This window comes from Thermobia domestica, chromosome 11 (genome assembly GCF_964235325.1).
Source record: "Thermobia domestica chromosome 11, izTheDome1.hap1.1, whole genome shotgun sequence".
Taxonomy (NCBI): domain Eukaryota; kingdom Metazoa; phylum Arthropoda; class Insecta; order Zygentoma; family Lepismatidae; genus Thermobia; species Thermobia domestica.
In genome coordinates this window covers 2,254,409-2,398,587 of record NC_137464.1, presented here as the reverse complement: position 1 = coordinate 2,398,587, position 144,179 = coordinate 2,254,409, and the positions used below count along the sequence as shown (strand labels likewise).

Sequence of the window (144,179 nt, the reverse complement as noted above, 5' to 3'; positions counted from 1 at the left end):
AATACAGCACGGAATTTTCATCACTTTTGAGGCTCTTCACACAAAATAACCTCCTGCGTTCACCATTTTAGCTGCCCTTACAAAGTATTTCTGCTCACATCCTCGGTATTTTACTTTCTTGGGTGGCATCTGAAAACCAAAATAGGTCTAGCTGTTCACTGTGAATAAATGTAAACATAATATTGACAAAATGGGATCATGGATTTTTACTAGGAGCGAAAAAGTCAAGAGGAGCAGGACGTTGGTCTATAGACATATTAGAAGGAAAGTGGACCACAGTCGAGGTTAGTTGATAGGGCTATAGCCGTATCTAAGTTTTAGGCAATTATTTATCGTTGATGGAATTTTCAATTGCGTGCGCAGTTAATTTAATATGTGAATACTGTGGACGAGGTATTTTTATTGTCATGAAGGACAGGTAATTTCGTTACAGTAAGGTAATTTCGTGATAGCCTCTACACAAGAATCTGACTGATAATTACACGTGATATTTATTAGACTACTATCCTGTAACACGATAACTACGAAAATTTGCCCTTATTAGCAGAAATGAAGCCCTGATTTCAAGCTTTCTGGCAACTTGTCCATAGATACAAATGGTCGTTAAGAATTTTACATGTGTTCTTAAGAGTCTAAAATGTTTAAAAAGCGACACACAGACACACTACTTCCACAGAAAATTAAATTAATATATCAGTTATGAAACCAAACACCAATATTTACGTGCCTCGTTTTGCTGTCGTCGTTATCTCATGAAAATAACAAACGTAACACAATCTTCCGCAGAATGTAAACAATACTAATTTCTCTGTCTTGATTGTTTCCCTTCAAACCTATTTGTGCACATGGCCCAGCTGCGCCGGCCTACACATGATACTGGATCGATGCTCGATCTTCTGGCAAGAAGTGGATATCTTACTGGGATAAGTTTCTTTGCTACAGTTGCTTAAAAAACTATCACGAAATTATTTATACCACGAATATACCTTACTTTACCCTAATAGTTTTTTTTTCACGCCAGCCATCCTGAGTGAGGTTTTCCTCATTCACACCAGGCAAATGCCTGGAGGGTACCTAACATAATCCCAGGCCGCTTCCTTCCTTCTCCATTTCTTTCTTCCTCTCGAATTCTTCGGGCAGTGTGATCGCCGAGGGACGTCATCCCTTATATGTGTGGTGGGCTAACATGGCTATAGATCCCGAAAGACCAGAAATCTAATTCCTAATCCTAATCCTAACATTTTAACTAGTTCCAACCATTTCTTTTGAATTGTTAGATACACTCACGCCAACTGACGGCAGCACAGATCTTTGTCCATCGTTCTTCCCGGTGGTAGCGGCTGATGATGCATGACGCCCTTCGAATCCCACCAAATGCAAAGCGTAACATTCCTCGACATCAGTGTAGGCTTTGCCTCTCCCGGCCCGACGAACGTAATGAAAGGACAAAGCATACAAGAGAGAGGATCTGACAGCTTGCAATGGTTGTATGAGTAACAGTTGTGTGTAAAGGACGAGACCTCAGCACATTTGATCTGGCCAGACATAGGGGTCAGTTCATCTTTGAAGTCTTGCAGACGCTAGGCTTTCCAAGGGCCACTGTATCAAGAATATAACATGAGAACGTGGATTCGGACAAAACCGCCACCACCTTCGTTAAATATCGTGTTGTATGACGCTTTGATGATAGAAGACACTGTTGTCTAGCTGGGATGGTAAGAGTGGATAGATGGCCCACAGTGTAGCAGATAACCCCTATATTTAATAACGTTTTAGCAACAATACTAGCGAGGACCATTTCCTCCCCATAGGGTACAGAGGCAAGCGCTAAAGGGTACCTCTGATCAACATTTGTCCAAGGCACGGTCTGAACACAATCCAGGGATTATAGATCAGCGTGGCTCTCCAATGCTTGTGGAATCCATGCCACGTCCGATCACCGCCTTCATCATGGCAAATGGGGTAGCCAGGTATCTCTAATTTAATTGCTCATGAGTGTATTTTGGGTCAATCCATGTCAAGTGATCGAGAAAAAAGAAAAATTGCCGATCGACCTTTTGTAAAAAATCTATTTTTATCATAAATGTTTATACTATATCAGGGTACTTCAAAACCACCATTAATTATTTTTAAAAACATTTCGTAGGAACGCAGCTTCTGCCGCCATTTTGCGTCTTCTCGATTTCAGGCGTTTACGTTGTTTTGAATATCTCGGCATGTATTTGTCCTAGCAAGCTGAAAATTGCTGGGCGTGTCCAACTTGTGCAGAGCTAAAACTTTGTCCAATTAACATTTTTGCCTAACACCACTTGAAAGGGGTGAAATCAGGGCCTACAGTAGCAACGTTTTTGGACATTGAAGACATATTTGGGAAGAGGAAGCAACTGACGTAGAGGTCTAAATTTGTATGTGCATGTAGTCAGGGGTCATAAGTTTATACTTAAATATTTGCAGACCTGTAGCAGCTCCCAAAGACCTGAAAAAATATCGTAAAGTTGGGGAATTATGCCAATTTGCAATTTTTCACTGTACAATATCTCCAATGGGCTTGGATAAAAAAAAAAAATATATGAAATTTTGAGAATAGTTACTCCTTTAGTGCGCCATAACAGACAACAAAGCACGTTTTGTGTTTTTGAGCAGAAGGGGGTCAAAGTATTGAGGAATGACGTCATACTCTACGAGGTGTTTTGTTCACAAATTCAATTGGAAATTCGTTGTTGTGAAATAAAATAAAGTAGGATGAGTAGCTCGTCCAGTCAACGCTCTCAAGCTCGTTTCTTTCCTCTAGTTGTCACTCACTGTCTTATCACCCACAGCAACACTGGTGAAGAATGGCGCTATCAGCAGAAGGCGAGAAAAGTCCAAATGCACACTTGACAAAAAGTCTGTAAGTACTTATTGTTGTTTGACATCAATGATATTGAAACATGATTATGCTTGTTTTAACTGTCAACTCATGCAGGAAACTGTTGTCCTTTCGTTTGATCTACATTCCCCAGTCAGTGAACACTCACTCACTGTAAACAATGACTGAGGAATGTAAATTTAACGAAAGGACAAGAGTCTCCCGCATGAGTTGACAGTTTTTTTTAACAACAATAAACATAATTGAATATCATTGAAATAGCAAGCAGCAAGAGAAGTGTGTACTTACAGACTTTTTGCCAAGTGTGCATTTTGACGTTTCTCGCATTTTGCTGATAACGGCATTCTTCACCAGTGCTGCTGTAGGTGCGATAAGGCAGTGAGTTACAACTAGGGGAAAGAAACGAGCTTGAGAGCGTTGACTGGACTAGCCATTCATCCTACTATATTTTATTTCACAACAAAGAAATTTCCAGTTGAATTTGTGAACAAAATACCTCCTAGAGTATGACGTCATTCCTTAATACTTTGACCCCCTTCTGCTCAAAAACACAAAACGCGCTTTGTTGTCTGTTATGGCGCACTAAAGGAGTAACTATTCTCAAAATTTCAGATTTTTTAAAATCCAGGCCCATTGGAGATATTGTTCAGTGAAATATATCAAATTGGAATAATTCCCCAACTTTACGATATTTTTTCAGGCCTTTGGGAGCTGCTACAGGTCTGTAAATATTTAAGTATAAACGTATGACCCCTGACTACATGCACATACAAATTTAGACCTCTACTTCAGTTGCTTCCTCTTCCCAAACATGTCTTCAATGTTAGAAAACGTTGCTACTGTAGGCCCTGATTTCATCCCTTTCAAGTGGTTTTAGACAAAAATGTTAATTGGACAAAGTTTTAGCTCTGCACAAGTTGGACACGCCCAGCAATTTTCAACTTGCTAGGACAAATACATCCTGAAATATTCAAAACAACGTAAACGCCTGAAATCGAGAAAACGCAAAATGGCGGCAGAAGCTGCGTTGCTACAATATGTTTTAAAAAATAATTGTGGTTTTGAAGTACCCTGATATAGTATAAACATTCATGAAAAAATAGGAGTTTTTGGAGATGGTCGAGCGGCACATGGTTGATCACTTAGAATGGATTGACTCTTTCTTCATTTGGGAAGCATTGCAGAGATAGGCAAGGATCTTCCTATATGCAGTATAAATTGTGTGGAATAATATCCAAGAAATCAGGGGCGGATCCAGGACGGACTTCTGGGGGAAGGCGCGGTGGGTTGTAGTACTGCTACTTAGAGCTACTTTTAAAAGCTCCAAACTCTGGGATGGGTTTTATTTATATATAAAATAAAAGTTTCCTTTTCTGGGGGGGGAAGAGGTCGATCGCCCCCTGGATCCGCCACTGCAAGAAGTATCATTACACGTAACCAAGTGGTAGGCATTATGTGACAAAAATACAGATTTATTGTTGAAGAGAAGCCATAATAATCTACCTGCATGAAAAGTATCTTCAACATTTTAACATAGCACTTTACCAAGATTGCTCGATAAACTCTGTACGTATAATTTCATTGGTTGATTTTAGAAGCATGTGGAAATAGGAAAAGACCTCTCTATTATTTATTTATACATACTCTAGGATTCATCTATTTAAGTGTTTCTGAAGAAATGCTATTAGGACCGATTGTCATCCATCTTTTTCGCATAATCATATGTAACATTCGTCAGTTTTTACATTAAAATTAATCTATTATAACGTAATTATTTATAAAAAAGATTAGTGATATAGGTAAATGGGACGTAAGTCTGCATCTAAAAATATAAACCTTCGTTAAGTTCTTTAATCTACGGCTTTATTCATAGATTTGGCGAATAAACTCGCTTATTGGAAATTTAGCTTTTGGAATGCGATAATATAAGGTCCAATATGCGAGACCTGTCGGAAAAGTGTCCGACCATGATCCTGGAAAACCAATACATTCACCTGGCGTTTTTATCGCTCTAAAGCGAAGCATTTGATCAGCTAATGAAAGTGACTATAGCATAGAGTGTGGCTGTTTCTAAGAAATACAAACGTGTGTGTGTGTGTGTGTTTACGAGGACTTCGAAAAAATGTTACTAATTCCAGAAGTTGAAAATGGTGAAAAATGTAATCTTAAAATGAGTCCATCTACAGTAGCTTCATTTATGTACGTCCCAGTTAGTTCAGTTGGAGTTGAAACATTTTCTGTTCTACAAAACATTGTTTCTGATAGGTGGTTAAGTATGATAACTTGACGAAACATCTTGTGGTTATGTGTAACCAACAAACACAAAAAATAAAAATAAAAACTGTAATACGTTGCATAATATCTGAATTTTAGAATGCAGCAGCTTTATTGTGTCTTTTCCTAAAAAAAAAAACACCTAATCTTGTCTTTTTATATAAAAAAAATGAAAATTGTAATACGTTGTAAAATGTTCAAATAAAAGAAAGTAACAGCTTTATTTTGCCCCCTTGTTTCAATAATTTGTTTAATAATCTATATCACTATTGGAGATCCAAGGATTTGATAACATAGAGGAAGATGGGGTAATAAGAGACAGGGGTAATAAAAGACAAAATGGCTAGTAGTTTGGTTTTTCATTAGAAAAACCGAAACAAATTCATATCTTACTGTATCTTTCTGTATACAAGCCTAAAAAATTCATTGCTTTTAGTCAACTTCTTTACCTTCTTTTCTGCCTTTCAAAAAGTCTCTACATAGAACAAAAAAAGTAAGCCTTTTACATGAAGAATTTTGTTTACAACTTAGCTATAAATGTTTCTAAAAAATTGGCCTCCTCATGATGGTATTCAGGAAGTGAATAAAATGTTTATCTTTTATGGTCCTGTAATTTTATTAGGAAATGATCCGTTCATAGGCTTTATTGTATTAAAAGGAGAGAATATTTGGTTTAAAAAGTTTTGGTTTAGGCCTATTTTCTGTTTTAGGGCTCAAAGTTTCATTCCATTATTGGTATTCACGCAGGCTATTTTAAATTTTGGTATAGCCTATTTAATTTTGTATAGCCTACTGTGTAAGAAGTCACTGTAGCATAAAGAGTGGTTTTTCGATGTAGGCCTTACCTTTTTAATAAAAAAAGGTTTGTATGACTACAATGTGTAATTTTGTCATTCCAAAATGTTCAGAATGAGTGAAAAACTTCACAAACTATGAAAGGTTGTAATTTGTATAGTTTCTAATTAGAAGCATTTAACTTTCAAGTATGACTTTCACTAACTTTAATTTTTACATGGGAATTGACAGAAAAGCAGCCAGAATTAAAACATGTAAAAAAAAAAAAAAAAAAAAAAGTAGAGCAATTGAATACATCTTAGGCATATACCTCGTAATCCCGGTTTAATAACAAGGCACAGCATGAAAGAAATCTGGGCAGCGTCTCTTATTACCCTATATGAGGTAATAAGAGACAACAACTGAAATTTAAAAAAAAAATCGCAGTCTTCCTGTACATTGGTAAGAAATTAAATAATTTTCTATTGTGTTGCCCAGTAACAAAGAATATACAGGTAATTCTTTATAAGGTTTACAACTTCAATCAGTTATATTTTTTTATTGGAACCACATACAGACTTGGTTTATACGTCATTATACTGCAAAAAACTTCGTTTTTTTTTTTTTTTTTTTTGGTGACAAATCCATTTTGGCTCAATGTGTGCACCTGCGGTCATCTTGGACACATCCCAACGAAAGTCGATTTCCTGCCAAACAGTAGCCAGCATTTCGGGGGTTACGTCCGCTATGGCTGTTGTAATGCGATGTTTCAGTTCATTAACATTATCTGGTAGGGGAGGGGTGTGCACCTTATCTTACACAACCCCCAACAGAAAGAAGTCAAGTGGCGTGTAATCTGGAGACCGTGGCGGCCAGGGAATTGGTCCACCACGACCTATCCACTTATCTGGGAAACGATGATCAAGACATTCCCTTACTCTATCAGGTAGTGCGGCGGGGCGCCATCTTGTTGCCACCACAAGCGACCATCGTGGTGATCTTCATCTAACTGTGTGAAACTTACGCTGTACATTCGTTGCTGACTTTGTTTCTTCAAACCAAAACACGTACTTAGCTCTTTCCGCACCAGTGATAGCCTCAATTTTCAAAGACTGACCGGTGGGGCCACGTGTGGTCAACTCCGCAACTAATCACTACGTGAGTCAAACTTGAAGTGTTTTTCAGTATAATGACATATAAACCAAGTCTTTATGTGGTTCCAATAAAGAATTGCAACTGATTAAAGTTGTAAACCCTATAAAGAATCACCCTGTATACATAAAGAATCAGAAATGTGACTTGAAAACTATTAACATTTTAAATTACGTTTGTCTCTTATTATCCCGAGTGTATCTTCCCTTATACTGTAGAAGTGAATATCAACCCGTAAAACAAATTACGTAAAGCTCTGCGCATCCCATATGATTCTGCATGCAAAACTGTTACAGTAGATGGAACCTAAAACAATCAATAATGTTTGTGTTCATCATAAATACTGTATATCACATCCTATTATAATTATATTATTTGAAAAATTGTTTTAATTACTATTTTTAAGAATCTGTTATATTGTTCACTTACGTACATAGTTAAATATCATTGAGCCTCTTCAACAATTAAATAGGCTTTTGCTTAACTCTGCAAACCCTTATAAAATGGGTTTCATGTAAACAGGTTATAGAAAAAAATTAGAATATATTTTGACACTTTGGTCTCTGGAAATTCAATTAATTCTGTCTTAAAACGCTTTCTACATGCGCAGACTGATATGACTTTTCATGAAGTGTGAATCTACTTCACTTTTGTTGCATGAAATTCACCATCTGTTAAAAGATGTACTTACTTTCAAATAGCATATAATTTCCAAACAACAAAATGCTATTGACTGTATTTTTTTTTTTTTTTTTTTGCATCTTCAGGATCGTGCATCTCAAACTTGCTCCACATGACCGAACTCACAATAAGGAAGTCTACTCAGCTGTGTTACAATACTTACGCAATTCCATTTGTCGTAAACAGCCAGATAAGTGGGAATCTGAACAGCGGCGTTTCACAATGACAATTTTCCGTGTTACATACACTTCAGGAATGGCTTCCGATTTCTTGGCAAAAACAATATGTCGTCGTGCATCATCCTTCGTACTCATCGCACGTAGCTTCGCGTGATTTCACTTGTTTCCTACACTGAGATCCACCTTTGACACTATCGAGACCAGGACAGAAGATAAAATGGTGAGGAAATTTCGAGCATTCCACAACAGACATTTCAGGACTCCTTCCAGTGATGGCGGTAATGGAAATCAGTGTTGTTACAGTATAATTAGTATGTCTTTCACATGTAATGAATGTGTGAACAAGTGGTTAACAGTATCCCTGATCTTACATACTTTAATAATTTATGGGTGTACAAATATGTGATCTCTCTGTGTCGAAAAGTTCCAGGGCGAAGAGTTTTCTTTCTTTACACTTTTGCCTCTCCCCTCTCTCTTCGGCTGTTGCAATTTCGTACCCTGGTTTAATGGTTTAAATTCATTCCGGACAAAATAGGCAACACCTCAAGAAAAACAACAAATATTCATGAATGCACCTTACGATACGTAGTGATGCGGTGTGGTGAATTGAGTTTTCCCCAGTAGATGGCAACCTCGTCAATGAAATTTCGATATTGAAATGAAATGAATTGAAATCTTTGAGTGTTACGTCCCACGGTTATGCCGGTTAGGCTAAAGGAGACGGTGATGATGAGAGATGAGTGAAATGGTGGAATGAAGAAAGTGTGAGGAAACGGGAGAACTCCGAGAAAACCCACGAGCACGGTGTTTGTCCACCACAAAGTCCACACGGCGCGAGCTGGGATCGAACCAGGAACCCCAAGCCACTGAGCCACCGCGCCCCCTCAATTTCGATATTGAACTCACATAGGGCTGTTATTAACAGGATGGGGCAATATGCCGTACATCACTTGACAGTATTGATACTTTTTCTTTAACGACAGGGTTATTTCAAAGGGTTTGTGGCCTCCAAAGTCTCCGGATTTGAGTACACTTCTTTCCATGGAGTTATCTGAAAAGTTGTGTACAGAAACAACCAAAAACACTGAAAACATTGAAGTACAAGGTCGCAACTGAAATTGCAAACATTAGCCAGGAAACTAAGTTTGGCAGCCGTGAACATGTAAAGCATGTTCGACTTTGCCTATAGGAAGGAGAAAATTTTCAGCATCTACTCTAAAGGAAATGAAATCTTTTAGGTTAACGCCCCACGATTATGTTCTTTAGGCTAAGGGAGACGTTGATTAAAGCAAGTGAATGATGATGGAAGAATTGGTGGAATGAGAAAGTGGGAGGAAACAGGAGTACGCCGAGAAAACTCAAGGACACAATGTTGTCCACCACAAACTTACTTTGCCGGGGATTGAACTAGGGACCTCACGTACCAGAAATAGCTTTCTACCATTGAGCAACCGTGTACCATACGTTCTTAATCAAGTACAGATAATAATAAACGCAAATCCGTGCTGTTACAAACTAGGCGCGTTATTTTGGGAGAGCAAGGGGCAATTGCCTACCCCCTGAGTTTGAGCGATCCATGCTTTTTAGTCTACTTTATACCAATATAATAATTAAGAAAAAAAAACGTGAAATTCTTCTGTCAGTAGATCATCTTGTTCCCTCCTGTCAAAATGTGAAATGATGCTGCTACAAACCAATGACAATAATAACGCTACTACAGTATTTTATTATTATTATTATTATTATTATTTGGAATACGTATAATCTCATCAGATGGCAACTATGTCATATTAATATGGAAAAAAATGCTTCTCGCATTATCATAAAAATGAAACTCGACTGGGTTCGAGGTTTTCGTGTTTTTGGGCGGTGGCGAATCATTATCATCATCATCATCATTGCAAGCAGTACTATCAAGATTACATCACAGGGTCTTCTTTCCATCTTCCGTTGGCTGCAGAGGAAAAATCTAATGACCCGGCCGGCCACAAAAACGGCAACAAACGCCGAGGCCAACCGGATCAGAAGGAACCTCCGAGCGGGGAAGTGGCTGGCATCTGTCGGCGAAACGATGATTTACAAAACTCTCACGAGGGATAATATGTGTTATTAGGCCTCTATACCAGACGCTGTGCATTTCAAGGCTGACTTTTTTTTTTCTTTTTTACTTATTACACAGAGACTGGATTGGGTGGGAGTAGAAACAGAACTGGTTATTTAACTCCCCCTCCCCCTCTTTTTTCCTATTCGCAGTCAGGAAATAACAATTTCAGTGGCCGACTCCTGGGGCTGACCAACCAAAGCCATCAGCACCCTTTCGTTTTCATTTTTTAGAACCCTTTCACGTGATTGGTTAAGATGAATAGCCATTATGAGACGTGTGACAGAATACTATTATAGACAGTTGTATAACAACGATCTAAAATCATTTCTTAACAAAAAAAGAAAGAAAAAATCACAGGAAATGATTCAACAAACCAATACATTGAAGTTGTGCTTGTCAAATGTTACGATATTTTCTTCTTCTTCTTCTTTTTGTTGCTATTATTAATAAGAGCGAAAAACCAACTTCCGAGGCCGGGATTCCAATAAATAATGTTCCACAGCAGTGCTTGGTAGTTATAACAAATTATTTTGCAGACAATTATGCTACCGACAACCTGGCCATTCAGATTTGTGGCCGATATAATCTCATCATTCTGAATTTTTGCTTTTTTAACAAATTATTTTTTGTTATGGAGAAACCTACTAATTACATGATACCAAGAAACAAAAAACGTTGGTTAATTTATTATTTATTGACGGTGTTCTCTGTGGAGATCTAGCATCATAAGGAATTTGGGAAACCTCATGCATTAAAAGAAGGCGAATTCCAGTCTAGAAGACCTGAAGGACGGCGATTGAAGGCAATATGTTTAGTACATAGCAACTTACTGAAATCCAAAGCTTGTTATCGAGTATCACTGATTTTTGTACGTGAGATTCCGGGTTCGAGTCCCAGTAGATCATCGAACGCACTACAATGACTCAGATCCCATTTTGAGTTGTTGATCTGGTCGTACAAAGTCTCGCTGTTGATAAAGGATGTAAACAAAAATCCAGTAGCGATGTCAGAAGATTTTCACCCGACTAAGGGAGGCTTTAATACACAGGGAGCGGGGAGTGGTACTGCAAAAATACTAGTAACGCATATCGAGTCTGAATGGAAATGCGGTTTTAAGGAGCATAGCTTGGAGGAGGATTTACCCCCAGGGTACCTAATGGAATTAAAAAGGCGTCCATGGGTCCATTATATACATATATATACACAGTGGCGGATGATCAAGGGAGGAGCTAAACCATAGTTTGCCGTTTTATCCAGTGTAAAGCAGGATTGAAGCCCATTTTATCCTGTGTAAACCTGAGCGTCACCCCTTGGATCCACCACTATATATATATATTTATATATATATGAAAGTGACTATATTTGTAACTTGGTGCCTCTTGAACTATGTGACCAATATCGATCAAATTTGGCACATAAATGAAGTTGCCAAATTTGATGCCATTTAAATACAAATTCATCTTTTTATGTCCAAAATGAAAGGTATTCTCCCCGTTATTTTTTTTTTTATTGGTGCTAGTAAAGCAACTGGCCTTTTGTATAGATTGGCCGCTTGGATGCCAAATGGTTTGAGTCCAAAATTGAAATTTTTCAGGGGAGAATTTTAAACTTTAAGATCCTACGTAAATCACATGGTGAGAAAGTTATTTACCAGCAGAATTAGAAAAGACACTTCATAAGTTTGATTTTGGTAGGAACCATAACATAAATATGAATGTTTTAATGAGATATTGAACTTCAAAGTCATCTACTGAAAAATTTCCATTTTGGAATTACATGATTTGGCATCCAAGCGGTCCAAATGTCTATCGATGGATAACATTAACATTATCATCATCGTCATAGATATTCTGCCATTATGAGCATGTCATAGACATTCTGCTATTATTAGCATGTCATAGACATTCTGCCATTATGAGCATGTCATAGACATTCTGCTATTATTAGCATGTCATAGATATTCTGTCATTATTAGCATGTCATAGATATTCTGCCATTATTAACATGTCATAAATATTCTGCCATTATTAGCATGTCATAGATATTCTGCTATTATTAGCATGTCATAGATATTCTGCCATTATTAGCATGTCATAGATATTCTGGCATTATTAGCATGGATAACATTAACATCATCATCATCATCATCATAGATATTCTGCCATTTATTGGTATGTCACTTGTCGCAGCTAAGAAGCTTTCATGCTTCACGATCTTCAGCTATCCTCTTCGTCTTCACATACGATTTCCTTGTTTTCATATAGTTTATTAATTGTAGTCTCCTTCGCCTCCTCCCTCTCTTCCCTGCCACCATACATCATGATAGGGTTCCTTCTCAGCCAATGTCCAAACCAATTTCTCTTCCTCTTTTCCATTACATCTATAATTATTCTTTTCTCCCGCATCATTTCTAATGCTCACTCATTTGTTTTCTGCTCGACCCAACATCCCGGAAAAAATTCCTGATCTAAGTATGTGTATAGCTATGTAAATACAAATGAACGCAACGATTTTTGAAATTTAATTCCTAGATCGCTGATTTGGTCTATGAGTAGACACTGACCTAACGTAAAATTATAATATATTTTACGCAAGGGCGAGAAAGAATGAGGGTTCTGACATGTAAAAATAATCGAGAATGATCGTTTTTAATGTCGAATCCATAGTTTTCGTGGTTGCTGAGATGCATAGTGACACTACCGATGTTTAAGTCCAAATTAATCCTGCATACGTATCCTACGGATGGAAAGATATTTAAATACTTTGCATAAATCTATTCTTCCCGGGCGAAGAACGACCATTTCAGCTGGTATGCTCCAGAAACTAAAGTAACTACACAATCACACATTTCTCTGTTGTATTTTGGTTGCTTATGTTGCTGGGTGTTCGTACGGCTGCTCCCTACGCATATTCACAACTATGTGCGTGTTAGAAGATTGTTATCCTTAGCAGAAGTTAAATAACAAAGAACGTATCTACATTTCTTTTATATTTAAAATATATAAATAAGTAAAGATATGTTACAACAGAACAATAATTGACAATTATTATTGGGAACGAGGGACATATTTTTCAGCATCATGAAAATTAGTTTTTGAGGATTTTCTCGAAAACTAAACATGAAAATTTACAATCTAGGACGTCATTTTGTTCAATTAGATGTGACTAATCCACTGATATGTGTCTCGTCTCCACACAATATTTTAATTAACACAAATTTAAAAAATAATAGTTTATCCTAGTTTTGGCTATTTATCTCATTAAGAGCCTGCCATACTAAAAATAATACGAAATTTACCATTTTAATTTTGCTTGTTTTTCATAAGTGAAAGCAGATAATGAAATGCAACTTACCACAATCATAGATAATATTATTCTATAACAGAAAATATGAATCTGGACAATTTTCAATGTTGCCATCCATATAAATTACAGTGTTGCCATAATAATATTTCCCTCAAAACCTAAGTTAAGGAAGCGACTATAGGAACGATCTCAAGTTACATATCATGTTGTTTTGGTTTCCTGTGAAGTACTTTTTAAAATAATAGTTGTATATAGTGTGTAATAAACAAAATAACGGTTATTAAAACTAAATAATAATGTTATTTAAAAAGTAGTTCACAGGAAACCAAACAACATAATATGTAACATGAGATCATTCCTCTAATCGCTGTCTTAACTTTGTTTTTAGGGGCGTTGTTATTCTGGCAACACTGTAATTTCTACAGATGGCAAAACTGAATATTCTTGGGGTTCATATTTTCTGTTGCAGAATAACATTATCTATGATTGTGGTAACTTGCATTTCATTATCTCCTTTCACTCATGAAAAAACAAGCAAGAGAAAAATGGTAAATTTTGTATTATTTTTAGTATGGCAGGCTCTTACCAAGCTGCGTACCAAGCTGCGTACTTTCATCTTCCTATAGATATACCACATTGATTTGACACCTAGTCTTCCGTTCCAGGCGCTGCTATCGGCTGAAGGAATTCCACTCCCTTTCGCTACAGCTCTCTCATTTAGCAACAGCTGAACTCTTATTGGCTCAACGCGTGGATGTGTCGAGGGTGGGGTTTTAGTTCGCATTTTTGCCACGGCTCAAGACATTTTGGTAGCACTATAGTATCCAAATGAAGACTTTGAGGAGGCCATATTTCATCATCAGTTTCGTATTAATAGGCTGCGTGGTTCTTGTAGAACATCAATTTATGGGTTTATTTAAAAGAATTGTTTTTCTCGAAAATTTCGCATGAAATTTCACACTCTCCCATAGCATTCTGTTCAGTTCAAAAAACATCTATCGATTCGTATACATTTCATCTTTGCACTTTTTGTCTCGTCTTACGCTGATCATGTTCAGAATTGTGCCATTCTTTGTAGTAAGTGCGCACTTGACATTTTCGATTCCATTTTTTCTTCTGGTCGATTTTGTACATACCCAAGTTAATAATAATAATAATAATAATAATAATAATAATAATAATAATAATAATAATAATAATAATAATAATAATAATAATAATAATAATAATAATAATAATAAATAATAAATAATTTGCTCTTAACGATACTTTATAAGTTATTAAAGCATGAATTCTACACTGAAATGTCATTTTCTACTCATATTCGATAATTTATAAAGAATTTTAATTACATAATTACTTAGTTTCGAATAACGTAGAAATCTTGCATACGAATACGTAAGTCAAAATATCTAATATGTAGCGTCTGTGAAGTTTGCTAAAGCTTAAATTATACGTAAATAATCATTATAAGATCTGATTTGTTCATAATTCATAATTACTTTATTTGTGAGTAGTTTGCGTTTCCTATGCTTGCTCTTTACATCTCTTCCCCCAGGATACTTGACGCATTTTGGGGACCGCTGCTTTGAATCGTCTGCTTTGCTTCTACTATTCTCATTCCAACTTCTTTTTCGCTTCCCTCAGAAAAATGTTTAATTTCTTCGTTTCTTCAATTTTATCATTGTCAATTTTTTTTCTTGGCAATGCTTTTATTCTTTTGATTCTTAGAGTCAAAGCTTGCAACATAAATTGCACACACACGTCCATGGTATGACTAGAGGCTCTGAAATTGTTATACAAATACAGAAACTGATGACACTACTTTGTATTTTCCTAATTTTCGTTGAAGCTTATTGTCGTCCTGTAAAGGTAATGACAACTACTGTATATTGAGAAATAATGGCTGAGAGCCTGTTACTTATACAACCCAACATGCATGGAAGTTTAGTTGGTTGCAGACTAGTCGGTCTTTAGATATTATATCAATAAGGCAACCCAAAAGCATATAAAGCATAACAGCAGCTTACACATATGGTTGATACCTTCAACATGGTTGTGGTTGTCTAAGAGTCCGGAAGAAACTAATTTTAAAAGCTAATAAAGCATAATTTTGGAAAATAAAGCATAATTTAAAATGTATAGCACAATTCTTGGAAAATTCTGTTTAACTGCAAGTTTAACATACTGTATTTTTTAAAACCAATATTTACAGTGCAAAACCTTTGAAAACACAACACTGCAACAATGAAAAGCTTATTTTTATTTCTGTAAACTTTTCGGTGTAATCCTTTGAAGTGGAGAAAAGAAAAAAAAAGGAAAAGAAGAAGAAAACTTTCCGCCATCAATGAATAAACAATAGTTTTATTCTAAGTGTAACTGCGAAGTTACGTATGATGATTCGAAATGTACAAAAAGTGCACAAGAACTCCACATGTATACCTCTTGAGCACTTTTGGAGGCATCTTTTACTTTCCCTTTCTGTATATATATGCACCTCGAAGGCGCACACAAGTGATAAAAAAAAAAAAAAAACTTGACTCGAGTAAAGCATGTCTTTTTGCAAGTGCATTAAGTAGAAAGTTTATTAAATATAAAAATAAATAGATCAAGATATTTAGAATATTTATTGTATGGTAAATATTATACACTATACACGATTTAGGTTAAACAATGATTGAAATTAGCAATAAATCATAATAAAGCATAATTTGGAAAAAATAAAGCATAATGTGGGTTATTCTATACATCAACAAGGTTCAGTATTTTTTCATTATTTGAAAAAATAAGATTGTTGCCAAAATTCGAAGCGAGATATGTAGAAGTAGTAAAAAATGACCGATATTAGTCTCAAATTCATAGTTTTCTCGGTCGCTGAGATCAATGGAGACACTCCGATTACCTATGACTTTCAAATTCAGCTACCATTGTATGCGGGCCGGGGTCACCTGGCTAGGGGGGGGGGGGAGGAGTGCCAAGACATGTAAAAATAATCCAAAATGACCGATGTTAGTGTCAAATCCATAGTTTTCGCGGTCACTGAGATGAATGGTGATACTCCAACATCCGTTGACTTTCAAATACAGCCCCCATGCGAAGAATGGGTATTTTCAGCTAGTGTTAATGATCATATTATGCGATGAAGAGCTTCAAATTGTTGAATTCTTGTGAGTGCATAACACGAACTTTCACTATTAAAGTACAGCATACAGAGGAAGAGGTGGAATTACTTTACATCAAGGTTTTTACATAGCTTGAAGTCATGCTTGACATATTGATGGTCCGAATTGAAGTAGCTGCTAGCAATGATCGTAATTCTTTTGTTTTTTTTCTTGCTTCGTTTGAAACATGTGGTTATATGCAGATTGATGCAAATAGGCAAAAACATATATAGGAGGAGCTCAAACAGACGTTCCATATATAATTTCAGTTTCAAATAATAATAGTTTAAAAAATATTATCACTATCATCCAACTTCGAGAACTTTTAATTTAATACCTCTTTTTTCCTCTCCGTCTTTGTAATTTTAAAATAAGGGCGTGAAGAAGCAAAAAAGAATTTCTGTAGAAAATTTCCTAATACGCCTCTGAGGCACATCCTCTACGTTTCTTAGTATAGTATTTAACTCGTCAAATTCTTCGTTTTTTTTCTTTTCACCCACAGTTCCTCACCATCCGAAGCTACAGAAATACTTTTTAAGTGTTTAATTACATGGCAGAGATTCTGAGGAAAACAGAATTGCCAACCTTACAAATTAAGTTTCTTTTCTTTTTTAATATATATATATATATATATATATATATATATATATATATATATATATATATATATATATATATATATATATATATATATATATATATATATATAGTATTTCTCTCAGTGTTATAAACATGTAAGGGTTGAAAGTGAAATACATACAACTTTTGGTTTTATATACAGTGCTTTTAAATTCGAGTAAACGGAGCAACTTTATTCTTATAAGGGTCTGTGTGTTTGATTCCGAGGAGGAGGAGAAGTAATTTTTGCAGGTCCCCTGTTTTATAGAATTAGTAGCAGAATACACCTTCTTCACATGAGCAGAATACGTTTCATTGTGGACATAACGGCGTGAATTTGGATTTAAGCGGCATCGGAAGTGTTGCTGTTCGTCTCAGCGACCGCGAATACTATGGATTCGACACTAATATCGGACATTTTCAATCATATATATATATATCCCTCCCCTCAACCAAGTTGCAGGGATGAATTTAGATTCAAACGACATCGGAAATGTCACTGCTCATCTCAGAGCCCCGAAAACTATGGATTCAACACTAATATCGGTCATTTCCCATCATTTTTTAAATATATCTCCCCCTCCTCCTCCCATAAGTTGCACGGTCAAATTGAAGTAATAAAAACCATCCATGGCCTGAACATCATCTATGTTGAAAATTTGGTTGAGATCGGTCGGGTGGTTCAAGAGGTACAAAGTCACAAACATAGTCACTTTCACTTATATATATATATATATATGTGTGTGTGTGTGTGTGTGTATGTGTGTGTGTATGTATATACAATATCTACTCATCCCTTGTGATCAAATAACTATAACTATTTTATAGACTTTATCGCAATACATAAAAATTAATAAAGATTTGAATATGGAATTATTTTGTCCAAGAAGTTCCGAACTGCTATGGAAGTAGTCTTGTTCAAAATGTCTTGACTGCCCACCGTACTTTATTAGGCGGATATCCTGTTAACTGTATCTAGGAAATTCTAACACTTTGGCTCTAAATAAATTCCTCAATCGGCCAAAGGAAATTCACGTTTCTTTGATTTAATTAGGGATGCGCACGAGTTGAGACACACTTTGTAAAATTTTAGATGAGTCGAGACAAACGTAAGTATATCAAGGTTGAGCTTAAAATTTTTCATTTCTTTTACTTATGTATTCGACCCTTCCTAACATAGAGAGCCTACATGTTAGTTTGGTTGCATAGCAACAAGGCGTATGCGTTCGGAAGCCTATATTTTAATTTTTAACCGCCCTGAGAGAACAGGAGGTTTACAGTTTGACCTGTATGTGTATATATGTATGTATGTATGTATGTAAAGGTGTACGCTATTATTTTGAAAACTGTTGATTATATTTCGATGTAGTTTTCACTAATCGAATAAACTATTCCCAAGGAAGGTGTATACAAATAAAAAAAAATTAAAATACCAAGTAAATAATTTATTTTTAAAAATCAAATAATTCCTGCAACACCTAATGAGAATATCATATCCTAAAACATACTGCAACCAGAAATCCAACAAAGCAATACGGGCTGCATGCAACCAAGGAGTTCTTTACAGCCAGTTTTCTCCAAATGATTTTACACTGGTGAGGAACGTTAAAAGGTCATTGGGGATGTCATGAGTCTATACATGCCGGTGTTGCTCAACTTTTGCCAGAATACCATTCACTTTTTCTGTGATTGATCACCCGCTGCGAGAAGCATCTTAGAGATTGAAATTTCCAGAACGAAAGCGCCTGCTCTACTGTCTTTTGTGTCTATGTTTCCTGTTTGAAGTGCCTACATAGCCGCAGCCTACTAAAAACAAACCTATAGGGAGTCACGACGATCATTGATAAAGGCTTACATCTGGATTGAAGAGTGAGACGTTTGATCCCAGGTCATGTGAGTTGGTGAAGAACGACATTCAAAGAGAGAGTGATAGGAGAGAGATTGATTTAAATATCCAGACAGAGAGAGAGAGAGAGATACATTTACATATGCAAGGTTAGAATTGGAGAAACAAACGAGATACTGTACGTATTGGTGCGGCTGCGGTGGCTCAGTGGTACAGCGTTCATCTATGGTGCGTGGGGTCCTGGTTTGATCCCAGTTTGCGCCAAGTAGACTTTGTAGTAAACAAACATCGTGTGCGTAGATTTTCTTGGGGTTTTCCCGTTTCATCTCCCTTTATTCATTCCACCATTGCATTCATTTCTTATCACCATTTCTTTTAGCCTAGCCAGCATAATCGTGGGACGTAAAATTTAAAGATTTCATTTCATTCATATGTATTTGTGGGGGGCACGGTGGCTCAGTGGTAGAGCGCTTGGTACGTGAGGTCCTTGGTTGGATCCCCGGTCAAGTAAGTTTATGGTAGACAACATCGTGTCCCTGGTTTTTTTCGGGGAACTCATGTTTCCTCCCGTTTTCTCATTCCACTAATTCTTCCATCATCATTCACTTGCTTTAATCAACTCCTACCTTAGACTAAAGAGCATAACCGTGGGACGTTAAACTCAAAGATTTCATTTCATATCATTTTCTGTATTGGATTAGATTCAATTTTCTAGTAGATTTAATTGAATTTTGATGTATTGGATTCAATTTTGTAGTCACAGAATCCTATTCTTATACGTTTAACACAGGCGGACTTACTCGATATCTATAAGAGAGTGTGATATTGCTCCCTACATTGTAGCTATACTAACTAAAGTTGTCAAAGATTTAATTATTTCAGCTAACTAAAGTTACGTCAAACACAATGAATACGCAAGTGACCAAGGATGTGATATTTATTATGCATAGAACACAGAACGGATTAATAATTTTTTGACATATGTATAGCTGCTAAAATACTTTACACATATAATAATAATAATAATAATAATAATAATAATAATAATAATAATAATAATAATAATAATAATAATAATAATAATAATAATAATAATAATAATAATAATAATATACAAGAATGGATTTTGGAAAGAAGTTGCTAGAATCTTTATATTTATACAGGGTATTTCAAAACATCACCGACAACATTTCGGATGTGATTCCTGACACCAAGATAAGACAAAAAATATAGACCAACTTGGGTACACAAATGATTCCTTTCGGAGTTATAAGCTGCCGAAATCATGAAAAAATGAACTTTAAAGGTCCATAGCTCCAAAACTATGGGACCTACCGTAGACAGGTCAAGACTTCACTTAGGAACTAATATGTGCACTATCTAATTACACATGTTTCAGAATTCTAAGGTACTCACGCAATAATTTTTGTAGAGAGAGTTTGGCTACGGACATATAATTTCAAGTATTCAAAAACTACCTCTATAAAAATTGTTGCGGAAGTAGAGCAGATTTCTGAAACATGGATATTTGGAAGGTGCTCATACTAGCTAATAAGTGAAATCTTGACCCGACAGCGGTAGGTCCCATAGTATTGGAGCTATGGACCTTTAAAGTTCATTTTTTCATGTTTTCGGCAACCTAAAACTCCGAAAGAAGCATTCGTGCACCCAGGTTGGTCTATACTTTTTTCTTATCTTGGTGTCAGAAATCACCTCCCAAACGTTGAGGTGTTGTTTTGAATCACCCTGTAGATACAGATTTAGCCCTTGTTAATGAAGACGGTTTAGAAAAGAAATGAAATCTTTTAGTTTAACGTCCTACTATTATGCCCTTTAAGCTAAGGGAGAATGATTAAGGGAAGTGAATGATAATGGAAGATTTGATGGAATGAGAATGTGGGAGGAAAAGATTGATTTGAGTTGATTTTTAGATTAACGACCCGTTCAACAGCGAGGCTATATGAGACGTGGACCTACTGATTAACGTGGAATACGAACCACATGAGCTCCCGCCGAATGGGAGGAAAAGGGAGAATCCCGAGAAAACTCACAAATACGATGTTGTCCACTAAAAACTTACTTTGCCAGGGATCCAACCAAAGACCCTACGCACCAAGCGCTCTACCACTGAGCCACCGTGCCCCCACAAATACATAGGAATGAAATGAAATCTTTAAATTTTACGTCCCACGATTATGCTGACTAGGCTAAAAAAATGGTGATAAGAAATGAATGCAATGGTGGAATGAATAAAGTGGGATGAAACGGGAAAACCCCAAGAAAATCCACGCACACGATGTTTGTCTACTACAAAGTCTACTTGGCGCGAACTGGGATCGAACCAGGACCCCACACACCATAGATGAACGCTCTACCACTGAACTACCGTGCACCCTGAAGATGGTCTAGAGTTTTAGTGTTTACAGATTGTAACTGAAAATGAATAATAGAAGTATTTGTGGAATGCAAAACAGTGGAAGGGATCGAACCCATGCCCTGACATTAAATCAAAATTCAGTCAGAGTCATGCAATTGCGAGCTACATCCTTATTTCTATACTTTTATATATTTCTGTAAACGTACGCATCCCTGACAAAGAATGAGTTCATTCAAAAAAGAAAATAACATCGTTCGACGATTTTTAGTTTTACTGTCACGATACAATAAAAAAAAGTATAATTGCACTTTGGTTGTCTGTTTAACCACGAACCGAGTCAAACCTTTGATGGTTTGTATTACTTCTTTGAAAGAAGAGAAAGAAGAAATTGAACGTTTGTGCACCCTAGAATTATCTTCTCTAACGTTTTTTTCGGCTCAAAGTGTCAGTTGTGATCAGAATAAAAGTGGTAGTTGTATGTCAGAGAAGTGAAAGGAGAATTGGACGAAAAAACAACCTTCAATCAGAGAGTTAAACCCTTAACATTTACATGAATTAAACCGTAATAATTGTGTGTTGCACAAGTGACAGCTTAAGAAATAAAAACCTCAATGAAAATTTGGGTTTCCAGAACGTTGTTGTTAAAATCGTGACTGTACCAAAGTTCAAATCCCTGTTGTTCGGTCAGCACCTCTTAAACTGATCATGATTGCACGGATGGTGAACAGAAAAGATCTAGAAACAAGAAAAAGAAGTTTTTTCAGAGAAAATATGTTCTGGGTGGCCTTTCAATCTGAAATCATTTTCCTCTCTCTTGAGGTAACGTTGAAGGAACACTTTGCTCTGTTTTTGAATAAATAAATAAATAAATAAATAAAATATTTAGCTATTTCTAAATTTGTTCAACACAATTAATTGCTACGTAACGTGACATGTACACGGAAAATCTTTTGTACTTTCCACAGGTTCCATCTTGTCCCGAGGACATTGAGGCTAACCTTAGACATTTTAAGAATAACGGAAATATAAACGGGATTACACGTGGATTTCAATGAGATGTCATGGAATGTCATGGAATAATGTCTGGATGTCCAAACGTCGTCCTATGATTGTCTTGGACGGAACCCAGAAATTTCCATTTTATAACAAAACAAAACATTTCGATGTTATAAGAGGTCTACGGCTGTTCCATGGATATTCCGATTCCCTTTAGATCAACGGTTATCAACCTAATTTCTACCCCCATTTTATCACATCCTCTTGTCAGCAACCCCCTTTTAATTTCTGGTTTGTAATAAGCTTGTGTGGGATTTTTAATATACCTATTGCGGACATCTCAAGATATCCATCTATTTCTATAATAGTATAATCCATTTCTTGTATATAATGGATGCAGTAACTTCCCTAAAAGCGAATGGATTAAGACCAAATTTGGTCAGTTCATTCATATTACTAATATCGATTCCTATCCGTCATACTGCTTCAAAATGGAGGCCATTTGAAAATTTTAAAACTTAATAAGTCCCTTAATTTTGGGTCATATGATCAAAAAAAATATTGAAAATATTTAGTAGACCTATTTTTGTTGTTATTAACAGTATGTATAAAATAAAAATATGCCTATCAGAATAAAATTGGAAATAATATTTAAAAATATTTTCCAATATTAGATTTTAATTATATTTCTCTCTTCCGCTTATCTTCGCGACCCTCGTAGGTGTCACTACCTCCAGGTTGAGTAACCCTGTTTTAGATTAATGTTTCTTGGATATCTGAGGGAGAGATGTCACTGTGTCACGTAGGTCGAGCTGGTTTTGGTTCTCTAGGAGTTAACGTCACATTTCTGTCTATACAACTCCTACCATGGCTATTTGGTTAGCGAACACGCCGTCGGAGCACAAGACCGAGGTTCGTTTTCCCGTGGGACTTCATGTGTTTCGGATCCCATGTTAAACTGTAGATCCACGTTTCATATGGTCTCGGTGCTGAACGGGACGCTAAACTCCAAATCAAACAACTAACCATTTCTGCCTATCTGAGACGGATATACAACACAACACGGGATTCGAACCACATCAGCTTCCATCACGAATAGAACCCGAGCTTCCCGTTTCGAAGGCAAAGGAAGTCACAAGTGGCGGATCTAGCCCGGGGCTGGGGGGTCCTAGGCCCCCAGTTTTTTGAGTAAAAAAATAACAAGCTACCATTTATATATTTTTGAGTGTTAATAGTATACTTAGGATATATTTATTTATTAGGATATATTTATAGGATATATTCGGGTTCTGATTGCCTCCCCCAGTTTTTACCTTCTAGATCCGCCACTGGAAGTCTCAATTATGGTTACGGTGGCTTAGTGGTAGAGCGCTCATCTTTCGCGCATGAGGTACCTGGTTCGATTCCAGTTCGAGCCAAGTGGTCTTTGTAGTGGAAAACACTGTATGCGTGATTTTCCCAGATTCTCTCGTTTTCTCGCACTTTCTCCATTCCACCATTTTGTTCATATGATCATTATCGTCTCCCTTAACCTCGGTGTATGAACGTGGAATGTGAAACTTAAAAGAAAGACAAAATATATATCTCAGTGAATTGCAAATTCTAGTTTTCGATTGCCTTTAAAGATAAAGAAAAATAAAAAATAAAATCTGAGGAATATTTATATGAAAGTGTCAATTATAACTGTCTACTACTTTTAGGTAACTGATTTATTCAGTATTTTCACATTTGTTGGTTCGTCATACAGATAAACCCTATATATTAGGTTGGTTCTTATTTTTCGACTTCCGAGTTTCTTTGAGTCTCATCCCTAAAATGGTTCCATATCAGTTTAAAGTAACCTAGGAGAAAAATTAACTCAATTGAATGATATCAAATGCTGCCCCAAGCGAACGCAAGTTTTTAATGAATTTACAGTGTACAATATAAGGCAAACATAAAAATGAAATGAAATATTTTAGTTTAACGTTCCACGATTATGTCATTTAGACTAAGGGAGACAATGATCAAAGCAAGATAATGTTATGGAAGCAGGGAAAAAGTGAAGCGGAACGTTGGTAGACGCCATTCTCCTACTTCCAAAAATATCTATGGCGTTCCGATTCCTAAAAGAATTAAAATGGGCAAAGATAGGCAAGGAGGCGGCGTGATATAATACATCCAGCTACCTTTTCAGATCCACTTTTATCCTTGGATGGAAGAATTGATGAAATGGGAAAGTGGAAGAAAACGGCCGTACCCCGAGAAAACCCACAAACACGATACTGTCCACCACAAAGTCATTTGGCCAGGATCGAACCAGGGACCCCATGTGCCAGAGGTAAGCACTCTACCACTTAACCAACGTGTCCCCCTTATAATCAGGCAAAGATACCTTGTAAGTTAGGGATTGTAATTGTAAGTTAATGAACAGACATTAAGAAGGTAATAACCATTAATGATTAAAAGTAAGTTGGAATATATATCAGACGAAATCACATCACCTATACCTAAGGAGGTCGGAGGATGATAATGGTAATCACCATTTCTGGTGAAATTGACTTATTAAGTGGAACGGTTGAGATCGTACCCCAGAACAATATGTAGGTACTTTAATTTCGGAAATATACCTTTAGATGGCTTGTTTGATAGGTGTCATAGTCACAAATTACGAATCTCCAACAAGCTTACTTTAAATAGGAATTGCCTTCTTTCATATCAGAAATCACTTCCTTTTTTTTCTTTCCTTTTATCCGTTCACCATATCTTCCAACACTCTTAAAATACGACTTGTTTTGAAACGATATTCAAACCAGCTTCGCCTTTTGAAAATAAATATTTCAAATATGTCCTTTCTCTTTACTATCTCACTAACAGTTTCTCTCTTAATTTTTATGATGTTATTCACATTCACATCTCGACGGCCTATAGTCGTTTAAAACTACCGTATATTTGCACTTCTCCTTAGTACAACCATATTCCCTTCCTTAAAATGGTGTCCTACTCAAGCAGTTCTCACCGTTCTGTCGTGACATACTAGTGTGTCACTCAGTCTCCTAACGTGTGTCGTGAAAATTTAGAATTTAAAAATCATGAAGGATTTAATACGAGACAAACTGTACCAGTCAACACTTCCAGCGATAGCAACAATGATCAGTGGTACATAGAGTCATTATAAAAACTAATTGGTTTCACTATTATGATAGACGTTGTTTATAATAATAATAATAATAATAATAATAATAATAATAATAATAATAATAATAATAATAATAATAATAATAATAATAATAATAATAATAATAATATAATAATAATATCATACAAATATGTCGCGATGTCTTGGATGTTCAGTTAAGTAGGGAGGCAAGATTTTTGGCTGTCTCGTCTCGAAAATGTGCTGTAAAAGTGGTCTCGACTCGAAAAATGTATATTTCACTATTGGAAGAGCCGTGTCTCGACTCGAATTTTGTCAGGAAAATCCTGTCGCGACTCGTCTCGTGCGCATCCCTACAAGTGTATCGTCAGTCAAAAAAGGTTGAGAACCACTGTCCTAGACAGGGCGTAAGGTTGGCCAGACCCCGGAAAAACATTGTTGTCCCCCTAGAATACTGTTGGACCACAGCCTAAAACTATGATCGTTGAAAGGTCCTCTAAATTCTTAGAAGTAAAGGGTCATAGTTCTCCCCTAGCATAATATCGAATTATGTCAATGGTCCTAGTGGGGCTTATATCCACTTAGAAGTTAGAGGTGTGATATAGAATGTTGCTAAATTTTGTCGATCACTGAATTAAATACACTCATTTCTCGATTTAACGTAGTTCGGAAGCAACAGACAAAGTTTGTAGCAGCCGATTCAGTCTGAAAAATCTTGATTTTAAATTTAAAATATTGAATTATAAGTATCGTTATAACGTGTCAGGTATTTCACACTGTCAGATTACATAGAGTACTTGATTAAAACTACACTACTGTATCTTTCCTCTTTCTTCCGTGGGGCCGCAGCGGCTCAGTGGTAAAGGGTTCACTTCTGGAGCATGGGGTTCTTGGTTCGATTCCAGCTCCCGCCAAGTGAACATTGTGGTGGATAAACACTGTGTGCGTGGGTTTTCTCGCAGTTCTCCCATTTCCTCCCACTTTCTTTATTTCATCATTACGTTCATTTCTCATCATCACCGTCTCGTTTAGCCTAGCCGGCATAAATGTGGGACGTGAAACTCAAAGATTACATTTTTTTTTCGAACTGTGGCAGCAATAGTTAATTTTGTATTACAAGTTTGTGTGTCAGATATTTTACACTGCCAGATTGGACAGAGTACTTCATTAAAACTACAATGCTGTATCTTTTCTCTTTCTTTCATAATATAATTATGGATATTAGCCATTGCCCTGGAAATGATGGACTAGAGTAGGGTTGAGATATTTTAAAATTAGAAAAGCAGGGGATTCTAAACCGTAAGTACTGATGTGAACTTGTGTATTACAAATACTGACCTGGGGTTTTTCGGACCACTTTTTTATTTTTTTATTACTGATTTCTTTGTTAAGTGACATTTCCAATGTACTTTTCTAACGAAACTAAAGTAAAGCAAATTTAGTTTTTGTTTTTGTTTAATGAAGTTCAACAAATATGAGTCTCGAACTGTAAAGTAAGTATTACAGTAAGACTGTATATGTAACTAGCAGCGTTCACCCCGCTTCGCTGCGGTCACCCCGGAACGCAATAAACTTTGTTACTTAGATAATTTTTACTTTTTCGCTTTCAAGTGATATGATAAAAACCATAGAAGATTGCAGTAAATGTTAACATTATATCGCCTGTCATTTATGTTAACCCGCCCCGCTTCGCTGCGGTCACCCCGGAACGCAATAAACTTTGTTACTTAGATAATTTTTACTTTTTCGCTTTCAAGTGATATGATAAAAACCATAGTAGATTGCAGTAAATGTTAACATTATATCGCCTGTCATTTATGTTAACCCGCCGAGTGACACGGTCATGCGGGTTGCATATAAATACGTTTATTTTTACCTATGATGAACTAACAAAGGATTTGTACGTTATGGACACTTGAATGGTCAATTATCTCAAGACACTGGTAATTGAAAATTAAAGTGATATGATAAAAACCATCTAGGGTCCAAATCCTAATAACCCCCCAAAAATGAAAGAAATTGGTTCAGCCGTATTAGCGTGATGAGGGAACAAAGGATTTGTACGTTCTCTTTTATATATATAGATTGTAAGAATATGTATAAGGCAAGTTTTACACAAAAAAGGAAGCGATATATGACAGACATTGTTCACATGGTTTTCTCTCTAAGAAACACAAAATAATTTCTAAATTTTTATCATAAGAAAGGTAAAACATATTTAGGAGTCTTGGTTCATCTTTTATAAAATTTCTAATCGTTTTTAAAGATTGTTTACCACGGCTTCACAATATATGAAATGCAGCATAAACATTTTAAAAGAAAAAATATTAATAATGAATCTAATCTAAACAAAGTGCTAAGAATACCGTAACTCAATTTGCAATCATTTGTGAATATATAAAGACTAGGTAAAAACATAGACTTATTCAACCTGAACCTGGGCGCGAGTCCAAATTTAACTCAATCGAGATAGAAATCGACACAGAGATGTAGCGTGCGGGGGAGAAATATAGGACCTGAAAATCGGGAGGTACCCGCTAAAATCGGGTAATATGGCAACTCTAGACTAAAGACAACATCGAATCGCTCTTGTAAGTCCAACGTTGAGTAAGATCGCATCTAACATGTGAAAAGCTTATCAAAGATGCCGCATTGTAATACTCTTCTTCCTTAACAGTATTACTTGCAGTACGCATTAAAAATTAAACTTTTCAACTACAAATGTACGGTTTCCTAAGAAATTATTAGTAGCTTTTCACACCTCAAAATTATAGTTTGACAATTTGAATTTCTTAGTTTTTTTGTTCTTTTCCTATCAAATTCTGCCGGAAAATAACTAAAAGATAACAAGAACACTGCGTAGCATTATATTTTCGTTTTGTGTGATATCCTAACGTCATCTACATTTACTCTATTTTGTTTAATTAAACGAAGAACGTGGTGTTTTTTATTACTGTCCGTTCTATGATTATCCTTGCCCAGGATACACAAGAAACAAGAAAGTTTTTTTAAAAGATAATGTAAAAGTGCTCATTGTTATTTTTTGAAATAGAGAGAGAAGAATAAAAGTTTTTTTTTTTTTTTTTTTTTTTTAGCAGGAAAAATACAACACGAACTATTTTCTCTGGAGGAATTGTCTTCGTTTTTTTTTCAAGGGGTTCTTCTTGCGTTTTCTGTAATTAGACTACAGCTACTTGCATTCGTTAAGCACCGTTGTTTTTATTTCATTTTAGAAAAAAAGACAAAAGAATATTTAAAAGATAAAAGGGAAAAAAGAAAGAAACATACACGAACGAATTTTCCAGAAGGAAAATAACAACAGACTTAATTTTCGTTGTAGCCCCACCCATTCCATTCCATTATGATTTCGTGAACAGAGCAGGGCAGCCCCTGGTATTCCAGCACCAAGTAGAAGGGTGTAATTAACAACACACAGCGTTGCTACCCATAATTCCTCGCTCTTCTCTTTTCTATCACGACTACAAAATCGCCATTAACTACATTGCCTTGATGATAATAAGGATGTGTAGGTTTTCGTTTATGATGGAAAGGAAAGGGGGAGGGACGAAAAAATAGTAATAATAGAAAAATTACAAGTGCTTTTTTTTTTTTAAAAAAAAAAAAATTCTTTTAAAATTTGTTGATGGTTTTGTACACATAATGTTGATGTTGGAAATAGATATGATTTAGTGTCAGTCAAAATAGTATTTGCACTTTAAGTTTCTATTATTGTTAGGTAGAACAAAATTTATCTATTATCTTTGTCCTACATTATTCTCAGTTCTAATCACATTAAAATTAAGCAGGACTAGGTATAGCAGGTATAAATTAACAGCTCAAGTTATTAGGCTCAGACAGTAGGACTTAAGATAGTAACATTCGTCCGCCCTTTACTCTATACAATAATTCTTAACGGAGAGCTATTTTTATTTATTTACTTATTTATTGCAATAGATAGGTAGAGCCATTATCTCGGCCTAGTTCATTAATGGAGTGAATCCGTTAAGATATTAATGAGTAACAGTAACAATGAGAGACAGTAACAGTGAGATTAATGGATCTCGTTTAAAATCTATAATACAGTATATCCCAACTTTCTATGCAACCTGCACAACAGCAAATAAATGTTGGTTGCCTATAATAAAAGGATGTGTAGTTTTCTTACTGCAATTATCTCTGCTGAGTCCGTTAATGCAGTCAATCCGTTAACATCTTCAGGAGTAACAGTAACGTTAATGGACCTCGTTTAAAATCCCTAGCTTCTATGCAACCAACAGAACAGAAATGAAATGTTGGTTGCCTATAGCGAAAGGATACGAAGCTTTACTTACTGCAAAATGTTAATTAGCCTTTAGGAGCACGTAATCTTCTTTGTTACCTTTACCAGAGTTATTTGCTCTAAAATTCATGAAGATTAGCAGAGGTCTGATTTGATCTCAACCTACGGGTTTTGACACAACGTCATATCCGTAAGTTTTCTCATCTTATCCCACCAAGTCCTTAATAATCGTCCAATTTGATTAATCTCCCGTCTCGTTTACTCGAAAGCGCCGCGGTAGCTCAGAGTAGCTTAATGGTAGAGCGCTCATCTCTATTGTGTAGGGTTCCTGACAAACACCATGTGCGTGTGTTCTCCCATTTCCACCTACTTTCTTCATACCACCATCTTTGTTCATTATCATTAGCAACAACTTCCTTAGCCTAGGAGCATAAACTTGGACGGAAAGGAAAACTAAAAAATGTTAATAATAATAATAATAATAATAATAATAATAATAATAATAATAATAATAATAATAATAATAATAATAATAATAATAATAATAGTAATCCTTATTTCAGTACCACGAACAGCTTGTTGGCAAAAATACAGCACATTGTGTGGTATAAGAGAACTACATTACGTTGGAATAATAATACTAATGATAATAATAGTAATAATAATAAATAGAAAACATTAAAAAGAGGAGAACTAATATAAAACACCTTGTAGATAAAAGTCATTTAAGCAGAAATAATTCCTTGTCAACGCTGTAAAAATTGTCAAACTCTCTATCTATCTAAAACAACGAAAAACTAAGAACAGCAGCCTTAAAATTACATTTTAGCTTAATATTTCTAAACGTAATTGCTTAAAAACTATGTCAGATCTCATAAAATTTTTACTTGCTTAATGCAATAACTCTAAATTTATGTACTTAAAAAACCTGTCAATCTTTTTGAAATTAAACATTTCCAATTCAAAGGAACTAAAATCATGTTATTTCTTATGCTATAATTGGATAGTTTAAAACCTATGTTTCGTAAACAGTATTCACTAATTTAAACATTATCTAGTATCAATTTCTTAAACTAGATCCCTTCAGCTGCAGTTATAACTGAAATATTTGTTAGTGAAATACAGATAAAATTATAGGCGTTTTTAAAGGAAATTTCGACCGAGAAAATTCATCCCCAAAAGTAGACTACGCCATGTGGATGTTTCATTAGAAATAATATACCCAAAGAATATTAATGATATATTTATTATGAACGCCTGAGTTGTTTTTAAAAAGACTCCCGATAACGAACTCACCCCCAACAGTTATCTATCCCTTGTTTATTTCTTCAGGAGAAATGATTAATGCCACATTATCAGATTACTAACGAAATATTTGTTTATGAAATAAGAACAGATTGGCCCAAGTCGTTTCTCAGAAAATGCCACGAAAAAAAAAAAAAACACCTATAAGAGCAAACTCACCCTTAAGATTATTTTGAGGACAAATGAATTATGCCATATTGTCAGTTCATTAACAAAATATTTAATAATGAGATATGAACATAATCGCTTGCATGCGCGCCGACTACGTGGGTGCTCCGGCGCTCCAGCACCCATACAAATAATCATGTGGGTGCGACGCACCCACAAGATTTTTAGTTTGATAGAAATAAAATAAAATAAATATTTCTCACTTGCCATTGTCAAAAATAATAAGCAATTAAAACATTGAGATGAAAGTTAAAATTTAACCTCTAAAACATAATGGTTTGTTACAAAGTTGTTTGTGCAAAGACAGTTCCCACAATAAAAAATGGAACTACAGTATATTGTGAATAAAATCGAGCACAGTCCTTTATGACAGTGTTCATAAAAGATTTTAACTAAAAAGAAATCAATCAAAAAGTCTCGAGACCCCTCTGAAAACATATAACACGTCCCGCCATTGATATGCACTCATATACATTTTGGAAAGTCGACGCCGTTGATCGCTTGAGTCTTTTTTGAGAAAATCGTTCTAAAACAATTCAACTCTAAGAGTAACCTACCCTTTCTGTATTTTCGGCTTAAGTTTAGTGGTGCCCCTCCAGTTTCAAACCTAGAATAAAGCATTTAAAACATTAAAAATTGTTGAGCTAAGTTAGGTTAGGTTAGTTTAGGTTTGCTTTGGTTAGGTTAGGTTAGATTAGGTTACCTGGTAAGACTTTGGTTAGACTAGAACAGTAACTAGACCTGGTTCTCATACAAGCTTCAATTATTACTTGAATTCAGTAATCCGTGGTTCTCATAAAAATTTAACACATTCTTTTCATTATTCTTATATAATTCTGTAAAATCTAATACAGAAATATCTCGTTCAAAGCACCGATTCGTCATCCTACACGACTACCCTGCTGCTGAATCAATGAAACCTTCCGTGTCTTGCGAATAGTACCCTCTTCCAGGGCCGTGACGTGGAAAATAAGCGCCCGGGGCGAGAGTATACGACGGCGCATCCATACATATATTCCAAACAATTTTTCCTATCTTTTTTCCTTTTTTCTCCCGAATTTTTCGCCCCCTTACTTCGGCGCCCGGGGCCGTCGCACCGCTCTCCCCCACACAGCACGGCCCTACCCCCTTCTACATATCTTTTCTCGTATTAAACATAACTTTACTGCCAAACTTATACACCTAAACATCACATAAAAACTCCATCATTTCTTACCCCATTTCTTCTGGAAATTTTCCTAATTTTAATTTAAAAAAATGGAGGGCAACTCTACACTTAACCTGCATTTTTCCCAGAGAAATGACTTATACTACAGTATAGGATTGCAATAATAATAATAATAATAATAATAATAATAATAATAATAATAATAATAATAATAATAATAATAATAATAATAATAATAATAATAATAATAATAATAATAATAATTCCTTTATCTGTCTTTTCAAACAAACAACAGATTTTAATCAAATTCTTTTGAATCAATCTGTGTTTGTTCATTTCGCAAGCAATTTTATTATTTAAAAGTTGGTCTAGTGTTTTATGTAGGCTATAGTCTATAAAGTAATAAATTGTCGCTTATTAGTTTTTCAATATGTCACTTGCCTAGTCATTGATATAAATCACCAGTCAGTTGTATACAAAATCAAGGCTTTGACTTCTTTTCCATTCTGCTCGATAGATGTCAGGAGCATCAACATTTCAATGAGTGTCTCTGCGACAACTTGTTTTTAACAAAGGATATAATTTCTTTCTTAAAATATTGTTCCGAGTAAATATTTTTTAAGAAAATAACTCGTATATGAATGCATCTTCTTTTCTGTTTCTACTTGAAATAAGTGTGTTTTGTAAAGAAAAATAAATTTAAGCGCTGTAAACTAAATTTTCATATGAATGCTTGCGAAATTTTGGTGTTTTGTAGAGTTGTTATTTACTTAAGGTTTCTGTAATAGTGTTGATACGATATAAAAGCCGGGGCCGGGTGGGCCTAGGCCCCCCAGTTTTTTGGGTGATAAAGCTACTTTAGGCTATTATTTATATATTTTTGAAAGTTAACTCGTCATATACCTATCATGATGGGGTCTGGGGTCTGGGGTCTGGCTGCCCCCCCAGGTTTAACCTTCTAGATCCGTCTCTGATTATCATTCATAAAAAACATCATCCTACGATTTATAATTTGTGCACATTGACTAAATTTAATCTGTATATAATATAATGTATAAGGGAAATTTGAATGGTTTTTACGTCAGTTTCATTGTTGTAACAATCAGGATCTTACAGTTGATAAAAAGTATCTAATTGTCATTGGTGCAACTAGGATGTTTTGCTATGAGGCCATACCTCCTCCTTATTATTATTATTATTATTATTATTATTATTATTATTATTAATTGCCCCTTTTGGCAGATCCTGGGGGCTAATGAGTTTTTTATTATTATTTTAAGTTTAGAGCCTGAAAATGTTTCTTTCACGTTTGTCGATTTTTAGCTTCATTTCTTAACTCCCAATATCTTCTATTTATCAAATTATCGATCACTTGTGTTCTTCTTCTTCCTATTCCTCGCTTCCCTTCCATCTTCCTTCTATGGCGGTATGAAGTAGACAATTTCTTCGCAAGATGTGTCCAATCCAATTGGCCTTTGTACAAGAATGCCAGCTACCTATCCTTACTAGTTAGAATTGAATGAACTTCTCAAAGACCAGAATTCCAGCTTGTGGCTGTCTAAGGTGGGAGAAGAACCAATAGTGGTCTATGGGGCCTCCCTCTAATTACGCCCATGCTAATTGCTACTATAAAATATACAATTCATTATTCTGAACTTACGGCAAGATTAGCGATAAAGTTTGCATTTCACACAAGCAGAACCAGTTAATAACAGTAGCAATATAGGAGTCTTTGTCAGTTCGCAGTCTTTTCGATAGTTTCACTGATGATAATAAAAGTTGGTTTAGTTTCTAATTCTATTATACAAATAAGTTTCAAGTCTTCTACGATCTTTTTCCATTTTATGAGTAAAAAGTTATTTTCACTTACATGTCCTACTGTGTGTGACAGATGTTACTATTAAAGAAAATAAAGTCTTTGAGACTCTCCTTTATGTCATGTACACGTGACACTGCAACTTGTTTAAAAATAACATTAAAATTTTATATATATAGCAAGATAGATAGATATAGATATATAAAATGACCACATTTATAACGTAATAACTCTTGAACTACCGGACCAATCTCGATTAAATTTTCAACATATATGAAATTCGGGCTTGCAATGGTTCCTGTTGATGATGTAACTTAGAGGAGGGGAGACATTTAAAAATGATCGAAAATGACCGATATTAATGTCGAATCCATAGTTTTCTTGGTCGCTGAGATGAATAGTGATACGATGCCGTTTAAACCCAAATTCAGCCCCGCAACTAGGGGAAGGACTAGGTTAGATACTGTATATAAAAATGATCGAAAATGGTCCATATTATTGTCGAATCCAAATACACCAGTTTTTACGGGTACCAAACACATGAGATAATGGGTTCTACATTTAGTTTTCCTTTAACCTAGTGAAACGGGTAATCCATGTTAGTATACCATAAATTATTATCAACACTATTCAATAGAAACTATTCTCAAAATAAATGAAACATCTGTATGTCTTCTTTTATAGGAAACATTATGCATTGAAATTGGAGAATGATATAGCATATTTAAGAGAGATGCATCTCGTAATTCCCACTTCGAAAAAAAAGAGAAACGAAAATAAGAATGAAAAGAACAAAAGAAAGTGGAAACACGATCCGATGTTTCCGTAGCTGACTAAAGAGCCATCTATAAAGAATAGAGAAGTATTAGCGAAGTCTACGTCTTTCCACAGACATATTGGACAGGAATATTTATTTTCTAGCTGGATCGGTCCTAACTCCCCCTCTACCTTTCACGTTCTTTACTAAATCTTTTTTTTCCTTTTTTAAAAAAATCAGCTGCTATTTTTCTTGTGTACGGTGACCATGTAACATCAGACAAAACAGAGAGGATTGGTTCCAGTGCTGGAAGACCATGTACGGCACTGACCTTTGCAGCTTTTTTTTTTTTTTTTTTTTTTTTTTAAGTGAATTCCTGTTACTGCGTCGTACCTCAAACAACGATATAGATAAGCTTCCCTTTTTAAGCTACCTACTTTTCTACTGTAGTCACGATTCATATTGACTTCGGATGTTGTTTTCCTGGTTTTCTGTTATATTCCATTACTAACAGAATGCTCGTTCTTCGCACGGGGATAATACGTTTCATTTTTGAATATAAAGAGCACCAAAACTGTCACCAATCCACTTAGGGAACCCTCAAAACTATGAATTCGACATTAATAGTGGTCATTTTCAATTATTTTTACATGTCACCATTTCCCCTTATAGACGTACTAATGGGGGCTGAATTTGGATTTAAACGGCATCGGAAGTGTCACTGTTCATCTCAGCGAGAATTAAAACTATGAATTCGACACTGATATCGGTGATTTTTGTATATCTACCCCGTCCACCTACTCTAAGTTGCACCGTCAAAGTGAAATAATAATAATAATAACATCCCAGGCGCAAAACTCATCTATGTTGAAAATTTGATTGAGATCAGTTGGGTGGTTCAAGAGTTATTAAGTCACAAACACAGTCACTTTTATTTATTTATTTATTTATTTGTATATTGATTAATTATACAGCAGAAACTCAATAATTCGAATTGGGAAAAATTTTGCTGTCTCTTATTTAGTGGTGCTCACGAGTTGAGGTATTTTTAATCTCGTGTCGAAAAAGAGACGAGAGTCGAGATAAGAAGTATATTTTTTTCAAATTCGAGACGACACAAGAAATATAACAATTCTCTTCTCGTTTTCGAGACGAGATTAGGAATTTATGAGACTCGTGGTGAAACTAGTTCACCCAAATATTTGTTTAAAACACTGTTTCAGTGTTATATATAATTCAGATGTAAAACTATACCTTGATAAATTGTTTGTACGAACATAATGAATGGGATTTATCAACGTTTCAAGGTATGCACTTCATTACACAACACTCCAATTATAAATAAAGGATTAGGATTGGATTTCTGGGCTTTCGGCATCTGTGGCCATTTAGCCTGTCACATATATGAAAGATGACGTCCCTCGGCGAGCACACTATGCGAGGAAAGGGAAGGAACGTAGCGGCCTGGGACCTGTATGGTAGGTACAATCACGGCATTTGTCTAGTGTGAATGAGGAAAACCCAGAAAAACCTCTCTCAGGATGGCTGGTCTGAAAAAACTGTGACGCCTCTTGGACCTATTGTCCCCATCGGGAATTGAACCCAGCACAATTATAAATAAAAATCTTCCAATTTAATAGTTTAATAATATTATAATATTTAATAATAAGAAATATTAGTATTTCTTATAATACTTAACAATCTAACTATATACCCTACATAGTGAGTTCTGACAATCAAAGTGGATGGGAAGAGAAATAGAGGGAGACTAAGTAGAAGGAAATGGATAGACTTGGTTAGGAATGACTTCAGGGGAAAGGTCTAACAAGATAAGAAGTTCGGGATAGTTCTTTATCTAGCAGATTCAGAAATGACGACCCCACATAAGTGGGAAAGACGGAGAGAATGAAGAAGAGTGAGCTCTGAATATTTAATTTATTCTTGAAATAAGAAAAAATAAGGTCCGAAGTTAAACCCTCGTCATACGTCATGACATGATACGTCATTTATACTATACTATTTAACTTAAAAACTGCTTCAACTATTTATGTGATATCTAGTTATTAGTAAACTTCCAAACTATGATCTTTTCCTCTGTCCACCCATCTGTCTGTTGACAGATGTCAAAGTAAAAATGGTAAGAGATATCGAAAAGCGTTTTTTTGTAATTAATTCAGCGTTTTATGGTAGGAGATACTGAGAATCGGTTTTGTAATCAATTCAGTGTTTTATGGTAAGAGATACCAAGAGGATTGTTTTGTAATCAATTGAGCATTGTATAGTAAGAGATACCGAAAAGCGTGTTTTTTTAGGTAATCAATTCAGCGTTTTGTGGTAAAGGATATCGAACAGCTGTTTTTTTTTGTAATTAATTCAGTGGTTTATGGTAAGAGATACTGAGAAGCTTTTTTTTCTTTTTTTGCAATCAATTCAGCGTCTTAAGACAACAAATTATCACCATTTGAAACATTTTACGGAAACCGGAAATGGATGAAATTTACTAGCCCTTCCGGTTCCAATATTGATTTTCATAGTGCTATATAATGTAAAATAAAATAATTCTGTAATGGTTTTATGTTTGATCCCTACTATCACCGCCATAAATTTTGTCATCTTTATCTTTTACATCTTTTTTTGAAAACACGTATTAATGTTGACATAAGCTTTGCTAAAGCATTCTTCCATTAATCATTAAATGTTGTGCAATAACATAAGCTTCTTACTCGCATATAATTGTTTAACACGCAACCTTTACTTACTATTTTTCGTATTTCTTGCTGTTTTACCTAACGTTACGCGTGTTTCGTTGTATTTCTTTATGTATCAGCAATATCTATGAAATAATTATTACCAAGCCAATGTTTATGTTATTAACAAACAATGCCAGCTTGTAATTTTACCAACATTAAAAAGAAAAATCTGTCTTGGTGCTGCCCATTCAATAGCAACGTACCAAGCGCAAAAAGGTAAGAGATCTAGAGAAGTGGCTTTTTACAATGGATTAAGCGTACCGGGAATGAATTTGTTTCGATTTTTATCTACCTATTAAGACTGGTTTTAATATTAATCTCCATATAACAAAAACAATAAAAGATAGCAAGTAATGTTTTTTATAACAATTCTGCGTCTTAGGAACAGGTCTTTTCTTTTATCGTATCTCTTGAAATTGATTGAGTTTAACGTCCTGTTCAGCAGCGACGCTATATGAGACGTGGGACTACTGATTAAAGTGTAATCCGAAGCACATGAGCTCCCGTCGAGAACCGAACCTGGATACGCATGCCAAAGGCGTGTACGCTAACCCTTTAACCACGAAGGAGTTCTTTTATCTTATCCTTCTATTGTAACTAACTACTTTTTTGTGCTAAGGAAAATTCGCCTTTAAAGGAACAGTGTGAACTTGACTCGAACGGCTACCAAAAATAAATATTAAATATATAAAAACGGTTTGCTTTTGTTTTTTCGTTTCCACGTAGAACTGGAAAACAAATAATAATAATAATAATTATTATTATTATACCCAATTATTATTATTATTATTATTATTATTATTATTATTATTATTATTATTATTATTATTATTGTTATTATTATTATTATTATTATTATTATTTGTGTTGTCTGAAACCAGAGTGCACTAACTACGTTTCTAGCTGATTTCTTAGTTTAAGCACTTGCATTTTACGTATTTCACTGAATCTTACACCACAATAAAGTAAGTGTAGAAATTGACTCAACAGTTACATGGGTTGATGTTTTTTTTTTTTAAATTAATGCTATAGTGAGCACTACGACTCGTAAAGCAGTGGCGTATTTAAGAGGGGGCTTCCGGGCTTAAGCCACCCCGAAATCTTACTATAGTAAGGTAAATGAACTCTCTTGCAGAATTTTTACATTTCCTGGCAAAGCTCCCCTCCGAAAGTTACCAAAGCCCCCCCGAAACAAAATCGTAAATACGCCTCTGCGTAAAACCTGGACTCTAGACGAATCATAGAACTATTTTCCCTCACGTGAATAATTCCATACGATTCATCGAGCTGCCTTCCGCCCGAACGCACAATTGAGAAAACGTGAAATAGCAGAAGTACACCAACAATATTGCCAATCTTAGAGGATACGACAAACAAGCAAAAAAGAAAAAAAGAAAAAAGAAAAGAAAGAAACAGCACTTGACAGCAAAAATATACAATAGCGATAACAATAACAACAAAACGAAACTTAGCGGTAATCCGATAACACTGCATCCTCAGGAGATATAATATTCTCCGTATAACGTGAGACATGATACTGCCAAAATTTTATGGGTGGGGTTGATGATCAGGGCACACCCTTGCGTCCTATTGGGTGCTGAGATTGGTAAATCTAGGCCAAGCTTCACGACTTCTTGCGATCACTTTAATTACTCGACAGCTATCTTATATAACAGTTCAATCCCCTAATCCTAATCGTAAAACTCTATTAAACTACTTCTAATAGTCAAGAACATAAATTTATATAATGAGACGAGACTAGAATAGCTTTTTCGATCATAAAGACGAGACGAGAAAAAATCTTCGAGACAGTTACAAAATTTACAAGATGAATTTTCATTATTTCTCGTCTTGTGGAAACACTAGTTGGGTTATCGAAAATTCGGATTACATAGGAAAATAAGCAAAATTTGAAATTTCACAAATTTTCTGCAAATATAGCAAAAATAAACAACATATTTATTTTTTAACCGACTTAATAGTTACTAATTACTGTACTAATGGTTACTGTACGTAATTACACTGTTGTGTGTGTTTTAAATGTTCACTTTCTTTTTAACTTCCAATGTCAATTAAACCAACGTTTTTAAATTGTATAACATAGCAAGTGAAAGCCTGTCCGCAGACAAGGTCGAGGCTAAACCATGAGAAAGATTCTGCTAAAAAAAAAAAAAAAAAATGGCGCGGGTCTGGCTTACTATTATCTCCAGCGTTGCTTAAGAGACAAAACTTCAGACGTCTCATCCCGAAAATAATGTCTCGTATCTGAAAGTATTTCTGTTTCTATTCGAAGAGCTCTACCACGTCTCGTTCTGTCGTCACAAGAATTCTGTTTCGTCTCGTCTCATCGGCAACACTAATGACCTCCCAATATATATGCAGAAACTTTATTTTTGTCACTGATTTTTTGAGTCAAATACTCGGACCAAAACTTCCTGTACTTTAAAACAGTAATTGAGCTGATGATAGATAAACAATTAAAATCACAAGTAGATGGTAAGGAAAAATAAAGCATGTTTATATTACCGTACCACACACATAATCTAATCATTCACTATGGTTAGAACATAATCATTATTATTAGAAATGTGTTAGAATATAACTGAATAATATTTCACTGCTAAATGTCTATTGTTGTTAGAACATAACTATTTTTTAGAACACAATTGAAGTGTCTGAAAGCAAAATACTGTATATATATTGTTGTAAGAATAAAATCATGGTTCTTAGAATATAACTGCATAATGTCTCACTGCAAAATATAAAAGAACACATATTGTTATAAGAACCGAATAATTTGTAAGTGGGAAGTATCCATTGTTGTTAGGACTTAACCATTGTTTAGAGAATACAACTTAATAATATCGGAGTGGAAAATATCCATTGCTGCTGGAACATAACCATTGTTGTTAGAATATAATTGATTAATGTTTACATGCAAAATGCCTATAGTATTAGAATATACAAATTGTTGATTGAACACTGAAACATGTCTCACTGAAATCATATGCTGTTAGAATATGACTATTGTTATATAAATATAATTAATAATATCTAGATGCATGGACGTCTCTGGCGGGGGGACGGGGGGACGCGTCCCCCCAATATTTTGAAATACGTAATATTCAATATTTTATTTTAATTTAATTTATTTAGATACTCACTAGGAGTTAGATCATTTCCTTTGATGTCCCCCCCCAAATTTTACATGCCAGAGACGCCAATGTCTAGATGCGAAATGTTTATTGTTGTTACAGCATATTCATTGTTGTTAGAAAATAACTGAATAATATGTCACTGCAAAATACCTATTATTATTAGAATATAAATATTGTTGTTAGAATAGAAACTAAAGAATATCTCACTGAAAAATACATAATGTTATTAGAACATCAGCTGTTTTAATCAAACTGAATAACATCTCGATTCAAAATATCCATTGTTGTTATAATAAAACAATTGTTGTTAGAACATAATTGAATAATGTCTCATTGAAACATATCTATTATTGTTAGAATGCATCTAAATAAAGTCTAGGTGAAAAGTATCTATTGGTGTTAAATCATAACTATTGATGTTAGAATGTAACTGAATATTGTTTCCCTGCACAATATCTATTGTTGCTAGAATATAACCATTGATTTTTAGTGTAACGCCTCACGTTTATGCATCAAGATTAGGAGAGATACGCAAGAGACGAAATAAAGTTTCTCGTCTCCTAAAATGTTGTAGAAGTCTCGTCTTATCTTTGTTCTCTTTTCCTCCCGTTTCTCGAAAAAAAAACTTTCCTCGTGTCGTCTCAAAAAATTTTCGTCACGTTTCGTAAATTTATGTATAAAATTTATGCTCTAATGTTTTAGAAAAATCATTTAGAAGTTACCAGAGTCCTGTCATACACGAGAGATGATATAACAGCCTCCATTTCATCATAATAGATTGCGTGATTATCACATAGCATCATTAGTTAGGTTTACATAACAAATAAATTTCCTTTTTCTCGTAAACTGCGCATGATGATTTACATTCACCAACATAATTGTGTTCAGCTAAATAAGATCTACTAATTAATATGTCACATCTCTGGAGATTTTTCTGTTTCACGTTTAAAATGTTATACAGTAGACTATCGATTATCCGAGGTAATTGGGACCAGGCCTATCTCGAATACTCATAAAAATCGGATAATATGGACATTAACTGTTGTTGGTTATAGTAGTACGTACCGTAAATGACAAAACTTATTTTTTAAATATAGCAATTTTTCTATTACAATGTAGACTTACTAAAACATTAAAAAAAAACAATATTTTATATACCTACAATATTACACAAACTTTTTTTTTTTTTAAAAAAGTCTCTGATTGTTTTCAGGGACTTCTTTTGGTTTCTTTTTTGATGCTGCAATGTTATAGCTATACACACAAAGGTTTGGGATTTAGTCGCTGAGCAACAGCCAGTTTGCACGCCATCTCTCACAACAACTGTAACCTGCAATTTTTTTTTCATAACGGGACTCGGATAATCGTGAGTCTACTGTAAGATTTTATTATTATTATTATTATTATTATTATTATTATTATTATTATTATTATTATTATTATTATTATTATTATTATAACAGGCCCATAAACCCCTTCTGTAAAGAGGCTAGAGATCCTCGATATAAATAATTGATATAATATATTTGTATCGTGTAAAGTCCATACAGAATATATTTAAAAGAATTTACATTCTATTCAAGAATTCCAAAAATGCTTTGAAGACTCTCTTTCGTGTGTTTTTCTTTTGTTTTTTAGAGTGTGACGTGCATTTTATAAATTTCAAGGGTTCAGACATTCGTTGTGTTGCCCTAAGTATTTCCACGTTTGTAACCACGGACAAATGATGACAGTAACAAGCAGAAAGAGACAGGGGGAAATAAATACGGTTATTTAAAACGAAAAGGGAATAAAAAAAAAGAAAAAAAACTTTTGAAAACTTCAAATAGAGTGGGCGGGGGACAATGTGACAACTATAGGAAAGGCAGATAGAAATATTAATGAAAATAATAATAATAAAAAACGAAACACTAGTGTTTTGAAAAAGTGTACAAAGGACAGGAGGAAAGGAAGACAGAGAGAAATGATAGGAAGCGAAAGTTGAAGAAGATGAATTGTGGCTGTGTGCGTGTTAAGGCAGGGACCATGCACAGCGGGAATGCCTCTCTTTCGATATATCTTTTCTTGGGATGTCTTCTACTTGCTTTCAAAACTATTTTTTCTTTTATTATTTAATTTTTCTTTCTGTGTGATAGGTGAAGTGGTTAGTATTGCGGGTGGAGCGGTGCGCTTGGAATGTTCATTTATTTCTCAGTTTAATATTTATTGGTGGAAGGTGGTGTTGTAGCTTGTTCTTGGTCTAGCATATTCAAGAAACAGTAACTCGGTTGCATCTTCTCAGATCAGTTTCTTTAAAAGTTGTTTCTCGTTATTTCAAAAAGTTTTCTCTTCAACAAAAGAATCTTCGAACGGACGCGCTACACTGAGCTAATGTATTCAAGGTCCTTGATTCGAATCCCGACTTTATGTTGTAATGAGTTCTGTGGTGATGGTTTTTCTTTAAGTGTGACCACTAAATTCAAGTGTGCAAATATATTAAGTGTAGTGTCTAACTTAGATTTTAGTGTTGTTGCATTTGTGCTTCAATTATTTCGATAGAGTATTTCGTCTGGTGCTTCTTAGTGATACAGTGATCTTGCTTCACTTCGTTAAAAAAAAATCATAAATAAAACATGGCCGTCTATTACATTGGGATTATAATCAGCAGTCTTGTGGTGGGCAACATCGTGCTCGTGGGATTTTTCGGGGTGCTCCCGCTTCCTCTACCTTTGTCATTCCACCAATTCACTTGCTTTAATGATTGTCTTCCTTGCTCTGACGGGTATAATCGTAGGATGTTAAACTCAAAGATTTCATTTCATTATCATTTTTGAATCATCGCATTTTTTTAAAATTCAACGTACTGTATGGTGTTACATAGGGCCTTGATATTGATTTTCAGTGGGAGGGTCTTGAAATTTGATTCGAATTCCACTTTAAACTGTAGGTTCACGTTTCATATAGCCTTGCTGCTGAAAAGGGTCGGTAAATTTCAACAATCAAAGTGTTGTACTGCCATCAGGACTTGAAACTGGCCGAAAACGAGTCCTCTAAGTAATTAATAATACATTATTTGATACAAGTGTAGGGACCATGGTGGTTGTGTGTGAGAGGTAGTGGGAGGGGTCCCTGGGTCGAGTTCAGGCCATCTAAGTTTGTGATGGAAAACATCAGATCTATGGGTTACTTCAGGATTCTCTCATTTTCTCCTACATTCTCATTTCATAAATTATATCATAATAATTAACTCTCATTGATAATCCTGGTCTTTTAGCCCAAAGGATATAAACGTGAGACATTATTCATTATTTTCGTAATTTATTTTAGTTTCATTTGGTCACAAAACTATACTAAATTTTGCAACAAATTGAATTTTCATATTGTATTTTCTAATACGTTTGTATGGTTATCAGCAATTTATTTTGTTATAAGTCCTGACTAACGGTCTGATTTGAGTATTTTTTTTTTAAACTAAAGAATGATGAGTTCTTTTTAAGTATTATCAATCTATCCTTCAATTGGAACACTTATTCCAAATCTTTTTAAAATAAAATAAAATAAATGAGTGTAAAGAGGACTATTGAATTTTGTTAGCGACTGTACTGTTGAACAGTGATGTATACTACTTTTATTAGCTATACACTCAACTATTATAAAAAAAAAAAAAAGTAGCGCCTACCCAGCATTACATCCCTGACTTAAAGCAAACAAATGTTGAATTATAAATATATTAGGTGGGCACACGTCGTATACTCTCCGTTACATTTATCCCATTAATACAATTGCCAAGATAATGACCTCGAAATTATTGGAAGGACTATGTAACTCACAGAAGGCGACTTTCCTTCAGAAATTTAATTTGATTTTGAGTTTAGCATTCCTTTCAGCAGCGAGACTACATGAGATATGAACCTACAACTTGACGTGGGGTCCGAACCAGATGAACTTCCGCTGGGAATCGAACCCGGGTCTCCCACGAAAAGCCTGCATATTTGAAATGAAATTCCTTATTGTTGTCGGCACCAGTAATTGTTATTAATCGTGGATTGATTGAACAGATCTTTCAGTTAATGACATGTGTGTATTTTTCTGTACCATGAGATAGTTAAAAAAAAAAACTCTCATTCAACCTCATGGGAGCCGTACCAGTTTTTTTAGTGAACCACCATCTAGTTTTGCAATATATTTCATTTGGTTTATCATGTTACAATTTACGAATAATGAAACAAAACCAGTTATCAAAGGTGCGAATTAATAACGAGTTTAATAACTAGAACATTTTAGAGAAAAGCAGTACCTTGAAATTAATTTATTTTCATTTGTAACAATCAGATTATTAAAACAGAATATTTACTTTTTTTAAAAATGTATTTACTATATTAGAACATTGTACGGGCAAAAGAAATGATCAACTATACTGCCATTTATGAAGCCGGAAACTTCAAAACATCAATTTGAACAATATATGGTCAATGCAAATATTCGAATAACATATTTTTACACAATTAAAAAATCAATATATTACATGGATTATAAACGAAAATTAGCAATTTATTATACGTCTAACACATATACGAAAAAAAATAATGATTTCATTTTTATAATAATCAATACATCACCAAAAAACAGCTTGTGAACTCCCCTTGTATTAATATTCAATGATAAAGGACAATTCGAAAACAGTTATATAAATAAAATTATAGTTTATAAGTATTAAAAATACGTGCTAAAATGTTTAAGATTTTAATTTCTTTAATATTAGCTAAATCACTTAATTAAAGAAAAAGGTTTGTAGTGGACAAACACCATGTGCGTGGGTTTTATCGGGGTTCTCCCGTTTCCTCCCACTTTATGTATTCCACCATTTCATTCATTTCTCATCATCACCGTCTCCTTTAACCTAGCCGGCATAAGAATGGGACCTAAAACTTAAAGATTTCATTTCATTTTTTTAAAGAAAAAAGGATACGTCCTTATCGGGCTTAGTTTACTTGTTGGAGCAATAATATTTGAACAGTACTATACAATAAGGAAAAGCGCCCCCGATTACTTTTTGCAAGTAATAGTTTTATGACGGATGTCCGATGCCCGTCAAAGAAAAACTGGATATCCGATATCCGATGAAAACTGGAATATGCTGCTGTGATCTAGAACCCATCACAACAGTAATACCGACATCAACTGGAAAAAGCCCACTCTAAATTTATCAAATACTTGGCACACAAGAGAACTGGAATCTATCCACTTTATGAAAATTATCTAACACTAATAGACAACTTCTGTATTCCCTCACTTGTACAAAGACGAAATGTGATGGATCTGATTTTTCTTCATAAAATAGTACAAAACGAGTTTAATTGTACGGATCTCATAGCAACACTAAATTTTCATGTCCCATCACTTAAAATTTGTGCTGATAACTATGGTCTGTTGTATTGCAAAAAAGCAAGGACCAACGTATTATTGAAACCACCAATATGGAGAATATGCTCGTCTTATAACAAAATACGTATTGAACACAAAGAAATTGACATCTGTAACATGAACTCTATGTTTAAGAAAACTTTGTAAATTTATTATGTAATACACCAACACAATAATTGGGCTTATGCCTGTTGAGTTGATGATAAATAAATAAAATTCTAGAATAAAAACTACCTATTTTGTGTTACTATTTTACAATTGGAAAAATTATTCTTTTTTTTTTTTAAAAAAAAAAAAAAGAAAAGTAATGACACTGACTTAATTTGTTGGATTGAAACCAAGCTATTTAATTTTGTTTAATGTATTATTTCAGCTATAAATAGATAAACACGTATGCGTTCATTTGTGTGGTGTATTGGCTATGTAACATCACTGGCCGTTGTAGGTAAACGCCACACCGCTCTGGCTAACAAAAGAGAATGACTCCCTGAAGCTAAAGCCAATTTTGTGCGGGGATAGCGCTCGGTTGTTTCGCCGGCTCGAGTGCCAGAGGGTTCCCGGCTTTTTTCAACTAACCGAGCTCAAATGGTCTTTAAGTGCATTCAATTTTCCTATTATCTACAGGTGAGTTGGCTTGAGTTTTTCTCTTTCCTATATATGTATTTTTTTTAAAATTTATTACAGAGTTCATTAAATCAGAGTCGCGTGTTGCTTTTTATATAGTTTTTGCGTAATTTGGTAGTCGGGAAATCGAGGTGCTTATTTACTTTTATAAAAACGGAATTATAGGTTATTTGGGGAAATTGGTTTAAGTACCTGAAAATTGCACGAAAGGGTCAAAGGATAATGTAATACCCAAAAGGCATACGTAATATTCTTTTTACCTCGTTAGTTTTTTTTATTTTACTCGGTGATTTCACGATAATTTAACAGTCTCCCTTTTTTTACCTGTTAAATTCGCTTGCAAAGTTTTCTTTTTAAGCGCAAAATGCACAGGAAATAGGCTAATCTCTTTTACAGAATTAGTATTTAGTGTTCGATAGGTGTAAAATTGAGGATTTTAAAATTTACTTTTTATGTACTTTAATGATCTGACAACATACGTGACTCACTCATAATTTTGTCGCGTAGTGTTATTCCTTTAAATAGTTTAAATTATATTAAATTAAAGTGCAAGGAATAAAGTTTTATATTCTAATAAGCAACGATTAATTCTACTTCTGATTATTGTTTTAACACGAATCATTATCATTTCACTATCAATCGTTCTAGTTTCGTTGTATTGTAATTTACTTTTCACATTATGAAATTTTATTTGGCCATAACCCATTGTAATTTTACGTAATTTCTTTTACAGTGTACTTTGTTCAGTAATTTCCCACAATTTTGTTTCACGTGGCGTGTCCAATTAACATTATATAAATGTATATATAATTTTATTATTCCTATTATTATCACAGCTATACAACAGCATACAGTGTAAACCTAAAATAATTTTCATTTTCATAGAGTAATAGTAGTTTTTTTAAGGCTACCAGACGTCCCGATTTAGAACGGACAGTCCTTTCTTTTTCAAACCCTGTCCCGACTTTTTTCAGACTTCACTTATGGGACGCAAGAATGTCCCGAATTTTTAAACGTTCATTAAAACACGTTAAGAGGCCTAATCACTCCGAAATTAAAATATCGCTAATTTTACAGTAATTATGTGATATCTTAAAATAGATGAAAGATAATTGAAATGTGGAACAAGAGCGCGCTAGACAATATTATCTTGCATGAGATACCGTTATCACGAGTCACCTAGTAGCTTTCCGTTTGTAGTCATTTATAAACGAGAAAATAAATGCCGAAATCGAAATGGCTGGAAATCGAAAGTAGATAATTAAGTCATGATAACGGTATCTCACATTGTCTAGCAAGCTCTTGCTCCACTTTTCGATTATCTTTGATTTACTTGAAGATATCACATAATTACTGTAAAATTAGTGGTATTTTAATTTAGCTGTAATGGGGCCTCTTAAGTGCTCTTCGTATAGAAAATATAGTAAATTATGAAAGAACCCTTTATAGTTATTTTCCCCTAAACTTTCGTTTTTAAAGCTTCTCAGAACAAAATGAAACAAAAAACTTTCTTGCAACACTAGCAATTTTTTTTGTTATAAAAGTCATTGTATGCATGTACACAAACACCGAACTGTGTACTGCTTTGAAGTATCCTTTGAAGGAATAGAGACCAATATAGATTTATTTACTTATGGATTGAACGAAGATAGGTGTAGAAAATTTAGATTTTGAGCTCACTAAGCGATTTTCAAAAAGTCCCGATTTCATGCTGTGAAAATATGATTGCTTCATTTTTTTCTTGTCTTCAATCTTTTTTCGTTTCTGCTTTCCTTTTTTGTGAATATTCTATATTTTGTGAAACACAATTTTATGTCCGGAATCCATATGCTATATAAATCTCTATTTTCTGTGTTTATGAACAACAATTTAAATAGCGCGCAAAATATTCAGCCGTGTATATTCAGAATGCAAAACAGTAAACAAAAGTGAAAACAATTAACCAATGAAAATTACGTTTAAGCGACAATATAACTACATTCCTTTGAATAATATCTTTACTTTTGTGTTGTGTTCGTTTACTTATTTTTTGTTTTTTCTATTTTTTCAGTTTTGCCATGTGTTTTGTTTATCATTTATCTTTAATTATATGCTCTACTTAATAATAAATTAACAATTCCGATTTGAGCTTATCAAACAAACAATAATAATAATAAAAAAACTTTTCCGAGACTTGGGGACTTCTAGAACCAGTACTAAACCAGGTTTCGGCTACTATAATTATAAGACTTGTAAATTTTGAAATAATAATAACTTTCGAACAAATTAATTTTAAATTACACCAATAATTTTATTTCTTTGAAAGAGAGGTCGCTCTAAATTTTATCTTCAGTCTAGGGAACAAATTTATGATTAGCAAATTTTGGCAAAATTATATTTAGTAATGAACAGAATGCTGAGTGATTGTTATACATAAAAAAGTAAGAAACATAATTTTCTAAATGTTGGTTTTAAATTTAATCTAAAACATTATGTTTCCTGCTTGGGTTATTTGATGATTCTTGCACGCAAGTTTCATACAAATTTTGTGCTGAAAAAATGTTTAGCAGTATATTTAAACCTGGTATCTTCCTTTTAAACGTTCATAAATTTCTTTTTGTTCCAATATGACTCATAAGTGGTAGAGAACAAATTTGACCGCATCTTTTGTACTTTTTCATTAACATTTTTGTTTAATTTAATTTTATATTTCTACGAAATTTAGTGACTTTATCACAGTAATAAACGCCCTTAACACATTGATAGTGCACGGATTGTGATATTTTTATATTTTCGGTTTTATCTCTTAGCAGTACATACGACATAGGCCAAATCAGTGGTATTCAACCTGAGGCCAGTGTTCGTAAGTTTCTTTAAGAAAATTTCCCTCGACTGAAACAAAATTTTTCCTTTTCTTATTAAATTTTCTCTAACTTTTTGAGTGTCCAATTTCTATGACAGAACTTGTGTAATAAAATTAATTTAGTTATATTAAAGGAAATGTCAACCACATTCATTCTAACAATGTCAACGGCACTTATTTTTTTGTTTCTATTTTTCCTTCATATTTTAAAATAAAAAAAAATACACACAAATACATCCATCCACGAATGGGTGCATATTATGCTACTTTCAACATACACACTCTATTGTTATGATATTGGTTTCTGTCTGAAGAACAAAGAAAAAATTAAGTATTTATGTTTGTCAATCAGACAGAGCGAGAATATCCCAGGATTTTCACATTTTATGGAAAAATTCCCTTCATCTCATTTTGCTAAGTTTCCCTACGAAATTTCCCTACATTTGGGAATTTTCTCTCAAACTACGAACAGGGCCTGGGGTACGGGATGACTTCTTGAGTGTACTTAAAATTTTAAAATATAATGATAATAAATTTATAGCATGATTCTGCTATTTACATCAAAATCGCATTATTGTACTAAAAATCAATACAGTCTATATTTTTCTGATATAGTTACTTACAATTTGGGATGTAATGGGGAGTACCAACCTAATATTTTTATCGTCCAGCGTATACTAACATCACATTTGCTGAAAAACGAGTTTATATGGGAGGTGGGTATAAGCTATATAGCTGAGAACAATGAAGCGTATACCCATCAAAAAGTCTAGCACTACATCAGTAACGGTACCTTAGTTTTGAATGGGAAATTATCGCTAGGGGTACGCGAGAGAAAGATTGAATACCACTGGACTTGCTGATAGTAATTTCGTTTTAATACGAATCTGCCATTGCATTAATATCAAAATCTTCTTCTTAGTCTTTCGCACAGTTGGTTGGGATACTTTTCTAATTCTAATGAATATTTCTAATAAATTTTCATATTTTAATTTGAGATTGCAACGTGACATCAATAGAACAATGAAACGATAAAAGAAGAGAAAACAAACAGTAATATTAATAATTTTCAGGATGGATCAAGTTTGACTCCCAGGTGCTATTTAACATCTTAATATTTAGAATAGCTTCTGAATTTTAAATATGGCAGAAATCTTCGCGTAAAAAACCGCCAGTTACTAATCTTTCAGCCTGTGTGGATGATTGTTACCAGTGGCGTACACAGAGAAAAATCCGTTCTCCCGACAGCGGTATGTTGTACAAATATACGGTATCCTCTTACTTACTATAGAAATGAGTACGGAGCATACGTTATCCGCTGTATATCACATACATATACTTATGTTACCTTCGTCAGTTATATGTTATATACGTCCATTTGTATATGAGATTCTGACCGCCTAGATTGTTTCATACAGAAAGTACGTATAGATGGAACACTTATACAGAAAGTATTATAAAACATGCGTTTTGAGTTATACGTCTACTGTACGTTGTCCAAAAACTACAGGAATTACGCATGTAACCTATATTTTTAAGTACGCCATCTACAATTTTTTCTCAGTGTATGTACAATTTTGTTTTGGGAGTTTTTGCTAACTTTATTTCTGAAAATGTGGAAATTCTCCAAGATATTTTAGTTACTTTAAAATAGTAAATAAAATTGCGGGGGGGACCTTAAGCCCGCAAGTCCCCCTTAAATTGATTGTTACTATATGCTGTAATTATACCAGATGGCAAGATCACAGGTTGGAATACACATCAACTAAAGATTTGTTTCTGTATGAAATTTGTAATTCAACTGTATGGCTAAAGATAAGACTAGCAGAAACTGTATGTTTCGAATCGAAGACAGAAAGAAAAAAAGACTAAAATATTATCCGAATATAAGTGATACAGCCTTTTAAAGTAACTTATTTTATATTGGTTATAATTACTGAACACAGTGGCGGATCTAGAAAGTAAAAATTGGGGGAGGGGCAATAAGTATATAATTTGTTTACTATTTTTTATGGGCCCTGCAGAAGCTGCCAAGTTAGCTCTCTCCCGTTGGCTAGGTTGGACGTTGAGACATTGTGGACCTCAAGTATTGTTTTCCACATTGCATAACAGAAAAAAACTGCAACTGAAACTATACCTAATATTTCAAAAATTTTGCGATAAAGAATAAACTTACTTTAAACTTTCAAAAATACATAAATAATAGTTTCAATTACTTTCGCCACTCAAAAGATTGGAGTACTTAGGCCCCCCCCCCGGCCCAGGCTACATCCGCCACTGAACGAACGTTAGTTATTTTGTCAATTATATTTTTATCAATTATTAATCATAGTTTAATTACTGTTTACTATTATAATAATTAACATTGTTTCAGAAAGCATAAAATATTCCAACAGATGGCAGCAGAAACGGAACAACAGAGCAAAAGCAAACAAAAGTAATATAGGAGATTACTTTTGTAGATTAATAATTAATAAAAGTAGATTAATAAAAGTAGACTCGTAGATTAATAAAAGTAGACATAAAATATTAACAAAATATTCAAAAAATATTTTATGTAAAAAAGTTCGTTAAGTACTATTTTCGATTTCAAGACGATTATGATTTTTCAGGTAAGGCCTGGTAATTTATTTGCGATAATTTTGTTGTTGACATGTAACGGGACAACACAAACACGGATACGTAAAATCCCATGAAAGAAATGTTCAATTCTATTAATTATATTTGAATCACTACATTTTTAGATATATAGAGTTTATATTGTCTATCTATTTTATTCATAATTAATCTAAAATAATTCTAACGCAGTAAGTATATGAATATTTGTATTTTGTAATATATAAATATAATTAGCTGAAGTTTTAAATGAAAGAAACTTAAAATTATGCAAATCGGCATTCACCTTATATTTAAAACATAATTTAGATGCAAAATTGAATAAATAATTTAATTTAAAAAATATCTATTACAAAACTTTGATGAAAGGGAAGGGTCATACATACGGAAGGGGGCAAACCCCGACAAAAAGTCTGGGGCTCTTAGAAAGATTATCGTTTTTTAAGTTTTGTTCACTCAATTGTGATTTTTAAAATTTGAAATTCATAACAACATTTAAGCAATCATAATTTTTCATGAGATTAAATTAAATTCAATTGTAAAAATTTGGATTTAGCCATTTTCAAAACACCCTTTGGTGACAAGATAGTATTGTGTTCGGTGATTCAAAACGTTTGAAGCCCATTTCCCAAGTTTGGCCTATTCGTTTTTTTTAGAGGGGTAATTCGACAATTTAGATACGTTAAAGACTCTATAAAATGAAGAGAAATCAGAATACACTGTTGAAAACGATAAAAAAATTAAACATTTTTCTTTTTACATAGATATTTATATATTTATGTTAATGTGGAAAGGATGATGAAGAACCGTTTAATTGATGATTTTAGACCGATTTTGTGTTTTTGTATTTGAAAATCGCTTACTTCGTTGAAATAAAATGAATTGTAACAATGGTTAGATAATATTGCAATTTAACAAAACCAGAGGCGGATCTAGCACGGGATCGGGGGTCATAGGCTCCCCCAGTTTTTTGTGTGACAAAAACAAGTGAAACTATTTTTTTAAAAAAATATTTTTGAAAGTTTATAGTAAATTCATGATACACCTATCATTATCTAACTTCTGTCTGCCACCCCCCCCCCAGTTCTTATCTTCTAGATCCTCCACTGAACAAAATAATACGTAAATAATTTTGATTTTTAAAGAAAAGTACAATTCTTGTAAAATCATAAATTAAAGATATCGTAACAGCCGCTTCTCTAGATATCTGTTGATCACTGAATTTATATTTTAGTTGTTTTCAAAGTAACGTGACCAGATTCTTTTTTTTTAAATACAAATTTGATTTTATCTTAGTTATTTCTGTTTTAATTATTTTTATGTCATTTTTATTTCTGGTTATTTCTTGATGTATTTTACCAAATTTTTCTGTTCTTTTATGTATTAAGTTTTTCCATATTTATTTCTTTCAGTCAGAAGCTATTGGAATAAAATGAATAATATAAGCAAGAAAACATTTCGCAGTGGGAGACATAATTTTAGAGGCGCCTAAGTGGGGTATGGTCAAAAACAGTTTGGAAACCACTGGTTTATTCCTTTGATAATACAGAAATTTAGTGAATTTGAATGTTACTTCGTTATTTTCATCAAAATGGAGTTGGTAACAGTGAGGACGCATGAGTCTATGGGTGGCCGTGAAAAGAAGCAAGATGACTTACCTTTTTTACTAGGGACTGACCCAATCCCAGGTCTGTGAATTTGTGGTGGAGAATATCATGTGTTTTCTGTGGGTTTTCTCGTTTCCTTCACTTTCTCATTCCACCAATTCTCTTTCACAATCTTTTACTGTAGCCTAAATGCGTCATGTGGAACGTTAAGTGTTTTAAGGGACTTTATCGTAAAAATGAAGGTTCACTTTGTAGACTGCACAATTTCAATTCTCAGACTCGGAGTCTCGATATGGGTGCACTCAAAAGCAACTAGCAGCTTAGGCAATCTATAGAGTCCACCAGAAAAATGTTTACACTCTTTGCCATGCTGTATGAGGATAGTCATTGAAAATTGTTCTGAAATTTAGGCATGTTGTAGTATGGTTTTTCGCCCAACAGATGTCGGTACTGTCAAGCAGGACTTGCTGTAGGCGTTCTTCCCGATCTTCCTTTGTGAATATCACAAATCGTTCCATGTGCCTCAAACTTGTCAACAATGCGTTTGATTGTTGAGCGGGTTGGTGGTTCAGTACCAAACTCCCCTCTCCATTGACGCTGGACTTCGATGGCATTCCCTAACAATTCAAAACGTGCGTACGCTGCTCGAACGTCAAGCGTGCTCCTGCCATTTTCTTATCTCACTAACCCTGCTGACAGTACCGACATCTGTTGAGCGAAAAGTGTACTACAACATAATTTTAACTGAAAACAACTGATTATTCCGACATCTGTTGGGCTAAAAACCATACTACAACATACTTAAATTTCAGAACAAATTGTCAATGCCAGTATCCTGATACAGGATGACAGAGTGTAACATAACATCAACTGATACTTTTTCGCAGCGTTGCTTTTCATTAATATTATTGTTTTATTATTTCCTGTTCCAATAAAAATAATACAATATACAACAACAACAACAACAACAACAAGAACAACAACAACTACTACTACTACTACTACTACTACTACTACTACTAATAACAATAATAATAATAATTTCGCACAAAATCATTTTATATGTCACGAAGAGTACAAATAAACTGGTTCCATTGATACGGTGGTGGTACATATATTAGAAGGACGCCATACCAATCTGCCGGAGAGGGGTATTATTTCATTTATAGATATTTCTATAGACGTCTCATATTTTTTTTTTTTTGTATACCCGCATATGGTGTTAACTATAAGACATGATTTTGTAAATAAAGATACTTCAAACGAAATATAAATTATTTATTTTTACTTAATATTATATGCGATTCCAAAGATGCGCTAATTATTTTATGTATTACTACAGAAATATAGTGCAAATATTTCAGGGAACCTTGTTTATTTCATTCCTGTTATTAACTAGATCAGGGACGTACGCTGGAATTTATTTCGGGAGGGGTCTAAAGCGTTTCCGGGGGGGTTCAAATACAATTTGAGGCTAAATTATATGAAAATTTTTAAAATTATCTCTAAAAGTAGACTACATTTACAAAGAAGTCAGGATTTCGGGGGGGGGGGGAGTTCGGACCCCCAGAACCCATCCCCTGCGTACGCCCTGAACTAGATCTCCTTTTATACTTAGAATTACTAGTATTTGTATGGGAATGGAGGGAGTGTGTCGGGAATTCTACCGATTGACCGGTGCTCCAGTTCACTCCCTCAATAAGATATAGAGCAAAACCTTCTTAACGATTCAACACACACACACACACACACACACACACATATATATATATATATATATATATATATATATATATATATATATATATATATATATATATATATATATATATATATATATTATAAAAACGAATAAATGTTGATTGCTGAGTAAGGAAAGAAGTTAGTTTTAAGTTAATGGGACATATAGGATATTACCTAGGTAATATGGGTAATTAATAAATTTAATATTAAACTAAAAACGCTAATTATGATGTTTTAAAAAGTGCATTGTTATGATTATACAGAACGTAATTTGTGTTTTCACTTCATTTAAATTCCATAAAAAATAGACAAATCTTTCAAATAATAAAATACAAGCAGAAAAAGCCGGGAAAGTTTCAAAAAAGCAGTGTTCAGTGGTAAATGTGTTTACTATAGAAAAAAAACCTTCAATCGAATGTCATTCAGTGGATATATTATTATTATTATTATTATTATTATTATTATTATTATTATTATTATTATTATTATTATTATTATTATTATTATTATTATTATTTTCAAATCTGTCTTCAACATTGGGAGGCGGGCATATTTGAGACTTATTCTGGGGGACATCAATTTCATCTCACTCGGACACAAATCATCACATGGGGCCACGGTGGCTCAGTGGTAGAGCGTTCGCCTCTGGTGCTTGGGGTCCCGGGTTCGATCCCAGCCCCCGCCAAGTGAACTTTGTGGTGGACAAACACCGTGTGCGTGGGTTTTCTCGGGGTGCTCCCGTTTCCTCCCACTTTCTTCATTCCACCATTTCATTCATCACTCATCATCACCGTCTCCGTCTCCTAACCGGCATAACCATGGGACGTAAAACTCAAAGGTATCATATATAACAAATCATCACATTTCTCCCAAAAACACATTTCAAATCGGATTATTGGGGAGTGACCAGTCCTTCCAGTTCAAAGATTGGGGGCGACATTTCCCCCTCATCTCCCGGGATTTGCGGCAGTGATTTTACTTATAATACATTATTTAAATTATTAAATTACTCCATGATTTCTTGTTAAATATTATCTTGATTAAGTGTGTAGCCCGATAGATGGTAACATTTATGCCAATTCAGAATTAATAAAATATTTTCACATTGTTCATTGTAACATTACTTTTATCAAATTTCCAAATAAAGATAATTTGTTTATTCGCAGCAATAAGCTAAATCCCATGAAAATAGGATGAATAAGGCAAAATTAATTTTTAATACTGCATTTTACATAGCCATATATGTAAGTGCAATACAATAAAGACATTAAAATTTCATACCATGATTGGGATATAAGTTTCACTATATAATGTTTCACCTGACAATATTTGAAGTAGATAAATAAAAAAAATCGTCTCTATAATTATTCTTCCTCCTTTCTTAATTTTTTCTTCCCCCCTTCGAACTAAGTATTACACCATCCCATAGTCCAGCTTCAACTAGTCCTATTTCTTCCTATTATGCTACCACAATCCGTACTCTCGAGCGGCTAGCTAGCCCCGGCCAGCAAAAAAATTAATAAATAAATAAAGACGGGCAGGGTCTTTATCTTTGAAATATGAAAGTGAATTTTATTATGACATTAAAATTTGGACAATAGATATAGATTGTCTAAGGATTAATTGTTAAAGAGAGAAGTACTTTGTATGTGCGTCTCTGTTAAGTGTATGCGGTCATAGGGTTAGGAGAAAACGAGCAGTACTTAAAAGTTTATTTTTTGCCTGTGTATAAACAAATAAATAAACAATCTAAATCTTAATTTTGTCAACGAAAGATTGCTTGATTACTTAACTATGTCAATAGTAATGTAGAATCTTGTTCAATAAATCTTGACCATACATTTTACTTTAAAAGCTCATATTCTAGCAACCGTACGTAGGAAATCCTAATGCTTCGGCTTTAAATAAAATTCTCAGTTGACCACGGAAGATCCAAGTTTACTTGATTGAATTCTACAGGGCTTTTCTAAGACACATGGGTGCAGAGGCGGATCTAAAAGGTAAAATTGGGGGGGGGGGAGTCAAAACCCAGACTATAATAGGTATATCATGAGTTTACTATAAATTTTCAAAAATATATAAATAATAGTTTAAATTATTTTTGTCGTTCAAAAAATTGGGGCATAGGCCTCCCCGGCCCCGAGTTATATCCTTTAGTGGATGGGTGGTCACTTTTTTTTAAAAACAAGACTGTACATTATTGAAAGTCTAAATTCTGTTATTAATATTTAAAGAAAAAATCTCAAAACACGAGACATACATGGATATACTTCCTCCATCTGAACAAAATGATGTAGTTAGATGTAAAATCTTATGTGTAGTTTTAGAGAACGTCAAAAAAAAAAAAAATCTATTTTTTGTAAACTTAAAAATTTATCCTTCATAATAACTACGCCGTATATTAGAATGGAACTGATACTTAAGTATACACTAATTAAGCTATTATAAGCTATTACAATGTTTAAACTCTTTACTTATTAAATTGTTTAAATATTATTTTATAGTCTGTGTATGTTAGAGATTCTCAACTATACTCTGCAATATACAATTCACTTTAGTTTTCTTTATTTATTGTCTTTTTTGCATTAATTTGAATCTACAAGGATCACATCATCACACCAGAAAATAAAATAAAATAAAATTATAATTTAATGTCCCACGCTTACGCCTGTATAGTAAGGACGACGATGATGAACGAAAGTTAATTACAAAATAATTAGTAGAATGAGAATATCCTATTAGGAAACAGAAGAGCCCCGAGAAGCCCCACTGACACAATATTGTCTACCACAAATTCACTTGACTTGGAGACAGAAGAAAAGGCCCACATGCGGTCCGCGCACTATAGTTCGAGAAACTCTCCTGTACTGATTTCTTCCTCTTCGTCGTCGCGGATGGATTATCATTTTTTAGTTTTCCACCCGAAAATTATGGCGTAATCATTTTTCTGTCCTATAACCAAACACCTGGAAAATAATCCACATTTGTAAATTTGATTCCGCCTTTCTAGATATTGTGTGGCTCCTTTTCAAATTTTTCATATTGTTTCTTATGTTAAAGGTATTTACAAGAATCCAAAGAAGTAATGGGGAGTATAGGTAAATCCCTTATCGCCTTCTTTTCTACAACTACCAGATTATATTTTGCTATCTAATAAATGAAAATTCAAGCCCAGGGAGGATTGGCGTCATGAAAATAATATTGGTACACACATGCAGAGGACACCATACCAATTGGTTGAAGAAAAAGGTATGTCATTTACAGATGTCTGTTGCTATAGTCTCTATTATGTGTAGAGAGAACGTTGGCTCAGTGGTAGAGCGTTTACCTCTAGTGCTCGTAGCCCCTGGTTCAATACCTGATCAAGGAAGTGTGGTGAACAACATCGTGTCCATGGGTATTCTCGGGTACTCCAGTTTCCTCCGAAATTTTCATTCCATCAATTTTTCCATCATCACTAGTTTCTGTTATGTGTATATTAACCACATATGATTTTAACTATAATATCAAGCCTAAATTTGAAATAATGACCCTTCAAACAAAAGTGCTGTTTTAATTTGAGTTTCATTACGGAAATTAGACTCAGTGTTCAGGCAATGCAACTGTAAGTTTAGGTAAGCCTACCTTACATGCGTCTTGAGATTTTTTTTGAGAGTGTGTATTATTCCGCAAAAATAATATAACTATTTCAGGAAAACTTATTCATTTTATTTTCGTTAGTAGTAATTTTTTTGTTTTTGTTTTGGAGGAGCACCATAAAAAAAGAGAGCGCAGCGAGAATCTGTCCGGTTACACAGTGGATCAGTCCATCCCTGTCCACGGCCCACAGTTTGAGAAACAATGTACTACAAAAATTACAAACATTCATTATACCTTATAAAATGTAACAAATATGACAAAGCACATTTATTTCCTTTACAATCCTTAGCGTCTCATCGTCATAGTTACCAAGTCACATGACTAAGAATTATTATTTTTTTTTTGAATGCCATTCGCTTGAGTCCTGTAATTAGTTAATTCCTGACATATTTGTTGGTCGTTCACATGTTTTCCCCAATATACTCACTCTCACATATTTCTGCGTTACATCTAAAGAATGTCAAGGGCAGATGTTCACACGTATTTAAAGCGTGTTCAATGTTCTCTACTTAACATTATTGCGACCACAATTATTATAATGATTACGAATAAATTAATTCGTTCTTTATTTTTATACAAAGAAAACTGACATGCTTTCATTTAAACAAAAATATTTTTAAAAATTACTATATTTTTATACGCAGTTGAACAAAGATGACTAATTTCTAATAATGTCGTATCGAGGAATTTTTTTTGGCGACGTCCATACACAATAGAAAAATAATTTCGTACTTTTTTATGATTTAAACAAAAAAAGTTGACAAAGCTGCATCCTAAACAATACCTGTGCTATTTTTCCTCCATTTTGTGCCCGATTCTTAATTCAGCAACGGCTTCTTTGATTTTTAATATTACACATATTTAACTACAAATTACTAACGGGTTTCCCAAATAACCAAATAAAAACAATTTAAAATTAAAAGTAGAAAAAAAAATTAAAATTTAAAATAACCAAATAAAACCAATTTAAATTTAAAACAATCAAACTGTAAATTTAAAAATAACCAAATAAATACAACCAAATAAAACAATGGAAATTTAAAAATAACCAAATAAATACAATTTAAATTTAGAAATAAACCAAATAAAACAAAATGAATTAAAAATTAACCAAAATAAAACAATTTAATTTTAAAAAAAGAATAAAATAAAACAATGTAAATTAAAAATAACCAAATAAAACAATGCAATTTTTTAAAAAAAGAAACAAATATAGACAATTTTAATTTAAAAATAACCAAATAAGAACAATGCAAATTTAAAAATAACCAAATAAAACAATTCAAATTTACAACACCAAATAAAATAATGTAAATTTAAAAATAACCAAATAAAACAATTTAAATTTAAAATAAACCAAGTAAAAACAACAAATGACATGTTTAGATGGAAAATATTGTTTGAGTATTGGCTTGCAACATGTCGATATTATCTACAATTGACGAACGAGGCCTAGTGGTCCAGTGCTTTGTCCCTGCTGGTATAGTCGGTAGCACGTGTGCCTTTATTATATGAGGTGCCGGTTTCGATTCCCGGTGAGGAGCCTTTGGAATTTTAACTGCTTTTCATATTTCTGTGTATTTGTTTCTATCGACTCCGCTAGTCCTGAACAGTTGAAAAGGAGAAAATAAAACTCGGAAACTTTTAAATAAAAAGTGGTAGAGCGTTCACCTGTAGTGCGAGGGAACACTATTCGATTCCAGGCTATAAATGTGTTGAACAACTTCTTGTTCGTATGTTTACTTGGGGTTCTTTCGTTTCCTCCCACATTCTCATTCCATTAATTCCTTTCATATTCATTCACTTTCATTGGCTATCGATATCCTTTACCCAACAGCCATGGCCGCCCGCAGCGGGGCAAAAGGGTCAATTTGCAATGCTCTGGGTTTTTGAAAAAGGTTGGGTTGTTTGAAATACCCATCAAATACCATGTTAGATTTGTTTACTCACCCACTACAGAATTGAATATTTTTACTGTAGTTAAAGTAATTAAGTATTATGTGGGTCAAAGTGTGTATATTCACCAGTTTGCTTGTGTCCCCTGCCCCCTCCCCCCCCCCGACTTCGGAAAGTCCTACGGGCTTTTCAGTTCAACAGAATCGATAGCTTGGGAGGTTAAACAGAAAATTTAATTTGTTTTAATCTTTAAGCTGGCGCCATGTTTCTTTCAAGCCCATTAACTTATATGGAGATGTATTCTTTTATTTATTCTGCAAAAACGAATACGGATTTTTTAACAGTTTAATTTTGCTAAATTTCGTTTGCAAATATTTCTCAATATCCGTTGCTTCTGCTCTATCCTTCTGCCACTGCATTGACTTAACTACGATATTTTACTACGAGATAAGCATTGCCCCTTAGCTCTGACGATTGAAGGAACTTTACCATCTACACCAAAGATATTCTGGAGGTGGCATAGGATGAATTTACGCTTTCTTAAATTTTAATATTATTTAAATTACGAATAATTTATAAATATTAAAATGATATTCCATAGGATTTGATTTCCAGAAAGTAAGAGGTGTTGAAATAGATGTGAAGAATAACTCAGCATAATCAAACTAATAAAATTTCCTTTCATTTCAGAGAAAGGATAAAGAAGAATTTCCCACATAATTCAATTGGCTGACAATTGATGACGTTGATATTAAAAGACCTCACTCAAATTGTCCTATCACGCACAACTACACAGATTCTGTTATTACAACATCTTTGAAGCCATCAGATTTAGAAGCTTACATTTTACTTAAATTCTTCGAATTTTGCGAAATTCTATTATCCTTCTTAGGATTTCCACTTTTTGAATTAAATTTTAGACTTTCACTCAAACAGCTGCTGGTTCCTTACTATTTATTGTAGGATCATGGTTCATACCTCTTTTTTTTTTTCAGAATAGAGTATCCTCTCCAACTGCACCACTCGCTTGTAGGGATGCTCACGAGACGAGTCGAGACAATTTTTCTCGCAAAATTCGAGTCGAGACAAAGCTCTTCCAATAGAGAAATATACATTTTTCGAGTCGAGACATCGCTTTTACACCACATTTTCGAGACGAGACAGCCTCAAATCTTGTCTCGTGCGCATCCCTACTCGCTTGTCCGTATTATAACCAGAAACGGGAATATCGGGGAAAACCGGGAGTTTTATCGAAATTTTTTTTTTCAAAATTTTTGCGCCCCTCTGACCCGAGCGTGGGTTCACGTAGGGATCTGAAACTCTCTTGAAAAATATGTAGTTAAGTACACAATGCTTGTGCATAATTTCAGTCTTGTATCTTGAAAACAAAGGGCGGAAAAACTTTTTGGAAGTCTAAACGAGGTCCATTTTTTAATATATATATATATATTACCCCCTAAACATTTATACATACACATATATTATTACATACATTATACATACATTACATACATTTACCCCATATATATACACCCTAAAAATTTGTGTCATTAATATTTGGCCTAACGTCATGGTTCAAACGCCATTTTCTTCAGTATTACGCCCCCTTTCCAGCGGTAGGCCTACCACTCACATGTCCGTATCATATACCTGAACTGGGAAATCATTAAGGTGTATATGTGCGTTTTCAACTGCGCTTGAGGATCTATCTTTTGGTCTTTTCTCTGAGAAAAAAAAAGTATTGTGAGCCTCGCTGCTCATGTATCAATTTTTGTGCCCGTACGTCTAGCGATAGAAAACAAATACGTAACAATTAGGAGAAACCATCAAACTTTCCCTTAGATATTTACTGTAGGCTTGGACATAACGCTTTGTGTGCAATAATAAGTATTTACGCTCATTACATTACTTTATTAACTACAGTAAATATACTGTATTGTGTGGGTAAGTAAATTTATGTTTCGGTTAGGTCTGGCATTTCGAAGAACAACACTATTCGAAAACCCAGTGGAGAGGAATTTCCCCTTTGTTCCCCCCTGTGAGTGGGCATATATACGGAGAATTATTTATACATAGATGCAAATGTCCCATAATAAAAAAATCCCTAATGTTAGGAGCAAGGGGATAATATACAGCTGTTAAAACAGCACAATGTCGTTGATTGGCTGAATTAGGTCTTAGCGTCCTGTTCAGCAACAAGGCTAAAGGAAATGTGAAACTTTTGCTTAACGTGGGATCTGAACCACATGAACTCCCACCGGGTACCGAATCCGGGCGTCCCGCCTCAAAGATATGTACGCTAACCTTACTCTATACCTATGAGGGACCTCTTCAGTATAATGTTATTAATGCGCTTAAAGGTATGAGTTTTTGTACACGTGGGATTCAATATGGGTTTCGTAGAGGAAGGGGCGAGTTGCGTGGAGGAGCCACATCGTGCTAGTTCATGATTGTATCCCCAGATAGTTATTTTTACTGTTCTCTGGACAACTAATTAGTACGTGTCTCTTCGATGGTTAGGTACCGGGTACGATTCTCCGTGCCAGAGAGAATTTTTGTTTTTAATTCAATATTTTGACGGAACATAAGAAACTTTTTTTTTTTTTAAATATTGAACAATTTATCTCTGGAAAAGTAGAAAGTAACAAAACCAAAACCGGTGAAAGATCATATCCACTAAACTTTCAGAACCGGGATATCTTCGAGTGCGGAATACAACTCAGAGTTACCGGGGGTTAAGGGGTGTCCTCCCAGAAAAAATATGTACGGCGTCCTCCCAATTCCTAAAGAATTACAATGGGCAAAGATAGGCAGGAAGACGGCGTGACGTTGTGACGCTACCGACTGTACACCTACACTTTCAGATCAACTTTTACCCGTGGGTGTCTGTAAACATTCTATTAAAAGTGTTGGAAAAGGTTTAACAAACACTGCTTTAATGTATTTGATCAAAGCCCTTCGTATTCCGATAAAAATGAAACAATAATTATTGGTAGTAAATGGTGTAATTGTAATTTTAACATGGAAAGATTGCTTTAACAAGGATAATGCTTTTTGTCAATGTTTTATTACACTAATTCATTACGTTGATTTAAATATCGCTTCCTTATGTAATTCTTTAGAACTTGGTTACATAACTAATAAAAAAATAATTTGTTATAACGTATAGTAAAATTAATTATCCGAGCCTTTCCTGACTACATAAATAGATAGCACTTACATTAAATTCAATACATTGTTTTTTTTTTAAATATATAAATCTATGTATGCAGAATTACTTTGTTTGATTAAATAAAAACGTTAGATTTGACGAACAAAAAAAAATAAAATAAATTTGCAAATGCTTTTGATATTATCATACAATAGTTCACCTGTCTTCATACGCCACTACTCGTTAAGTGAACACGCATTGTTGAACTGTCATAAATATTGTTACACGTGTGGTCTAAGTATTTGTGTGTAATATCATATTACAATCAGCTAACAGCTGAATGCAATTTATATGCAGCGAATGTGCACCCAAATTTCAAGTTCTAACAAATGCAGACAATGTATTTCGCAGGTGGGGTAACGACTATTGTGTTGATTAAATAATTTTATTTGAAGACAACAGCCAGAAAATTTATATCTGGAAGTTTCTCATTGCTCGTTTTTTCTTTGCGAAAAATTTAAACAAAAAAAGAATTTATGATCCTTTTCTCTTGACATATTTTTGCATTTACAGTAGTAGTAACAAATTTTTTATGTTATTTTTTGAGTTTAATTAATTGTATTATTTAGTTAAGGGCTGTTTTAAAAAGAAGATTATGAAATGAAATGATCTGCACAGTTTCATCAACATCATCATAATGTGCCATGAATGACTGGACACTTGTGACCAGGGGTGTTCACAAAAAAGTTTATGATACAAAATTTTAGAGAGGACGAAAAATGAGTCATTTAAAGTAATCGATAAGAGGGTTCTAAAAGTAACAGGCTCTATCGGCCCAGAATTTTTAACCCTTTGCGACCAGTGATATCCATGGCGATGTCATGAAAACGTATTCCTTATTAGGGGTCGTATTAATCCTGGAGATGATGAAATTTGTTAGTGGATGCAAAGCAAGACTTAGTTCTAATATTTCTCAATAGGTGACAGCACCTTACTGACAGAAAAAGACAGTAGATGGCAGGCCTAAGGGAACATTCAATTACAATAAACGTGTGTTTGTTTAGACAATAAACAATTAGCAACTTCGAGATCTATTTCTAGAGCGGACTTTTGTCTTTCATCTCCGCTCAGTGTTGCCAATCTGAAACATCATAAAACCCCTTCAGAACATTAGGATGTCCCTTTTTCAGTCCAAATGTTCCACAATGCAAATAATTGTTTTTATCAGTAATGTAAATCATCTCCTCACAATAACTATGCCGTATATAACGGTCTTTTAACAGTAAATGAAAACATGGTATTACAGCACGCACATAGGACAATGACACCTGGAATGCAAGGGGTTAATAAACGTTTTAATTCGTCGTGCTTCGAGAAGAGAACCGAAACATTTCGACGTATGGGTTTTGTTCTCAAAACCGAAAACCATAAATTGATTTGCTTTCAGTAGTGGACTGAAATACATTTTGACAGCATCATTTGCAAACAGTTAAAGATCGTTACAAGTTGCAAAGGATGTTGAACAACTATGAAATGTTAACTTACAGCTGTTCTGTTATAAAACCATTTTCCTTTCTCTGTAATTTCGTTTTAACTTCGACATTGTTTCCTATTTCAGATCCAGAAACTTTTTTTTTCTGAAAATCGGTTTCAGTACCTAGTTTTTTTTGTTTTATTTCTCGTATGTCAAGACATAGAAGTTTGCCACGAATGTTTTCATCTCCTTTCAGTAGAGATGTCCCTTCACTAACAGAAATTTAGCTGCCATGTTTTAACTGAATCTAAATTCCATTATTGCATTTTAGTTACTTTAAGATAATGGATATAAATCTCTTATCTCCTATACCTCATATGTTTACTTCGACCTAATGAATCTAAACCCACTATTCGATTTTACTCGTATATTAAGTTTGCATATTTTCCACTACATAAAATTAAAGAACCTACTTAGCAGGCCCATATCCACTGGGGGCATGTCCGACCCCCTAAAATTTTCACGGTAGACTTGCAAGTGAACTATAAAATGGTTGGATCGGGTTTCCCAACTTCTACCTTCCCCCTACATTTTTGGGCTGGCTGCGTGCCTGCCACGTAGGTATACACCTCTTTGCAGTGAAGAGACATTAAATTCGAAAAACTGAAACCAGAACAAGAGGTACGCGGAGTGTGGATTGGAAACCGCGAGATTTGCTATGAATATTTTTCTTTTCTTCTAATGAGCAAACCAAGTTTAATTGTAGAGTGGTGTGAGCAATAGTTTCCAGAATTGTAGATAATTTGCCTGGGAACATGGAAAGGAAGTGTAAAAGATAAATGTGGAAAGAAAAAGAAGAAGAAGCGGCGGCAACAGTAGATTAGAGAAAGTATCATGCTATGTGTTTATCGTTTACATACGCCTTTTTATTGTAATTTCTTTTTTGATAAAATCATAATTCATGCGGACTAAATTTAAAAAAAAATATATATATATAGTCGAAAAGAAAATTATGTAGGAACGTTAATTTTACTTATATGAACTTTTTTTTTAAATCTGTTCTATCTTGGTTTGGGTAAATTATTTTTAAAAACGTGTAACATGAAAGTGGACATGTTGACTATATCGCTTGACCTGCCCAGGAAAGGAATGTTTTCTGATAGGCTGACTACATATCGAACTTCCACTCTGTCATTCAAATGTTCAGGAATATTTTTTTCTCCTTTTTTCATAAATATGGAAAATGCTCACGTGCTGTGTGCTGTAGTACAAAGATTGCGAATTTCGTGATTACTAAAGTAAGATGAGATTTTGAATTTCAAGATATTTTCACGTTCTACATATCCACGCATCGGGTCAATTACATAGTCAGCTTCCTCTGTTGGTATAAGAGTAGTTATTTTAGGTTTAATGTTGAGATGTTCCCATACCACTGGCATGTCAAAGTGCTTTCGTGCATATGTTCTGTTCCAGGCAGTTGAATTCAAACACTTTTGGGATCTGTTGGAAGTATTTTCAAGACTTGAATGTAATCTCTCCATTAATTCGAGATACATTCAAGTTACAACACCTTCATTTTTTTCTGAGGACTGGTAACAAATAGAAACATGCTGTTTGTTTTAAAATACGCAAACACTCATTGTCAATGCGCAACAGAGATGACAACACCGCACGGTACACAGAACTCTAGCGACAGCGGCGAACGTGATGGCTGTTTTTGAGACTTACGATACTCGTAAAATGGCGACGTTTTCATTACAAGAACAGCGTGTAAACATTTTTTTTTTTTTTTGCTTGGTGTGACACCACTTGAAATTCATCGCCAGTTGTGTGAGACATATGATAATGGTGTCATGGATGTGTTTAATGTGCGTTGGTGGGTGCGACATTTCAAAGAATGCAGAACCTCGTGTGACAATAATCCAAGAGAATCTCGGCCTCGCACAAGCCAGTCTAAAGACATAATTGAACGAGTGGAGAAAAGTTGTCTTGGAGGATCGCCGAATGTGTGTAGAACACATCGCCTCCAAAGTTAGCATTTCCCCATGAGATCTGTGTACACTGTCGTCAGACTAGCTTGTGCGAGGCCGAGTTTGTGTTGGTTTGTTGTCGCACGACATTCTGCTTTCCTTGAACTGTCGCATCCACAAACGCACATTAGACACATCCATGATACCATCATCACGTGTCTCACTCAACCGGCAATGAATTTCAAGCGGCGTGACACCACGCAAATGGAGAATAGGACAAGAATCGTTAAGCATCAAAAACAGTCAACACTCTCACCGCTGCCGCTAGAGTTTTGTTTGCCGTACGGTGTTGCCATCTTTTGTCACACAGTGACAACAGGTGCTCACGTATTTCAAAAGAAACAGCACATTTCTATCTGTTACGTCATTAGGAAGAAAATTGGTGATGTTAGAACTTGAATGCACCTCGAATATCTCATCTTTGGATATCATAGTTACATAAAAATTAAAATGTAAATGTTAATTATAATTTTTGGCTGTATCTCGTTAACCATAGTATAACCTGTTGTTTTGTAAATGTCATAACAAAAAGCTTGAATGAAGCTTCAGCGTCTGTTTCAGCTCAATGGATAGTGTAGTTATCATATACTATTAATTTTTAAGTTTACAACAAGCAGTTTGTTCTGCATTTTCTCGAAAACAACACATGACAATTTACAATCATACATATCATTTTGCTCATAACAGAGGGTACAGTCACGAACATTAATAAATGGAGGCTGAAGCCATTGTTTCTTACGGCTCCAACCTCCATTTATTAATGTTCGTGACTGTACATCTTATGTTTGGACACATATTTTTATTCTTAGTTTCTGAGAAGCACGATAGCATAATGATAAAGCGGCATATCTCCAATGTCCCTCGTTCAATTCCCGGCCAAGTAAGTTTGTATTGGACAACATCGTGTCTGGGTTTTCTCAGGATACTCCCACATTCTCATTCCACCATTTTTCCTTCATCATTCATTTGCCTTAATCATCTCCTTTAGCTTAGAAAGGCATAAACGTGGGACGTAAAACCAAAAGATTTTCTTCTTTGTTTCTTTTTTCTTTCTACGTTGTAGCTAATAAATGTAGAACTACTAAAATTTCTTTTCAGAAATAAACTATAAATTTATTTGGCAATAACGGAGTTTTTCGTAGCGTAGAACAGTGGTTCTCAACTGATGTGTCACGACACACTGCTGTGTCACGCAGTCTCCTAAAGTGTGTCACGAAATTTTAGAATTTAAAAACTATGAAGAATTTAATAATACGGTAATTAGTTAAAATCAATTTTGAGACAGGCTGTACCAGTCAATACCTTCAGCTGTAGCAATAATGTTCAGTGCTATATAGAGTCATTATAAGAACTAATTGGTTTCACTATAATAATAATAATAATAATAATAATAATAATAATAATAATAATAATAATAATAATAATAATAATAATAATAATAATAATAATAATAATAATAATAATAATAATAGCAAAAGATTATGTCGCGGTCTCCTGAACGTTGAGTGAAGTGTGCCGTCGGTCAAAAAAGGTTGAGAACCACCAGCTAGTTTCTCCAGAAGCAAGAACTCGCCTTACCAACCAAACCAAAACGCTCCCCGACTACACTTGATAATAACATCACACAGTAATTCTCCTATTCCATATTTTTCTTCAAGTGGTAAAATTTGCTTTCAAAATTGCAGTATATAATTGGAGACCTGAACTGCATAACATCCCAAGTCCAGTCTTTTTTTTTCCTTCGTAATTTGCGTTTTTTTTTTGTTTTTTATGTTAGCATCTATGTTTTAGGGCTATTCACTTGCATAATACGTAAATCAAAATCTAAACCTTATTTTAAAAAAATATAAAAAAAAATAAATAAAATAAAATAAAAAATAAAATAAAATAAAATAAAATAAAATAAAAATCAGCTAAACAGAATAGCATGCCAAGTATAATTTTCTTGTCATTCTTCTAAAATCATAAAAGTACTCCGGTGGACTTGGGATGTTCTGCAATTGAGGACTTCAATTTAATTTTTAGTACAAGATAAAATACCAAACTAATTAGTATTTCATTGTCTAATAATCGGAGAGTAGCATGCTTGACATATGCTTACAGTCTTATCACAATAACTGCAAATCACAATGTATTTTTGGAATTATATCGCGCTGTGCATATGTGCTGAATGAATCAAAAATTTGTTATTTCAGAATAGAATATTTAATGATGACAAACATTCAAGCTGTTGTTTTGAGGATTATACCCGGGCATTTTTTACAAATCTCTTAAATCGATGTAAGTTAAATGAAAACACGAACAGCTGGAACTGAAATTTAACTTTCCGGACTCTTTTTGGCTGCAAAGGCTTTGCTTTGAAGCTAACTGTTGCTCTATGGATATGATCCTGAGTGGAGAGTCGTTGTTGTCCTGTTAAGTTTCTGAGGTAATTTTTTATAATCTTTAGGGGCCGCGGTGGCTCAGTGGTAGAGCGTTCACCTCTGGTACTTAGGGTCCCGGGTTCGATCCCAGCCCGCGCCAAGTGAACTTTGTGATGGACAAACACCGCGTGCGTGGGTTTTCTCGGGGTTCTCCCGTTTCCTCCCACTTTCTTCATTCCACCATTTCATTCATTACTCATCATCACCGTCTCCCTTAGCCTAACCGGCATAAACGTGGGACGAAAAACTCAAAGATTTCATTTCATTTCATTTCATTTTTATAATCTTTAGTTTGCCAAAACTCCTTTCCCTGCCTTATAGTGAAAATAAATATTTACTCAGTTTTACGCCCTCCTAATCCGGCGCACGGGGCACAAACCCTGTTATTCCCTCCCCTTAGTTACGTCGCCTAGAAAGAGTTTAATAGATGTACAGTTTGTACGGCCTTGATGTAAAAATCAGCCGCTATATTCTACGTGTATACTACTAAGGTGAGTACTGAAGAAGCGCAAAATGCGTTTGGATCAACAGTTTCTTCCTGCTGTGTGAGTCAGCGATAAATAAGCAGGAGAGAAAATAGTGGCCACAGTGACAATAGGCTGCTCATCAGAGGGCAACTCTTGGAGTGCACTTAACTGACGTTTCGGGTGCCTCCTTTCTCGTCTCTGCTATTCATCTATCCATTTCTTCTTTTTCCTAATGTTTTTACTTCTACGAAAAATGAATGGTTAGGCAATATATATTCTCCTTCTTATTCTTCTGCCGTTCGTTTTAACTTTTCTTTGTGTTGAAGAACAGAGTGTACTTGGTACTTAATTCAACCAAATTGTAAATGCATTATGATTTTAGAGTTATAAGTTTAACTGCAATGGTTTCTTTTTGGCTTTTTAATTTTTTTTGTTTGTTAAAGTGGTCCCGCTACTTAATTTCTTTTTCGGCTACTTTTAGGTCATTACTAGCTTTTATGCATTAACTTTTCGAGTTTCGAGATTTCAAAAATGTTGTTTGAAGAAGCGACCAGAATAATTTATTATTAAATAAAGTCTCTGAAAATGACCACAATGTGGGAACCTAAGTTAGTGTGTTTAGAAGTTGAATTCAATAATAATAATAATAATAATAATAATAATAATAATAATAATAATAATATTATTATTATTATTATTATTATTATTATTATTATTATTATTATTATTATTATTATTATTATTATTATTATTATTATTATTATTATTATTATTAGAGCCCGGATTTCCCTGCACAAACCAACCCCGAGATACGGATGCAAATATGCACAAACAATATCAAAAATATGCACTGAAATATGCACGAAAAAATTTAACATGTGCCCTGAAATATACACTAAGAAAGTGAAATCTCAATTTTCTTACCTTAATGACATCTGTTATCATTAACTGTGTACGATGTTTTTACGTTTTCTTTTGTAAACCCTCTGTGTTCATCAGCAAGTAACGTTTTGTAGATCTAAAAAATCCTTTCTACATCAGCAGAAGTCACTGTTGCATGTGAAAAACACAACTCTTCCAATTCCTTGTTTTCAGTATTAAGTACATTTGCAATGTTACAGGTTGTTTTCTATCCGAGATTTTTGCCTAATATGTGGCGAAGTTTATCTGAGGCTATTTTTGCAACACCGTGAGCTTCACTGGACAAAGTCTGCGATAAATCCCCCAACAAGGAGAGTGAATGTTGCAAAGCATTTTAATGGGATTCCAATTGTCTGATAATTACAGGCATTGTCGAGAAGTGGTTGTATTACCACTTGTACAGAAACATTTTTGTGACACATAAATACGGGGTGCATCATCAGGATTTAGTGAGTGTACAACTGCCTTCACTTGATTTAAGTTATTTGCATAATACGACGCAGCTTCTAGCCACGAACCCCATTGGGTTAAAACTGGTAGCGGATGTAGTAGAACCGTTTCCACAACTGAAAGATACGTACGCGCGACAACAGCGCAGATTTTCCAAAATTTATGTGGGTCCATATCAATGGCGGAAAGTGTTATTTGTTTTCAAGGGACCAGAGGAACGTAACTCCATTTTCGTAGGTTTACAGGCTAGTGGATAAAAATAACTCCATTTTCTTAGAAAAATGTATTTTTAATAAGATAGTAATTGAGCTACATTACAACAGATGATCGACAAGGAGAACAGGTGGCATTATATTCCATTTACTCCAAGTGGGGCTTTCAAAATTATGTCCAAACGTGAAGAAAACGGAAACAGAATTTTTGGAGTTACGTTCTTCTGATTCTCATGCCACGATATGTGAAATGTCATTTCTCTCAGAATGCCGAGCATTAAAGTCAGCAGCAATCACTCTGGTACTTCCTTCACCATTCATTAACACAATTTTAATGCGTTCCTCCTGTTTAAGTACCATTGTGTATCACCTGCAACGATAAAGAAAATTGATCACCACCTTGCAGTTTTAAAATTTAGCAAGTCATAACTCCTACACAAATAAATATATCGCGAAACGGATTGCACAGATGTATTCCTCAGAAAAAGTTAATGTAAAATAATATACGACATGCCCCTCTTCCCATTTGAAAACATAACCCAAATCCAAAGCTATGTCGCTATAGCTTTTCTAAATTGCGCCCCACCTATAAACACCCTACACTAAACGACATTGTGGTTCCTTACACCGTTCGACTTTTAAAGGAGTGTATCCAGATTTTTGCCTCACCCTGTACATTAAACATTACTTTTTAACCATTCTATCACTGTCAAAAGTCTTAATGATACCATAGTAAAGCATAATAAAATTGTGCAAATCTCTGTGCGATACACGTCTTCGAATACATATCTGGTCTCATTAACATAGTATTAATATATAGTTATCTTGTGTTTACATGTTTTCCTGATGATACTATTTGAGCCGTGTACCTACAAATCCTCTTATGACGGGGTATAGAATCACATATGATCAGTTTTTCTTCCAGACCTCTTTTTGGGGGCACTGACCCCCGGAGCTGTGAGAGTGCCCCGCGGAGGAGACCAAAATAACACGTCTTTCATATAATAATAAATAGAATAGTACCGGCAGTGCCACCCGGAATACTAAGTGTGCTCCCCCGGAACATTGTTTCTGAAAGAAACACTGCATATGAGGAACAAATAGTACTTTACAAAATTCAATCATGGGCAGGCCCGTATTTATATATTGTACGCCCCTGTACTCTAAATAATTCCCCCCTCCCCCAGCACAAACTTATGTCTCAAACAAGGAAACAAATCGTGATTTTGCAAACATACCAGCTCTTGTTGAGTACCGTAGTTGTTTAAGTATTACAAGTTACAAAAGTTACAACGTCATTTTAAAGGCCTAATTCTTCCAATGATGATTATGATGCTAGTAACTACTGTAATTAGAGCGAATTAAACTAACATATTTTCTCGCGGTAGCGTTGAACTCTGCGGGTTGATAGTTTTACATAACTCTAACTAACTAACTCTATGGCTTATGGAACCCGGAGGTTCAGTGCCGCGTTCACAAAAGCTCTCCACTGACTTCTATCCTTAGCTAATTACATCCAGTTTCTACTTTGTATTCCTATCTCTGCGAGATCCATCTTAATATTGTCCTCCCATCTGCGCCTAGGTCTTCCTAATGGTCGTTTTCCTATGGGTCTACCAGTCAAGACTTTGAAAGCGTTTCTACTTTCTTCCATTCTAGCTACATGACCTGCCCACCTAAGCCTCCTAGACTTGACGACCCTAACAATGTTTGGTAAACCGTATAAACTATGTAGTTCCTCGTTATGAAGCTTCCGCCATTCCCCATTCTCGTTCCTCTTGGGTCCGAATATTCTTCTCAGGATCCTGTTCTCAAATACTTTCAGTCTATGTTCTTCCCTCAGAGTAAGCGACCATGTTTCACAACCATACAGAACAACAGGCATGATTATCGTTTTATATATTTTAAGCTTCAAATTCCTCGACAGAATTCGCGACGACAAGAGATTTTGAACCGAATAATAACACATAGATAGTTTTACATAGATATTATTTTATTGTGAATCTTTTAAAAAAATCTAAAATTTTGTCACCCTCTAAATTCTGCCGCCATGTGCTCAACCACAGAATAGCACTTACCTAAATACGGGCCTGATCATGAGTATGTGGTTTTGTATAATTCTGTATATAATTATTTTACACTCTACCCATATAATATCATGGTAATCACATACGAAAAACTTGACGTATAATGTTGGCCGGAATATCGCAATGTTCGCAGATCCTCGTTATCAGAAATAAAACAGTTTCTTATATGCACTAGTCTAATTTAAAATACGTCGTTTAAAAAACTACTTACCTGCGACATAGTGATTTTTCCTTCTGTGATTTTCCTCTAAGAATATTAAGAATATAAATATTTTCTGTTTTTTTTAAGAAAAAAAATCGAGTTGAGTTTTTATTTTTTGTTCCAGGACTCTGTGATCAAGGGAGGCCCAAAAATTTTAAATATTACTGAAAACATTTTTACCACGAAAGTTTAAAAAAATGATATGGGCCCTTTTTGAATATGTTAGGAGAGGATCCATCATAAAAGTTTTTGATGAACCCCCTCTAGTATTTACCCGCTCCAGGGCCTCCAATAGTCTTAATCCGGCCCTGTATATTTTTTTTAATACTGAAAACAACGTTACTGTAAAATGTAAACTATTATTTAGGTTCTTGTTGTGGCAACATTTGAGATTTCAGTTTAGCTGAATACTTTAATATTAGCAAAATTATAAAGCAGAGTGGGAAATCAGGAACCTGTCAATGGTTGAATTACGAAAAATGCGATAGATTTTTTCGCAACATCATGGGCTGGCAACGCTGGCCTGAGATTGTCTGACTGTATTGCCGGTACTCGACGTGTTAGACTCGAAAAGATTCACCGTTCAGGGCCCACCGGGAAATTTCCCGGTTTCCTGCCTGACCAGTACGGCCCTGAATATGCTAGTATGCAGCTATAAAATTCGGAAATATGCAATATCCTGCAAAGTTGACGAAATATGCATGCACATCAAAATTCACTCAAAATATGCACTTATATGAGGTATCGTATGCGTCTCAAACGAATCCATACAAGTCCGTAGAAAAAGAAAAAAAAAATACCTTCTGTGCGTTTCTATATGTTACTATAAACATGTATTTTGCATATAAATCCGAGCTCTTATTATTATTATAGCCTACGTGTTGTTAGTTCTTAATTTAGTCTTCTACCGTGTTTCATTTCCTTTCATCCTTTCTTTTCTAGGTTTAAGTTTTTTTCCCCGATACTGTACTTCTTTTTTCTTAGTTATGACTTTTTATTTACATAGCATTTTTTTATCCCAGAATTTAATCATTTTAAAAATTTTGGGATCTTCATTTTATTTCTTATTTTTATTATTTTTTTACAATATCGACTTCATGTAAATCTTGAAAGGTGAGGTGAGGTGATTTTGAATTTAACGTCCCTTTCAGCAGCGAGGCTATATGAGACAGGACCTACTGATTAACGTGGAATCCGGACATGAGCTTCTTCCGGAAATCGAACCTTGGTCTTCCACGCCAAAGACGCGTATGCTAATCGTTTAGCCAAGAAGGAGCTCCATGTATATCATGTATTGTTACTGTATTTTACCTCCTGTTAAATTTAACGTAAGACTTTATTGTATATGTATGATTGCACGTATGATTGCCTGCTGTCTGGGATCAGTTCTGGCCATGTATGCTGTTTGCTGCCTAATAAACAGTTGATTATTATTATTATTAATATTATTATTATTATTATTATTATTATTATTATTATTATTATTATTATTATTATTATTATTATTATTATTATTATTATTATTAATTTATTGTCAATGGTAAATTTGCACGCAACTAGCTATCATAAAAGAAATCCCAAAATTTTCGGACCTATTCATCGGCTCAATGATGTATCCATATATAAAATTCTGTGAATGGCCAATGATCTTTGCTAATATTATTGATATTTTTGAACATAATTTCAGTGTTATTCAAAGACAGTTGTATACTTATTTTATAAGCAGCAGAAGAATATTACTTTCTTTTACATAAGTGTATGATTTGTTATATAATATGATTTCTGTATCTTTTTTGTGCATGTGTTATTTGTATTTAATTTTACATTATGTTTATTTTCATCATTTGTATGTTTTTATTTCTACATTATGGAAATTGTGATTGGACAGATTAGTCTGTAATTTCCAGTATGCAATAAAATTACTACTACTACTATTACTACTACTACTACTACTACTACTACTACTACTACTACTACTACTACTATTATTATTATTATTATTATTATTATTATTATTATTATTATTATTATTATTATTATTATTATTATTATTATTATTATTATTATTATTATTATTATTATTATTAAAAGCATCCAGTTTGAATTGAAGATATAATAAATATTATTTATTTCAGTAAAATTAATGAATTAATAAGTAGCTAGTATCTTTGCAATAGAATTTGATATTGAGTTAATACAAAGAGACTTTTGTTATTGGAGTTTTAAATTGAGATAATAAATAATTAGAAACTTTGCTATAGAACGTAAAACTGAATTAAAATAAGATTATTTTTACTAATACAATTTGAATTTGAGTTAATAAATAATTATCTGTAACTTATGTTACAGAGTTTCATACTGAGTTAATATAACATTACCCTTAATATAAGTAAGGTTCACAGTTGAGTTAATTAATAACTGGAATCATTGCTATAGAACTTAAAACTAAGTTCATACAAGAACATTTGTATTAATAAAATCTGAAGTGTTATATAGAAGTATTTCTATAATATGAAAGGCTATATAAAAAATGAGTTACCAGAAATGATATTTGAAAATCAGAGAAGCCAAACATTTTCTTCAGGTCAAGTTACTGGAATAACTAGAAGGACATTTTCTAGTTATTCAATAGATATGACGTATATGGAATGGATTTTTTATTATAAAGGTTGGATTTGTCTACACTAATGTTGTTTTCAATCATTTTCCAATTGAAATGTAACCCGAAAAATAAAATGAAATAAAGAAAAAGACATAGCTGAAACTTAGAAGTTGAAATGAAGTGTCTTTAGCACTCTTCTCAGGAATTTCCAAATAAGATTTTCTCTGTCATTCTTAGAAAAGGCAAACTATCCTTCAGTTAAAATCGTGGTGTTCCAAGCAGGAAGACATATTTTCCAAACTAGTTGGGTAAGTATCAACTCGTATCCAGTGATCAAAGGGAGTCTCGATTTGAAATAGTTTGAGAAACCCTGAGTTAAGGAATTCACAAATTCTAATAGCTTATATAAATGTATTGTTATAAAATATTCTTCAATTATTTTTTAAAGTAAAACTAATATGTGCTTATTCTATTAATATCAGTATAAGATTAGAGGAATTCTAATGAATATTTTTTTTAAATGCAACTATATAAAATAAACTCAAAACATTTTTAAAAAATGACAAATTACTTTCGAAGGGGACAAGTGTAAGATTTCACTAAATAATAGAAGTTATCCTCACTCGAAAAATGTTTTAGAGACACTGGTCTCTAGTCTAGAGAAAAACTATGAATAAAAGGAAACCGAAAATATGAATGAAATAAGTTAATTTTTATCCACTCCTAGCAGAAGTGTTGACTGATCAGTATGCAGCCCCATCTCCGTAGAGTAGTTTGGGTTGTCTACCTTCAGGACCTTCTATACTTTTTGAACCTTCATGAAGTATGGCCCTCCAATCTCTCCTGAGCCGAAAATCGAAAAAAAAATCTACACTACACGTCTCGTTTAACCGAATTTCTTTAAGAATATGTATTCAGCATTATTTGTATGCTATACTATATAATGCTAAGAAGCGTTCGTCTAATATTAAGCAACAAAAGGTATTACTTTTCTTCACAAGCCCAATAAACTTTGTTGTTTTAGTTGTACGTCCACAGTTTACCAAAGTTCAGTTTTGGAGGTATTGTATGTTCCCAACATCTTTCCAATCTGAAAATATACCAAAATAAATCAAATATACAATATGTAGAGTCTACTAGCAGATTGGTCGTTCTTGTACGGGAAGAATGAGTTTCATTTTGGACATAAAGTGCAATGGGGTCTGAATTTGGATTTAAATAGCATCGGAAGTTCGACTATAAATCTCAGAGACTCCGAAAACTATGAATTCAATACTAATATTGGTCATTTTCGATCATTTTAAAATATTTTGCCCGTCCTCCTCCCCCTCCCCTACGTTACATTATTAAAGTGAAATGATAAAGACCAGTCCAGGTCTGAACCTCATCTATGTTGAAAATTTGATCGAGATCAGTTGGGTGGCTCAAGAGTTAATAAGTTACAAACGTAGTCACTTTCAATTTTATAATAAAGTTTTTATATATATATATATATATATATATATATATTTCGGTTGCACCGAAATTATATTCCGGAATATTTCAACTTAATCAAATTTTCGTTCAACTATTGAACCCATCAAATTAGGTTAAAAACCGGTATATTAGTTCATCTAACAGCAATTTCTAGATACTATCTTTCTCAGTTTCTGATTTTTTTAAATAGTTTTCATTGTCCAAGTTACACACCATTTCTTTTGATAGAAAGATGGAGAACCATAAAAAAATATTATGCTCTATTGCTATAGTATTTGCATAGCAGTCTGTAAATTCAAAACATACAATCAGAAATGGATCAGTTGCTGCGTATTTATTAAAAACTATATGCAAATAAAACTAAGATATAACAAGATTACGATGCTTTTATGAACTTTCAGTTCTGTTATAGCGCTTTGCAATTCCCCTTTTTCTCTCTCTCAAAGATTTAGTTAGCAACGATAGAAAGATTTATGACTGCAATACATTTTTTCTGTCCTTCATCTTTTTGAGAAGTTAACGTTTAAAAAACAAAATAATAGGTGCTTATTTTCCATCTCAAACCATCCATTTTGTTAAGGCCTACTTTTGAAACAAAATAATTCTTTAGATTTCAAGTAATCAGCCTCCAATTTTCCTGCCATTTTGCAGAGGGAACTGAAGAGTTAAACACGGTTCCAAATGGCGGTGGCTGTATATCCCGAGGCTCGGCGATTACCTTCGCATCCTTCCGCTACTTACCATTAGCCAATCACGGTCATTTTCTACTACTTTTCCTACTGGGATTGCTCCAACGTCTAAAGTATAGGGTTAAGAAAGTGCAAGAAGGCCAAAAGATAAAGAGTCTCAAATAATGAACATTAATAATACGATTATAGTGTTGTATATTTTATTGTTGGATTTAGAGTTATATTGTAGCTGTTGTTGTGCAAAGAGCCAGCTCCTGTCTCGATTTTAATGGTTGGCCGCAAGCAACTTCTTTCCACTTCGTTTTTACAATGCATCTGTTGCAGTTCTATAACACGTTGTTTTTACATGTATGTACATCACAGGAGTATGTGTCAAAGACAACACTAGAGCGAGCAAAGGGGGCACCGTTTCCCCTAAAGGCAAGCCCTGGCCCCGGCTGTCCCCCAGACATGATGTATATTAATGTTAATAAAGAATAAGTATAAAACTACCATTTTCGGTACAGAAAAATACCCCCCTTCAAAATCATCTCTGCACCAGTGGCGAATCTAGCCCGGGGCCGGGGGGCCTAGGCCCCCTAGTTTTTAGAGTGACAAAAATAATTTACGCTTTTATTTATATATATTTTTTTGACAGTTCATAGTAAACTCATGTATACCTATCACAGTTTGAGTTCTAGCTGCCCCCCTCCACAAATTTTTAACTTCTAGATTCGCAACTGCTCTGCGCCTTCACTTGCCTCCCCCCCCCAAAAAAAAAGTTGATGTGGTCACTGCTATGTTTAAAGGAGACAAGCGATCATGTATAATTTACTGTGAAAAAAGATTAACCTAATTATTTTACAATTTTATTTCCTTATTTAGCTAAATAATTTATTTTCATTTTGTAAATTATTTCATAAGAATTCTCCAGTGTATTTCCAATTATGAGTATTTTTTTTTTTAAAAAAAAAAACAGTAACAACAATAGGGTTCTCATGTGTACAAAGACGAACGTGTAATGTATCTTCTAAATCAGGGGTTTTCAACCTTTTTCGCTGACGTACCACCATATTTAATATAGAAAATATTACATACCAGTAGTCAAATTTACTCTGTAAAAGCATGATTTCTTTGTGCCAGGGGCAACATTATACACATATAGACTTATTTTATACCTAATGTAGTAGAACCGTAGGTTCTTGAAGGATTTAAAGAAAGTACGTAGGATCTTTTCGCGGCAAATCCCAGATAGAGAAAGCCGTATTTATTGTTGAAAAATTAAAAGTATTAATTACAAGATTTACATATCCAAGATTTCATAGAATAAAATAATGATATATATATATAGTAAAAGATTATATCTTGAAGTGATGTTTTGAAGTATGTTAAGATTTAGAATTTCCAAAAAGACTTCAGGACGAAGAGTTAAATTTCTAGTTGAATTAATCGAAAGAATTAAGACTAAGCAGCCAGCCAGTAAGAACCGTAGTTCTTAAAATATAAGTATATGCTCTGGGTGGATGAGAAAAAGAGTCTTCTTCGGATGAATTCTCGCGGTAGTTACGCGTCTATGATTTTAACACTGAATAATCTATCTGTGAATTTTCACAGTTTATATATTTAACATTAATCTTGTTGTTCTCGCCTTTTGGTGTTAAGAGATTTCAAAAAGGAAACATTTAATCTCTCATGTGAGTGTCTTATCATTGAACTTCAAAACATCACGTACACATAGTCATAGTCATCCATTTGTTCATACATTAATAATACTTCTGGAACCAAGTATTGACTTTGAGTACATAAGATAGTTAACAGAACAGAAAAACAAAACTTTAAAGCTGACAAATTATCGATGTTAACTTAAGAAGTCATGATCATGTGCCTTAAGTAAACAAAAACGGCAACTAGAGAATTATCTACAAAAAGCAAACACAACGTGGATAGCTGAAAGATTATCTATAGCAGTTTAGTTCGAAGTCAACCTCAAGCAATGATTTCATCTTTAAGTCTTATCAGTTTAAAACCAAAAGTTCATTCTTTTAAAATCACTTAAATGAAAAGAAAAATATACTTGCAATTATATCAGAAACTAAAATATACAATATTAAAAGAAAAAAAAATAAAAATATACTCCTGGTACAGCCATATATTACACTTCCCCCCTTATCGAAAACAAAATTTTATATCGTAAAATTTTGTTTTAAGTTACTCTCTGCTTATCTAATTTTGTTTCTAGGACTTGGTACTTTTCTGTTCGTGAGAGGAATTTCTTCTGATTCTGTTACCTCCAATGAATTTGCTATTTTACTCATTATAACCACCTTATCAGCAACATCGTCTCGTTGTTGAATCTTATTTACAATAGTTGGCTTAAAACATATCTGTCTGCAACATGCATCATCTTTGTACCATTTGTAAAATAACTTCAAACATCCGCATCTTTTACAGCAACAACAAATTACAATAATAATAACTATTGCAACACAGACATACGCAATAATAGATAAATTTGATACAGTATTAGTATGATTAAGTTTCCATTCTTCTTCAGATATTTGCTGTTGAATTTCATCAACCTTGTGACTTGCATATTTCAAGTCTTGGACAGTATTAATTACATGTTTCAAAGGCAAATCTATGGTTATATCTGAAAATGGAACTTTCTCACCCAATACTTCACAACAATCTAAAGAGAGGTTAAATTGAGGAATTACATCTTTGTGGGAAACATTAACTGACAGAATACTTTGGGATTGGATTAAAGTACGAATACCATATGCTTTACAACCATTGTCTAAGTGAATTTTGCCAGATCCTTTCAATTTCACATCATAAGGTTCTTGTGATTTACAAACAATTGTTAGTTTTTCATTTTCTGGAGCGATATACAACCAATTATTATTACCTATAGGAACTAGCATTAGTTCTGTTAACTGTACAATTCTTTGATTGCAATCATTAGGTATATTTCGAACATATTGAAGCAATTTAGCTTCACAATCTTCATGCAAATGTGTCGAAAGAATAGGGAAGTTTTGTTTACAAATAAACCAATCATCTCTTAAAATTTTACATTTTTGAAACTCTATTTCACTTATTTTAAAATAGTGTTGTTTCGTGCTATCCATAAGTAACATTTCCTTTTCTGGCTGAATAAAAATGTATTTATCAGTTTCGTCTACTTTAAACGGAAATGGCATTACCTTATAAGTGAAATATTTCATATTTTCCGTGAGGGGTAATCGAATGACATAACCTAATATACCATCATTAATAAAGACATCTAAAGAAAGAAGTTTCAAAAGTAAATACCCATATGAAACGCTAAGGGGAATGGGTAATGATACACCATTATTTAAGTCAACTTGACTAATTTTAAAATGTTGAAGTATCTGAAATGGGGTTATTATGTGTGGTTGTAATATTCCATGTTGAGCATTTAGGATAGCTCGTAGGACTATATCATACTGTGCTTTTAGATCTCTACACAATTGATCTAATTTTTGAATGTGATCATTTAAGGCTACCTTTAGTTTTAAATTTAGAAATTCTTTATTTAACTGAGAAGCACGTTTATTCAGCTCATTCTTTAATAGTTCTATATTTTTACTTAATAACTCTTCATTATTTTCTACAGCATATAAAGTATTATTAATTGAATGTAATGTCGATTTGACCACTACCATTTGTTCTTTGCTCAGCTTCAGAAAATCTTTCTGATCAGTTACTAATTTATTAATCTGCTGTGTGTAATAATCAGCATCATGACTATCCAAAGTCCCAAATAGTACCTTTGAAATTTCACCTACAAAATTGAATATTCCTCGTTTATTTCTATAAGAGTCACTTGTGACTTTTGTAGTTTGATCTATGATTTTACGTAACTCTTGAATTCCTTGTAGTTTTTGAAGAATTTGATTCCCATTTATGTTATCACAACTTGTTTTGTTGGCTTGTACCATATTTAAATTACATATGTGTTTTGTGACAGAAAAATACTTATTAATTACATTATAATTAAAATCTAACATAGACAGATTCACAAACACAACCAGTCGCCATTCTACATTGTATATTTGTGTGAAACCCAAATTATTATAATATAGTCCAGGTGAATCATGGAATTTTTCCACTTCAACGCCAAGGAAAGCAAATCCCAACGGGAGAGAAATAGCCAAAAGCAGAAAGAGTAAACGAACCATACCTGAAAGAGGTATGTTATGATATTAGAATTTCTCAATAGTATAGTTTTAGTCTATTCGCATGCACAGTTGTTACCTTTCCTCCTCTTTTAATCTGACAATTTACACCTTTTGTGTTAATGACTGTATAGGGACCTACCCAATAAGAAGTTAGTTTCTTCGAACGTCCACGACGTACGGATTCATCAAAAAGTAAAACTTCATCACCAGGTTTGAAAAGAAATTCATTGCTATCTTGATCATAATATTCTTTGTTCTTTTCCTTGGATATCTGCAACTTTAATTTGGCTAGTTGATGAATTTCTTGCAGTTTCTGCTTTAACTCTTTGACATAGTCGTCATAGTTATACAGAGGTTCAAGGGGTTTCTTTTGGAGAATGCCTGGAATATTAGCTTTCTTACCAAACAACAACTCATGAGGTTGAAAATTTGTACTTGTGTGAGGAGTTGTGTTATATACAAAAAGAGCATAAGGAATATAGGTGTCCCAATCTCTTTGGTTTTCAGACACAAAATGTCGTAAAAATTCTTTCAGTGAACGATGAAAACGTTCTAGACTACCGTTTGATTGTGGGTGATAGCTAGAGGTATTTATCTTTTCAATTTGCAAAATTTTACATACTCTTTTCATGATATCTGACATGAAATTACTCCCTTGGTCTGTAAGAATTATCTGTGGAATACCGTATTTTAAAACTATATTTTCTACGAAAGCTCTGGCTATTGTATCGGCATCTTGTTGTGGTAGAGGGACTGCAAATGTATATTTCGAAAGTTCTTCTTGGACTGTTAACAAATACTTGTTACCTTTGTCTGTTGTTGTTAGGGGCCCTACAACGTCTAAACATACCTTTTCTAAAGTGGTACTAGGTGTAGTTGTAATTTCGAGAGGCATTTTTACTTTGGAACAAATTTTGTTTCGTTGACAACTGTCACAGACCCGAATGAATTGTTCTATGTCTTCTCTTAACTTTGGCCAAAGAGATATTTCTAAATCATTTAATTTCATGTATTCTTTTACTTTTTCGTACGTACGACAAACACCTTGATGGCCTCCTATTGCAATTTCGTGAAATTCTTTTAATATGTGTCTTTTGGTATCTTCGTCTAAAAGATTTCTATCTGCTACATCTGCTTCTAATGCATACATTCTACTTAGAGCATCTGCATTGGTATTCCTTTTCCCTTGTTTGTAAACGATTTCATAATCTAGCTCTTCTAATTCAATTCTCCATCTAATTAATCTAGAGGTGGGATCCTTTACCGAAAAAACCCAAGTAAGTGGTTTACAATCCGTGACAAATGTTACTTTTCTGCCTAGAATGTAAGGTTTGTAAATTTTGGAAGCCCAAATTATCGCAAGTAATTCCTTTTCAGTTGCACTGTACCGAGTTTCCGCTTGATTCAATTTTCTGCTTGAGTAAGCAATAGGTTTATCTTTTCCTATTTCACCTTGACTTAAAATAGCTCCAATGGCATTGAGGCTAGCATCTGTGGTTACTATGAACGGTTTTGAAAAATCTGGGTATTCTAAAACAGGAGCTTGAGTTAGTTTTTCTTTCAAAGTTTCAAAAGCAAGTTGGTGATTAGCAGACCATTGAAATTCTGCGTCTTGTTTTAGGAGAGAGGTTAGAGAATATGCGATTTTGGCGTAATCTGGAATATGTCTTCTATAGTATCCTGTCAAGCCTAAAAATCCTTTTACTTGTTTCTTATCCTTGGGGACTGGAAATTCCATGACTTTTGAGATAAGCCGGGGATCTGGCTTTACTCCGTCAGCTGTAATGACATGGCCTAAATAAACTACTTCTGGTCTAAAGAATTCTGATTTGTCTGGTTGTAATTGCAAATTATTTTCTCTAAATCTTTGAAAAATCTCTCGGAGTTGTTTTTCATGTTTTTCTAGCGTGTCAGAATATATTACGCAATCATCCAAAAAAATGAAACATGAAGTACCTTGTAATCCTGATAGAACTGTATTCATCAAATATTGAAATGACGATGGCGCGTTTTTTAGCCCAAAAGGCATTCTAAGATAATGAAAATGACCTTTGTCTGTTGAAAAGGCAGTTTTCGGTCTGTCTTCTTCCTTAACTAACACCTGATTATAACCAGACGCAAGGTCTAAAGTGCTGAAGTGTTTGGCTTTTCCTAAACGGTCCAAAATGTCTACAATGTTTGGGAGCGGAAAACAATACCCAATAGTCAGATTATTTAAATTTCGAAAATCAATTACCACACGATATTTCTTTTTCCCGGAAGCATCCATCTTTTTTGGAATAACTAACATGGGAGAATTGAAAGGACTCGTAGAAGGGGTAATGATTTCATTTTCTAACATTTGTTCTACTTGTTTGTTGACCTCTTCGCGATAAATTTCTGGCAATCGGTAATTCTTTTGGTTTACGATACTACCTTGAAATTCTGGTTTGAAAGGAATAGAGTGTTCAATAGCTGCTGTTGCAGTAAGTTTATCTCCAGGGAGATAAAATATATCATTATAGTCTATACAGAGCTGCCAAATTATTTCTTTCTCTTTTGAATCTAAATGTTCTAGTCTGACAAGAGATTTTAGTAGTTCTAATCTTTCACTAATACTACTATTGTTACTATTGTTTTTATCCTGTTTTATGTGAGCAACTAAAGTTTCGTCGACTTCCACAAATTCTTCTAATTCGACTGGAGCAACTTCAATAACCTTTTCTTCGTCATTTATATTCATTACACAACTAATGCATTTATTATCTTTGGCTACAGTGAGGCTCTCCGCAAGAAAAATCCCTTCTCCTAAGGATTGTTTTGAAACTATCCCTACGCCATTATTCTTTGCTGGAATTTCAACTAATAGTTGACAGCGACCTGGAATAGTATATTTCGTACTACTTGTTTCAAATGATATGATGCATTCATGTTTCTCTAAGAAATCTCTACCTATTATTCCTGAATAGGAGCTAGGTAGTAATTTATCTACTACATGGAACAAAGCCGGAATAGATTTCTGATCAATTTCTAAATTCAAAGTTAAGGAACCACATGAATATAAAGGGGAACCTGATATACCCTTGATTTTCGTAACTTTACTATGATCAATTTTATTCACTAATTCAGGAGACAGAATGTCTTTATGAATGCATGTAATGTCTGATCCCGTATCTATCAAAAAATGTTTAGTACTTGGTCCTAATTCTTTTATTTGTACTTCAAGACTACCTGGAGGTTTTTCTTTACAGCCCTTTTTCAGAGGAGGAAAGTAAACAGACTGCTGATTTACTCCCGTCGACCGTTTCCCACATTCATTTTGATACACTTATTTTGATTCATACTTTTCTCTGTACCTTGTCCCTGTCTTCCTTCAGAAAGACACTTCGACCCACAGCTGTGGCCGGAACAACAATACTCGTACTTACTAGTAGAGTCTTCATGCATCTCATGTGCATGGCAACACATATGGGATCCCTCTAAACTTTGGTTAGCACTATACCGCACATTTTTATTTTGTGTGCCTTTACTATGTTTTAGTCTACAATTGGCCTCAATGTGCCCAGGCTTCTTGCAAAAATAACAAGAAATGTTTTTCTTAAATTTCCTACTACCTTGTGATTGTGAGTTCTTCCCTTTCTCAGTTCTATCCTTATTAGACAATTGGTTAGATTCCTGTTCCAAACAAATTTCTACAGCCCCACCAAAATTCAAAGTGTCACTGTCTTTACTGCGAGCTATCATTTGAATTTTGTCGTCTGAAAGACCTTGTATGAAAGATGCTTTAGCTAAATGCTGAATTAGCTCTACGGCTCCTGGAACATGGTTTTGATGTAATATTCTTACCGCTGCTTCTTTTAATTGACTCTGCAGGGAATCGATGCGCGAACCCCAATCTGCGATACTCTCTGTTTTGTTCTGCCTGGCACTAAACAATGAACAAGCGTAAAAATCGATAGTTCTCCTAATCGAATAATTTTCTTGTAATACTTCTTTTACTTCGGCCCAAGTTCCAGTGGCACTTCTAACTAACAACTTTGACTTTGCGTCACCAATAATACGTGCTTTCACAAATTTCAATAACTTACTATGTTGGGACGGTTGAACTAGAGAAAAAGCTGCATCGCAGTTATCTATAAATTCAGGAAGAGCACGTTTGTCTCCATTGAATGGGTTATGTATTAACTTTAAAGCTTCCGAAATGGAACAATAATCTGTTTCAGAATCGGCGTTACTGTTTGTTTGCGAATGTGCCATGTTTTACAGAAGTTTATGTAGTTATCAATTTACCTTACTAATCCTACAGACAAAAGTATTATTTAGCTTAAGATAACCTTATAATCCTTTCGGACACTCCCTTCTATCGAAGAACGTACAAAAGCGCGTGTACTGAAGTGGGTTTCCTTCTTCGTAAAGAACGCGTATTAATATTCTTTTGTCCTACTCTTAATAACTTGTATTTCTGGCCACGGAAAAACAGTTATTCACACTTGAATTCTTCCAACTGAATCTCACAAGAAACCTAAGAAATTGTTTTGTACTCACTGTTTGTTGTGGAACTGTAAGTCCTGGGTAGATTGCCGCTAAGCGTGCTGAAACAGATGCTGGTCTCCGCTGAGAGATGAAATCTAGTTGTCCTGGGTACCCTTTGTTAGTTCTCTCCGCTGCAAAACCGGGGTCTTGATTGTCTTCCTGTATACTGGCAACAAACTGTCACATGGGGTGTTCACAAAATGTCTCTGCTTGGCAGGATTCGGTTCTTGCTGTCCCTCAGGTTGCGCCTGCAACCTGGCACTCCGTAGTAAGGAAATTGAAACTTCACACTTCGAAAAATTGTTAAAATGTTGGCTGCTATTTTTCTTCGTCCTGGCTTACATAGCCACCCAGATGCATATATATAATGAAAACCCGTAGTTTTCTTTTTCTTTTGAAGAAAGACTCAATTTCAATATAAAAATTGCAGAGACTGAGATTTACTGCTCTCAGTTCCGCCAAAATTTTTTTGAAGTTTCCTGGTATAATGGGTTAGTTTGAGATCGAACTCAGGTCGATGTGTTACGGCTCCGCGAATCCCACCGCTGCCACCAATTTATCTGTAGTAGAACCGTAGGTTCTTGAAGGATTTAAAGAAAGTACGTAGGATCTTTTCGCGGCAAATCCCAGATAGAGAAAGCCGTATTTATTGTTGAAAAATTAAAAGTATTAATTACAAGATTTACATATCCAAGATTTCATAGAATAAAATAATGATATATATATATAGTAAAAGATTATATCTTGAAGTGATGTTTTGAAGTATGTTAAGATTTAGAATTTCCAAAAAGACTTCAGGACGAAGAGTTAAATTTCTAGTTGAATTAATCGAAAGAATTAAGACTAAGCAGCCAGCCAGTAAGAACCGTAGTTCTTAAAATATAAGTATATGCTCTGGGTGGATGAGAAAAAGAGTCTTCTTCGGATGAATTCTCGCGGTAGTTACGCGTCTATGATTTTAACACTGAATAATCTATCTGTGAATTTTCACAGTTTATATATTTAACATTAATCTTGTTGTTCTCGCCTTTTGGTGTTAAGAGATTTCAAAAAGGAAACATTTAATCTCTCATGTGAGTGTCTTATCATTGAACTTCAAAACATCACGTACACATAGTCATAGTCATCCATTTGTTCATACATTAATAATACTTCTGGAACCAAGTATTGACTTTGAGTACATAAGATAGTTAACAGAACAGAAAAACAAAACTTTAAAGCTGACAAATTATCGATGTTAACTTAAGAAGTCATGATCATGTGCCTTAAGTAAACAAAAACGGCAACTAGAGAATTATCTACAAAAAGCAAACACAACGTGGATAGCTGAAAGATTATCTATAGCAGTTTAGTTCGAAGTCAACCTCAAGCAATGATTTCATCTTTAAGTCTTATCAGTTTAAAACCAAAAGTTCATTCTTTTAAAATCACTTAAATGAAAAGAAAAATATACTTGCAATTATATCAGAAACTAAAATATACAATATTAAAAGAAAAAAAAATAAAAATATACTCCTGGTACAGCCATATATTACACTAAGTAACTAAGTTTTATTTTTTAAATGCTGACATATATTGAAAACATTGAAAAATCAACTATTCTTTGAATTAGTTATGAAATAAATTTACATTTAGGATAACCAATTAGTATAAACAGAAACAGAATTGACTTAATTTATTTCAGGTGAAGGTTGTTCTTGTAACTAAACACAGCTTCTTAATGCCTGGTTTAAACTTTAGTCTTATATCGGGTTCAATATTTAACTGATTCCTATACTTGCTTTTGATAAACACGAGAGAACATCCACATTCACAAAGGTAAATAGAATCAAACACAACAAAAATTAAAATAATGTTAAGCGAACACACACATTTTGGATTTAGTGTAGGCAAATTAGACAAAATGGTGGATAAAATTCATAAAGAAATAAAAATTGGCAGAGATGTGTGGAATAGTGGTCCAATCAACATACTAAAAATCCCGGGGAATCCGAGTGGAGCTTCAGCCGCCATATTGGAAAATGGCCGCCGCTGATGCCCTATAATGGCATTTTTCGTTATTTCGCACACCAAACGCCAGAAAATCATCATACTGAGATAAAACTTAGTACAAGCGTGTGGAACAGTGGTCCAGTCTACATGCTCAAAATTCTGGAAAATCCAATTGGAGCTTCAGCCATCATCTTAGAAAATGCCCGCCCCCGATACCGTAAAACTACTTTTTTTTCCGTTATTCCGCACACAATACACCAGAACATCGTCAGACAGAGATACAATTTGGTACAAGTGTTTGGAATAGTGATCCAGTCAACATACTAAAAGTCCTGGGAAATCCGAATGGAGCTTCAGCCTTCATATTGGAAAATGGTCGCAGCTGATGCCCTAAAACGATATTTTTCGATATTCCATACACAAAATTCTAGAAAATCGTCAGAGAAAGAAAGAAATCGGTACAGGTGTGTCGAATAGTGGTCCAACCAACATACTAGAAATCTCGGGAAATTCGAGTGGAGCTCCAGTCACCATGTTAGATAATGGCCTCCGCTGATGCCGTAAAACGACGTTTTCGTTATTCCGCACACAAAACTCTACAAAATCGTCAGAGAGAGATAAAAGTCGGTACAGGTATGTAGAATAGTAGTACAATCAACATACTAAAATTCTGGGAAATCCGAATGGTGCTTCGGGTACCATCGTGGAAAATGGCAGCCACCAATACCGTGAAACGACTTTCCGAAACGAGTGTGGTAGATTTTATTCCAGTAATAAAGACTTAGTCAATTAACCTTAACAGACGTATGCGTTGTACCCTCACTTATTACACCATGTATATTTTTACGCTACAAAGTTATGAACCAGCAGGAATATATATTTAGAGGAACAACAAGTTTATAACATATAATTATTTATTGATTTTGCGAAGTCAGTTAAGAGTATTGGAGCTTTTTCTCACGGTCGCGGAGTGTCAGACAATGTTGTCACTAAATGGAATTTGAATTTCCCAGTCACAACTGGAATTAGCGACAGCCTAGAAAACTTTTGTGATGTCAAATACAAATTGGATAAGCAACACGTAAAACTTAAACATTCAAGGGAAGCTCGTGATGATGTCGATGTTAAGAAGTTAGTCTACTGTCTTTGACGCTATAATCCTTTTCCTGAATACAATGAACTTGTGTCGATCGCTACCGGCATTACAGGTGGATGATACAATCAACTGTGATGCGGCTTTCAAGATTGGGATGAAAGCTGTACGAAGTAATATTGGAAGCAATTTCAAAGATGTAAAACTAAAGCGACGCGGTAAGGTAAGTCTCTTGGCAGAAGTGATAAGCGAGTGAGGGCACATGATGTGACTGTTCCTGTAAATACTACACTACTCTTTCATCGAATAGTTGGAGTCGTTAAATATGACGAAGATTTGGAAGGTTGCTTCTCCTACGAATTGGCACCAAGACCACTGTATCTGTTTGATTATATTTCTTTAAGAAAAACGAAGAATTCGGTATTGTTCGAAGTTTTTGATTCCATCGATGAGGCAAATCCAGGAAGTGACAATCATCCCGAGCAAGGTGTCATTGTCATAGATGGTGGATATATTTTGCATCGAGTTATATGGCCTCAGAAAGGAATGTTTAGTGATTTTTTTTTACAACGCTTACCTCGATTGACATTATGGGCGGCAAATAGTTATAGCTAGCAAACCGCCCAAAACATTAATAAAAACGACGATCGCGATCCATTTGATCAGCAGATGTCATACTCACAGTTTCTTGCTAACAATTGCAGTAAGAGTCGCTTCATTGTCCAGTTTTCTCGTTATCTCTCCACAGCTGGATTCTCTGTACTGACAGTACCAGCTGACGCAGATACGCTTATAGTGAAGACTGCTGTTGAATTGTCCGTTTCCAGATCTGAGCACGTATTTGTTGTCGGACAGGATGTTGACTTGCTTGTCCTTCTCCTAACATTTGCAGGTCAACATGTGGATATTTCATTCATGAAACAAGCCTATGTAGAAATTAAGCACTACAACTAGAGCAGCAGTACTACAGTCCAGTCTAGGTGAAATGAAAGAACATCTTCTTTCCATTCACATCGTAAGTGGTTACTCTGAGGGAAGAACATAGACTGAAAGTATTTGAGAACAAGATCCTGAGACGAATATTCGGACCCAAGAGGAACGGGTATGGGGAATGGCGGAAACTTCATAATGAGGAACTACATAAGTTTTATGGTTTACCCAACATTGTTAGGGTCGTCAAGTCTAGAAGGCTTAGGTGGGCGGGTCATGTAGCTAGAATGGAAGAAAGTAGAAACGCTTTCAAAGTCTTGACTGGAAGACCAATCGGAAAACGACCATTAGGAAGACCTAGGCGCAGATGGGAGGATAATATTAAGATGGATCTCGCAGAGATTGGAATGCAAAGTAGAAACTGGATCCAATTGGCTAAGGTTAGAAGTCAGTGGAGAGCTTTTGTGAACGCGGCATTGAACCTCCGGGTTCCATAGGCCATAGAGTTAGTTAGTTAGTGGTTGCAATACCACTTCATCACCCTATAGACAAGAAAGGGATAAATCTTTCAAAACATTACACAGCCGAAAAGATTTGCGAGAGTGTGTATGCGTATTTGCAACCCATAATGAATCTAAATCTTCGACTGCTGCAGCTGGAGAAAAGTCTGCGTGCTTCGTATGGGAGGCGCCGAATTCTGTTTCCACTCTGAATGCTCGCGCCATCATAACTTCATGAAAGCTATCGCAAAGACTTCTATCCATGGAAGAATGAAGCTGGAACATATACCAGAAACAAGCACGGCTGCTCTCCAACATTGTGAGTGTATCACCAAATGCAACAACGGCTGGTTAATGACCTACCGGCAGCAGAATGGGTATGGCAGCTACTTGGAGACAGTCTAATGACAGTAATGACCGAAAATCCACCAGCTCCTGATCGCCTGCTGAAACTCCTTTTCTGCAACTGCAAATCTGTTTGCGAGAAAAGCTACAGCTGCAGAAAAGTGGGCATCTTGTGTTGTGCCCTATGCGGATACTTGGCACTGGCTCCATTAAGAGTTGATATAAAGATAAGAATTATGCAAATGATGACCTACTGCTGGATACTGAAGAATTCGGACCCGTAGAACGACCCTCATGATTTTGAAGATAAATAAATCGATACATGGATAGCAAAAAGACGAAAGTTGTAATTTGAATTTATCAGTGAGACAGGTGCATTTATCGTTTCAGACAGACGAAATCACTACCCATTTTCAAATTTTTGTACTAACATTTTCAAAATCAATAAATAATTTTTATAAAATTGTTGTTCCTTTCCATACATTGTTCCTTTCCGTACATTGTTCATAACTTTCTAGTGTAAAAGCGTACATGATGTAATAACTGATGGTACAGCGGGGGACACTTCTAAATGGTACAGCCATATGGAGATTTACGGCTAAGGTGTACCATTTAGAAATGTCCCCCGCTGTACAACTCATAGTCTGTTAAGGCTAATTGACTAGGTTTTCATTACGTGATCTGGAATAAAATATACCATAATCGTTTCGAAAAAATCGTTTCACGGTACTGGTGCCTGCCATTTTCCAAGATGATGCCCGAAGCTCCACTCGGATTTCCCATGACTTTTAGCCACCGGACTTCAGTATGAAGTAAAAGTAAATCATGCTCAGCTCCCATTTCATTGCACAAAACGGAAAACAGTCTTGAATTCAAAGCTCTGGCTTTAATGAAGTTGACAATTTTAACACTTTCAATTAAAACTGTTTTCAGAGGCTCCGGCATATTTCTTGTCGCTAAAGCCTCGCGATGGATACTACAATACACAAATTTTACATCTGGAGATACTTCTTTAATTTTCGCAACAACACCACTGTGTTTCCCAGTCATTGAACGTGCTCCATCGGAACAAACACCAACACACTTTTTCCAGTCTTATGTTATTCATTTTCATGAATTGGTCTAATTTAGAAAACAGCTTATTTGAAATTGTTCGAGGAGATAATGGTTCACAAAACAAGAATTCTTCCTTCGCTGTTCCCCCATCTATAAACCTTACTTATATAAGAAGATGAGCCATGTTGGTGATGTCAGTAGTTTCATCCAATTGAATAGAAAAATATTTACTAGCCTGACTTTTGTCAACTAGCTGTTCCTTAACATTTAAAGACAAATCTGAAATTCTTCGTGATACAGTGTCATTGGAATGTGGAAACATTTCAAGTTGTTTTGCTGCTTTATCGTCCAACATTATTCTAACCATATCTGTAGCTGATGGTAATATTAATGATTCTCCGATCGTGTGAGGTTTGCCTGCTTTAGCTATTCTTAAACTGACCTCATAAAATGCATTCAAGTTAATTCCTGAAAATGCGGATATTTGTTTTTTAACTTGCTAACAAATCGGACAGTTTTCTCTCAAAACATTCCACAAGTTTGTGTTTCAAATCCGCATGCTTTGTTTCAAAGTGGCGTTTGAGACGGGATGGCTTCATTAACTGATTTGATAGCGTTTCGCAACACATTACACATTTAGGAATAGGAGCAGTTTCTTCTCCAATATATGTGAAACCGTATGATAAGTAACTGATATTGTACTTACGCTGCGCTGTACAACACTTTTTGTTGTCTTGCATGGTGTCCTCCAGCGGTTGGTTGGAGCTGGAAATGCTCTCTTCTGGTGAAGAATGCTTGTCATCCCAGCTTGTACTAATTTCTTCCTTCGATCTTTTTGACGGGCCACAAATCAACCATTTATCCATGTTCTGGTTTCTATCGTCTGACAGCTTCACAAGTAAAATATCACATCCCAAGACACAGCTACGTTATTTTCTTCACGACACTTCACTGCTAAACACATGATAAACTGCTTCTGCATGGAGGCTTATCGCCACACACTCAACTACAAATCTGGCACTGTAAAAGTACATCTTTTTCACATTAGGTCTTGACCTATTGTTTCGGCATGTGTTTTCTGAAAGGTTTGCTACAATAACAACAGTGGCAGTACAAATAAAGAGTGAAATCTCGCGTTACATAGGTATAAAGTGAAGAACGCACACTAAAACAATAACCTTTAAAAACAATAAAGGAAAACCGATTGGGTGTTACTGAAATCTACAAAACAATGCTTTGTGTCATTATTGTCATCTGGCCTTTAATCTGGAAAGTTTACTGGCTGAGAATAAACAAAATTGATACTCTTAGTGACACATATCGGCACTCTGTGAATAGTTTCTATGTTTACATACAAGTAAAAAGAACAAAGAGACTTGAAGACAGCGACTTTCTTTACTGTTAAGAGTCTTCATTCCGGCGAAATTAAAATACCGCTAATTTTACAGTAATTATGTGATATCTTCAAATAGATAAAAGATAATTGAAATGTGGAACAAGAGCGCCCTAGACAATGATATTTTACATGAAAAACCGTTATCACGACTCACTTATCTGCTTTCGATTACGAACCATTTTGAAAATCGGCATTTATTTTCGCGTTTCTAAATGGCTGCAAACGGAAAGCTACTAGGTGACTCGTGATAGCGGTACCTCATGCAAAATAATATTGTCTAGGGCGCTCTTGTTCCATATTTCAATTATATTTCATCCATTTGAAGATATCAGATAATTACAGTAAAATTAGCGGTATTTTAATTTCGCCGGGATGAAGACTCTTAATAGAACGCTTATCGCTTGCTTCCCAGGATTGTCTCGCTACTACATCTTTTTTTCTATATATTCAAACGGAACTACTGTATTACTTTAGTATATTCCTATATAAATATATTTATACACGGGTATGTGCGTGTGTATATCTATACTCATAAACATGTCTCTCTATGTGTATGTATGTGTGTGTCCTTGATTATTTCCTTCACGATAACTCAAAATCGCATCAACTGTCTTCAAATTTGGTAGGCACAAATTACTGTCCAATATCTGGAGCTAATTACACTTAGATTGTGGAAGAAATTGCGCAAAGGATGTAGGCCTAGGAGATGGGACTTCATAAAAACCTAAAGACAATGTATTGATGAAAGAGATGTGGGAAAGTTCCTAGGTTGAAACTTCTGCTCGGACATAATTCATATTTTTTTGTCTCAAGTAAGACAATATTTTCGGAGAGTTTAACAGAAGTTGTGCGTACCACCAGTGGTACGCGTATCACAGGTTGAGAAACTCTGTTCTAAATTATAATTTCACAGGTTTATAAAAAGTCAAATTTACAGTGCGAAAGAATTAAGTAGAAATTTGTTTTTAGCATTTGTAGGAACCAGTGTTGCCAGATACGGCAAGCAAAATTACACACACCTTTCGTCCAAATTGCACAATTTTACACACAAGCTGGAAGACAGTGCTAGGAACATATGTCCCAAGACGACATATCAAATTCACATTATTATTATCCTTAGGAATACATATACACGTTATGAATAAGTAGTTATACTGTCACTTCAGAGAATTTATATTTAATCCACGAAATCTCATTTATATTCTGGGAATTAATTAGATTTTAGTAATGTTCTCTGTTTTGAAACTGAATTCATGTTTCTTCTATTAGGTTAACAAACAATAATTTCGTTTTTGATAAGGATACTGAAGTGGTGGAATATAACACGGGTACAGAACACGTCTCAATTGAGGCTAGAATGTTGTTGAATTCATGCGTCACCTATTTATCAATTTATTTATTAGAAAGACTAATTTATATGAAGTAATGTTTTATGTTTGAAATTAATTAGGATTTTAATAGTTTGATTTTCTTTATTTCTTCTCCAAATCTATCTAAATGACTCTGCTTTGTGAAAATTAGTTTTGGAATGTATACTTTTATGTTTCTACGAGGGTGATTCGGAAAGTAATGCTTCCAAGGTGATACCCTTATTTGTGTTTGACAGAAAACACCGATACAGGAATCAGTAGAAAGCTTGTAATGTTAGCTACAAATGTTGGCATCATTTTTTAACATAGTTTCCATTACGGAAAACACACCTGTGTCAACGCGAAACAGTTTTTCATGCCATCCGCCAAGGATTGTGGTGGCTGCTGGCTGCTGGAGATACCTCTGCCGAATCGCTGCTTCCACCTCCGCGTCACAACTATAGCGTTGGCTCTTAAGGTGATACTTAAGTTTGGGGAACAGCCAAAAGTCAAAGGGCGCAAGATCCGGGCTATAGGCAGGATGAGACAGAATGTCAACAACACTTTGCCAGCAGATGGGACAACTTTGAATTCATGGCGGAGATGACGTGTGGCGGTACTCCATCGACTGACGCTTCGTTTCCGGGTCTAATGATATATCCACGACTCGCGGCCGGCGATGAATGTTCCTGGACGCCCACTTTCCTTCCGCAGTCAGAAATTCAACGACAGCCTGCTGTTTCACCCTGACGTCACCACTGGATGTCATGGATTGTTCCATTACTCTGGAACGAGAAGAGATAGGAAGGTGTAACAAGTATCATATTCCAATGGACATAAGTAATGAAAAAGTTAAAATTTCTATACTCACGTGTGCTTTGTGATATTTCCTCCGTGAATCAATTTTAAAAGTGAACCAAGAACAAAAAATAAAAATAAAAAATGAAAATAAAATAAAATAAAATAAAATAAATAAGAAGCGATCCAAATATAAAATTAAAAAAGAAAACAAATCCTATGGCCTTGTTGACAGCATCTGATAAGCAAATAGAATTTCCAATGGAAGTCAAAAATATGTCACATAAACACTTCCAAGGTGATTATTTTAAAGAAAAAGGAAAACATATTTTCCCTTATGTTGAAAAAAAGGTGCCTTTCCTTAAATTCAAAATAGTCTTCGAGTTAGTAAAAAACTGGCATTTTTGAACGATCATCATTATTCGATCGTCATCCATCAATCGTACAGTTAGTGAATACTCAAACCGCTCCGTTTGGTGTTAGCAGCCACCACTAGACCTCCAGATGTCTCGATCAGTGACGACAACCATGGAGGGACTCTATGGGTTGTAAGTATGCATTGTGCTTATAATTATTACATGATTTTTCGCTGTGTAAAAGGGATTGCATGAACTCATAAACAAGTACGAAAGATATCAAGGACTGACTTCTTGATGACCAACTCCGACCAATATGCTACTCGAGTCTCTGTTATAACTTTGATCATACCATTTTTATTGCTTCTTTTGTATTATCTGAGGTGATGCTTGTAATTACTCAATGAATGTACTCCTATATGGATGCTGTCTTGCTCCTTAGATGATGACTCATCTTCCATTATATTTTAATATCTCAATCATATAAATCACGTTTATAAACGTGACAACTCAGCATCATTTTACAAGTGACATTTTATACCTTAAACATCAGTGGTTTAATGATAAACAGTTCAGAATGTTTGTAGTACTATTGGCTAAGTAGTGGGCTCGAGACTTTACTTTCTGAATCACCCCTGTAAATAAAATTTAAATTCAGTGGTGTTACATTTATCTTTAATGTGAACACATTTTGATGAAACAAAGCACACTTAGCTATGCTTTGAAGATGAATTCAATAAAATCAAATAACTAAGACTGCTGTTCATTCCAAGGAGAAAAATAATTTCCCAGGTAAAATCAATAGTTTAAAACACAATAGTGCTCAGTATCTTTGAAACTTAGTAATTTGAGCAAAACCTTTTTCTTTATACTATATTTGCTATGAAAATAATATTTGTCCAGAGCCAATGTGGCCTACAACAACAAGATGTATTATTATCTTATTTCTGAATTCACACCTTATATACGAGGGTGTTTCCAAAAGTTTCTGATGTGAAACTGACTCGCCTGATAAAAAGCCGTTCATGGTATATAGTGCCATCTATGGAAGAAATAATGTATCAGTTTGAATGTCAACCTCCGTCAGTTTGTTGGTGGTGATACCTTGAACCAGGGCAATTGCCTTCCCCCCCCCCCCAAGAGTTGGAAGAATACATATACTTTAATCCATTGTCTACTAATACAAAACGTGAAAGTCTTATGTTGGTGGTGCTCTTGCCCCCCTCAAACAAAGTCTGAAATGACGCCCCTGGTTCCAGTCTGCATAGCGTTGTTGTTAAGGTTGCGGTGCCTAATGTGGGTTGTAGGGTGGGTGATGAATTTTCTACAACGCTGAATTTTCACTGCACTCTCGTCAATAACAGTCGTTTTTACTGAAGCATTGTCACGCAGTATGCGACTGATTCAAAAGACTGCCTCCAACGAACTGACGGAGCTTGACATTGAAACTAATACACTATTTCTTCCATAGATGGCACCATATGCCATGAACGGGTTATTACCAGTGGTGAGATCTTTCAGCTTCAGACCTGAAACTTTCGGAAATTCCTCGTAGTATCGGTACAGGAAGAGACATCAAACTCTAAACCAACCAATCGTATCCCAATGCAAGTAGTTATAAAAATTACTAAGAATAGGGTCTACTTTACTGTTTATGATACTGTTTATAATTAAGATAAAAGTACGTCCTTATTGCGGGAGACAATGTTTCATGCGAGACGTGAGGGAAATTTGTACACTTCCATGATCCAATTCTTAGAAGAAATGATGCAGTACGTTCCCTCCACACTCTTCTCTGGTTTCGGCAGGCAACCATTTCATTCCTGCTCCTACAGAGGATCGAACTCGGGTCGTCTGGATGCTAGTTGGATACTTTATCCATTACGGTGTTATTGTTATGATTTGCCTTAAAAGATGAAAAGATTGTGCATACAGTATAATTATTTTTGCTAGACCGCAATTAAGCTCGAAACATAAATAATAAGTAATATCTATGAAATAATGAGAAATTATACAGAAAATATGCTGTGTGATTTCTCCACACATCATGGGTTGCCCACGAAGGGGATCATGATGCAAAATGATTCATTGGCAATTGTATGGAGGACGGGACGTAGAGAGGAAATCAGTTAAACTTTTCAACTAGTTCGCAATTTTTAAAGAAAGTACAAAAAATCTTTAAATTTACAGAAGAAACAATACTTTTTAAAGGAGGCAATACTCATGGGGCGTAGGTTTAAAAATGGTAGTAATTTTTAAGAGAAAGCATGTCAGTAGGTGAATTTTGAGGGAAATGTATAATTGATGGACATATATACATCCAACAATAAGCGACGGGTCCCTGGTTCGATTCTACGCTATATGAGTTCGTGGTGGACATCATGTTGACAGGCTGCATTAGCATATTTCAGATTTTGCTTGAGGAGGAAGGCCAAATTTTCCACCGACGTATTTTTTTTATTAGCATAGGTCTATTAGTATACAATCGATTAAAAAATATGTATTTTTCAAACTCAGGGGGACAATGTCCCCTGCTCTCCCAAAATGACGTCCCTGGAGGGTTTTCTCTCATAATCGCATTCCATCATTTCTTTGATAATAATAATTTAATTTCATTGAGAAATCTGTCTCTTTGAGTAATGACGCCTTAAGAGGCCTTATCACTGCGAAATTAAAATACCGTTAATTTTACAGTAATTCCGTGATATCTTCAAATAGATAAAAGATAATCGAAATGTGGAACAAGAGCTCCCTAGACAATATTATTTTGCATGAGGTACCGTTATCACGAGTCACCTAGTAGCTTTCCGTTTGCAGCCATTTATATAAACGCGAAAATAAATACCGGGTTTCTAAATGGCTCGAAATCGAAAGTAGGTAAGTGAGTCGTGATAACGGTATCTCATGTAAAATACTATTGTCTAGGGAGGTCTTGTATCACTTTTTGATTATCTTTTTTCTATTTGAAGATATCACAGAATTACTGTTAAATTAGCGGTATTTTAATTTCGCTGTGATGGGGCCTCTTAATGTGTCGACTAGCTTTAATTTCTTAGGGGGGGAGGCAGATGGAGTGGGAAAAATATTTCTGAGCGGGCAGCTCTTTCTTGTATATAGGACATAATTGTTTTATATTACTCGACCTACGTTAGAACGAGGCAAGAACTCACCTTAGAACCCCCCCTGACCAAACGCCCGCCAGCTGATATTGTCATGACACAGTAATTTCTGTATTCCATTTTTTCTTCAAGTGATAATGCTTGATTTCAAAATTACAGTACATAATTTAATTTTTAGTACAAGATAAAACATTAACTAATTAGTATTTGATTTGCTACAAAAATGAGGCGAGAAAAATTCGAAACGAGACGAGAAAATCTTTTTCCAAAAAATCGAGACGAGACAACCTTATTTTTAGTCTCGTCTTATCTCGTGGGTAACATTATTCGTTATGCGGATTCTCCGTTAGACCATTTGTGGGAGGGATATTCCTGTCACTTTTAACTAATTGGGTAAATACAATTGCCTCACTAGAAGAGAGCACTGAACCAAGGAGCCTTAAAAACTCTTTATTACGTAATAAAATAATTAACATTGCTATAAAAACTGCTTAAGAGGAAAAGCCGTGAATAACGAGGTAAAACAAATCATAAACAAAGATAAGCGAATGGAAATCATTATAGCAGATAATTGGACAAAACTCAAGGACACATTTAACATTTAATGAATAAATGAATGTTAATAGAATATTTTTAAAAAAATGATTAAAATTAAGGACGAAACAGGATTGTCTTTTCACTTGGTGTTCTGCTTAACTCTGACAGTGAGAAGAATTTTACGGAGAGTCTTGTTCAGAAAAACCTTGCCATTCACTTGTTGTTTAAATACTTTTTTTCTTCTGTAACTGTACGCACAAAGTTATGCTTTTACATGAAGAAATATCTCAATTGACTAAAGATTGTTCGCATTTGTTCGAATTGCATATTTTTTTTTTACGCTTTATCCTAGTCAAGTGTTTTAAGTTGGTTATAAGGAAGCGGGTGAGGTTAGATTTACAATCGAAGTTGCACCATCCGAGTTTGACGTAATGTCACGTGGTTTTATCATGGGGGTAAAAGTGGAACAAAGCGAACGCTGCTGGGATTCTAATCGCTAACGCTCGCTCAGCTATATTTGCTAATGTAAATAAATCACATTTTATGCATTAAATATTACTAGAGCAACCCACATTATGCTTCATTTTTTGTTTAATTATGCTCTATGTTTTCCAAATTATGCTTTATTATGTTTTATTGTTAATTTCAATCATTGTTTTACATTAATCGTGTATAATCGATAATATTTACTATACATTAAATATTCTAAATATCTTGATCTATTTATTAATATTTTATGCAACCAGTTTCTTTCATATTTAATGAACTTTCTACTTAATGCACTGTAAAGAGATATCTGCTCGAGTCAGTTTTTCTTATCACTTGTGTGCACCTTAGAGGTGAGTATATACGGAAAGGGAAAGTAAAAGATGCCGCCAAAAAGTACATAAAATGCTCAAGTTCAAGAGGTACACATAACAATATAGTGTGGAGTTCTTGTATACTATTCATTGTTGGCGCAAAATTTTACCCACATCAAAGAATTCTTCTTTCTTACCCACATCAAAGAATTACACCGAAAAGAAGTTTACGGGAGTAAAAATAAGCTTTTCATTGTATCATTGTTATGTTCTCAATGATTTTGCTTTGTAAATATTGGTTTTTAAAAAAATATTAATACAGTATGTTAAACTTGCAGTTAAACAGAATTTTTCAAGAATTGTGCTATACATTTTAAATTATGCTTTATGCTTTATTTTTTAAAATTATGCTTTATTATGCTTTTAAAATTAGTTTCTTCTGGATCCTTAGACAACCACAACCATGTTTAAGGTTGGTTTAAAATTGCAAGTTTTGCCAATAGATGGTACTACAGTCTTCGTATCTCTCCCACGTATTTTTTATCTTTCACGAAAATTCACGATTTCTCTTACAAATTTCAACCTACAGACTTCAAATTTTTGGAAAAGGGACTTCATAACCTATTAAAGGGAACAATCCGTGCCGACTTCTTATTTATAATTTTCTTCATTGTTGAAATGGCTTGATTGTTGAAATGGATATCCAAACCTTTAACAATAGAACTGTTTCAACAATGAAGAAAATTCTAAATAAAAAATCGGCATGTATTGTTCCCTTTAATAGGTTATGAAGTTCCTTCGCTAAAGATCTCTGAAGTCTCTGGGTTGAAATTTATAAAAGAAATTGTAAATTTTCGTGAAAGGTAAAAAAATACATGGGAGAGATACGAAGACTGTAGTGACATCTATCGGCAAAACTTGTCCCTTTACACTAACCTTAAGGTAGCAACCATATGTGTAAATTGTTATTATGCTTTTTATGCTTTTGGGTTGCTCTAAATATAACGTAGTAGAGTAAATGAGCATTATTTTTTTAAATCTTATTTTAATGATAAAAGTGTTACCAAAATTAAAAAAAAAACTTTCCTTGGGACGGGTTTGAAACCACGTCAAAAGCGATTTTCGTTACTAGCCCGTTGGCTAGCACACTCGGCCATGAGGACCAACAACAGATAGGGTTTGATTTGCGCTATATGTATGCTACGTGTCAAGAAACGGATAACTTCAGTCAATCAAAACCATGTATTTAGCTCCTCTGGCTATTGTCGAGTGCGATTAAAGTATATGCGTCGGAATTATAGCCGATTTCTTTTCTTTTTACTTAATTCATCTTCCAATATTCTGACTGTTGGTAACAACATTGGAAGTTTACATCCTACTTACATCTTTCAGAAAAAGTACTAAAATATTTAATTTCAAAAAATAATTTTTCGCATAATAATAATAATAATAATAATAATAATAATAATAATAATAATAATAATAATAATAATAATAATAATAATAATAATAATAATAATAATAATAATAATAATAATGAACAAAAGTGCTTCTTATTATTAGCTTTCTGCGGAAGTATACGGGAGCTTAAGTTTCACTCCAGGTGCATATAAAAAGTCTCTCATAATAAACGCAACTTTTGAAATGCCCGACATTTCTCTTCTAGTAAGTTGGCAGCACTGAACGTTACACGATTATCATCTGTAGTCTTTGTGTTTAATACAGGGTTGTCCAATATACAATGCAACCCGGAGTTTGGGATAGTAGAACTTTTGAACCTGAAGTGATACACGAATAATGGTTATAATAAAATGAAGCCTTGTTTATGCATATATTTTTAAACTAGAAAGCAACGATTGAAGTACACTAGGAACCACACAGTGTTGCCAGATGAAACCGAAGGTGTAAATCATTTTTTTTTTTTTTTTTTACAAAACGTGTAAATTGACTCATAACTCATACGTATGGATGTTCTGTCGTTAATTTTCAGTTTGTTTAGTTGGAGTAGTTTGGAAACCATGGAGCAGAAAAAAGAATGTTTCATGTCCATCGATAACTAATCGGATGAGGCCTCTGTAAGGGGGAACTAGAGAAATCGTACTTTTCATAAATTAACACTCTGAATTAGCAACCCTGTTGATGTTTCAGTGCATCAAAAGGTGTGTTAAGGATCTGTCTACATTATGCAATTCCTGAAAACAATGAAAAACAAACTTTGAAATCATCATGATAAAATTTTTACTTACATGCACCCGGCAACACTGCTACTATCAGAAATGAGTAACCAGGTCTATAGTGGATGCTGTGAATGTCCCCTGTCTTGATTCAACTGGTTCACACGTTTCGCCAGGTTGGCAGCAACTTTACGAAGATTAGAAGTGTTAATGTTCTCATTGGCATTGCGAATGTTCGTTTCCAGGTCTTGAATAGTTTGAGAATTGTTCTTGTATAACTCTTGCTTTAAATAGCCCCATAGAAGTGAATAGTAGTGTTGCCGGGTGCATGTAAGTAAAAATTTTATCATGATGATTTCAAAGTTTGTTTTTCATTGTTTTCAGGAATTGCATAATGTAGACAGATCCTTAACTAGAGATGCAAGGGCTCGGAAAAAAACCGGCTTTTTTGGAAAAAAACTCGGTTTTTACTGCTTTGCTTTTTTGCTTGGGAAATTTTGGGCTTTTTTCAAAATTCTGCTTTAAATCGATAAAGCAGACTTTGTTTCGCTTCTCTATAACACAGAAAGTCATTTAATTAGTGGTTGATGCCGATAATAATATAAAACCTCGAAAGTAAACCATGAATTTCGAAAAGATATTTTAAACAATTTTACTTCAACATTTTTACATTATGAATTCCAAAGGATTAACCAATGTATATAATAAACACATTTTAACCTCCTATATACAAAAGTAAGCAGAGCTGGCAAGAACCATGGTTGTTTCTGAAAATGCCAAAAACCCGTTTTGGGGGGGCAGTTTAAACCAGGCTTTTTTGGGGTTTAAACCAGGTTTTTTGATTTAGATATTTTGCTTTATGTATTTATATTACATATTCACAGAAATAAGTTTGTTTCGCCTTGGTGTTATTATTCAACAACGGGGTTATGCTGGAAGAGGTCCCATAAGCTTAAAGAAGTCCGGTCAGTAAATTTCTTAAATTGAGAAACTCCCGCCCTAGCCATCGGGAAAATCCCGTCATTCTTTTAAATGTAAAACAATAACGGGAAAATCCTGTAAAATTTAATTTGCATGTAAAATTTAAAGGTCAACGCATTATAATCAGTACGCTAAAACTGAGTGACACACAATCATAGTCAACGTCTTACGAATAAAATCAGAAAAATAAACACACTGCTGAACAAGACTGCACTTATTTAATATAAAAACACATTTACACGTGACGTTTCGATCTTCTATCCAAGATCCTCATCAGACGTGAGTGTACGTCTGGTGAGGATCTTGGATAGAAGATCGAAACGTCACGTGTAAATGTGTTTTTATATTAAATAAGTGCAGTCTTGTTCAGCAGTGTGTTTATTTTTCTAAAACTGAGGTATTAAATTACAAATTTAGTATGTAGGTATCATTGAAAGTCCAATCCAAGCTAATGTTGGAAGCTAAGTAGGCAATCGATAAATTTTACCAATTTTAATCAATATATTTAAGCAACCTTCGCTTCTTTATAAAACAACAGGCATGCAGAAATATATAATTTGGTTTAGGCTTAACATCCTTACGTAATACCGAGGTTATCAAGGAGAAGACTTTCGCTTAAAGTGACATCCGAAAGAGTACTTGGTTTACACATGAAAGAAGGGTTGTGGTTCGACCAAGAATTGAACATGGGACACCTTGATTAAAAGGAGAAAAGGAAATAAGACTAATGCAGATGGTTTGACATGTGAAACGTCACCATGAAGTTCACACGATTCGCATTTTTGTTCTTTTAATTTTTTTTAGTTTAAACCAGTTATTAAAAAAAAAAAAAAAACAGCTGGTGTAAACGAGCCAACCCTAAGAGTAAAAACTTCTTTCAAAAAATACACAAATAACTAGCAAAATTGTATGTAGTATTTTTACTTCAAAATATTCCATACCCTCTTTTTGAAACAAAATAAAATTAAAATAAAACATAAGAGAAATACTTAGATTTGTATGATACAATTAAAGGCTGCACATGGTTCTGTATATTCTTGAAATTCTACAGTCAAGTTTTTTATAACCACCATCAAGGGCGCCCATCAGGGGGGTTAAGGGGGCGCTTGCTTCCCCTAGAGGAAAATGTACTTCAGAATATTGAAAATCCAATAGGATTTTTACATTAGTTACAGCAAAATTTGAAACTATTTTTGAAACGTCGCTTATACTTCCCCTCCTTGGAAACCACAACATGGGCGCCCTTGACCACCATCACGGTTTACCCAGTCCTCAAGTTTTCTAAATTTTTAACAAGAGGGATTCAACATATCATTACGGAACAAAAAAAAAAAAAAAACTACGGAATATATTTAAGTTAAGCTAAATACAACTGCACAACAAACGTGACTGAGTGGTTGGCTTTTGCGCTTCTATCGGGAAGTCCGGGATTCAACCCAGCATTCGACCATTCTGACAAAGCCTTCCTTCATTCCATCTGAGAATGTAGAAATAGTGCGTGTACTGGCCGACTAGGAGTGTAGGAGTTGGCCGACTTCCTTTCTTATTGTTTTTAAATCGTTATTATTACTAATTACCAGCAGTGACGGTTTTGCGAAGGTTAGAGGATCGGTCTTTCGGACTGAAGCCTGTTCTCCAAAGTTGTGGAATGTCTAAAACGAACGAAATATCTATTAGTTATGCCTTTACTCATAAACTTTAAGCTCCCGTCAAATAAAAATTACGAATGTTTAGAAAAACTAAACATTAGTAGTAAGAAAACCCCTCCCAAAACACTTTTTTAAATTCGCCACTGATTCTCAGTATAAAATGATCTTCAAGATTGTATCCGGAAGATTATTGCTAAACAAATAAACGAAACGAAATATTAGTTATGCCTGCTCATAAACTTCAAGCTGCTCCCAAATAAAATTAGGACTTTTTAGAAAACGAAGCAATCAGAAAAACCCCTCCCAAAGTACTTTTCTAAATCCGCTATTGATTATATGTATAAATTGGTATTCAAGGTTGTATCTGGAAAATTATTGCTAAATCATTGCACAACTACAGTATAACAGAAATGTGGAAATACGGTTTGACGGACATATTGAAAAACGTATGCTTTGACGGATATATAGAAAAACGTAAGTTTAACTTTCGTGCTAGAAGCTGGAGTACTAAGCTCTTAGAAATGAAACATGGATGACAAACTAAAATGATCTAGAGAAGGAAAAAAATGTCGATAACTCAAAAGTTAAAATAAAGTTAAATAACCTGTAAAATTGCCCTCAAATACTACATTCTTCATGTTAGCTTTAATTCGTAAAATATGTGCTCCATCCATCTTGATGGTGAATTACAGAGCTAAATATGGCATTCAGGTCGTGGAAATCTTATCTAACTATAGAATATACTATAAGAAAGCTATTTGGATAGAAAAATCATGAAAATGAAAAAAGCCAAAATTTCCAAAATTCTCGGTTTTTTTCCAAAAAAGCCGGCTTTTTATGTGAAAAAAACTATCGATTCAAAAAAGCCGGCTTTTTTGCATCTCTATCCTTAACACACCTTTTGATGCACTGAAACATCAACAGGGTTGCTAATTCAGAGTGTTAATTTGTGAAAATTACTATTTCCCTAGTTCCCCTTTACAGAGGCCTCATCCGATTAGTTATCGGTGGAAATGAACAACTCTTTTTCTGCTCCATATTTTGAAAACTACTCCAACTAAGCAAACTGAAAATTAATGACAGAACATCCGTACGTATGAGTTATGAGTCAATTTACATGTTTTGTAAAGAAAAAATGATTTACACCTTCGGTTACATCTGGCAACACTGTGTGGTTCCTAGTGTACTTCAATCGTTGCTTTCTAGTTTAAAAATATATGCATAAACAAGGCTTCATTTTATTATAACCATTATTCGTGTATCACTTCAGGTTCAAAAGTTCTACTATCCCAAACTCCGGGTTGCATTAGTTACGGAGCACCGAGTAGCGCATGATAGCTATCTGTTTTCTGTACGGGTAAGAATGGAGTACTTCACGACGTAACAGTGTGTAAATTTATAATACTGTAATACAGTAAATTTATTACAAATGTTGTGAATGTTGCGCAGATACAGGTGAATGTTTGGCGATATAACGTTCAGTGTTGCCAACTTACTAGAATAGAAATGGCGGGCTTTTCAAAAGTTGCGTTCTTTTTGAGACACCTTTATATATTTAATGGGCAAGTAGACTATCGTCTAAAGAATAACGTTTGTTATGTTTGGTGGCCGAGCTCGGTTTGTATTCGGTACTTTATTTTCTCTGTAATTACTGCCCAGATTTGAATTGAATTCGGTGCACAAGTAGCCTGGCAACAGAGGCTGCGTTGCACAGCTCTGTACGCCTAAAAATTCTGAATTCCGTTCACTTGCTGTGTTCCGTAATGGTAAGTTAATGTACCACTAGGCTTTAATTCATTAGAGTATAGTTGTTCAGTTGTATTTATTTATTATTTGTGAACACGACTGCAGATAAAGGACGTGACAGGTATAATAACGATTAATTTTTCATTCAACTCATTCGGTGTAATATACCCACCAGGTGCTCCAGTATGACTCATCATAACAAAGTCTATTTCTTTTTCGTTTCAGATCATCCACTGGGAATTTTCATAACACCAGAAGTAACTCAACACACGTTCGCGTGGTAATGTAATTCTCTGCCCAAGAACCACAGTGGCACTGCAGCATGTGACGCTATTCAGAAACAAAATTCAGAATTCAAGTCCAACGAAAGTTTCGTCATCAGGCCCCTCCGACACTGAAAACTATAAAGTAGTGCTGTGATAAATTTTTGACAACCGGCAGTTGTAAAGAAGAATCATAGAAGTGGAAATCAATGTATTCAGGAAGAAGTTGTAGGGACTGTGGAGAGGTCGTTCGAATGAAGTCCAAGGAAGTCAATTAGGAAAGCAGCAAGAGAATTGGGAATGCAAAGGTCGGCTTTTTACACAATTCTTCACCGTAGACTGCTCTTGCACACATGCAAGGTACAGCGGGGGACACTTCTAAATGGTACAGCCATATGGAGATTTACGACTAAGGTGTATCATTTAGAAGTGTCCCCCGCTGTACAATTTGTGCAAAAAAATGAAGCTTGATGACGGACAAAAGCTGGAAACATTTGCAATAGTTATGCGGACTTGCGTTGGTGATAACGATATCTTTTAATCACCCATAAAATGTTTTAAGATGAGGTCATCTTTCACCTATTGAGAAAGTAAACCGTCACAATGTACAAATCCCCCTTGCATTCGTAGAACGCATGTCACACACTTCAAAAGTGCATATTTGATGGGGCCTTATAAACAATTAAACTGTGGAAACGTTTTTCTTTCAAGATAATACCGTTACCGGTAACTTTTACTTGAATATGTTGTAGAACTTTCTCGTATCACAGATAGTACAGATGCAACAGACAATAATCTTTCAGCTAGATGGTGCTCCACCACATTGTAGCCTTCAGGCTTGACATTTTTTTAAATTTCACATTTCTTAATCGTTGGATTAGACATGGCGGACCAATTTCTTGGCTTCTACGTTCCCCTGACATTGCTCTATTTTATTTCTTCTTATGGGAATACATCAGACAAAGTATATACCTATCAAAAGTTGGCTACATATGGACTTAAAACATCGCATATTCCTTGATTGACCAAGTCAATAGAATACGTAATATCAAAAATATAATGCTTATTTTGGTCAATTTAATCAAACATCACAAAGAATCTATTTTTAAGTTTGATCAAAATAAAATAACACTAAGAATCTATTGTTTATTTTGATAATTTTAATCAAACAAGAAATAAATCTATTTGTTATTTTGATCAAGTTAATAGAGTAACATCAATAATCTATTGTCTGTTTTGGATAATTTAAATAAACAAACAACACAATGAATCTATTGTTTATCTTGAACAATTTAATCAAATATTACACAGTATTTATTGTTTATTTTGGTCAACTTAATGGAATACCACAAAGAAATCTATTGCTTATTTTTGATGAATTTAATAGAATAACACAAAAGACTGTTGGTAGTTGAGGGACAAACAAGGTAAAATTCTGTTGTAATAAATGAATGAATCAAACACCAACTATCTAAGGAGAAAAATAAATAAACGCGGTTGAAAGAAACAGCGAAGGAATGACAGAGAAGAACAACTAAAATAACGTATCGAGAAGGAAGAAGGGGAAAAGTCACCAGACAGAAAAAAAAGGAGACAAGAATAAAATATGTATTTTGATGTTTAAAAGGGAAAACAAAACGAATCCTTTATCTGTAATGTCGTCGAAAAAGCGGTCAGCGGAGGAAAGTACATGAGTTGCTGACGTCACAATACACGCAATCAGGTTGTCGTGTGTCACTTCCCTTTTCCGTATATGTCAAAGTTGGTTATTTAAGTTTCTCCAAAACCAGAATAAAAGACAGCAAAAGAAAAAAAAAGGAAAAAAGAAGAAAAGAACAAGGTTTGAAACAGGAAATATGTAGGCGATTCTATGGTAATCTCAACATTTTAAAACAGAAATAAAAGGAAAAATATACGAAACAGGAAATATCAGTGGCTTATGTAATACTTTCAGGGTTAAATATTTTGCTTTGGTGGAAAAAAAAAAAGAATGAATTTTATTTCTAATTTGAATGTTAGTTTGGCTCGAAGGCGTCAGTCTGATGCATGTCTGTGGGATAAACAACCCACGTCACGATAAATATGTGTGGAAAATAAGTCAATGCTGTTATTATTCCCTTCATTTGCATATTATCTAAATATTAAAATATTAGGTTTATATGTTTGTGGTCCAGAAAAGTTTACAGTATATGTTTGTGGATGTTTATATGTTTGGGCCAACTCTTTTCACGATGGTATGTCAGAAACCACAAGCTCTAGAAAGATGTTGTTTTCACTGATCGATTGCACATTTTGTGTAGATTGTTCACTTCTAATTGAATATTTTAAAAGAATGGCCGTTATATCTTTATTATTACATTTTTAGGGATACACTGGAAGTGTTGAAATTTTAAAGAAAAGTAAAGCATCATATCCTATGAGGTATACATTCCAACACCACATATTTGTATATAGGAGTTGTATATCTCTCAGGCGTTTGTTTCATAGCCAAATCATAATGAAAAACGAAAGATAACCATTTCTCCATTTAAGATGAATCTTTATTGTTTGGAGTGTTTTGCCCAATGAACACCATATATCACTGACATTATAATTAATTGTGTGTAATGTACCGTATGTGCTGCTTATTACATACTGTAATGCAAGAAGAAAGAAAACACTGATCATTCATGAGTTAGGAACTCCAACCGAAAGTAGGCTCAAATCTTGTAAACGATATTTTTAAAAAAATCCAAAAAATCTTCCCTTTATGGTAACCCTTGTCGATTTTTATCAACACCTCTTTCACTTGTGTCTGTAAAGGGACATGTACAGATGTGAGGAATGACAAAGAGATTCATGCTCATATGTGAATGATGCGCTGTGTAGAGAGCGCAGGTTCAGCTAGTTTTCCTAATTTCCATTATACACTAATATTCAGGGATATTCGAGGTTTCAAACATATACATTGAATAAACTAGCATGTTCTGGGTGCCATTCTTGGTGTAAGCTTAAATACAATTAGCGTACAGGAAAAACGAGATATCTTTAAAGTGGTGGCTTTTAGTATTGTCCATGAAACAAGAGTAGACGAAACGGAACTAGAAATAAGGTTTTATCGTAGCATCTCGTAAATTTTGTAGAAATTTCATATTATCTCGTAAATTTTGTAGAAATTTCATATTATCTCGTAAATTTTGTAGAAATTTCATATTATCTCGTAAATTTTGTAGAAATTTCATATTATCTCGTAAATTTTGTAGAAATTTCATATTATATCGTAAATTTTGTAGAAATTTCATATTATCTCGTAAATTTTGTAGAAATTTCATATTATATCGTAAAATTTGTTGAAATTTCATATTATATCGTAAATTTTCTAGAAATCATGTGTTGTCTTGATTCTCGAAAAACTTTCCTCGCTTCGCTTAGAAATTTTTGTAGTCTATTTTCTTTTTCTTCTAAACGATTTGAGAAAGAAGGACAAAATTTACAATATACGTACAAGAAGTAATTATGGATCATCAAGAGTATAAAATAAATTCTGTGTTAACTATATTCATAATGTAATATTAAAATTACCAAAATGATAAAAAGCGGCGAAATTCCTGCATTGAGCTAGGAAAATCGCCATATAACATATTTATAATTTTATAGTCGGTTTAAGTGTATCAAACAGCAAGTTGTACCATATATATTCAAAACAACACCGAAAACGTTTGGGAGGTTATTCTTGACACCAAAATAAGACGAAAAGTATAGACAAGCGTGGGTGCATAAATGCTTCTTTTCGGAGTTGTAGGCTGCTGAAAACATGTAAAAATGAAATTTAAAGGCCCATAGCTCGAAAACTGTGTGGTCTATCGTAGTCGGGTCAAGACTTTACTAAGAAACTAATATATATGCTCTATCCAAAAATACATGTTTTAGAATCCTGCAGTTCTTCCGCAACAATTTTTTATAGAGGTAGTTAGTGAGTACTTCAGATTATATGCCCGTAACCAAATTGCCTTCATGGTCACATGATCACACGATGAGGTTCGAGCCTGAGAGTGCCGGTACAACGTAGGGGAGGGGGAGCAGGGAGATATATAAAAATAAATCAAACTTAATAGCTCTCGAAATACGAGACCGATCTCGATTAAATTTGCCATATATATATATGAGGTTCAGGAATGGGATGATTTTTATCATTTCATTTTGACAGTGCAACTTAGGGAGGAGGAGGAGGAGGATACGATTGAAAATGACTGATATTAGTGTCGAATACATAGTTTTCGAGGTAGTTGAGATGAACAGTGACACTTCCGATGCAGTTTAAATCCTAATTCAACCCCCATTAGTTCTTTTGGTCCAAAATGAAACGTATTCTCGCCGTGCGAAGATTGGGTATTCTGCTAATAACTCAAAAAAGAAAAATTGAAAATGCTAGAAATTGCAACACAAATTTTTTTCAAAAGATATAATCCAGACGCGCTTAAAGAAATTGAATCAAACATGTTTAATAAAGTACTTCGAAAGATGCATCGAATACATCCTGGTGTTTCTTATAAAACGCGAAAATAATATTTTTGTTATTACTTAATCACAGCAACATCAATTTCTCTTACAATTTTTCAGGCTTGATAGAAGCAGTTATTTTTTATAAATATCGTCCGAATGATATTAATTTCTATTTTGGAGAAAGACTAGGATTTGAACTTTTCAACAATATTTTAGGGGTACAAATGATGTAAATCTGTGAAGTCTGGGTGTCCTAGGTATGTATTAATCAAGGTATCTAATCAAGCTATCTAATCAAACTATCTAATCAAGCTACCTAATCAAGATATCTAATCAAGCTATCTAATCAAACTATCTAATCAAACTATATAATCAAGATATCTAATCAAACTATATAATCAAGCTATCTAATCAAGCTACCTAATCAAGATATCTAATCAAGCTATCTAATCAAACTATCTAATCAAACTATATAATCAAGATATCTAATCAAACTATATAATCAAGCTATCTAATCAAGCTACCTAATCAAGATATCTAATCAAGCTATCTAATCAAACTATCTAATCAAGCTATCTAATCAAACTATATAATCAAGATATCTAATCAAACTATATAATCAAGCTATCTAATCAAGCTACCTAATCAAGATATCTAATCAAGCTATCTATCAAACTATCTAATCAAGCTATCTAATCAAACTATATAATCAAGATATCTAATCAAACTATATAATCAAGCTATCTAATCAAGCTACCTAATCAAGATATCTAATCAAGCTACCTAATCAAACTATCTAATCAAGCTATCTAATCAAACTATATAATCAAGATATCTAATCAAACTATATAATCAAGCTATCTAATCAAGTTACCTAATCAAGATATCTAATCAAGCTATCTAATCAAACTATCTAACCAAGCTATCTAATCAAACTATATAATCAAGATATCTAATCAAACTATATAATCAAGCTATCTAATCAAGCTACCTAATCAAGATATCTAATCAAGCTATCTAATCAAACTATCTAATCAAGCTATCTAATCAAGCTACCTAATCAAGATATCTAATCAAACTATATAATCAAACTATCTAATCAAGATATCTAATCAAACTATATGATCAAGCTATCTAATCAAACTACTTAATCAAGATATCTAATCAAACTATATAATCAAGCTATCTAATCAAACTATCTAATCAAACTACTTAATCAAGATATCTAATCAAACTATATAATCAAGCTATCTAATCAAACTATCTAATCAATATATCTAATCAAACTATATGATCAAGCTATCTAATCAAACTACTTAATCAAGATATCTAATCAAACTATATAATCAAGCTATCTAATCAAACTACTTAATCAAGATATCTAATCAAACTATATAATCAAGCTAAATAAAGTGATGGGGGCGAGCTTAAATCTTCATCGTAGTTTCCGAGAAAATGAAAGTCTTTGAGAGCTTAAAAAGTGATACTGTACAATAAACATGCCACTAATTGAGAGAAAATTAATACTATCTATATTATTCTTGATTCTAGTTTAGTGTTATGAGTTTAAAAATAATAGACTCATGAAGGAATTATCTCGTAACACCACAAAAACTAGTAACAGTACCAGAGACAAAATGAAGCTTACATACAACGACTTTTCCACTTCCAAAAATAGGGCTGAAATGAAAACAATCTCGAGAATCTGAGCTCCACAACATCAGAGAGGATATCTTGTAATAACTCAAATCAAACTAGGTTAGTATTTCACTTTACAGGTTTATATACTCCTGAGCAATCCACGGAATGAAATAGCATTGAGTCGAGAATTATTGCGTTTTCTAGTCAAGAGGAAAATATAGGGTACAGATTGACGGTGTTACCAATCAGATTCACTTATTCGATTTTGTAAGTAAACCATACAACAAATATTGTGCTATCGTATCTTCTTAGCTATGTATCATACTTTTACGTGAATAATACTTTTACTTTTATGTGAGTAATTTTCTCATTCGACAATCTTCGGCTAGTTTTTAGCCTGGGTATAAAATCTTAATACTAGGTTTAATTCAAATTTAAAGTATGATTAACAACACGGTCGCAATTGTCGCAATTAATACTTGAAATTATCTTCGAGAGAAAATTGTCTCGGGTTTTCACATACCGTAATTGCATTTGTCGCTGGTAGCAATTGGTATATATTCTTTTAATTTTCGAGATGAGACGAGTGCTCAACATTACTCAAAAGTGATGGATTACTTGCAGAAGGTAAGCACATATAACTTTATATACGCTTTGTGAGATCTATAGATTCATACAGACCCTATGTCTTAAGTTTAAACAACTCTTTACTTAAACAAAAATTAAAATAATCATAATTTTGGATTCATTCTCATTTGACTGTACATCTCACTGCCGTCATATAATGAAAAAGTAAATGAGGGTATGCTTCAGCATCATTTTCTTCTTAATACGTTGCGTAGTCATCGTAAAGTACGAGGATTACTTTTAAAATAAGTACCATTTTGAAATTCGACCGCTGTAGCGCTGCGGCCGGAATCCCATGCATGCGCCCTGTGTACTTACATCTGTTGGTAAGCCACCTACACCATTACGTAAATGTTTGTTTGTGAGTAATTAAAATGTCTCCACCAATTGAGAATCCCACCGACTGTTAAATACGGGCTGTGATTCATTTTCTTAGTGATAAAGGCGTGAAAGCGGCTGAAATTGATCGTCAGATTAGTGAAGTATATGAATAAAACATTATGAACGATGGAATGGTACGGAAATGTGTTAGAGCTTTTAAACATAGCCGCACGAATGTTCATGATGAAGAACAAAGTGGGCGCCCTTCTGCCATCACTACAGACTTGGTGCAGAAAGTTGACTAAAGAGTAGGCCTAAAAGAGAACAGGCACTTTACGATTTCGTCGTTATCTGATAAGTTTCCTCAAATTTCAAGAAATATTTTCTGTGAAATTATGACTCAACGCTTAGATTATAGAAAGTTGGGCTCACAATCGTGTTGCAATGTTTGTCAAATCAGGCGTCAGACTTCTATGAGGATGGTTTTCAAAAATTTACTGTACGATACGATAAGTGCCTTAATATTAGTGGAAACCATATCAGGTTATTCAAAAAGCGCGCCGGTTTTGGATCGTCTGGCAAATTTTTGTTTCTCGGTTGCCGACATTGTTTTGTATTGTTGCTCTGCCAACAAACATTCCGATTGTCGCCTTAGCCTAGTCTGAATTTCTCGCATTTCTTCGGTCTGTGTCTGGCCATGGAGCAGTTTACTATAGCGTAACGTGTGCTAATTGTGGAAGCATTTTATCAAAACAGAGAAAGTTATGCAGCAACTGTCAGACGACTTCGCGCGGTTCTAGGGCAAAATGAGGCACCCGAATGAATCAACAGTTCGCAGAGTTATGAAAAAGTTCACTGAAACGGGTTCAAAGGCACCGATTCTGGGGGGCCGAGGGCCCGGGCTCCCCCAAAGTTCATGTGGGCCCCCTATTGTATTTATGAATATACAATATTTGACATAATTTGAATGCAATTTGTCTTAAAATTCTCATATATATACCTTCTGCATCTGAATGCCCCTCCCCTAAATTTACAGAGAAATTGGCGCCCTTGAACGGGTTCACTAGCGAACATTAAAAGTCCTGGGCGTCGTCATAGTGGTCGATCTGAGCATAACATTGCGGTGGTTTGTGACAGTGTAAGCAGTTAGTCAGGAAGTCAGAGGGAATTTCAGGAACAGAGTTATTGCACACCAGCGCAGTAGAGGGGGTTATTTGGCCGATGTCATTCACCATACCTGAAATCGGAATGTTGATGAACATGTTTATGAATTTTGTTAGTGTTTTCTGAAAAAATGAGGTTCATAATTTGATGTAACAAAAACGGCACGCTTTTTGAATAACCCTATATATATATATATAGAAAAGTAAAGTAAAGTTCAGGCTTTCATGTAACAAAAAAAAATTACTAAAAGTAAACTTTTTTTTCTAATTTCAAAACAGTACTTACTGAGAAAACGCGCCTCGTATGACTTTTAGGCTTAAAAAAATATAAAAAAATTCATTTTTTCGAAAACTTCCGAAGGCATAAGAATTTACACTTTTCCATATGATTTCGTCATTTTTTCATTATGCACTAATAACATACAGAAATGCGTTTGTGAAAATACATTCACCAATATATATAATAATGTTTTTGAAATTAGTTGCACTATTACCTTGCTTCTCCGTCAGATTATATCTAATATATATATATATATATAATAAGGTGCAAATTTAAATGAGCATTAAGATACCCGAGATATTGTGTTGTAATTTCGCCTTAAGAAATATTCACCCCCAGAAAAAGAAAAATAAAGAGAAAGGAAAGTGAGATACATTAGCATTAGCTATCTCAAACCAAATAGTGACAAGTTAATTGCTCTTATTTGCAAGTGAGATATTTATCTCCCTTCTTCTGTTAGATTGCATTTGGCTGACTTCTGAACAACAACCAAATATAAAGAATGACTTCTCAGAGATTATCTGATTACATGAACTTTATTTATACTTTAACGGAATCAAACCAAGGGGGAAAAAAGCTAATGAATGGTTTATATTTACTGAAATAAAAATAGTCAAACGTTGTACTGTTACAATAATTTCTACAACGATGTTGATACGCATACATCATTCCGTCTATCTTTTAACTTATACTGTTATTAACATGTTTTCTGCACTGCGAACTTTTTTTTCTATGAATATTTATGCTCAGCACAGAAGCTAAAAGAAATTGGATCGATTTTTTTAAAAGATTCAAAACAGAGGAATCTTCAGGGATAGTTTCTTCCAATAACATTAAGATTTAATTTACGTTTTGAGAAAAACTAGCTTTCGTCCCTCAGTACATCATAGATCAGAATCTGTAGTTGTTTACATTCAATAAATCTATTTTTTTTTAAATTTTTTAGATTGCCTAGCAACGACCCCAAATTCCATATTATTTTTTACGGAATTATTCAAGAACCTCTTATATACAACAATCTCGCCAGTAGCGACATCTATTAGAGTGAGACAGATAATTGATAGTTCAAGTAGTGACATGTATTAGCGTCAGGCAGATAAGTGATAGCTCAAGTAGCGAGTGACTGTTTACTATTGGGAATTAGCTTGACACACTGAGACGTTTATCCTTTATTATAAAGATTTTCATTACACCCCTTATATTTCTGCAACAATCATTACAAATCTCTTAAGGTTCTATAACCCTCAGGGATAGGTCAACGCACACGATTACTGATACGTTTTATAACTAGGATATTAAGCACACGAAACTAATATAATAATAATAATTAACCATAAATAAAATACACATACTAACATTATTAAACTTCTAAACTATGTTGCGTGTAAGTATGAGAGCCTTATAGAACGGTTAGGTCCGTCTATCTGTAGACAGGTATCAGAGGGAAAACGGGAAAAGAGATAACAAAAACCAATTTTTCTGGAATCGATTCAGTGTCCCAACAACAGCTTTTGTCTCCACACTTAACTTTCTACTAAAAAAAAAAAAAATACATTACTATTTCCTGTTTCAATATTGAACGCCAAAGAAGTAATTTGATGTGCTTTCAGTATGACAAATACAGATGTTCTTGACGCTGTAAGGAATCCACAAGTGGTACAATTTACTATCACTTTATCTTTTAATGTTGATTCCGATAAAGCAAATATGGCAATGGATAGGAAGAAATTATTTATTTGATACTAATTTAATCTTGTATCTACTCTTCTGGGCAACTTGAAGTATTAGCGTTACACATAAACTAAGACATTCTTGTATTATATAAAGAATTACGCATTGTCAGGAGTATGTGTCATCGTTTGGAAAATACAAACAATAGATTTGATATATTTGGTTACTACAAAGAATTGTGATTTCATAAATTCACTGTAGCTTTATGTATCATTCGACATATTGTCACAAAACTTTACAGCCGTATCGAAAAACTCAAAAAGATGTTGTGTGTTGCAGATTCACTTCTGATTTCTGCCACGAGAGCGCAGCACTGAGCATTTATTCAAGATGGCGACAGGTGCAGAGAAAGTTTACGTTGTACTCAAGTTTCATTCACATCAGTCTGTCCTAACAGTGAAACGACACTTCCGAACGAAGTTCAACATAGACTCACCAACTGCCAAGACCATTCGGCGATGGAATGTATAGTTTGTAGCTGCAAGATGCCTCTGTAACGGGAAATCAAGTAGTCGACCTACAGTGACTTAAGAGTCTTCATCCCGGCGAAATTAAAATACCGCTAATTTTACAGTAATTATGTGATATCTTCAAATAGATAAAAGATAATCGAAATGTGGAACAAGAGCGCCCTAGATAATATTATTTTAAATAAGAAACCGTTATCACGACTCACTTACCAGCTTTCGATTTCGAGCCATTTTGAAAATCGGCATTTATTTTCGCGTTTCTAAACAGCTGAAAACGGAAAGCCACTAGGTGACTTGTGATAACGGTACCTCAGGCAAAATAATATTGTCTAGGGCGCTCTTGTTCCATATTTCAATTATCTTTTATCTATTTGAAGATATCACATAACTACTGTAAAATTAGCGGTATTTTAATTTCGCCGGGATGAAGACTCTTAAGAAACGGTCGTGGTGGAGATGATGATCAGCAATTCCTGCCATGGTCTCCATGGTGTTCGAATCTAACACTATGCAATTTTTTGTGTGGGACTATGTGAAAAATACAATGTTTACGTCTCCTCTACCAACAAACCTAACAGAACCAGGGCTCACATCGACTGTGCTTTACAACGGATTGAAACGGACATTCTGCACCGAGTGTGGGAAGAACTTGAATATCGACTTGATATTTGCAGAATTGCTAGAAGAGCATATATAGAGCACTTGTAATATGTCACTAAAAAACGTTTGCATTTTGTCAATACGTCTCCAAAGTTTTGGGAGAGTATGTTCAATAATAAAGCTACAGTGCATTTATGAAATCGGATCAATCATTTGTAATAACCCTGTATTGCCCTCCACGCTGACGTAGTTCCTAGCGCACACGACCTCGGAGCACGGGGTCCCTATCCTGGTGAGAGAACTTTAACATATTTGATTGTATTACGATGATTCGGATTCCACCGTAAAGCGTAAATCCACGTTTTGTATAGCCACGGTGGCAAAAAGGGTGTAAAACTCCAATGCAATCTATTAAGATATAATATCGTTGTTGATACTGCAATATACCGTGAGGGCCGTGGTGGCTCAGTGGTAGAGTGTTCACCTCTGGTGCTTGGGGTCACAGGTTCGATCCCAGACCCCGCCAAGTGAACTTTGTGGTGGACAAACACCGTGTGTGGGGGTTTTCTCGGGGTTCTCTCGTTTCCTCCCACTTTCTTCATTCCACCATTTCATTCATTTACTCATCATCACCGTCTCCTTTAGCATAAACGTGGGACGTAAAACTTAAAGATTTCATTTCATTTTTTCAATATACCGTATGCGAAGGTTTTTTTAAAAAAAGTTTTGTAACCATATCTGAAACCCCTAGACATCGGCTATATTGCAGTGTAAAAGTAACTTTAGCTATGGTCTATTGTGCGATGTATTTTAGAAACTTCTGCCGGCAATTTTGATTACACAATGATGAAAAAGTGGACATGACTAGGTTTGGTCATACAACATAAAACATTTCAGTATCAATAGATATAGTAGTTAATAGGCATATAATACATATGTATTCAGTACTGATAATCTGTCCCAGCAGTATTGGAACTATCAATTAGCTATAAATATTTTTGCCAACAAACAACATAGTTTTCAGTGCTATAAAAATTCGTTTTTCTTCATTTTCTTGGGAAGTACTCATGAGCACCACTATGAATGACATTTTATTCAGCTCGATGCCGTCTTATTGATTCATGTGTGTGTGCTTATCTTTGTGCATAACACGAGGGTAAGTCAAAATTTATCCTCAATGTATCTATAACTTTTCTTATATTGTTCATGCTGACCGCTGTCCTCGTTTATTTTATTGTTATGCTGTTGTGGTCATGCTATGAAAGTTTGATCCTAATTCCTCCATTTGTCTTTCTTTTGTTGCAGATGGACCATGGTTGCTCCATTAGAAGTTTGCATCAAAGAGGAACAACAAGCAGTGAACAAGGACGCCCATGCTGTGGTTTGCAAGGGGGGGGGGCAAGTATAAGCGACGTTTCAAATATAGTTTCAAATTTTGCTGTAACTAATATAAAAATTCTATTGGGTTTTCGATATTCTGAAGTACAATTTCCTCTAGGGGGCAAGCGTCCCCCTTGCACCCCCTGGTGGGCGCCCTTGGCAGTGATGTGTCTTTTGTGGTCGGAAGGTGTATCAGGAACCATGACTAACTTCCAGACGTTGTGCCACTTCATCAATAGTCTCTTGTCTGTCTAACAGAACTATGTCACGTACACGCTCATAATCATCCCGGCTCCTTCCTCGTGCGTAACATTTCTGTTGTTGTATGAAGGGGTGATATGTTTATGTACTTTATTTACAAATCACACATATCACATCCAAAGCTAATGAACTGTATGATTAAACCCATATTACTGATTCACCCAGATATCATGAAGGAACGAGAAATAAGACTTGACGAATATTTTAGATGTTACTTGCTTCAATTCTTATTCCGAGGTACATGCGTTAATATAATAAACATGACATGCTTTGTTCGTATGTTAACATAATGATTGATATAATACTTAAAGGTTAGTACAATGAATTACTTATCTTAACTTGTTTCTGCAGTAATTGTTGCTTGCTTGCTGCTAAACCACATGGTTGCTTGCTAACCATTATACTTTGTCTTCGGTCACACATAAACTGAGTACCACTCTAAAACACTGTTAACAACATGTAAATCTTGTCTATTAATAACCATGAGTGCTTCTCTAAAAACTATGAAAAATATGCTTTTCTAAAACTATGAATGAATATGCTTGCCTAGTTGCACTTCGCAGCACATTGTCGAATGCAGAGACACAACTTGAATAGCACTGAAGGCACTGTTGCCAGCCAATGCAAACACAACTCACTAAAACTCACCAGAAAAATCACTAAAAAATCACAAAGAATTCACTAAAACCACTAAACTATATACAAAAAATGAAACTAATATGAATAAAAATGATGCACATGTGCAAGCTTATCCATCCTCCCCCTCCTTGATTGGACACAATCAATTAATATTCTAGGGGTAAAGGAATAAGCTTAGCAACACTACGCCGAAAAATGCCACTTTTACACTTCACAGTTGCCACTCGCACTAAATTATCACTGCCCGGATGAACTTCTTCAATCACACCTAACTTCCACACTTGAGGAGAAACATTGTCTTCTTTTAACAATACGACCATGCCCGGTTGTAGATTAGGCTGAGCTGACTTCCATTTTCTTCTTTGTTGTAACTGGCTGAGGTAATCCCTTGACCAACGTTTCCAAATATGCTGCTTCATTTGTTGAATCCGTTGCCATCTTCCTAATCTGTTGATAGGTACGTCCAGTAGATCTGGTTCCGGAAGGCTGAGAAGTGTAGCTCCCATCAAAAAATGTCCTGGACTGAGATACATTGGATCTGTAGGATCGTTGGAAATGGCTGTCAATGGTCTTGAATTTAGAATGGCTTCAATTTGAATAAGTAACGTATTCAACTCTTCGTATGTCAGACTTGCTGTTCCTGCTGCACGCCGTAGGTGGTACTTCATGGATTTTATTGAACTTTCCCATGAGCCCATGTGAGGAGATCTGGCAGGAATGAATTTCCATTCTAAACCTTCTTGAGCTGAGTATTCCAGGATGTCCTTTCGGTTAGTCTTAGATTCAAAAAATTGTTGCAATTCTCGATTGGCGCCAACAAAGTTTGAACCATTGTCGCTACAGATAGATAAGCATTTACCTCGCCTAGCAACAAATCTCTTCAATGCTGCGATGAAAGCTTGAGAAGTTAAGTCTGAAACTATTTCTATGTGAACTGCTCTAGTGGCTAAACAGATGAACAACGCTGCATAGACTTTCATTTGAATTTTGCTGCGAATCGTGGGCTTGACATAAAAGAATCCTGCATAGTCAACTCCCACGTGTACAAATGGTCTTGCTTCATTTACTCTCTCCTTGGGTAAGTGTCCCATTAACTGTGATGAACTTGTTGATCTCCACTTGAAACAAACCAAACAATTGTGTACTATTGCCTTGACCATCTTCTTAGCTCTTGGAATCCAATATCTGGTACGCAAAGATGCAATAAGAAGCTGTGGTCCTGCATGAAGCAACCTTTTATGTTCTTCTTTGACTATCAGATGGGTGAAATGATGACCTGCAGGTAGGATGAATTGGTGCTTGTTGTCGTACTCCAAGTTTGAATGTTCCAATCTTCCTCCTACTCTTAGCATTCCTTCCGTGTCCAGAAATGGAAAAAGATCCTTGATTGGGCTCTTTGTTGAAACTTCCATTTGTTGCTGCAAGTTCAATATTTCTTGATGATAGGTAGTATGTTGTACTATCTTGATACATCTGTGTAACGCTAAACGAAGTTCCGAAGCGTCAAGACTATCGGTTTTTCTTTCTGATTTCTTGGAACGACAATTATGTTTGAATCGCAAACAATATGCTACTACTCTCAACATTTTGTTTAACGATGAATACCTTTTCATAAAGCTTGTTTCATGAACTGCCACCAAACTTATCATGACTTTCTTCTCTTCTGGAATATTAACTGGCTCATTTTGTTCTTGACATGGCCATTCTGCTGTGTGAAGAAACTCTGGACCATGCCACCATTCTCGAGACTGAATAAGAGTATTGGGATCCGCTCCTCGACTAACTATGTCTGCCGCATTTTCTTTACTAGGCACGTGGTGCCATTGATTGATTGATGTGATTCTCTGAATTTGAGCCACCCTGTTGGATACAAATGTCTTCCAACGATTGGGAGGTGATTTGATCCATGACAAAACTATCGTCGAGTCTGTCCACAGGGGTATACCACTGACCTCTATATTCAATATGGATAGCGTTTTGTCTATTAGCTTCGAAAGTAACAGTGCTCCACATAATTCCAATCTAGGCAAAGTTTGCTTCTTCAGTGGTGCAACTTTCGACTTTGAACAAAGTAAATTGACTTCAATGTTTCCTTGTTCGTCTGTAGCCCTGATGTACACTACTGCTCCAAAATTTTCTTCACTTGCATCGCAAAAACCATGTAATTGAATTTCCTTAACGTTCTCCGAAGACATTACGTTTCTTGTAATTTGTATCTTCGCCATCGCAGGTAACCAAGACATTAATTGATTCCACTCAACTTGTAGGACTGTGTCTAATGGGTCATTCCAATCCATCCCTGTCTTCCACAACTTCTGTAAGAAATTCTTGTATTTGATGACAATTGGAGCGATTAGACCTAATGGATCGAAGATAGATGACACTATGCTGACGACTTGTCTTTTTGTCATTGCAACATTACTTTCTACTGCAGTTCCGTGTTTACAAATTTTGTTCGAAATTATAAGTTTGTCTGTTAATGGAATCCATGCTATTCCTAAAGTCTTAACACCGTCTTGCTGACCAAGTATGATTGGCTGTTGTTTTTCTCTGAAGTCTTCAGGAACTCCTTGAAGTACTTCTTCTTTGTTAGAACTCCATTTACAAAGCTTGAAACCTGCTCTGCTTAAAATATTAATAAGATCCTTCTGTAGTTCTAAGGCCTTTGACACGTTTGGTACTGATTTTAACACATCATCAATGTAGAAATTGTGTTTTATTACTTCTGCTGCTTCTGGAAATTCCTTGGAATTTTCCTCCGCTATTTGCTTCAGACATCTTGTTGCCAAGAAGGACGCTGACGAAGTCCCGTACGTCACTGTTTGTAACTCATACGACTGGATCGGTTCTTCTACTGAATTTCTCCAAAGGATGCGTTGTAAACACTTGTCCTCATCATGAATTAATATTTGGCGGTACATTTTCTCTAAGTCTGCTGTAAATGCAACTGGATACAACCGAAACCTTAAAATAATGGAGTACAAGTCATCTTGAACAATTGGCCCAACTTGAAGAATGTCATTCAATGATTTGCCATTAGACGTTTTTGCACTTGCATCAAAAACCACTCTTAATTTAGTTGTTGTACTGTCCATCTTGAATACAGGATGATGTGGAAGATAACAACTGCTGCTGCTGTTCACGTCTTCTTCTGTAACTTTTCGCATGTGACCCAAACTCAAATACTCATCCATGAAGGCGGCATATTGTTTATGAAACTCAGGATTTTGTAGCAATCTTCTTTCAAGCTGCTTAAATCTTTGTAGTGCCATGTTGTAAGACTCTCCTAAAACTGCATTCTCTTCCTTCTTTGGTAATTTGACAATAAATCTTCCATCTCCATTTCTGGTTGTATTTTTTAAAAAATGCTTCTCACAATTTTCTTCTTCCGGCGTGTAAATCTTAGTCTGAAGATCTTCGAGTTCCCAAAATTTTCTCAATTGTGTATCCAAGTCTGTCTCCATCTGAGCAAAACATGAAATTACCGACTGGTTGGCTTCTTCGGGTATTGAAGGCATATTTCCGACGACAACGTATCCTAGCTTCGTTTCCTGCAAAACTGGATAATGTCCTTTTCTAGTCTTCTGGCCTGGCTCGAGGAGACTGTAGAATAACCCCGCACCTATAAGCATGTCTACTGACGACGAGCGATGAAAATTTGGATCGGCTAAGCAAATATCCTTTGGCAAGTTCCAATTACTGTAATCGATATCCTTAGAAGGTATGCAACCTGTAATGTTTGGCAATACTAAACAATCGACCACTGCATTAAAATCACATGTTCTTGAATAAATATGAACTTCAACACTGTGCTGAGCTTCGGAGGTTACAGAATTGATACCTCTAATGGGAACACGATTTTTCGTTTTCTTGAGACCTAATCTATGAACTAACGCTTCGCTTACAAAATTCGATTGAGACGCTGCATCTAATAACACTCTGCATTGTTGAAAACGACCTTTAGTGTCTGTTACGTTAACTAACGCTGTTGCTAATAAGACTTGCTGACCATAATTAATCTTAAATGAGCAATAAGAGTTCTGTGGTTGAACTTGAACCTGATTCTGTTCCTTAACTTTAGGTACGTTAGTAGTATTGTTATTTGTTTTGCTTGAACTGTCTTTGTTAGTAGCATCCTGAGTAGTATCTTCATGCAACAGTGTATTATGCTTGAAATTACATTTCTTACAAGTACTTGATTTGCATGCCTTTACTTGATGTTTATTACCTAAGCAATTAAAACATAGTTTATTTTGCTTCACGAGCTCCTTTCTTTGATTAATGTTAGCACTCAGAAATTCTGGGCAACGAAAAACAGCATGCGTTTCTTTGCTACGGCAAATATTACATGCATTTGGAAGCACAGTAACAAACGAACTCACTTGACTGTTATTCTTTCTTTTTGCTTTGGAATCTACACTTTTGTTGTCATAAGTACTTTCAGATTGAGTAGGACGAATGTTTTCTAACATTTGACAACGACCTTCTAAAAATGAAAGTAATTCCGATAACGATGGAAAGGAGTCACTACTTTGCTCAGCTTCCCATTCCCTTTTGCTTGTCGAATCAAGTTTTTCTACTAAATGTTGTGTTAGGAGTACGTCATGCAAAGGTTTGTCCAAATTCAATGCTTCAAGGGCTTGAAAATTACTACGTGCAGTATTTACAAATTGTCTAATGTCTTTAGCGTTTTCTTTCATTACTGGCTTGATATTGAGCAACCCTCGTACATATGTCGAAGCTATCAACCGTTTGTTTTCGTAGCGTTCAACAAGAAGCTTCCATGCAATTTCGTAATTTACTTCTACCGTTGGTAGATTTGCTATTAATGTAAACGCTTCTCCCTTGAGCGATGTGCGCAAATATTGAAACTTACAAACTGTACTTAATGATTCGTTATTGTGAATAAGGGAAATGAAAATGTCCTTAAAGGGCGACCACTCCTCGTATTTACCACAAAATGTGGGCAAGGAAATTTTAGGTAATTGTACTGAACTACTACTAGAATTTCCAGCTTTGTTATTTGCTGTCCCTGAATCCGTTTTTTGCTCAAAACTATCAATAAATTCTTGTAACTTAACCTTTGAATCATAATACAGTTCCTCGAATGTAATTCTGTGCGTTTCTTGTTCACCCGTCTCATCTAAGAGCTCTATTTCTGACTGTATCTCATCAAACTTAATAAAAACCCCTTCAAGTGCAACTAGCCTTGTTCTTGCTTCTTGTATGCTAGGTTTATTTTCATTCTGTAGTTTTTGAAGAAATGTCTGTATTCTTGTTGCCTGACCTTTGACCGAAGCACGTTTCTTAATTAATTGACCCAACTGCACTTCTGCCATTGTTTCAGTCTTTTTTTTTCTTTTTCTTTTTTTTTTTTTACTTCTGAGTGACCTACAAACGTGTAACCTTGAATTCAGCTGGGTTGAATGCACACACACCACTGTACTGATATGAACAGTTCTGTCTTGCCTATGACAGCCAGCACCCACACAAACACACACGAGAACAAAAATTCAAAGTCACGTTTCTCGTTCAGATATCCGGTGGACGGAGGACCAAAAAAATGATGATGTATGAAGGGGTGATATGTTTATGTACTTTATTTACAAATCACACATATCACATCCAAAGCTAATGAACTGTATGATTAAACCCATATTACTGATTCACCCAGATATCATGAAGGAACGAGAAATAAGACTTGACGAATATTTTAGATGTTACTTGCTTCAATTCTTATTCCGAGGTACATGCGTTAATATAATAAACATGACATGCTTTGTTCGTATGTTAACATAATGATTGATATAATACTTAAAGGTTAGTACAATGAATTACTTATCTTAACTTGTTTCTGCAGTAATTGTTGCTTGCTTGCTGCTAAACCACATGGTTGCTTGCTAACCATTATACTTTGTCTTCGGTCACACATAAACTGAGTACCACTCTAAAACACTGTTAACAACATGTAAATCTTGTCTATTAATAACCATGAGTGCTTCTCTAAAAACTATGAAAAATATGCTTTTCTAAAACTATGAATGAATATGCTTGCCTAGTTGCACTTCGCAGCACATTGTCGAATGCAGAGACACAACTTGAATAGCACTGAAGGCACTGTTGCCAGCCAATGCAAACACAACTCACTAAAACTCACCAGAAAAATCACTAAAAAATCACAAAGAATTCACTAAAACCACTAAACTATATACAAAAAATGAAACTAATATGAATAAAAATGATGCACATGTGCAAGCTTATCCACATTTCTACGACCATTTTTGAATTTTTCTACCCATTCGTAGACACTCCGTTATGGAAAGACACTGTTCCCTTAACGTGCCGAAAGTCTTTGATGGATTCCGGCTCCAAATACACCTTCCGACCCCTGCTCGTTGTTCTTCTTTGGTGCAAACTTCTAATTGTAGCGGCCATGATCTATCTGCAACGAAAGGAAGACAAATGGAGGAATTAGGATCAAACTTTCATAGCATGGCCACAACAGCATAACAATAAAATAAACGAGGACAGAGATCAGTATGGACAATTTAAGAAAAGTTATAACTGTATTGAGTATAATTTTTGACATAGCCTCGTATTATAGTCAAACGAAAAGAAAAGCTAATAATAATGATTTTGAGCTAAACCTCATTAACCATAGTGTGTCTGTCGTCTTGCCAGTGAAGACCTTCGTGAAAATATATCGACATCAATAGTTAATATTTGGCGTAGTTTCCCTACACTATCTATTACTAACTTTACAAAAATAAACAAAATATCGATTTTCTCCAGAACTAAGTATTGATTTCAGTAGTGAAATTTCAAATTTTACCAGGGAAGGGGACTAGATTGTCCACAGAAGATTTTCACGTTTTTATTAGCATATTAGTATACAATTTGTTAAAAAAAAAAAAAAAAAAAAAAACATGGGGAGAGACAACCTGCACCTCTCTGCCCTACCAAAATGACGCTCCTGAATTACTTATATTTACCTGTATCACTTTATCTAAACTTTATGAGATCTGCCAATTATAATATGTGACCTTCGTTCTACGCGAATAATAATAATAATAATAATAATAATAATAATAATAATAATAATAATAATAATAATAATAATAATAATAATAATAATAATAATAATTTATTGCATACTGGAAATTACAGACTAATTTGTCCAATTACAATTTCCCATAAAGTAGAAATAAAAACATACAAATGACGAAAATAAACATAATGTAAAATAGAATACAATTAACACATGCACAAAAATATACAGAAATCATATTATATAACAAAACATACACTTACATAAAAGAAGGTAATACTCTCAGCTGCTTATGAAATAAATATACAATTGCCTTTGAATAACACTGAAATTATGTTCAAAAATATCAATAATATTAGCAAAGATCATTGGCCATTCGCAGTTTTATAGCTATATGGGCACATCATTGAGCGAGTGAATGGGTCTAAAAATTTTGGGATTTCTTGTATAATAGAGTTACCATAGTTATGTGTAGAGTTACCATTGCCAATAAATTCAAATTACCATGAACAACTGAGTGATTTTTTTTTAAATATCAGCAATAATCCTTCTTTCAGACAACTTCAACATACCCAGTGATAAATTAATTTAATCTAAAGACATACGTTTACAACACTTGAATTTCCAAAGTAGCCATCCAAGAAAAAGATTTTTAATCGTCTCCAAGGTATTTGATATATAATATGTACTTCTATTCCATATATTTGAGCAATATTCCAGATGATTTCTGACATTAGAATAATATAGAATAAGACAGGTTTTGACAGATGAGAAGTTTTTGGACATCCATTTCAAAATGTGAAGATTCCTTCTCGCTTTAGAAGGTATAATAATAATAATAATAATAATAATAATAATAATAATAATAATAATAATAATAATAATAATAATAATAATAATAATAATAGTTGTTGTTGTTGTACTGGAGAAAGACAATTAAAAACTATTAAAATTATGAGGGGCATGTTTGAATGTAGAAGTCGAGACTTATCGTGAATGTTCTACTAATTGTAATGTGAATATTACTTGATAAGCAGTCTTATATTCAACGAATGCTCAATATGGTTTAATGGAGAAGAAAGGATATGGCCCATATGAGGCAGATAACAGCTGTTTGATTGGACCCTTCTCTCGTATGTTTTTTTTTTCCTCGATCCCTTAACTTGAGCCATGTTTCTTCAGAAAAGATGAGTTATACATGTTTGTGCTCGGAAGGAAAAAAAGGGTGGGGGATATGTTGGTTGTACATTTGTGATAGTGTTTGTATCTCTTCTTCCCATCTTCAGCTAACATTCTAACCGCCTTCTTCACGGCAGGGTTGCCACAACATTAAAAATAATCGCTGAACGTATGTTTCTTTTTTCTTGAAAGCAAACTTTTGAGTCTATTGTGACAAAGTCATTATTGACAATGGACAGACAAGCAACACACTCTGGCAGATATTTCACTTGTAAATGTTATTACTTCATGATAATTTCATAATTATGGATAATTATGGTAATATACATAATTATAATTGCAGATAGGAAATGTGATAAATTGTATTCATTTATGTTCATTTTTATTTCGTTGGACAGTAATTACGAATAATTTGCAGTTTTCTTTGGGTGTTCGTCACCAAACGACATGCTGAAGGCATCGATTTTTATTAAATTCAATGCTTAAAAGAAAATAACCCATACCACTTGTCTTGTCAATAAATATGGAATAAATAAAACGTATTGACAATGGTCATCGAGCCTCTTCGTTAAAGAAGACAGTTTTAAAATTATAATAATACGTAATTATTTTTAGAACATCGACAACAGGAAATGAAAGATAGAGTATACATATGTACTTTTACTGGTGACCATACGACATTCACATAAAAACAGACTGTACTTTTTAGTTTAAAAAATCTTGAGGTTCCAATGCCTTCGAGACGAGAGTTGAGAATGTCTCGTCTCGAAAAGTTATCCTAAAGATTGAGACTGTCTTGTCTCGAAAAGTTATCGTAAAGATTGAGATTATCTCGTCTCGAAAAGGTGACGTGAAGATGATGTCTTATCTAGAAAAGTGTCCGTTTACGTTGGGAGAGTTCTGTCTAGTGTCCTATCTCGCCATAAAGATTCTGTCTCGTCTCAAAGTCAGGACAGGGGGTGACAATATTTAGGGATGCGCACGAGACAAGATTTGCGGCTGTCTCGTCTCGAAAATGTGCTGTAAAAGTGATGTCTCGACTCGAAAAGTGTATATTTCTCTATTGGAAGAGCCGTGTCTCGACTCGAATTTTGTCAGGAAAATCCTGTCTCGACTCGTCTCGTGCGCATTCCTAACAATATTGTTGCCTTAGACAGCAGATCTGCAGCTACGGACTGCCAAACTAGACGACAGCCAGGGTAGCGGAAGGCTAATTCTAGAGACTCCTGGAAGCTACCCTCAGGAGATGCCCTAGAATTTTGAACAAATTTAACCCTATAATTGATTATGAAGGAAGTTTCTCTACAATTATTGCGTTATGTACCTCATTAAGCCGTAGTTTACCTTAAACGTTCACAATTTACCTGCGGGGTATGTGTCCCTCACAGGGAAGGTGGTTTCCGATGTGTTCATTGGGGGAAGAGATTTTAGTGGGGGATATTGAGGGGTATCAGGGGTATGTTGATAACTCATTGTCGTTAAGGAAAGAAGGAGAAGATAGAAATGGGCGAAGTTTTGATAATAAATATATACAGACACATACTGCTTAAGTTGTTCCTTTGCTATTAGTAGAAGCATACTTTGGCGTTACTATTGCCCTGTTTGAGATCTCCCATTACTACCAGATCAGTTGCAGTACATAACTAATCTTTTCACCTTGAATTAGGAATTATCAATTTTAATATCGTGCTTATTTGGCCCTTCCCACTTTTTCCTTCTACCACGTATTTTAGGATATAGTTCTTTCTGAGCCGATTTATCTTCCTCATTTTAACTCCTTCTAAAATATCTTTTTAATTCCATCTTTGCTATTTCAAACACATTCTTATTCGTTTTTAGTTTGATCCAGCTAAATTTCTCAATTCTTCTCCACACCTTCGTTTCGAAATTCTCCAGTCTGTTTCCGTCACTTTTATCTCTGCCCTACAGAGTACAATATTTCACAGTAAACATTATTTTCAGTTTTCCTTAATTCTTTATTCAAGGACGTTTACCAAATTGTCTTTTCTTCTTCCTAAAGGCTTTTTTCGCCATTCCTAACTTTCCTTGATAGACCTCAAACAAAGACTTAAGATTTTAAATGTTTTTCGGGAGGGGGGGGGGGTTACCATACACAAAGCTCAATCCCTAACAACTGTTTTTTCTGTTGCTTTGTTCATAGTTAAAAACATGCCATGATGCAGGCAATAACAATAGATAACTAGTACAAGCCATGGAGAACAAGATAGGGTTCTTCTGCTCCTGCTTATAATACAGAAGCTGGTCTAGGACTCGAGCTACGTTTCGAGAAGCATACAATTTTTTCAAGGACGAATGATAGCCCTGTATCCTGATCTTGAAAAATAAGTACAGTCAACTTATTAACAATAAAACCTTATCATTTTGTTATATTTCGAATAAAATAGTTTGGGGGTCCTGGCATATAATAATGTTTAGTTTTATTAGTTATTTTACCAAAATTGTCAGTTGATGAATTCAAGTTTAACATCTCTTTTCTTCCCCAGAGCTGTATGAGACGTCAACCTGTACCTTATGTATATACAACATAAGCCACATTTAATTCCTCCAAGAGACAAGAACTCTGTTCCTGACAATGGAGACCTAAGAAAATCGTAACTTAAAGTGTATAAACTAGGATATTAACATATTCACATGGCGTAGAATGAAATTATAAAGCTCATTATTATATTACATTTTTTACTTTTTCTTTCTTTCTTTCTTTTTTTTTTAAAAAAAATATCTATCTGTCTATAGAGTCTATATTTAAAAATCAAAGTGACTGTTTGTGACTTAATAACTCTTGAACCATCCGACCGATCTCGATCAAATTTTCAACATAGATGAGCTTCGGGATGGTTTTTATCATTTCACTTTGACTTTAGAACCTAAGAGAGGGGGAAGAGAGGGAGGAAATAAATAAAACTTAAATAACTCTCGAACCACCCTTCCGATCTCGATTAAATTCGCCACATAGATGAGTTCGCGCCTGGGATGGCTTTTATCATTCCCCTTTGATGGTTTCAATATATATAAATGAAAATGACTCATATTAGTGTCGAATTTAAAAGGACATTATGCAAGTTTATTAATATAATTCAGGAGACATTGAATTAGTGTTGTCCACAGGAGATGAGACAAAAAATAAGGTTTTCTGCCTCATTTCGTAAATTTTGAACAAATTTTCGCCTCTTCTCTGAAAAATTCTTGAAAAATTCTTTATTATGTCCCAAAATTTTTTCTCGTCTTGTTTTATAAATTTATGTACAAGATGTATACTCTCATTTTTTTCTCTCCTTATTTCATCTAGAAGTTATCAAGATCTTTCTGCGTCACGAGTGGCTCACGAAGGATGTAGTATAACAACATTTAAACCATATTTATTATAGAAATATATTGCGTACTGACTTCTAATTATATCTTTAAATGCTGACAAATGTTCTTCGTTGTCTTTATCCATTTATAGTTGTTATACTATGAATTATGAAACAATAAAACATTGTTTGAAATGTAAGACTTGAATGAATTAGTGTTGTACACGAGACTCCAGGAATTTATCGTCTTGTCTAGAATTTAAAAAGTTATTCTCGTCTCATTTTTGACAATGAAATGACAAATGTCTCGTCTCGTGAACAACACTAATTAAAAATAGAGACAAGAAAGAAATTTTGTCATAGCTTAAAGGCATAATCCCGGTATTCCTAATGAAAGTGACAGTAAGTTTGATAAAGCACAATCAGAACAGTCGGCTGTAGAATTCTCGGTTCAGGAATAGTCGTTCTTTCGGAAAAAAATGTTCCGGGGGTCACATACAATATTCCGGGGGAGCACTGCTGGTACTATTTTATTTATTGTTATATTATAGACGTATTATTTTAGTCTCGCCCGGGGGGCACTCTCAGAGCTCCGGGGGGCATTGCCCCCAAAATAACGTCTCGAAGAAACACTGATCAGGAAGCCCCGATTACAAGCTGAAAACGTAAACTGTCCTCCTTTGCCTGTCGCTTAGAGTGGCAAATCTAGCCCGGGGCCAGGGAGTCCTAGGCCCCCAAGTTTTTTGAATGACAAAAATAATTGAAGCTATTATTTATATATTTTTGAAATTTTATAGTAAGTGTTGCCTTTTATTCTTTATTGGACACTTCTGGGGTAACATTAATACTGGTGAACTGTATATTTATTTTCTCCAACAATTTCTAACTTGAATATTATTCATAATTTATGCCTAAAATTTACTAATTGCTACTCCAACAATTTCTAACTTGAATATTATCTATAATTTATGCCTAAAATTTATTAATTGCTAATTCATACTTCATGTCTAACTGTAATTGGTGGAACAAATGATTCATCTTCTATTCCTAGTTCCTGTTAACAAAATTCGTAAATTTTGATCCCAGGTCGCGCCCTGTGGACTTTGTGGTGGACAAACACCGTGCTCGTGGGTTTCCTCGGAGTTCTCCAGTTTCCTCCCACTTTCTTCATTCCATCATTTCATTCATTTCTCATCATCACCATCTCCTTTAGCCTAACCGGCATAACCGAGGGACATAAAATTTAAATATTTGATTTCATAAATTCGTAAATGGATTTCAAATTAAAAAATGATGTGCCTAACCTCGTGATATACTTATCATAGTCTGGGTTTCAGCTGCTCCCCCCCCCCCCCAACAGATTTTACCTTCTAGCTTCGCCACTGGTCGCTTATCTGTAACTTAATTCTTGAAAAAAGACTACCCCAAACTCACAATTACCCAATCTAATTTTTAATGCTAAAATTTTTCACTTTCGTTAAACAATAACTTTGTGTGTGTTAATGAATTTTGGGCTTTATTCTATTGTTTCAATGATACAATCGTAACTGGGAAAGAGAATGTATATTTTGTTTCGTGGCAACCTTGAATGAGCGGCCCACCTTCTTTTGTCGAAGGGCTGAATCCGATTTGCAGGCAGCCGCGAAAGAAACCAAGAGGCATAGCTCCGTGTTCCGAAATAATAGTCGAAGATGATAGGCTTTTGGACAGCAAAATACAGGCTTCGTCAAACGGCTGCGGGGAATACATATATACATGATTTAAATTTGCAAGGAGGAGTCGGCAAGTCAAACATCATGGATAGAAGATGGCGTCTACTTTATTATGATTCTTTTTTTTATTATTATTATTGCTCTCGTTTCATCTTCCTCTTTTCTTTATTGGTTCTATCTTTAGCTGCTGCATGTTTTTATGTACGGTACAGATGGCTTCCAAAGAAAGATTCTACGTTCATTCAAACGGAAAAAGAGAAGAAAGAAAAAAGTGAATTTAAATTGTATTCTGCATACAATAAAAGTTTCGGAAATTACAATCTAACGAATATTCATTTTTCTTTTTTGTCTCTGCTTGGTATTTATATCAAACCTTTTAATTTTCCCAAAGAGATTGTTTGTATATTTATATATGATCTTAGATTCTTCGTTGTGTAATGCACATGAACATAATATGTTGACTGGAAATTTTATATTAGTATATTTACGTTACAGTGAAGCGTCAGGTCTCGGTTTTGTTTCTTTATATTACACAGAATGTTTTTAGTTTATGTTCGTGTGTTACCTACTTTTCAAGTTTATTTATTATTGTACAATTTATTGCGAACATGGGGACCAAATGCTGCTATAGACTTTCGAAAGGGGTTCTGTTCTTCGAAATTCATGTCAAAAACACATTAGATTTGTTTAGTTACACACTACAATTCAATACGTAATATATCTACTGCATGCGACAAATACTGGAAAAGAAATGGGAATACCATATCTCGGTACAACAACTATTTATTGATTTTGGAAAAGCCTACGACTCAGTTAGGAAGGAAACATTGGATGATATTCTTACAAAATTTAAAATACCGAAAAATCTAGTTAGATTAAGTGTGTTTAAATGAATTGCAAAGTAAAACCCAAGTAGGAAAATTCTGGCCCACTAGCTTTGACGTCGAGAATGGTCTGAAACAAGGAGATGCATTGTCGCCTTTATTATTTTTGTTGTGATCACTTTGATAACTTGAGCCTTGATTATTCAGAAAAAAAAAAAAAACTCGATAACTCAAATTTTTATGTATTCCCTTCAGCTTTCCAGTGGTCACCAGTTATCGAGATTCCACTGTATTTGTTACTTAGTTTGGATTATTTTGCCTACTGAAAACGATTTTATGTATAAATTATGCTGTGTGATGTGTAAGTGATGGATTATATCACCGAAGATCTAATTTACTAATGGAAATTTCGATCGAATATTTCGAATGGTGGGTGGGGGACATCTTTCTAACCTTTTGTTTATTTCTGAAAACAGAAATAATATTTTCTTTTAAGGCTAAAAAATTTCATATATATAGAAGGTAACGTATTGTTCTTATGTAGAAACTTAAAAAAAAAAAAATGAAACCAAATCCTATGAAGTGCTGTCCGCGCCTGTCATACGTCGTTTTAGTTTAATGTAGTGCTGTCCATGAGATGACAAGTGCTTTTTAAATTCTAGGCAAGATGAGAAAAATGACAAGTCTCGTCTCGTTTTCGAGATGAGACTAGAAATTACACAAGACTTGCGAATAACACTACTTCACTCAACTTTTAAATCTGAAACTTTGCTTTAGTGTTACATCAGTGTTCGAAGTGGGAAAAAAGCAGATTCGGTATGTTTTATTTCGGTTTTGACTCGATATGCCAGTCATCCAAATGTTGAAATACAGTGAGGGTATGTTGCCTAAAAGGTTGTATTTCTATTTACATAATGACTAAGAACCATTGGAGAGTTTCTCTGTAGTTAGGGGGGGGGGGCATGGAGAGACTTTAATGTCCCGACAACAATTCTGAAAAATAAAAAAAAAAATCCCCCTTACGTTGTATTATAGAGAATTATACACGAAAATGCTCAAAATCCTACTTTTTATATTAATTTCCTCTAAGAAAACTGCCGGACCCCCTACTCGACTGAGAGGTATTCCAAACCCCAGGAAGATCCGCCCCTCTCAGCAGACAACTCGTAAATCAGCTCATGCTCAAAACACGACATTTATATGAATTAAGACAAGAAGACACACACATGCATACGAAAGAAACAATTTAGTATGGCACATCAAAATATAAACTAGATGAACTTCTTTAAGGATACCTCATTTTAAATACAAAAAATAACAAAAACGTCGGTGTTGTCAAGTTAGAAATTACTTCTACATAAGAAATAAAATAGTTTTGCGCTCAAAGCTATGCGTCAATAACTGTGTATAAAATTGGATTTATTAAAGGTATTTAGCATCTACTCTCCAGTAACGGTATGTCTTGATCACAGAAAAAACAGAGATGGTATGCCTTCATCACGGAAAAACCAAAGGCGGTATGGCATACCACAGCATACCGTCTGACTTCGACCACTGTATTACATGATTCACAGTATTTTAAAAAAAAACTATAAATTGATAAAGAGATTCTACGAACACAATGAAGAAGATTTATCAATATTCGAAGATACATAAGTCATGACACAATATATTTTGATAATATACCTAAATATCTTTAAAACGTTGTTACGTCACACCCTTTGTGGATTCTCGTGAAGTGAAAGGGCTCTGGTAACTTCTAAATGAAATTAAGAAGAAAAAAAAGAAGGCATAAAATTCTTACATAAATTTATAATTCATATATAAATTTACAAACATTTTCTTCTCCACGTTTATCGACAACGAAATATTCCGTAGATGATTGTGCCTTCGAACGCTGCGGACCCTCGAACATTAGTAAACTTTTTCAAAACTTTTATGAGTAATCTTTTGCTTTTATATTAATATTGTGATATTATTTATAGGTTAGAACAGTGACGTGCAATTTTTTTTTTTAGGACGGAGCCAAGGAACTAAGAAAATAACTTTAGGTGGGCCAATGTATTTTTTTTTTAAATAAGAATGGTACAAATTGAAGCAGTTGACTCCCACAGAAAAGAGAACATTGCCCCATTTTACTTTTTAAAAATCTTAACTAGTTTTAGAGCTCTCTAAAGGTCCTATTCTTTTAATTCGTCAGATTAAGAACCATATTAGGATAGAATCTGTCAGGGAGCTGCCTGTTGCCTGCGGACCTTGTTTACTTATCACTGTGTTTGAAGATAAGCTGGTACTTCATAAAACAACAATGTCATATATATTTTTCACTTATTAATACGTGGGGTACCAGTTTAATCTAACAGGGTGTGTCCTATTTTTGACAGTCACCTATGACTTTACGTTTATGCTGGGCGACTAGGATTTCCAGGAGTTTTTATGTTTCCTCCTACATTGTAATTCCATAAATTCTTTCATACTCATTTGCTTTCATCACGGTGACTGAATGGTACAACACTTGTCCCTGGTGCGTGGGGACCCTGGTTCGATCCCCGGATAAATAAGTTTATAGTCGACAACATCGTGTCCGTGTGTCTAACGGGTTGATTGTATTTTTCAAATGAATATTTCATTAACAACCTTATCATACCATATTTGTCCTTTTTTAAAAAAATCCAGAAGAGGTAGTTTATTCTTGTGTATAAGTTATTTTCGTACAATTTTCTCAAAAATTGATTCAGACGACTTTACTTTACCTACTTTTCTAAAGTGTGAGCAAAAGAATTTGCCCGATCTTAAAAAAGACAATTCCCTAAAGATGTTAAAAACGCAGTATTTTTTAGATGGAAATTTTTCCACATAAATAGTTAGCCCTTAAAAAAAGGAAATTTCCATTATTTTTAGCTTTTAAGGATTTTCTTGTTCAGTATTGTTTACAATATTCAGTACTTGTTAGCTATGGCTATGTTGATTGCTTTTCAAACTAGCATGTATTACATTGCATGCTAGCAAGTGTAAGTTATGTAATCCAACATATTGCAATATGTAATCCAACATATTGTCATTTGGGTTGCATAGCCACGTCATTACTAACTCAGAGCTGTGTACGTTGTCATACATTTTATGGGTTGGCTAAATTCAAATTACCAGGAAAGGAAAAAAAAGCACCATAGTCCAAGAAACACGTACAGAATCTGTATAAAATGTCGGTATCATATCATATTATGTGCAGTGTGAGTATTACGTTGTTTTGGTATAAAATATCGCTTCTATCTTGTTTTCTGTTTGGGAAACATTTTACTGTCAGCTTCGGATAGCCTATTACAACCCAATACCAGTTTAGTTTACAAAACTAAAGGCATAACTAGCATTTTGGTTATGATGTTAGTTTTAATTAGTAGTGAAAATTCATTAAGCACATAATTTCTTCTATTTTACTGTTATATTGTGTCAACGTGTTTGAAATAAGAAAGTTGTGGATAGTGTTTTCGACTTTTCTCCCAATCGAATTTGAACGACTTCAATAAATGCTTAAACATGTAGCATTCATTTGTAAATTATTAATTTTGTTCTACGAAATCGAAAAATTAAATTTTCAGAATAATCGCTGCTAACACTATATTTTTTATGGTCTTTCAATACAAATTGCCGTTGAACAGGTATAAAAATAGTTCGCTGAAATTAGAAAACTAATTGAATCCACTGATTTCTTTGATTTTTTAAATTTTTGAATCAAAAGATCCAATATATTTCAATCAAAAATTTTCTTGTAGACCTTATAACTGGAGAACTAGATACAGTGTAGCCAAACCCAAACTATCACTTAACTCAGTATGATGTACTTATTCCGTAGAAAAAACGAAAACTCGATTTAGGGGCCGTTCCAAAATTTTGTGGCCCCTGATCCAAAAAAATCCAATATATTTCAATCCAAAATTTTCTTGTAAACTTTATATCTGGAGAACTACATATAGTGTAACCGAATCCAAACTATCACTTAAGTTCGTATGATGCGTTTATTCCGTAGAAAATACGAAAACTGGATATAGAGACCGTTCAAAAATTTTGTGGCCCCTGATCCAAAAAGTAATTATTGGCCAAGATCGCAAACTTTTGATGCATTTTTTGGATCATTCCAAAAATTCTTGTTTCTTTCCTAATTAGTAACCGATTTTTTAATTTTTTTTTTCCATTTTCCCCCACAGAACACAATATTCTTTTCTGTGTGTGTGTGATGTATCCGAAAAAGAATGGTGGAACAATATTGTTATTTCTTTCTGCATCAAAATTGAAACGTTAAAAAAAAAAAAAAAAAAAAACTCCAAAATTTTGCAGGCAAAAGAGCAATGCAAAAAAATTCGTTTCCGCTCTCGTTTCCACCTTTCCTATTCTCTGCTGTCTAAATGGTCAAACCAACGCTAAGGTAAGACCGTCTACGTTGGGTTAAGTGAATCTGCGTTAGGCCAGAACGGTGCAGACGAAACAATATTGGTAGAGATGAAATAACGTGATCGTGTTTGATGCAAAATTTTATGAATATTTTTTTTTTTTTGAAGAAAAAAATGTATGTTTCATATCGGCGAAATTGACAACAAAACGTATAATCTGATTTTCAGCTTCTTTTGAACTTTTTTTGAGTATTCATGCTTTTATGTTCTCCCTCCTACTTGTTCTGGGAAGAAAAAATATGAGAACTGTTATATCCAGAGTATTATGATTGGCTTATAGTGCTACTGACTCCATTATTAAGGTCTTTTTTTCTCCTCTTCTTCCAGAAAAAAAAGTCTTTAGGCGGCCACCGACCGGAGAAACTTTGCGTGGTTAGCTATCATTAGCAAAATTAGTGAACTTCCACGCATGCGCTCTCGTCACCACAAAAGCTAGGGTTCGTGTTCAGGGAAGGTGTGCGTCCAGGCGTGGATTCAAGTTATTATAATGATAACGTTGTTTTAAGGGAGGGGGAAGTCTTTTGTTTTGGTGGGAAATCGAAATATGGCGCCCATAACAGTTTATTTTATATGCACATAATACCCACATTTTATACAGCTTTAACTTCTGTAGCTTTAAACGCATTCACTCACACTTTCATCAAATGGTAATCGACCAACACCTGTACGTTCACGAGATGTCCGTCTTTTTTCTTATCAAATAAATTATTTATCTACTTCACGCACTATTTTACTTCTTTACTATGTACACATTGCACTGTAAAAATAAACTCATGGGTTTTATGAGTAGTTGTATTTTTATATACAAGATTTCTGGTTTAATTAATACAAAACATCATATCTCCTGGATAAATATCTTTATTGTGATATAGATATCACCCTGTACACATAATACATTGCAATATCAGAAGAGTGCATAAATTATGACTCCTTAAATCACGATTCCCAGTGTTTTTTTTTTTTTTTTATCTTTTGTCTTACTTTGTGCTACCACAATCTACCTTGGATTTGAGATATCCAAGATTCTGTTTTTCAACTGTGGGGGAATTATTCAAAAATTATTTTACCTCATATTGTTTTAGTTATTTAAAATCTGTATGGCATAATATTTTAGTAGCCTGTACCGCGTCCCTTTTGCTAGTATTCCATTTTCTCCAGATTAGAAACCAGAAGTAACTCTATGGTCTATGAAACCCGGAGGTTCAATGCCGCGTTCACACAAAAGCTCTCCGTTGACTTCTATCCTTAACCAACTGGATCCAATTTCTAGTTTGTACTCCTATTTCTGCGAAATCCATTTTAATATTGTTCTCGTTTCTTTTCTTCCTAGGTCTTCCTAATGGTCGTTTTCCGAATGGATTTCCAGGTAAACTAAAACTTTGAAAGCGCCCCTACTTTCTTCCATTCTGGCTACATGACCACTTGAGCCTCCTAGACTTGATGGCCCAAACAATGTTTGGTAAGATTGGAAACCAGTGTTAGATTAATGTATTAGGGTGCTGTATAGCAAAATAATTAATCTTAGAATAGTTGCAAGCAATTGCTAAGTTTCTGTTTAGAAATTATAACTTTTTAAATTACTATGTCGACCTTATTTAAGAATAATCTGTGGCGGGCTGCGAGTTGCTCCATAAATGATATTTCTGTTTTCCCTCAGCAAGCGCGGTGCAAAGATATCCCGACATGTCATGATACTCAAAACTCGTGCTGATAACTCTGAAAAAAAAATATTGAAAAAAAAGTAAAGACCATCGTATTATTGAAACCACCAATATGGAGAATCTGCTCTACTTATAACAAAATATGTATTGAACACAAAGAATGTAATATGAACTCTTTGTTTAAGAAAAGTATTGTAAATTTATTTTGTAATACACCGACACTCTAATTAGGCTTATGCCTGTTATGTTGGTGACAATTAAATTAATAAATAATAAATAAAATAAATGATGGTATGTATAAAATTAGTTAATTTCTCTATTGAGACCCAGCTACAGTCGTTATCTACTGTATTATTATTATTATTATTATTATTATTATTATTATTATTATTATTATTATTAATAATAATAATAATAATAATAATAATAATAATAATAATAATAATAATAATAATAATAATAATAATTTTTTCAGGCCTCTTCCAAAGACTTTCACACATTTTCATGTCTTATGCAAGGAATGGGCTTAGAAGACTTGCTCTTACTACATGATGCGCTAAAATTAGCAGAAAGCAGTATGTTATAAGAATTTTAAAGCATCAACATCTGAACATGAACGTGTTTCGAGCACTGACTTTATTCAATAAGGATATTACCTCTTTAATATCTAGTTTAGAAAAATTGCAAACCCCTTTTTTGGTGGGGGTTATTGGGTGCACATTGAAGAAAAAAGGCAAACCTTAAACCATGAACACGGAGAACGGATAAAGTAAGTTTCATGAATGGAAAAACCAGTGGCGGATCTAGAAGGTAAAAATTGGGGGAGGGCAGCCAGATCCTAGACTATAATAGGTATATCATATGAGTTTACTATAAACTTCCAAAAATATAAAAAAAAAGCTTCAATTATTCTTGTCACTCAAAAAGCTGCGGAAGCCTAGATCCCTTAGCCCAGGGCTAGATTCGCTACTATTTAAAAAAACAAAAACAAAGAAATAGGAAGTGTTAGAAATAGCAAGAGAGTATACTAAAGATCATAAAAAAAAAGAAAAAGTAAATTGGTTAATGGTCTGTTTGAGAAGACAATTTTATTTTAAGAAATATGATAGAAGGAATGATGGAAGATAAACGATGGAGAAGAGAAGAAGACTACTTGAACGATATTAAATAAATTCTAAACGAAGAGATGAGCGAAC

General features: G+C 34.4%; 1 protein-coding gene and 1 long non-coding RNA gene across 3 annotated transcripts; one reads left to right on the top strand and one right to left on the bottom strand.

Moving 5' to 3' along the window:
* The first annotated feature begins 42,966 nt into the window (after nucleotides 1–42,966).
* On the top strand, nucleotides 42,967–112,430 carry LOC145663818 (uncharacterized). 2 transcript variants are annotated; one of them, XR_014127277.1, is made up of 3 exons: nucleotides 42,967–43,255; nucleotides 46,651–46,901; nucleotides 53,772–55,361. It is a non-coding gene; the product is annotated as an uncharacterized LOC145663818 (long non-coding RNA). The 2 variants fall into 2 exon arrangements; XR_014127276.1 differs by lacking the exon at nucleotides 53,772–55,361 and adding an exon at nucleotides 109,171–112,430 and having other exon boundaries at nucleotides 42,969–43,255.
* Nucleotides 112,431–122,949: 10,519 nt separating this feature from the next.
* On the bottom strand, nucleotides 122,950–124,155 carry LOC145664459 (uncharacterized). The gene has a single exon (XM_081731157.1). The coding sequence runs from the start codon at nucleotides 124,153–124,155 to the stop codon at nucleotides 122,950–122,952; it is 1,206 nt and encodes a 401-aa protein (XP_081587283.1).
* Nucleotides 124,156–144,179: the final 20,024 nt, after the last annotated feature.

Coding starts and splice junctions, on each gene's coding strand:
- LOC145664459 (XM_081731157.1), bottom strand. CDS start 124,155: ATGCTAAGAGTAGGAGGAAGATTGGAACATTCAAACTTGGAGTACGAC.